This window comes from Thunnus thynnus, chromosome 9, assembly GCF_963924715.1.
Source record: "Thunnus thynnus chromosome 9, fThuThy2.1, whole genome shotgun sequence".
NCBI classification, from domain to species: Eukaryota; Metazoa; Chordata; class Actinopteri; order Scombriformes; family Scombridae; genus Thunnus; species Thunnus thynnus.
In genome coordinates, this window is record NC_089525.1 from 3366589 (window position 1) to 3510767 (window position 144179).

Consider the following 144179-nt stretch of genomic DNA (forward strand, 5'->3'; position numbering starts at 1 on the left):
TGAAACCATTGCTGATTTAGTAAGTGAACATCAGTCTCCTGTGTTACAGTGGTTTTGCCAACCCACCTACCACCCTTACTTCTGCACTACAAAGATGCACTATAAGAAGATTAGCAAGTGCTATGGCAGAAGCTAATACTGATCCAACAAAATGAACAGCTAATGCTGTCATTTTTCTTTTCCTCAATATTTCATAACAATCTGCCCATTGGATAATGATATTTCTTGTGTACAACCAGATTTTGCCCCATTTATGGTGCTTGAGGAAGGACCTCATCTAAATCTTTCAAAAACCTTCTCTCAGGACCATAAATATCTATATGAAATCTGAGTAATTGAGGAGATACACATATACATGTACATATATATTAGGGATGTGCAGTATTTGCATTTGTATCTATATTTGTTGAGGCAGCAAAATTATTTCTATTTGTATTTGTATTTGAATAAAAGTGTAAATAGGTGTAAAAATCCAGTTTTTGTTTTTACTACATTTCTAATTTTAGGATATTAAAATGTTGAAATAAGTGTTCATAAATTAACTTATGAAGGAGGTCCCCACACCGGGTCTAAAATTTGAGTCTCCCAGATAGACAACTGAGCTGAAACCAAGTGCATCGCAAATGCACAGACAGACCTCTACTCATTTATACACCCATAACACAGATAGCACACTGTGTATCATGTAGAGAACTTCATTTATTAATTTATTGCCTATTTTTTACAACCTAACTTTGTGGAAAGGAGAAAGGGAACAACAGAGAGTCCCTTAAAAGCACATTGCTTATGTCAGTAGCTCAGCTTTATCTCTGGGGAACACCCCAAACTCTGGGAGTGATGTCCAAATAAGGAAATGTGCGTCATGTAGCAGGTGGATGTGACTCCCCTCATTGATAGACGTAACAGCGGAGCAGAGGAGAGAGACTGAGATAGCGATGCAACCAACCTGCGTGTTGGTATTTGATATGGGTTTTCTTTTCTTCCCAAAAATAAATAATTTTTAAAATATTTGTAAGAAATAAATGTTTGTAAAAAAACCCACTATTTGTGCTTTTCCGAATAACGTATGGATTTGGGCACACCCCTAACATATATAAGTGTGAGTGGGTGTGTGAAAATGTGGTATGTGAATGTTGGTCTCCCTAAGAGAACTAAGGTGGCAGCTTTTGTAGTGACATTATTTTTACCTTGGCCTTCAAAAGCCTAGTGAAGCATTACAGAAGACAAAATAGAGGAAGATTTGATTTGATTGAAGTTATGATTTAATTTTAACAAGTTATGTTTTGAGCTGATGAATGGAGAGAGAGAGAGAGAGAGAGAGAGAGAGAGAGATGAGGTTAAGGAAGGGAAGGAAAAGAAAAGATGAAAGGAAGGAAGGATGGAAAACTCTTCTTCATCACTTTTTTCACGAAGGCAGGCCTGCCTGCTTAGAGTTTGCATGTCTCTCTCTCTTTTTTCCCTCTCTCTCTCTTACACACACACTCCATGACAATTAGCCACGTGTGTGTGTGTGTGTGTGTGTGTGTGTGTGTGTGTGTGTGTGTGTGTGTGTGTGTGTGTGTGTGTGTGACAAAGTGCTGCCATTATCCCCCTCCAACAAAAACCTCTCCGAGGGCAATTTCTAGAAATTATTTCAACAATGGAGCACGCCAAATGTCAGCTTTCACTAATTATGTTTATGCTAATTGTTAATTAGTGTCTTAATGGACTGATCTTAATTAACAAAAGGTTTGTGGCTGCCGCTGGCAACGGGCCTGCCATAAAGGAGATGTAATTGCTGCACAGTGGTTTGTGAACATGGATTTATTGGGCATTTTAACTACAGTGCTTGTCGTTTAATTCTATGATGGATAGAATGGACAAACAGAGCAGATAGAATATAGAGTGACGAGAGGAGTCCTGATGAGTGTGTGTGTTGTTGTGTGTTTGTGTGTGTGTGTGTGTGTGTGTGTGTGTGTGTTATAACAGCAAAGCAGCAAAGCTAGCTTTCTAGAATTACAGACCCAAAGCAAGAGAGCTTTTTGCTGGACTGTGAAGGCATTGCAGCTTTGGAGAGTCAATGTCCCTTCCTGTCTGTCTGTCTAACTGACTGACACAGAGTACAAAGTAATTAAACACCTTACTAATGGTTCAACAGCAGAAGTAATACTGGTTACATTATATTCTATTACTCAGCCCAGCTCTGTCAAACGTGCATTCCAACAACTCTAAAGCCTTCACACCAAAACATCACATTCTCTGTGTTTAACACATTAAAATAGAAAAAAAGACACATTGTGGGGGTAACACAAGACATGAACAATATCAAAATAACAAGATTTTACAAGACTTTAACACAATGATACATGACTCTACCCAAAGATTTATAAATGTTGTTTAACTAATAAGCAATAGATGGATACAGTACACCAGTGCAGTGTCTCTTAAGTTGGAGATACAAAGAAGATCCCACTTTAATAAAGTGTCTGGAAAGCCACTGAAGTGATTTTTTTTTCCTGGCATAGCCTAGTTACCTAACTAGCTTTACTATTAGCTAACTAGCTTTACTGTAGCTAACGTAACCCCAGGAAATCTGTTTATTGTTTCATGGTCTACAATGTAACTAACAGCAAAGCATTCACAACCATTCAAATGGCATGGTATATAATTTCACATGAATGTGACATTGCCTCGTAGTTCAGGGGTGCGTCATAGATTTTTTCCTGCATTTTTTTCAGTCAAGAGGACAGAATTACTGGAATTCTTCTGGAAAATTAAAATAATGTTTCAATAAACACCATAAAATGAGACCTAGATCAATGGAACATGTAATAAGATGATTGTATGGAGTGCCCAGGTAGCTTAATGGTTACAGTGCGTGCTTCATAACTGCAGCATCCCTGGTTCAATTACAGGCAGGGACCTTTGTGCCCCTTTGCTGCCCACTGTCCAATAAAGGCAAAAATGACAAAAACATCTTTAAAAAATAAAGAAATAAAATGATTGTACATGTCATTACTAAGTCAAAAAAGTGGATTTAGTGTTAAGTTACTCTTTAAGGTGAGGTTAGGTAAACATCCACCAGGCAGTCCCAAAAGTAGTAAATTAGGATTATTTTTCATAATGTAAATATTTATTAAAATAAATCTTTTTGTAAGTTCATTTATGCATGTGAAAGAGACTTTGATTACTTTCGACTTTGGCGACTCCTAGTGGTAGAATTAAAAGCTCAGGGTGTGTTTATACTCTGGTCAGTGTGTCTCTGCAGTGTCCATTGATAGACACATGGCTTGTGTTTTACTATGTGTGTGTGGTGTATGGTGTTGGTGGGGGGGTCATAAACAGCAGAGTGGATACATTGTGTTGTGGAGATAAAAGATTCCAGTGGACAGATCAATAGGCCATATCAGCCTGCTGTTAAATTACTGATAACACTATTTGCTTTATTTGCTTTTTTTCTGCTGCTGCACACATGCCACATTTCTCTGCCTCGAGCTCTGATGTTATACTTGACAGCTGTGTGTGTATGTGTGTGTGTGTGTGTGTGTGTGTGTGTGTGTGTGTGTGTGTGTATGTGTGCGTGTGTGCGTGTGCATGCACCTATGTCCTCATAACGTTCTCACAATGGTAACAATACAAGGAAAAGTCTCTACAGTGAGGACTTTTTTTTTTAAATTACAATTTTATTAAGTTTACTGTATATATAATTATTATGTACAGTAGTTTTTTCATTTCATTTTATCATTTTTTTCATTTCATTTTCATTTCATCTATGGTTTTGTACCAGTCACTGTCACCGTAATGTTAAAATAATTTCACTCTATACTCTAAAACATCCCACAGAGGTGCGATAAGAGAAGCCATAAAAGTGTTATCAAATCTATTTCATATATCTTCTTTTTATTGTCAAAAGACATGGAACACAGCCTTTTTTACTTTGATTTTCCTGTTTTAGCTAATAAATGTTATCCAATGTCATAATCCATGATTTTTTGCAAGGTAACAACTTAGCACTTTTAGGGAAAGGTAACAATTATAACATTAGTGTAGATACAGTATGCATGATTATAATTGATTCACTGTAATATGAAATTTATGTAGGATGCATGTAGGATTGGACTGAAGGAGAGACAAAACTCTGCGTGTGTGTGTGTGTGTGTCGTGTGTGTGTGTGCATTGGGGGAGTTATTTAGTTCCTTGTTCAGTCTGTAACACCAACCGATTGCTATCAGTTTAATTCAATGGCTTAAGAGAAAGTGATATGTCTAGTTTTTGTCCGTTCTTAAACAGAATTCTCTCTGTGTTTTATTTGGTTTCACAAACACAGTCAGGCAGCAACACAACTGATTCCTGCTTTAATAGGTAGAAACAGCTTGTCTCGTTTCCAATCCTCAGACTTAACTTTTTAACAAAAGAGAAAAACTGCTTCATTTTCTCATCAACCCTGCTCATTTCACACTCTTCAAAACAACAAAGATTTGGTTTTGGTTTTTCTCTTATGTGTTTTATTTACAGATGAATTCATTCATCTAATAGATCAAATGATTCACATGCTCTGAATTGAACACAGATACACATGAGACCATTTGTAGCAGTTTGTTATCAGTGAGCTCAATATTAGCCACAGTATAGCTAAGGATCAGCACCATGGACAGCACCCACATCAGCGTGGCGGTGCTGAAACAGTGATATACTCTATGTTTGTGTAATGTTTTTTATAGTCCTGTGATTCAACTTGTGACCAGTGTTGCATAGTTTTTGGGGTAATTCACCCCAGATTGTGTTATACTTAGAATAATACCCACATTTTTCCTTCATTTATATGAATTGTGTAGAGCCATTAAAGCCCCTACACAGCCATACTTCACAACACAGGTGTGTGTTATGGTGTCTGACTGGACCATTACTCAGGACTGCGTGGCTGTGTACAAACTGCACTTGATGTCTACCTCAATCTATGGTTAGTTATTTGTTTTTTGTGCCTGTTATGGCAGGAGACAACTTGCCTTTCCTTATTAGTACACAGAGTTTGGTGACATCATGAAATTCCAGCGTAGTTCCCCCCACCTCCCACCTGACTAAAGATCTAATCAGTGTTACTGAAACACCTGTGTAGGTGTGCAGCTGAGTTTAAGTATAACAGAGCTTGAAGATGAAAGTTAATTCTACGTGACAAAATAATCTCAAGTCAAGGTACACTCATCAGCTTTTTCAGCTCCTTCAACTGTATCACACTCTTTCAACTCCATATATAGTCAGTTGTTATCACTCGGCCAAATTTTCAATTTTTTCAGCACTACATAGACTTCTCATCCATGTTGGCTTAGAAATGGTTGAATTTTCTGGAACAAGCAATAAGTGGACCTTGAGGGGAGATTTTTATGTTAACTACAGGAATGAACTGTCAAGTTCATCTTCCAAACCAACATGGACAGGAAGCCCCAAAAATGCTCAGAATAATAGTAATTTGAACATTCACCGTTGCTGTTGAACAAGCAAGTAATTGAACCTTAAGTGGAGAGTGTTTTTTCAACTCCCAATTCCAAAATCTTGTAGAAGTGAGGGTTTAGCTAGGATATAGTTGTTTCTGGTGGTTGGCATTATGGCACTGGAAGATAAAAAAAAAAATCATTAAAATGTAGTAAGAGTTATAGTACCCTAAAAGTATGAGTTGAATCGCCATTACCATTCATAGTACCAATCATACACCATTTTATATCGTTTCTTTGTTCATCAGTACATTCCACAGTATTTTAATCAGCCATTGTTGCATGAAGTTGGGTCGTAGAGGAATTACTGACATTAGCATCATACAAATTTTAATTTTCTAGTTCAATCTGGTGAATTTTGTCTTTGTTATAAAGTAATTATTCTGTAAGCTGAGACAATCATAGCATTTTCCTAACTGTGTATGGACCTGGTACAGCTTTGTGTTGTAATTGTCAAAGAATCTGACTTAATTATCCAAACTGCAGCTCCTCAGATTGGAACATCTTGTCCTAATTATGAGGAGTGGAAGTCTTTCTTCTGCTGTGATTGGATGTGACAGGAACAGGATAGCTGATGGCAATGGGGCCATGAAACAGGCAGACAAGAGATGGACGTTAGTGATGAAGACTACATTTGGTCATATATTTCAAAATGCTAATTACCATATTACTTAAAGAACATGCAAGCAATCTGCTGCACTCTCTTGAAAGACATCTTGTTCAGATGGGACAATTTTTACAGGAGAAGGTGGGAAAATTACTTTTAAATGAATATTTTTCTCATTTCATCCCATGCAAATCAACCATGTCAGTGACTTTCATAGACTGAGGCAAAAATCCAAAGTTTTTTTTACCTGCTTATTAATGTCCAGTAAAATAACCTCAGTTCAATTCCATGTCAACTGAAATCTTTTGTAAATATTAGACTGTTTACTTGTTGCTCAGGTATGGATGCAATAAAAAAGGCATATTTGGTCTGAACCTGTTACAGTGTACGACCTAAATACTTCAGGTTATTACAGATGTAGTCCTAGTTCTATGAGTACAAGTGGAAGCTGGACCACTGCTGAAATTTGAATGTACCTGCTCTGCCAATAATGCTGTCCTCCTCACCGGCTATGACTATCATAGCTCCACTCACTGAAGGTTACACAATCCTATCACTAGAAATGTCAATATTGGATGATGCTGTAAACCCCCCAAACTATGCTCAATGGCAATGTTTTTAAATTCTTGCTTTCTACATCTTAATTACCTTTACTTTACTTTATTAATTTAATAATTACCCATTACCCATTTAATGGGTAATGTAGAAACAAGGAAGAAGAATTCATGGATTTTTTTTTTTTTTTTTTTTTTTTGCTGTCCATCATGAATCCAATAATGTTATAGGAGAGCAATGTTGGGTGGGTATCAAGTACTGTATTTCCAATTAATTCCAATTAAAGTTGCTGGTCATATACAACGAAAAACTTTTCAAGCTTCCTCAGGTTTCCACATTCTTGGGTCCGTAGAGTATGCACATTAGTCATATTGGTTCTTTGACTGTGCATTCTGATTTCCTGGCAGTTTTTAACAATTGTTTTGAGAATCTGATAATACAAAGAGTCATTTTTGGGCCAGTGAACATCACATTACGTTTTTCCTCCAGCAGGTGGATCCTGATGATCTGGTACAATCATCAAAACATTTATAGCAATGAACTGAAAGTTGCTAAAACTTTATCCAGTTGACCAGTAATTGTCGCATGCCATTAGGTGACGTGTACCCCTGCAGTGCCCGTAAAGCAGGAAGACAACTGACTTGTCTGTCGGAAAAATTATAATCAGTGCAAGTTGATAACAGTGACAAGCACCACTCTTCCACAACATTTTTTTTAAATTGATACTCAATGCAGCATCATTTATGAAAAAACCTGTGGTAGAAAAATTTTTCCTCTTCCTAAATGAGAAATATTTCTATGTAGTGTGTGTTAGTGTGGTAGAGCAAAAGACTGTGTGTATAGCCTAACTAACATGCTTTAGAACACACACGCTGATCGCTGGGCTGTGACTTCCACCAATAAAATCACATGACCTGATATCCTGGCTGTGGCCACTATGCCAAAGTCCTCTCACAGACCAGTGCTTTGTTGCCCCCTATGACCAATACACGTCATTTCATAAAGAACTCAGGAACCTGTATTATTACAATACCTGTTGTTACGACCAGTAACCAGAGTTCAACCAAGACTGAAGTCTTACGGAATATAACTTTAAAAGGCCACGTTATTACCGGAGCTGCATGAGACCATGAAGTTACACAATAACTTAAGAATCATGGAATGCATAAAACTATTTGCAACAATAAATGGTAAACATACAGAAATATGTCATCCTGAAAAGGTGGGAGACAATCAAAGGTTGTGTAAAGTGTGTCTGCTCACCTTCCCTGGTGTTTACGTCTATAATGGACAACAGCTCACACTTTCATTAGTTGAAGGAATGTGAGTGGACTCTGGTGGAGAGAAGGGTTCCCTCTCAATGTCCTTATAAATGTTGTCAAGTGGCCAGCTATGACCTGATACAAGCACGATGTGTGTGTGTGTGTGTGTGTGTGTGTGTGTGTGTGTGTGTGTGTGTATGTTTGTGTGTGTGTGTGTGTGTATGGTGTGTGTGTGTGTGTGTGTGTGTGTAGGTATGTGTGTGTGTGTGTGTGTGTGTGTGTGTGCATGCGTGTTTCTTCTCCCAGCAGTAAAGTGTATTTTATTGGAGTTAACACTAAGGTCAAATAAAACAGATTTATTTCTACGGATTACTAGCACTCTGCTAGCCAGTCCATAAAACAGAAACCAATCACTGACACACACACACACACATACACACACACACACACACAGGAGCACAGGAGGACTGTGCAGCAGAGATATCATTTCTTCAGTGTGAAAGAGCCTCTCTGAGAATAAGGTGTTATGTTTAACCATTTTAGCCCTGAAGACCCACAAAGACCTTAAAGTGGTTTCAGGTTTTTAAAGCTGGACACCCACCCTCATCACCTCACATCGTCTCATCTTGGGAGGATTTCCTGTACTGGAGTGCAGTATTCTTTTTTATGCTGATATCCAATTGTCAATCATTTTCATGGTCATTTTATTTTGTATTTTAACAGTACTACCATGTGTCTAGCTTCCATCAGATGAGTTCACCTGCTGCACTGTGATACTTGGTGCAGATTTAGACATCTGATAAACATTTGATTAGTACCTGTCCCGGTTTATTCAACACTGCAATGTTTTTAGATGTGTGCAATCACTTAAGGAGATGAGCACAAACTACTTTCAGCCAAAAGAAAAAATGCAACATTTATTTTAGCAAAACATTTTTCAGCAACTTTTTTGTTGTGTTTTTCCTCCAGCAGGTGGATCATGATGATCTGGTACAATCATCAAAACATTTATAGCAATGAACTGAAAGTTGCTAAAACTTTATTCAGTTGAGCAGTAATTGTCGCATGCCATTAGGTGACGTGTACCCCTGCAGTGCCCGTAAAGCAGGAAGACAACTGACTTGTCTGTCGGAAAAATTATAATCAGTGCAAGTTGATGACAGTGCCAAACGTCGGGTATCAGCACAGAGATAACCAAGATGAAAATATCAGAGTGCTGGCACAATAAACAAAAACAGCAGAATTAACTGCCCAGCTTCCCAGAAAACAAACTAGAAAATCCAGTCCAAATCCTGACAATCGTAATGATTTAATTTCACAATTGTTAGCAGGAATCCTCCATGAGTACCATGGACAGCTCCCTCATCTCAAAGTGCAACTATGTCTTTAGTGTCAGCCCTGTGACGGATAAAAGTTAGTGGAGGTGTTGTATAGAGAACAAAACATTAAAAACATGTTTCAGTAGAATGTAGTCCAATGCATACTACATGTAATAATATCTGCTGTTATCTACTGTATCACTATGACTCATATAAGCAAGCAATGGAAGCAGTTAGTAAAATTTGCTGCTTGAACACCTGAGAAATATAAAATATGAAGACCCTCCACCATCATGCTGCTGCAATACAGATTCAAACAAGTATACTTTAATACTATACAGACAGTATTATTATTTTCTATAAGCAGAGTATACTAGAGGCACCGGAGAAGCTGGTGAATGATTAACTGATTAATCAATTAGCAGACAATCAAATGGCATTTCTTAGTTTTAGACTGCACCGATTGGCTGCCATAATTTCCTGCTTTGTCAGGAGCATGATAGCTCATAAATTTTGATCGGCTGGTCTTGTGTGTGTATAAACGCAGTGCCTGGTCAGCACTTTGAGTGTCATTGCTTGTTAGATCAACCAGAACCACACTGAGGCCTTGTATTGAAATATTAATATTTAAAACATTAATGTCGCCAAACAAGAGATTTGACTGTAAGCATTAAGGCAATGCATTAATGGAAATCACCCTGCTTTGCTGTCTGCCACAGTGTCTTGATTGTTACTCCCACTGGAAGGCGCCAACGTCATCAATTTCCAATATTACATATGTGGTTTTAATGTGGAACCAGATACCTGTGGAAGCTGGCTGTGGATATATATAATCCTCAGAGGGATGAATGATTTCCTCTACCACCATCATCAGGCCAAGATAACAGTTCCACCTGGTTTTAAAATGTCAACGTTCTGTTTAAAGTCAGTATGCAAATTAGATGAACGGGACTGGTGGACGGTGAGTCTCAGGTGAAATGAAATTTCTTTGTGATACTCTCCGCCACAACATCTAAGGCGAGAGTCAAGTGACAAACAAAGACAGCTGAAAGTATCCAGGCAACTTTTTGGCACTTAGACTGTAAGACCATAATCAGTTGGTGAAGAAGCTTGTTACCACCAGTGTGAGCTCAGCTGTCTCTGTCAGTTTTGTATTCAGATCATCTACAGATGTGTCTGTCTGATCTGATCACATTCTGAATAAAGTACATTCTGTGTGCATTTACACTTTATCTTAATCTGGGTTTCTCCAGATGTTTATCCAGCTAAGATATCCTGAAATAAATCCTGTTTAGGACATTCATGCTCCCCAGAGGATGAACCCTTTCCATTCTAGACACTACATAAACTTTCCTTTAGTACCACCTTCAGGACAAAATGTCAACTTTTTGCACAAGATGTCTAATTATTGGATTGTCATGAAATTATTGAATATTCACGGTGCTCAGAGGGTTTTGTTGGTCCTTAAGCACCACTCTTCCACAACATTTTTTTAAATTGATACTCAATGCAGCATCATTTATGAAAAAACCTGCGGTAGAAACATTTTTCCTCTTCCTAAATGAGAAATATTTCTATGTAGTGTGTGTTAGTGTGGTAGAGCAAAAGACTGTGTGTACAGCCTAACTAACATGCTTTAGAACACACACGCTGATCGCTGGGCTGTGACTTCCACCAATAAAAACTAATTTTGCCCCACTGCCTCACCTTAACCTCGGGGTTACCACAGCGATCACCAATATGACCTCCAGTCAGGTGGGGAGGCTAGGGTGCCTGTCTGTCATCCTGAATCCATCCATCCATCCATCCATCCATCCATCCATTCATCCATCTGTCCGGCTCCTCCTCTCCTCTCCTCCCCCTCTTCTACCTTCCTCTCTCCTCATCAATTTTGGTTAAAAACACAACTATCCGCCTGTACAGAAAGAAAGACAATTCAGTAATAATGATCAAAATAAAAGGAAACTATAAATATTTTTGAGTTAGTCAGCCACAAAATTAAATTCATTTTATTAGTTATCCACATTGACTTGGACCTCATCCCCCTCTAATCACTTGGCCCATCAACGTTTCCTAAATAATGCAGAGTGTCACAGTTGGCTCAGCACCGACAACATAACATCCAGTGTGTAATTCTCCATCTACTGTGACCTATAAGGCCTTTGATTGAATACCCCAGTCACAGGAGTCGGGGCTTTCAGTGGGAATAAAGCAAACATCCTCAGACCTTCCCATAAGGCCTCTGACTGAATACATAGATCACTAGAGCACTAACAGAGGGGGAGGGGGCTTTTATTGTCAAGCAAAGGAAACAAAATAGCATCCCTGAGAGTTGATTCCTGCAGGTTTACAAACAGTTTTTTACTATCAGTGATGTGAAGCGAGAGATAGCGGGACTCAATTTAACTGAAATTATATTGAAGTGTTGTTGATGACACCAATATGTATTAATTTGTGTTTGAAAGTCATTCTATATTTCTCTTGATGTCAGAAAATCCCATGTGTAGACCAAAATCAACAATGAACCGGCAGCAGAACAGCGTGTGTGGGACTGAGTGTCATTGAGTGCAGTGGTGTGGCTCACTGATGTGTTTTTAATAGTTTTTGGACAACAACAGCACAGAGGGATCAGATATATCAGACTTAGATACACACACAATACTTGTTAGTAGATCAGTTCATTGTTGGTTCGAGGCTGCACATGAGATTTGTTGACAATATGAAAAATATAAAACACAAAACACCAGCTTTCATACCCATCAGTTCATGCTCGTAATAATACCTGGTTACACTGTTTTTAACATTCAAAAGTGCTGGAAGTGAAATTTATAAAAGACAAAAAGTGTTGAAAATGAAATGTACTAAAACTAGATGGATGAAAGTAAGAAAAGCAGGTAAGACAGGGAGAGAGAGCAAGAGAGAGACAGAGAGAGAGAGAGAGAGAGACAGGCAGAGAGACATACGAAGAGCCAGAACCAGGCAGACAGTAGAGTTTAATGATTCCAGATGAGCTGAGTGGTCTGCCTGACAACTGAAATGAACAGGAATCAATAGTGAGAGCGTCTGTCTGCAGCAGATAAGACACACACACACAATGTTGACTATTAAAGACGACAGCTTGAGATATTACACTATTAGTTATGCTATTTTTAATCAGCTATCATATTTAATTAATTATTCAGTTCAGATGCTATCTGAGTGTCTAACTGTGGGTATGTGTGTGTGTGTGTGTGTGTGTGTGTGTTGTGGGGGGATGTGTGTGTGGGTCAAGTGTCTGTGTGTGAGCGGAGGATGGGGGGCTATTACTCCTGTAATGGGGAAGAGGAGGAGGGCTAATCTAAAATATAGAACCTTGAAAAGACACAAAATAGAAAAACAGGAGGGATGGAAGCAGGGAGACAGGGATGAAAAAATAATTTCAATTATATTGATAGAGCTTTTTGAAGGCTGGTATTTTGCGATGGATGTCAGGTATTTGTTGATAGCAGACATTTTGTGTCAGTATTCAATATTTGCACATTTTAGAAATCTAGAAAAGTATTCAGTTTTTCATGTCACTGCTTCTTGTCAAGGCTGTCAAGTCTTGACAAGCTTCAGGACATTCAGATTCTGAGATGTTCAAACTCTAAGTGCCGACACAAATTCACGTAGTACTACAAACATTAAACTACATTTTCTGAGGAAAATGCAGGTGATTGCTGTGAGCGTTGATGCTGATTGCCAGTTTAAAAATGATTGACATTATAATCATATAAACATTGTATTTATGTATAAAAAGCAAACTTAAAATGCTTTTAGGCTTCACTGCAATATATGACTCATAATAAACTGTACATGTAATCATAATGAACTCATGTTTAGTTGATTGTTGTGCAACACAGAGCATTTTGGAATTAAAGTCAAGTTTACAGTGATGACAGTAATGAATAGACCCAACTACGAAGAATTCAGTGTGATTTTTCAAATAAGGTCTTCAATTATTAATTAATATATGCACATTGTATTTAAACTATGCATGTATGAAAATATAAACTATATGTGTAGCATAAATTATTTTGGGGTTTCCGGTGCAATTAAAAAGATTTGCAAGAGTAACAATAATGGGAAGAAGTGTGCAGGAGAACATGAGTGTGATTGCTGTAAGTCACAATCACTAATAATAACAACAATATGAGAAAAAGACATTCATTCAAACTAGTACGAACAAGTATTGAACAGATGTGAAATAATAATGTTATGAGATGTGGATGCATAACAAGGCTACACTTTAATGTATGTCCAATGTGGACATGGTCTATGTGTTCAGACCCAGGAGAGACAGACGGGGGACACAGAGGAGTGATGAAGAGATGAAGGTTGTAGGTCTGATGAAAGGCTCAGTATCATCACCTCCCTCTGACCAGCCAACAGTGTGAGATCAGGCAGCTCAAGCTGCTAATTATAGTAATTATGATTCATTACTGGTTGAGATTAATTTAATAAAGAGGAGGCTGAGCAGAGCTCGTTAACCTTCATTAGAATAATTATAGACACAAGACACACACGGGCTCACTCTCCTTCTCTCGCTCTCCTTCTCTCTCACACACACACACTCTCACACACACACACACACATGCGTGCTGACTGGTGAGAGGGAGAGGCTTGGGAGTGTTCCCACACTGTCTGCTGGCACACACTGTGGGAACCCAGGACTGCCGCTGTGTGTACTTCTGTGTGTGTGTATGTGTGTGTGTGTGTGTGTGTGTGTGTGTGTGTGTGTGTGTGATAGTAAAATGAGGACGAAAAGCGTGCTAAGTGAGGACATTTTGCTGCTCCTCACTTTAAGTTAATTAGTTAATTATTAATTATGAGTCAGTTACACTCCCTTCACACATTTGCACACACACACACACACACACACGCACACACAGACACACACACTTAAAATTGTGGCATTGTGACATTGTTTTTACGTCATTTATTATTATTACATCATTGCATTCCTCTTAATCTTATTATATTCTTATTTTAGCTTCTAAGTTTTTGAGCTAGCCGTACAATCACTAATTTCAGTAAATTCTTCTATAAATTTCAGGATTTGAAGTGGACTCAGTGCTCAGTCTAAATGGTAAAAGGCCAAAATACAAACTATGCATGTCATATATTATATCTTTTAAGTTTTAAGTAGTTATACATCTTTCATTTGACATGGTAATCCTGAGAATTATTTACTCATAGTGAAATCCAGATGAGTTTAGAGGCAGCCTGACGGTTTGTGCAGATAAAAGAAAAGAGTTTACACTCTTCCATACTGACTGATACTTCCTACCTCCTCTTCTCTGTTCGCTGTTCCTGTAGCAGTGTGTATTGGCAGTGTTTTATAGGGTTTTTTTCCCCACCATAGTTAAAATGCTAATATTTCCCAAGGTGAAAAAGCTGCTGTGATATTTAATATAGTTAATATATTGACTGTTTTAAAATAAAGCCATAAAGCCTCCAGGCGGAAGCAGGAAGTAGATCAAAAGGCTCCTCATAATGGGTTCAGCTCTCTGATTGGCTAATCATGTCTCATTGTTTCAGTCATTATTTTGCTCAACTTTTAATTTCTTCCTCCTAAGGATCATTGAGCAAGGCAATTACATGGAGCTGACCTTGTGTATTAGGGCCGGGGAGGAGGACAGGAAAGATGTCTCATCACCTCTCTTTCTTTTTTTTTTTTTAAATTTCTTCCACAACAATATAAAAACTGTGGCGTCAGAGCCTCCATCACTTTTCCCCTCTCCTCTGTGGCTGAAAATGAGAGTCAACGGAATATTAAGTCCCTAGCATTAGAATAAACACGTCGTGTGTTAAATCAAAATCCAATTCTGTGGTCTATTATTTTCTGGCATAGTAATGACTGCCAAGGATTAGGAATCAATATTTCACTGCAGCGGGGACATTACCGGCTTTATTCAGGCCGTAATTGAGTTTTGAGGAGAGGCCCTGCCCTGGAATCTGCATTAAAGATAAGGGCTCCTTTCATGTGGATGCACAAATAAAGCTAAAGCCAGGCGACACATTACACATCAACTACACATCAATTACAGCGCTCACCAGTTAACCTTCAACACACTGGCTAACTCTGCTACACACTAGTTATTCTGGCTGTCATAACACAGGCCTACAGTCTGACTGACTGACTGTAGTAACCGTCACCAGCCTACCTGTACTCCTACAAAGTCTAAATGTTTCACCTGCGAGCCAACAGAGCTGCTAACATTTCAATTCTGTTTACACGTAAACAAATTAACACCATTTTCAATTCAGCAGACTATATAGGTTGAGAGGAGCCAGCGCGCGCATCCCGCTCTGTCTCTCTGTTTCTCCTCGTGCTCGGATAGCGGACTGGCCCTGACCGCTGCTCGCGCGCGCAGCTCCGAGATACGTAATAGACTATTAGTGGAAGTGGGATTAATTTGTAGCCAATTACAACCCTTAGAGGTGAATAGGAATGCATAAATAAGGAGGGAGACGGGGACACACACACAGAGAGACGTACAGTATGTGAGTATATGATGGAGGGTGCTCGAGGGGGCCGGCTAGAAACCAAAAAAGGCTTTGAGAGCTGCACGAGCTGAGAGAGAGGAGAGAGGGAGGAGAGAGGGGGCTTCACTTAACTAATGGGGAGTGAGAGAGAGAGACAGAGAGAGACAGAGAGAGAGAGAGAGAGAGAGAGAGAGAGGGAGAGCTAGTTTAACTATTAGAGAGATAGATCAGAGTCCGTCCCGCCCTCAACTCCTGTCAGGCTGCTAGAGCGCGCGCCCACCGGTGACCAGACAGAGCGCGCGAGGCTGGAGGTCGGGACGCCGAGCGCTGTTTATGTGTGCGTGCAGACACGGGATAACGGCGCCGTACAAGACAGACAGACGTTAGATCACCGGAGACGCTGTGTGGCTGCAGCGGACGCGGAGGATGAAGGGAAAGAGCCGCAGAGAAGAAGACAGAGACAACAAGTTTAAACTTTGACGGGGCCGCGTCCGGTAATCCGGTATAGTTACAGACTCTTACATGGGAAACTTTAACGGGCTGAGAACATCACCTCAGACTGGATGCTGATGGGACTCGTTAACCGGTCCTGTGCTGTGAAGTTCTTACTTTGACATGAATATCACACAGTCCCGTTAAAACGGTTTGGTCTGAATCCGTTTCTGTTTCTTTTTTCCACTGCTCCTGCATTTTAATCCGGATTCTTAATATATGGGAAAGGGACAGTAAAGTGATGAACCGGGACAGAGCGGTACCGGGGCCCGGAACGGACGGGGTCCAGACCGTTATAAGCCGGGACAGAGTCGCACCGGGGCCCGTGGCGGATGCGGTCCAGTCCGTAATGAGCCGGGACAGAGCGGTGCCGGCGCCCGGAGTGGACGGGGTCCAGACCGTGGTGGGCCCGGACAGTGCAGACATGCTGGACGGAGCTGCTGCCGGGGAGAAGCGGCTCTTCTCCAGCGCGGTGGCCGGGAGCAGAGACGCTCAGGCCGTGGAGAACCACACGGAACCTCCGCCGACGAACCCGGTGTTAGCCCCGCCACAGCAGGTAGATAAGTGGGACAAGACTTCACCGACTTTCTGTGTGTGTGTGTAGTGTAGCAGCAGATACCTTAAAGAAACACTGAGTGTAAATAAAATTAGATCAAGTGGGATCATTGGACATGACACAACAGGAACAGAATAAGTGCAGAGGGTAGATATGCATGAAAAGAAAACATTTTAGGAGAGAAGGTTTGCATAAAAAGTAGCAGAATTGCAGGGTCACCAGAGTGCGCAAATTAAACGAATTAAAACGAAAATGTACCGACTAAAAAGCTACTAAAGCTTTGTTTGTTTTGGTTTTTTTTATTTGTTTCGTGTAGTTTTGTGTCATGTCATGTGAAACGTCATGTGGCCCTGTGTTGCCAGATGAGGCCTTAATTAAGATAAAGCAGTAAATTTAACAGCCAATTTGCTTCGGTAATATAATGAGAAACAATAAAAATAAACTGAACCGACACCAATAAACGAGTTTCCATAAAAGCTGAGAGGAAGATAGATGCAAACTTTTTTCTGGCGAATCAATAAAATCGGAAAGAAAACGCTACATGTAAATTTTACAGCTTCAGAGTTATGTTATTTAATCTGCTCACTGCATGGAACAATGTGTAATACTTCCCTTTAGCTGTATAATTATCGGTAAACGAAAATTCCATAAATGATTATCATTATTAATAAAAGACTAGGCTACTTTAAATAAAAGTAGGCCTTTTCGTTGTGGAAAATTCCTCATAATTAGGCTTCATCCTAGAAACAAATTTAATTTCAGTGTCGCAGATTAGCACCAGGTTTATTATGAACTCCTCGGTATCTGAAATAAAAGATTATTCCTCTTGCTCAAAGCTCTGATCGTTGCATTGTGTGATTATTCTTATCATCAGATGTTAATAGGCCCCTGGGTCCCACCCGCGTGCCCCCTCGGATTATTAAGAGAGAGAATTATAATATTATTAATGTGGGATTATTCATGTCGACATGCTCCAGACTGGCCTCATTAATAAATGAATGATCCTAATCAGGATGTAGTGCAGGGGAAAGCCTCACTGAGCCCCCGCACCGCCTTTTATCTGCTCACTGCACTTGGCCACCTTTTTGGCTTGACATAAATCTTTAGGATATAAATTCACTGGACATATCTACATCATGGTATACACACAGGCTGCGGGGTCAAACTGCTCTACGTTATATGAAGGTATAGAGACCTTTATGGGAATGATAAGTTTATGTTTTATTAAACTCTAAAAACAATGCGCATAAAGTTATTTCCGTCTAATCAGAAAAAGAATGATACAGAATATATATTGCTGCCTTTTATGGACCGTTTACACTCTTCACTTTCACCACTACACTATAAAATAAATATAAGAATGGAATTGATTCGTTTGTCTTCTGATACCCTACTGACCGACACATGGAGGAAATGTAGGCTAGATTTGTGTTCATGTTGTGTCTGTTTGCTTTATGAATACAGTTTACTTATTACTAGTTTTATTGGCTGTGATGTTTGCTGTTCACACTGCTGTTTGTTTGCCTGCCGGTGACACTTTGTTTCAGTATTTTAACACTGCTTACAACTGTGGAAACTACTGTAATTACTGTATCTCTCAGGATGCCGGCTATTTATTACACATATTATTCGACTATTATTATTAGTAATAGTAGTAGTGGTAGTATTAATAGCAGTGATAGTAGTAGTAGTATCATTATTAATATAATTATTATTAGCCTATAGTACCAATCAAAAGTCTGGACACCTTTTTTCATTCAAGTAAATGGTAAGTGTGTCCAAACTTTTGACTGGTACTGTATATTTTGTGCTAATATAAATAATTGTGTTATGTGGGCTGTTATAGCTTCATTATAATACATGATTGTAAATAAATAGACCTACATAACTCATTCAAAATGAATGAAAACCACAAAATTTCAAACAGGGAGCAGGAAGATTAAAGACATCCAGAGGCTCATACTGCACATTCTCACAGCCGAAGAAGAAACACATGAAGCTGACTGGTCATGAAGGTGAATGAATAATTCCGCTGTGCTGTTTGCCAGGGCCCTACCGGGCACCGGACCACCTCCTTCTCCGTCTTGGACATCCTGGACCCAAACAAGTTCACGAGCAGCCGGCGGCTCGGACAGCAGCAAGCCAGCCGGGCCGAGCGCGAGCTGAGCGCGTACGGAGCAGAGAACCGGAGAGCGGGAACCGGGGAGCGCGAGCCCAGCCTCGAGCCCAGCAAGGGCTGCTACGGTGCTGAGGAATACCAGAGCAGTAAGTCCTATTTTACATGGAATTAACCTTTAAACCCGGGCTCTTCACTTACTCTTCTTTGTTTGTTTTCTTTTTATTTCCGTTTATTTACCCGCCACTCACCCCTCACGTGCCCCCGTTTTCTTTCTCTGTCGGAACATCTTTAAAGTTAACTTATTAAATATTTATTAATTCTTCTTATCAATTTCGTTTCATTGAATTCCGGTATATTTTCATAGTTTTTATTTGTACTTGCTAATAGTGTAGCATTATAGCTAACTCCACTTCTTCTGTTTACACTCAGTCTCACTGAACATGACCTGCTGCTTTAGGCTATCGCTCGACTTTTTTTCCTTCTCTAATTCTTTTCTTTCTATGTCCCATTCAAACAATCTGCTGTGACTTTTGTTACTGCATTCTTTTTATTTTTATTATATCAATATGTCTTATTATAGCCTGCAGCTATAATCTGTGATGTCAGTGAGCGCTCATCTCTTAGATGAGTCTGTTTTCATAGAGGAACTGTCTGAATCCTGCTCACTAATGAGTCAGACACAAACCTGTAGTGCGTTTAGGCCCAAATGATAAGAAGAATCTTCTAATAGTGTCACACACTGACACACTGATAATCCATATTAAAAAAGGAAGCGTCTTAATGATTTAGAGTCGCGTTTTCGAAATCCAAATTCAAAGATTAAAAAGAGATAAAAAGATAAAAGAGCAAAGCTGTAGTCTAAGTGTGTTTCAGACAAGAAGAATAAAACATTCATTGTCAGTAGTTAGCTCCCTGACAAAGAAAAAACTCCTCACTGTTAATTGAAGCCGAGCTGAAAAGGAAAAGACACAAAGTAATTGGCTGCGGTCCGTGTGTGTGTGTGTGTGTGTGTGTGTGTGTGTGTGTGTGTGTGTGTGATCGGTATTATTGATTGGTGAATATCTGTTTCAACCAGCAGTCTGTACTGTGTGTGTGTGTGTGTGTGTGTGTGTGTGTGTGTGTGTGTGTGTGTGTGTGTGTGAGCCTCTATTTAAACTCATTAGCTCCAATCAGCTGTGTTTTCTCTCTGTGATATTACTCTGCTGGTAAATACACGTCTGCTGCTGTTTGTCTTATAAATCGCTTTATTAGTGTATTTTTCATCTTTTTTCTCCGCTCTTCTTCTTTTTTTGTGTTTTTACTCGGTTTTTCTGACGTTTGTTATTTACATCACACTTTTTTCTTAGTACAAAAATACACGTTTAAATTTTTAACACATTTTAATAAAACAGACACGCGCATATACTGTAAAAAATAACAAGAACTGAATCTGTTGAGGTTCAGTCTGCAGAAAAATGTTTTTATCAAATAAAAACTAAAGCAGAGAATATTGGTAGATATTTAGAAAAATCAAAACCCACTATTTATTTTAATCCACTGAATTTTTCCCGAACATTTTTATTCAGCTTGTAGCGAAGATCATGTTGATAATCACACTGATCCTAACCATTCAAAACTCTCTCATAAAACACACTGTGAGATTATCCTCATTTTTAAATGCAGTTTTCAGTCGGACTGAAGAATAATAAATACATTAGTGTTATATAATCTGAATATGTTAACATTAAATAAATAGAGCTGAATTTGGATGATTTCTGTATGTGTGTTTGACAGCTTCTGTAGGCTGCACTCATTAATATTCTAATGGACATGTGTGTGTCCAACACACTGAAAAACAAACAAGAGTAAAACTATACAAAGAAATGTCGTTCTAAATAAATAATAAATAATGAAATTAAGTAGAATATTAGAGATCAAATGTTCGGTGTGTGTGTGTGTGTGTGTGTGTTTCTGGGGCTCATGTAAATACAGACTATGATTCAAACAATTTTTTACATGTCAAACAGCAGGCCTGTAAGTTTCATGAGAAAAAAAAAATCTGAAGCCACTTGTTAAAATTTGCAGGCAACCTCAAAAGAAAAAATGGCCAATAAATAAATGTGGATTCAGTCTTTTTTAAAATTTTGATTTTCAGCTAAAAAAAAAAAAAGTGGTGTATTTCTGTTTTGTTTTGTTTTTTTCTTCCTGTAAACCTGCAATTTTCTTTTCTTTAACTGTTGAAGCTCTTTTCTTTCAATTGTGAGAGCTGAAAAGTTTTCTATGTTTTTACTAGTTGTACTGTTTCTGTTTTACTGTAGTCAGGTTAATCAGGCCTCCTGCTACATGATGTTGTGGGTGGAGAGCAGGTGTATGCTGGAGGTGGAAACCACTCATTAAAAGTCAACAAATTAATGACGAAACACTTTAAATATATTTTATAAAATGCAACTGCAACTCCTGTATTTTCAGGCTTTATTTCAACTTTAAGGTCATTTTTTTGTTGTTTGTTGTGATCAGTGAGCAGCTCTGAATTCAGTGTGTGGCAGTTAGTTAATCTGATGAAATGAAAATGTGTTTGGTAAGAAAGTCACAGTATAGAGTGAAATAATAAACGTGTTAAGATGCCTTTAGATTTTCCTGTCGTATATGGCTCTGTGTCAAAGTCTAGTTTTAATATTTTTGATATTATACTTACATGACGTATATTCCTCTGTAAATGTGTGTTTAGTCAAAATATCACAAAATAACTGATAACACAGTGCAGCAGTATGCCCACTGATCTCATACTGGTACTTAAACACAATAGGATATGTACATTGTGCACATAGAGTGGGGGGAACCTGGGCTCAATAGGGGCCCACCGCTCATTTCTACCCCAGGGGCCCCCTGCTGTGTTAATCTGGCCCTGCTACTGAGAGCAGAGTATGACTAAACTGAACAATCTTTAAATGTTTGGTTGATAACAGCAGAGACATTTATAGTTTTATGAAGGACTTTGATTATTTGGGTGATTAGTTCCTCTGGAGGAGATGTTTTAAAAGTTTGAATGATTTGATTTGCACTTAAATAATGTATTAAACACTAAAGAAGAAGAAGGCTTCAGTGATTTTTATTGTGATTTACTGTTGTTCATTTCCACACTGCCAACTTCATTCCAACTGTTAACTTAGTATTATTTGTATTTTTTTATATTTTATGTTGTCTTGTTAGGTTACTTCTCAGTGTACCAATTATATATTATATATTTATATGATCTTATATATAATATATATATATATGTAATCTTTAAGAACCGCTCATAATATTAACCGTACAGCAATCATTTACACTTTCCACAAACCTGGCAAAGTGGGCAACAAACACATTCACAGCAGGATCAGTGTGCTGTAATATGATGAGTAATACATGCAGCTGAAGCAGCACAGTATACCACAGTATACGGTTCATTAAAGGGCTTTAAATCTGCTGATATTTTACCAGATCTTCAGGCCTTGTCTGTAAATGGGCCTTGTGTCAAAATCTAGATTCAATATATTTAATATTGCAGTTTTATGCTTACATGGTACATACTTCTAAATATACTTGTGTTTAATCAAATTACCACAAACTGCTTGACATACTGCAAATTTGGAGCAGAGATTCTGGGACATAAAGGTAAAATTTAAAAAAAAAAACAACAAAAAAAAAACTGCTGGCTGGTATAGTCTGCCATGTGTTCTGTACCTGATACACAGAGCACAGTAGAAAGTGGGAGGAAGTGGATCAAAAGGTACGCAAAGCTCATTTTTGACCCCAAGTCCTCTAAAGGTTAATTGGGCTGTGGGTTTAGAGGAAGATTCTGTCTTTGCGAGCCATCAGACAATTTCTACTTTGTTCATTGTGATGTGGAAAAGCTCAAAGGTTCCGTGTGTTTTTGTTGGAGACAGACTTCATTTCAAGTAGTTTGTAGGAACTGCAGCTTAACACACACTGCTGATAAAATCTGATCATGTAATGGATCTCAAAGTTACATTTTCTTTGTCATGTGTTATTTCCAGAGGAAGGCTTTGTATACAGAAGCCCAGATGAGGATGACTACCACAGATCTGGGACCCCAGACTCAGAGGCTGCAGACGGGCCCTACAGCAGTGAGGAGAGCAGCTCAGCTCTGCCCAGTAATGGAGACAGAGGTCTGAGCCAGCACAGCCACCAGGACCCCACCACAGACGCCAAGAGCCCCGGAGGAGGCTCCACAGGCCAGATCAGCAACGCCCAGAGCAACGGGGGCCAGGGCTCGCAGGGCAAGCCCAAGAGGAAGCGCTCTGGCTCGGACTCCAAGTCAGGGAAGCCCCGTAGAGCCCGGACTGCCTTCACCTACGAGCAGCTGGTTGCGCTGGAGAACAAGTTCAAGTCCACGCGCTACCTGTCAGTGTGTGAGCGGCTCAACCTGGCGCTGTCGCTCTCCCTCACTGAGACACAGGTCAAGATCTGGTTCCAGAACCGCCGGACCAAGTGGAAGAAACAGAACCCAGGAGCAGACACCTCCGCCCCCACCGGCGGAGCAGGAGGACCAGGGGGCGGTGGGGGAGGTGTAGGAGGTGGCTTGGGGAGCCTCAGCCCTCTCAGCCCGTCCCCTCCTGTCAGCGGGCACCTAGCCATGCACGCTGGCTACGCCGGCCACCATCACCCCCCCGCCGGCAGCCTGGTCCAGCTGCCTTTCCTCACCGCCAGCCACGTCCTGTCCCCCTTCATGCTGGGGACACAGAGCTACGCTGCGCCCGCCTTTTACAACACACACCTGTAGACACACACACACAAAGTACACAGGGGTTCAAACCTACAGACACACACACTCACACACTCTGAGCCCAGAGAGGATGAAATGTTCAGTGTATGAATGAACTGCAGACCAGCAGACAGACTGTCAGTGCTCAGCTCTCCTTTTTACTACCAACATTTGAAGGCTTTAATTTCAACGGATTATTTTGATAGAATGTGAATATCTACCAGAAACTGTACATAAATCTATGTTCTAGCTCCATATTCTGAATGCTGTTTTAAACTAAGTAATAGACAAATAGTTGATTTCTTTGTTTTTCAAAAAAAGTCTGTATGAATATTGAATGTTTATTTATGACTTAAGGAATGGCTTGATCTATTGTAAGTACCTGTAACTCCAGCTGTGATCGTTTTCATTTGGACTGTTTCTGTTATTTATTGAATTTGTTGACAGTTTCCATGAAATCCTTGGATGTACTGAATCCTCAGCTCACATGGTATCGTCTTTGATATTAAAATAATGACAATGAAACATGAGAAAAGCAGCCCAGTGAGTTTATTGTCATGGTAATAATCTGTTAGCACCGTCTTCTAACAGGAAGAAGCTCCTGCGCACATTTATCTGACAGCTATGGTTGCTAGTTACTTTTCAGTTCAAGATTTTACCTCAAAACATATCATTTATTCATAAATTACAACATATACAACATAGATTACACCGGTGGTTCCAACCTTTTTAGCTTGTGACCTGGTACAAAAAAGCAGCATGTAGTTGGGGTCTGTTGTAACTTTTCAGATGTCTGAGTTGTTCTCTTATCTGTCTATTCATCTGTCTGAGGCTCAAAAAGGTCAAATTATCCAAAAGTTCACAAAAAAGATGAGAGAAAAGTCCAGGAAATGAATACTTTGTGTTGCAAAACTTTGCGAATCATCTCAGTTTATCTGGTGACCCTTTGGAGGGATCAGACCCCTAGGTTGGGAACCACTGGATGGTAGCACTACTTCAAGCAGCTACAGCAGTACTGGTAATCTAATAATGTCATATTTAATATATAATAGTCACTGTGGACATTTTTAAGCCAAACAAGTACTTATATTTCAATACTTGAAGTAGTTTTCACTGATAATATACTTTTACATACATTTGAATGCTGAACTTTTGCTTGTCATGGAGTATTTTTACATTAATGTATTAGTACTGTTACTGAACTGAGGACTTCTTCCACCAATGGGGGTGAGAAATTCCAGGTGGGCTGCTGCAGGGCTGTTGGGGGTCCATGATGGCCGTAGATGAATGTTACAGGTGTTTATGGCCGACACTTCACCAACCTGCACTCCCACTGTTTACACCACCCTCAGTCTGCCATCATGGTGCTGCAGTTACAGGTGGGACTCAGAGCAAATGATAATTGTCCACTCATTGACAGTCCACTGCTGTTTCCCAAATGCAGGACTGTGTAACCTGTTGTGCCATAGACTGCCCATTACTTTTCATTCCCAGAGCCAACCGTCTCCTCCCTCTCAGCACATATTTTGGGGTGTGTTTTATTCTGCTCCATACATTGAACGTCACTGAGATCACAAATAATAATAAATAACAGTGATCATGCAAATCTGTGAGATCACAATTTCAGTATATTTTTGAGTGTGCCCATTGTTGCCTCTTGTGGTCATTGGAGGAAAAACACACACTACAATCTTGGTTCTCATGTCAGGATCCAGTGGGTGTTTTCCACTTTCTGCCCTCAGGGGCCAGTAACAAGAAGAATAAGACACCGCACTCAAAAACTTGATTAAGACACAAAGGTGAGATTTATGCTTTATCAGAAGTGTTTTCAAGCAGTATTTCTGGTTTTACAAGAGATAAGACTTTAAAGATGGGGATTAACTGGTCGGGTCTGGTTAACTGACCTGTTCTGTTAAAGAGCAGCATCCAGCTGTTCCCTGAGCTTCTCTATGGACGAGACCAGCAGGGAGGAATTGGTTGCATTATGGGAAGTGTAGTATCCAATGGTTTTGGAGCTTAACACATATGAGGGACTAAAAGTCAGGATATCTCAACCTCTGCTGCTTCCAATTTAACGATTCTTTTAAAAATGTGTCTCTTGTGAACTTTATGGAACTTCAATATTAAATCACTGGAATGACCCTTTAAATATAGTTGCTTTTGCATGTATGTGTTAATGTAGCAGCAGGCAGTTCTTCTGAAGTGGCAGAGTGACTATTTTTCTTGACATTGAGTGCATGTTGATTTGTAGACATCTGAAACCAACATATAATCTTTGTGTCCTGGTTTTACTTCTCTCCACTCTGATAATCTGATCTGAGAGAAACAGCAATACAAAGCACAACTTTCACACATTCACATTCTCACATTCATTCTCAATTATTCCTTAAGCAGCTTCATGTCAGTCTTAGTCGATATGGTGCTGCAGGTCTGTGTGCTGAATTAACCTTGAATTACTCTCATTAAAGTGGAGGACGGGACAAAGACACAAACACACAGCAGGCCGAGCAAAGTGATTTACAGTTTACTTCTGGTACAAATCATTGAAACCTGTTGAAACATTTTGAAATTCCACATGTCTTTAATACCTCAAAATCCAAATATAAGAAATAAGAAACAAATTCAAAAACCAGTAGTAGAGTAGAAATTCAGTCAGATGTACAAAACCGAGAGTGTTAAGTGGATTTGGCAGGTAGGAAAGGCAATATTAAACACAACTGTTTGGACAACACATCTTAAATACAGAAATCTCATTTGAATTTTCTGATATTTCATTATTTATCAGAAATGTCTCTGAAGCTGCACATGTACACTCAGTTTCAACAAGGCAACACATTCCCTCATTGATATTAGTCCATTTCATCATGAACAGTTCTTAATGAAAGCTTATCAGACACCAAATGGAAGCTTATCAGACACCAGTATAATAACTCAGACTGCACCATAGTGTTTAAACATAGTTTTACAAAAATATTTCAGTCACATTCTGTCAACCAGATTCACATACAATAAATTAAACCCATTAAAACTCGCTCTGTTCCGCTTCAGCCGATCTGACTGCAGGTCAGTTGAGAGCGTAGTTGAACTGGTTGGAGAACTTGTCGTGTTTCCTCCTGTCAGATTTACTCATCGCGTCAGCTACTCTGCGCATGGAGCTCCTGCAAGGAGAAAGAACAACGTTAAAATCTTCACAACCAAAAGCAGTTGTGCTGATGAGACACGGCGTTGCATATAGATGGTTAAGGATCATCTATGAAGTTACAGATCATACTCAAGGTGCAAGTTCTAGCTCTACAAAAATCAAACTATTAGTCTGAGCTTCTAGAGAATGTCGTTCTCTGAGAGGCAGGAAGTGACGTACTTGTTGAAGACTTTTCTCTCCAGTCTGGAGCGGGACGTGTTGGCGCTCTGCTTCAGATCACTGAGGTTGGGGTATTTCTTCTTCTTCCCTTTCCCTTTTTTACCCACTCTGCTAGACCCCAGGTCTTCTCCTGTTGCCGCCTCGATGTCTTGCATCAGCTCTGCATCCCGCCAGTCTACGACAAAAACAGTGAGGGAGAAGAAGACAGTAGAATGTATCTGTATCTAAAGCTTGTTCTGTCTGAGAGTTTTTTACGCTGTCACAGTGTCAGCAGGTGCAACAATACTGGTGCTTGTGTCTGGCCAGCTTTATTTTAAAGCATCTTTAAGTGCTGAGTCATAGTTGGAGACAGAAAATGATTGAGGGACTAAATCCATCAACAGTTCCATCAATGATTAGACTAGAAACTGCTACAGAACAGCAGAGACAACCCATGAAAACAAGAGGTCTTTACTTTTATCTGCTAAATATGACAGTTTGAGTCAGTGTGACTGAAACAATATATGTTTTTGTAAAACAAAATCAAAATAAAGTGCTAAAATGAATTATACAGCATAGTGACAAACTGAGACTTACAGTAAAACTGAAGCAAACAATATACTGCAAAAAAGCATCTTCTCAGCAGCTGTGGCAGGAAAGTCATAACTGCTGTTGCTGAAGTTGATACTATTCCTTAAAATATTTCACACTAGGGCTGTGTGATATGGCCCAAAAATGGAATTTTTTTCAAGCTTGGGGTTGATTCATGATTTGAGTTGATTTTTGTTTCTATGTGAAATGCAGGATTGAATCCTATTTTTTTAGACAGTTGAGCAAGAATTATCAAAGAACTCCATCACCTGCCAGGTTGTCATCATTTTGCATCAAATACAGGTTATCTCACACTGCTACTGACTGTCAGTGTCAGATGCTTCAACTAAGTAGAACATGAGCATCCACTTTAATAATCAGTTTCAGCAGACACCACATATCACAACCTCTTCACTTTGTACTACATTATTAATAGAGCTACAACGATTAGATGATTACGATTGTCAATTATTTAATTAATCACCAACTATCTTGATAATTATTTGTAAAAAAATTTTTTAGAAAAACTGTCTGAATTCTCTGGTTCCAGCTTCTCAAATGTGAAGATGTTCTGGTTTCTTTAGTCCTCTGTGACAGTAAACTGAATATCTTTGCATTGTGGACAAAACAAAACACTTGAAGATGTCATCTTGGGCTTTGAGAAACAGTGATCAACATTTTTCAGACATTTTATGGACCAAAAACCTAATCAATTAATTGAGAAAATGATCAACAGATTAATCGATAATGAAAATAATCGTTAGTTGCAGCCCTAATAAATTTCTCAGAGAACTTCAGTCAAAGTCAAGAGGTTGTGATATGCAGCACAACAAGCTAGTGAAACAGAACCGTGTTTCCACACATGTGGAGTAGCAGGTTACAATATTAACACTTTTCATTCTTTGGACTCATTTCTAAAGCTACAGTCACCACTGTCTTCATGGATGAAGGAACATGTCACCCTGTGCAGCAGTGTGGCTAATTGATGTGTTTTTAATAGTTTTTGAAAAACAACAGCGGTCTACAGCACAGAGGAATCAGATATATCAGACTTTGAATACAAACACAATACTTGTTAGTAGATCAGTTCATTGTTGGTTTGGATCCAAACATGAGATTTATTAACAATAAGAAAAATATAGAAAATCTCCAGTCATCATCATCATCATCAGCCACCAACGCTAGTCAACTCCCATCACTTCAACTATTGTAACCAGAGATGATTCCTTGTCAACTAACACAAACCAAGAGCTCAGATCAGCGTGTAGAGTCATTTCCAGTCTCATAGATGAGACCGTTACATTAACTATGAGACGGCCAGAGACAGCTTCTCACCTGGATTCACCACAGTCCCGTAAACTGTGACAGGTGTGCATGTAGTGTAACTTATCACGTGATACTTTACAGGACAGTCGTGACTCAAAACGGCTAATGTAGCAGCTAGCATCTACATTACTTTTTTGTGCATAGTGTAATATCTAGATTTTCATTATTTAGACACTTTGCAAAACAGAAAAGTGTTCTAACTGCATTAATTCAACATATTTTCCAGCCCCATTTCAGACTATATTGAATCTACTCAAAAAGTCCCAACTTGTCTAAAAAGTCAGTCATTCTTTATTTTGGTGCAATCACAGAGCAGCTGGGTGTGTGTCAGCTGATGGAGTTTCTACGTAATGAACTCAAACAGCTACTCTCTCTCACTGCCACGAATCTGGAATTGAAACTTGAACAAAAAGTCATTTTAATGCAGAGTGTAATGAAGTAATTACAGCTGATAACATAAATGAGCTCATAATGCACAGTTTTACACACCATAAGTAGTAAACAGTGTGTAGTACAGGCTCATTTGGATCCAATTCCGGTGTTAATGAAAAGTGTAATGTCATAATTCTGGGCGATAAAGTAAAAGCGGCTGTAATGCAGAGTAATGACGGTCTAAACGAAGAGACACTTCTAGTTAATGACGTACTGCGGTGGAATTAGAGATAAACCTGCAGTAATGCAAAGTAATTACACTGTGATTGTGATGGGATTGAAGCCGGGCTCTCCACTCTGTCAAAACACTGACCCCGGCTCTGTGTGTGTGTGTGTGTGTCTCTATTAATCAGCCCGTCTGACCCTGGGTCTGACTAGACCTTCAACTATCCCTCATTACACACACACACACACACACACACACACACACACACACACAGAGAGAGAGAGAAGAGCAGTAATTGAAAAGCAGCTGGTGTATTTAGGAGAATCATTACTGCTAAAAGAGGAGCAGCTGCATTTACATTGTGTGTTTGTGTGTGTGTGTGTGTGTGTGTGTGTGTGTTGAAGGTGTGTGTCCTCCATTACTTTGTTGTTGTGATCTTAGAGGAGTTTAAGATAAAAGAAAGCAACAAAAGGAAGAACAAATACAAGAAAAATAGAAAAAAAAAAATGGACAAAAGAAAATAAGATGAGAGGGAAACCGGAACGAAAGAAAAAAGAAGAAAAAGAAAAAAGAAATCAGAGAAAGATGAGGAGAAAGCCAGTCTTCTGAATTTAATCAGTGTTGCAGCGGGGCTCTTTTCTCTGTCAACACCTCTTAGCCCATCCAGCTGGGGTCTGTGTGAGTGTGTGTGTGTGTGTGTGTGTCAGAGCAGGGCAGGGGGCAGGCCACACACACACACACATCCACTAAGGCATCTGGGCTCTTTGGTTTGCTCAGACGTCTCTCAGCTACGCGCCGCTAAGCACAGAGTGTGTGTGTGTGTGTGTGTGTGTGTGTGTGTGTGAGAAAGAATGAATCTATAGTAGCAGAGTGTCATAGCATCAGTTCCTCTCATCCCACTCTGTCAGTCAGCTGCATGGACTCTGATGGTTGGTAGGACTGCGTGTGTGTGTGTGACTCATCCAACATCACTCTGGAGACTTTTAAGCCCTAATTAAGATCAGATACAAGTGGAGAATAATAACAAGAAAGAAGCAAAAATCTGGGAAAAAAACACACCTTGTGGTTGAACGGCAAAGGAAAGTGTCAAACTGTAGCCACATGTCATGTGATGAAAAGTCAGGAGACCAAAGTTATTACAATTCATCCTCTGGGGAACTTGAATGTGTGAACCAAATTTCACAGCAATCCATCCAAAAGTTAGACATTTCAATAAACAACTCAACCTCGTGATGGCGCTAGAGGAAAAGTCAGAGGATCACCTAAATCATTAGGGTAGATCCTCTGGGAACCATGAATGTCTGAACCAAATTTTGTGTCAATCCATCAAGTAAATGTTGAGATATATCACAGGTTCATATCCCTAAAATGGTTAGAACGTCTAGGGACTATGAATATCTGATCTACATTTCATGGCAATCCATCAACTAAAAGCACACTAAGAAAGAATATGTTGCTTTGCAGGTATCGTAAAATGATGTTTCAAGAGTCTCCAACTATTGTGTAGAGTTTTGTGGGGGATTGATTACTTTGTTGCCAGTTTTTTTAAGAGATATTTTTCCCTTTTCTACCACATTGTGAGGGAGAATTCCTCCCTCCCCCCCTGAATCCCTGTTGCCGCTAGCTCTCACTGCTGTCCTGGAGAGAGAGTAGACAGCCATGTGCTTCCTCTGATGGCTGACACCACCTGCTTCTTTTCCTCAGTCAGTGAGGAGCTTCATGAGCCTCATCAGTAGGTTGATGATATCCCTGGCTGCACTAGTGTCTCCTGTAGCTGTGAGATGACCAATGACATTATCCCTCACTGGCTTCCCACCCACCTATCTACACTGCTGACTGTAGTCAGTGTGGTGGAAGCATCTCTGTCGGGAGTTTCACTTCATCAGCTCACTCTTGCAACGTAAACCAACAATCTAAAAGTCACGACGGTTCTTTAATTTGGTTTTCATGTTGTCAAAGTTATGTTATCGCTGTGTGTGTAATCCAGTTTTAAGAATGTAATTTTAGCACTAAAGGCAGACATGATGTTCACTGCCATTAATTACCTAACCAAAGCAAGTTAAAAGGTTCATTTAACTTTACTGTCGTTACAACAAATGTCAGGAATTTTCCTTGGTGAGCTCATAGTGCTCCAGAGAGGGCAACATTCAACACAACATACTAATAATACAACCATATACATACAGTAAGAACATTTCAAAATACACAGAAGAGCGTCTGGAAGGTATCAAAAACACATTAAGAAATCTAAAACATGGGTACTCTGGTGGGAGAGTGGTTCAAGACATGAACCAGTTCCCTGTTCAATCCCAGACGCTCCCTTAGTGTCATCAACTCCCTCCTCTACCTGTGTTTCCTGACTCTTGATACTGTCAAACTATCATATAAAGGGGGCTAATCACAAAATCTTTTAAAAATGAATCTGAAACACTACAGCATGCTCTGGAAAACAGATAATAGTGAGGTAAAGGATCAGTGACGAGTGCATGAACTAAAGTAGAAAAACTAGAAACACTTGTATGAGCCTTTAAAAGTCATCCTCTGAGACATCACGTGTTTTTGAAATAGCGACTCTTTCTCAAAAAATAAATATAGTAAAATAATAGTAATTAATGAATAAATAAGATAACATAAAAAGAATATGAAAATAAATAAAAAAAAGAATAGGAAATAAAGAAGATGTTATGGTCCATCTCTCCTCAGGGCATTTTTCATGTGATCTCTGCTTTTATTAGCTAGCTTTGTCTCTATCATCAAAACATTAGATTTTTATGTCAAATATAATCGACCATAAACCAGGAAACAAAAGGAACGGAAGTGGTGGGAGATGAATCTATTGATGTTGGCTGATTTCCTATTGGTCACCGATAGAGGTCAATAAAAGTCATTGAAAACTGATCGTTGTAGAAGTAGAGCTGACTGGAACACAATAAAAACATGATTCAAAAGAATTAAAAACATGTTTGATCCTCCTGTCTGTGCACTCTCACTGAGTCAGACATGTTGAACAAGTTATGAGTTATAATCTGAACAGGATACAGAGGTGTGTGTGCAGCCATGACCAAAGACATACACACACTCAGTAAACACTATCCAAACTAAAAAAAACCTTCAAGTCTCCAAATAACAACAGCCATGTTAGCCTCATGTCTGTCACTATGGAAACTGGTCTCAGCTGACCTTTACAATGTCCCTCACTGCTGGCTGTTTAACCTCACTGTATGCTTGTGTGTGTGTTGCTGTGTATGTGTGTGAATGTGTGACTGAATAGGTAGAGGGAGCTGAGGCCAATGGCCCATCAACTCATTCAGGCCACTGTCCCCCCTACTGTGAGATTGATTTATGTGTGTATGTGTGTGTGTGTGTGTGTGTGTAGGTGTGAGATTGACTCGTGGATCGATAGTGTAGTTGGTAACAAAAGATGCTATTTCACAACTCACTGGACTGCATGCCATGGCCACACACAAACACACACACACACACACACACACACACACACACACAAACACACACAAACACACACAAACACACACACACACACACACACACACACAAAGCTGGTGGTTAACAAGACACTGCAGGCAGCTGGTGGACATCCTGCAGACTGGTGACTCTCACTCTCTCCAACAACAAACACAGACACTGATAAAGTGTACAATCCACTATTACGACACAGCAGGCTGTTATATTGCTTTACTAACTGTTTGTTTATTGTTTGTTCCACATCCATTTACATCACAACCATTTCTGAGGACCAATGGCGGTAAATATACTTTTGACAAGAAAAATCTTCAATTCAAGGTCCACAATCTTCCTCAGCGGATCCTGTCTGATCACTTTTTTTTGGCAAATAACCCAATCTTTAGTTATTAGATTTTCCCAGAGCTTTCACCACTAAAGAAGACTGTGAGATGTGGTTGAAAGCTCCAGAAAAAGATAGAAGTGGACCTTGAGTAAAGTTTTTTTTTCTTGTCTAAAATACCTTAATTTATTTACTTCTTTTTTTTGTTCAAGAGAAGTGAACAAAGGAAGCTGGAAGCTCTGAAAAAGCTAGTAAGTGAACCTTGAGTTACAGGTTTTTATCATCAAACTGCTGTTTCATAAGTCAAAAATGACATTTGACACTCGGTACAGGCTAATTTATCAGTGTTATACGTTGTTATACGCAGCAACTCTTCACTGTTTAGAATGTGCTCTGCAACTTGTTTCACTTAACGCAGTTACATGTGTGTGTGTGTGTGTGTGTGTGTGTGTGTGTGTGACTCCTCACCTGGCTGCTCCTCTCTCTTCCTCCTCTCCTCCTTCTCCTCTCTGAGTCGGTCCTCCTGCCTGCAGGGTCGACCCTCCTGATCTCGAGGGATGATTGGCCCGTGGAAAGGACACTGGAGGAGACACAGTCACAGCTCAAACACACACTAACTACAGTATGAGGGCTGATCACTGGGCTTGGCAATGTCGACAAACAACAATGATATATTTCATATGTGTTAGATATTTATGTGTAAACAGACAGAATCCCTTTGAGTGTGTGCGGATACCTTGAGCCGGTCCTGTCTCTGACACAGCTTTCCGTTGCCCAGCGGTGCTCTACAGTAATGGCTGACAGGAGTGAAGCTACCAGGGAAGGAGATGTATCTGCTCTTGCTCTCCGCCAGCAGCTCCTTGTTCTCCACCTCCTCCTCCACGTCAATGGGAACCCAGAACTGATGCTGTGAGGCCGACCTGCAGAGGGATCACACTTTTTACACAAGTTTAAGAAAGCCAAATTTAAGACCCTTCATGACTTTTTTATTGCTATCTGTGTGTGTGTGTGTTTAAAGTGTCTTACTTGATGATCTTGCCAGCATTGGGCTGCTCCTGGCCCCAGTAGTACAGGTCCAAACCGAAAGGAACCACTGGAGCATCAACAGCCTTCTGGTCTGAAGTGGACTGGGATGAACTGGGACCAGAGGAGCTGCTGGAGGACGTGGAGGGAGAGTTAAACCAGCTTCATGCAGAAACAATTCAGTCCCTCCAGGATTTCGTGTTGTGAGTTTTGTTGTGATTATTGCAGCCAAAAATGTTTGATTTTGCAGCGGCTTGTCTCAAAAAATGCATCTCAAAATGCAATACAATGCAATGTTTTATGTGCTCTTTTTGAGGTAAAATTGCAGGAAATTAGGAAAAATTGCATTCGAAGGAATTTTTTTTTAAAAATTGCTACCAATTAAAAGTCATGTAATCTCTTCCTTTGATAAAAAGCATACTGCATATCACAGTAACAACTATATTTCAGTGATAATTTATTTTCTGAACATGACAACAATGGGCTCAAAGTTATATAAAAAAAGAAAATACTGTCCTTGAGTTCCATTTAAAAGTCTTTCTTTAATAAACTTTCACCTCAATATTAGCATCAAATAGAATCAGTCAATACTGCCATTAAAATACATCTATTAACATCAAAATATAGTTTAATTTCCAAAGTGCCATGTTTATGTTTGAGGTAGATTATGTCCATCTTTGCTGTCTGAACAACATCAACTTGTATTCTTCTCACTAACTGAATTAAACCTCATTGTTTTGCTCAGTCTGTGGCATCATTTCTGTTGGCAGGTGAGATTTGTCCATCTTCCACCTGAATGCGTCTGAATCTTTGCTGAATGTGCTGCGATCACATAAGTAACCACGACATGAAATGCAACAACTGATTCAAATCACAAGTGGTCTGTTGATTTGACCATGTCATGCTGAAAAGTTAGAGTAATTTAGCAAACTCTCGCAAATATTGTGGAGATTTCCTGAATTTACGTTAATTATTGTGATTCCAAAATTGCAATTTCCTGAAGGGACTGTTAAATACAACAATGTGAGTTTAACAGCCACAGTGACTATGCTGCAGCTAAATAGGCGCAGTATCTGATCACATGTGCTGTCTGGTTAGGAGGAGGTTAAAGGTGGTGGAACTGAGGTCAGTAGAGAACTTGTTACCTGGATTCTGCTGGCAGAGGGATGTTCTGTTTGAGGAGGCGCAGTGTGGCAGCAGCACAGGTTGGATCCTCCTCCTCTTCCATGAGTCGCTTTAGTCTCCTGATGGAGGAAGAGGAGGAAGAGTAGGACGGGGGCGGGGGCGGGGCTGGAGCAGCAGGTCTTTTAGCAGGAGTCTTTTTTGTGACGGGTGCTGCTGAGGTAGAAGGAGAGGGATCCAAACCTGCCGACAAAGACAAGAAGAAGTTAAGATATGAATGTGTAAGTGTAATGTAACACACCACATCTGTTCTTCTTCTAAAAGTCTGAATCTCCATTGGTGGCACATTTTTTATGGAGGAAAGATTAAGAGGAAATGACAGGAGGTGACTCAGATCAAAGGAAATTTATTGAAACATTTTGGTCTAAAGGAAATTTGGACTTGAAGGATGGATGATCAGAAGGTCACCAAAGACATTCAGTTTTATCTTCTGGGGAGTATGAATGTTCATGCCTAATTTCATAGCAATCTGGTCATTATAAACAAAAACTACAAGTCTACAGCCATACTATACTATACTAACTAACTTACTATGACAATGTTGATGTTTAGCAGGTAAAAAGTTTAGCAATCTTACATTTGCTAATAAGCACTAAACACAACATACAGCTGAGGATGATGGGAATGTCATTAGTTAAGTTAAAATATTGGACAAATTAAAACTTTGATCTGATGATGGTGCCAGTTACAAAAAGTTATTATTATTCATCTATAGGGACATGAATGTATAAACCCAGTTTCATGGCAACACATCCAATGGTTGTTGAGACATTTCACTAAAAATCACAAATGTCAAACTCATGGTGGTGCTGGAGGAAAAGTCAAAGAATCATTAGGGTAGATCATCTGGGAATCATGAATGTCTGTACCAAATTTCATAGCAACCCATAAAATAATTGTTGAGATATTTCAATCTGGTCCTGAAGACCAACAGACAGACATTATCATCCATAGAGCGAGACCACTAGCATAGTATACTCTAGCAATGACATATTTGTCTCTTATCAGACCATAAAACAGCCAACTTACAGGAATAAAGAGAGAGCAGCGGCAATATGCACCAAAACCTCCAGAACAAGTTGTGTGTGTGTGTGTGTGTGTGTGTGTGTGGTCAAACTCTGGGTCAACCAGGGTCTCTGGGGTTTGAGAAGGACTTAAATGCACACATCCATGCACACACACCGCAAGTGAGATCAGAGGAAGGCAGTAAGCCGAGAGCTGCCAACATGCTGATCCCACACATTATTAAGGCTGACCTGGATGCTTCAGAGATTCAATCACTGCTATGCTAGACTACGCAAATGATCCACACCGTACAGCTTTTTAACTCTTTTTTTCTATTTGGTTAGTGAGCCAACAATTAAAACACAAAAAAATTCAGACTAGCCACTTTACTGGCTGGTCTGACCAGGTGCCAAAATACTGGCCTGGTTTTCAATTAAACTAAGAAACTGGTCTTTACAAGAGATCTACTGGCAGCAGTTTCAAACTCATAGCATTTCATTGAATTCATGGTCAAGTGGTCATTCACAATAAGGTTTGGATCCACCGTCACACAGATGTGTGTCTCAGATGGATGTAAGAAAGCAAACAAACAGCAGAATTCTGACAACACCTTAAAGAGTCTGCCCATCCGCACAAGACAAAATAACAGTATAGGTCTAAAATTCAGGCCGGCAAAAACAACCTATAGTTACGTTTACACCGTCTAGTGGCTGTTGTAATTATGACCGGGGAAATAACGCAGTTCACATGACGTCAATATATATTTTGATTTCATCGTATTAGGAGGAGGTGGGTTGGCTAGATAGCAAAAGTGGACTTTGCTGCAGGAGACCATTGTTGCTTCCCATTTCCAACTGCAAGTTGGGACATTTTTTTAAAAACTGTGACATTGCAGTGAAATTGAATATTGAAAAATCCATGTAATTAAAAAAAAATAGGAGACCTTCTTTTAGGTTTCTGGTCAAAATGATCTCAGAGTGGTTAGGGCCAGGGTTAGGGCTAGGGTTGGAGTTAGGATTAGGGTTAGGGGGTTAGGGTTAGGGTTAGGATTAAGGGGTTAGGGTCAGTATTTCTAAAATCCTGGTTATGTCCTTGTTAATAGAGTCCTACAATATACTCTAGGTTAACATGTTTTTAATGCCTTTTATTACTTCTTGATAGTTTTGTGTAAAAGGCTTAAGATGGTGAGATGTTTGTTGCACATCATGCACTCACAATAATGTTTTCACTGTTCAGTTTTCAAAGAAGAGTTTTTTTTTTTAAAACACAACCAAATATGTCAATAGTCAAGTGATTGCCTGTTACCCCAACCTCACTCTACCTCACCTCACCTTCTCCCCCTCCATCATCCCTCCTTCTCTCTCTCCATCAGGTGGTGAAATACAGACTCAATCTGCTTTTTTCAAACCGCCAAATGGCAGGGGTTTGTCTGGATGTTGTGGATGTTAAGACGCACAGATCAATGGGAGGAAATGTGTATAGTTGTGTGTGTGTGTGAGTGAGTGGGTGGGGAGGAGGGTGGTTGTTAGAGAAAGAGAGAGAAAAAGGGGGTTAAGGGGGTTTGAGGGAAAGAGAGGGAGAGAGAAAGAGAGAGAGGAAAGGCGGAAAGAGGTATTGATTTTCCCGGGTTAAGCAGGGCCTGTAATTAAAATGTTAATTTGAGAAAGAGAGAGATAGTGTCCTGACAGCAGAGAGAGGGATAAGAGGACTGATAATCAGAATGACAGAACAGGACAGAGGCGAGGAAAGAGAGAAGAGAGAGGGGGAAGAGATATAGATAGAGGAAGGGAGGAAATAGAGGAGGGAAAAGAGCAGAGCCAGGCTTTCTCTGAATGAACCAACACTGGAAAAAATGGAAAGGAAAGGAAGCCGAGAGGAAATGTAGAGAAATGTTAAATGTGTTCCATTGCCTAAGATGAAAAGAGTCAGAGGAAGACAGACAGAAACCAAAAGAGAACAATGATATACTGAAGAACAGAAAAATATCAAACCTTATAACTCTGAATTGAGACCTTTTTAAGTCGTGCTGATTCCTTTGGTACAGATAATCACTGTCTCAATTATCAGTGTTCCTTTTTCCATGTTAGTGTTGTAAATACTTAGTGAGCTACTGTGTTATAATTTGGATCAGTTTATACTGTCTATATGATTTGCAATAAAATCCATGGATCAAGGCAGTTCCAGTAAAATGAAGTGATTTTGGTCTGAAAGGTTGCTGTTATGAATGCTGACCTACTATCTTACATCTTTCACTTTTCCTCCATGCATGCTGCTACACATTTCTCTAATTATTGTTAAAGATGTGTATTATCCTGGATGAGTTTCAATACTTTTTACAAGACAGATACAACCAATTTCATTAGCTTAGCTTTTCTTTTTTTTGTAAAAACCCTGTCTTTTCTCTTCCTGTAAAACATTTTCTTATATTTGATGACTAATCTTGAACTCAGGGGCAGTTATATAAACGGATCCAATCAAATGTGATTTGGGCTGACTAGCTAACTACACCCATCATATAAAACCACACCTGACTGCTTGTGGGTCGTAGTAACTAGCAGAGCAATATCATAGGAGGAGGTGTGTGTTTGGATATCAGTGGGAAAAATCTTTGTTTTCATTTCCAAAAGAATGTGGTTGAGGTCTGATTTATTCATCTCTCCCGCATTCTCTTCCAGATCTAACAACACAGGTGAGAGGTGTCTGTGTTGACGCAGTGTCACAGTGCAGAAGCTAAAGACACAAAATTCTGTTTCATTGTGACATTAAATACTCCACACCAAAGCACACCAAATGTGTATTGTTCCGCGGCTGCAAATAGTCCTGAACAAATGCAATATTTACTCCTGCTTTAGTCACAATTGTTAAAAGAACCACAGGACCCAGCTGCTTTAGGGCATGACTGAGACTTCTGGGGTTGGAACTGAGAGTGTCAGGCAGAGTAGAGAAGTCAGAAAAATGGACTGACCAAAAATACTGAGAGGTGCTATTCCATACGAGCACAAAAAGTGCTCATTTGCGAAAATAAATATCAATTTGTTGCCAAGTCTAAACAGGATTATGTATTTCTTTATATTTCAAGCAGGATATCAAGCTAGTGTGTGTGTGTGTGTGTGTGTTTGTGCAAGTGTGTGGGTGGTAAAATCTGGGTGCAGGGCTAATAGGGGCTCATTAAAGAGGTTGCATTGTTAATTTGGTATGGCCCCTGTAGATCATTACCTAGCCAGCCACTAATCACCCTGACACACACACACACACACACACAAAGCTGTTTTGGGCACATCAGATACAATCTAATTACTTTAGCGTCTAATTGATTAGTAATGGAGGGAGGTGGGAGGGGAGAGGAATGGGCTTGCAGGTAAAGGAGAGGCTCAGTGTAATGTAATGACTCAGGAGGCTGGCGAGGAGTACTCGCCAGGGGTCAAAGGGCACCTCGCAGCCACAACAGCATGGCTGACCTAGCAATAACAGCACTGTCGACAACATGCTCTGTTATGGTGTCATTAACGCAGACACATAAATAGAGACACACACATAAACACAGAAAAGTTCACATATGAATCTGTATGAGTGATGACGAGACGATTGAATATGGCTGACAGAGCAGCACCGTCAGAGTTTTAGTGTTTACTGTCGCCTGGAGCTTCTACATAGTTGCTGATAATGATATTAACAGCATTTAAATTCCATCTAATATTTAGGAAAAGAACATGTTGTTGTGGAGCTGACATAGCAATAAAGATGAGCAGGCAGTTGGTTAATGACCTGAACATTTGACCTCTAACCTACCATGCTGCCTGCAGGCTAGACATGATCCATACAAGTCCAATGCAGCCACGGTGCAGGAGGGAACAACACTGTAACAGCCACTCATATGGACACAGTGGTAAGTCTGTGGTGAAGGTAAATGGATGTCTTGACAGAATAAAGTCCATCAAAGATACATAGAGGAAAAGTAAATACCTGTCTCCATTACAAGATTGTGCTGCATTTCAGACATCAGACAAAAATAATAATAAAATTGGTGTGGCAGTGATTGGGGGATCCTCCTGAAGTCCACTTTCATCTCCACAGTTTTGAGCACATTCAGCTCCAGGTTGTTGCGTCTGCACCATAGGGCCAGCTGTTCAACCTCACATCTGTATGCAGACTCATCTCCGTCTCAGAGGAGGCCGACGAGTGTTGTGTCGTCTGTAAATTTCAGGAGTTGAACAGACGGGTCTCCTGAGGTGCAGTTGTTGGTGTAGAGGGAGAAGAGCAGCAGGGAGAGCATAGATCCCTGAGGGACACCATTGCTGACTGTTCGGGTGCTGGATGTGATTTCTCCCAGCCTCACCTGCTGCTTCCTGTCTGTCAGGAAGCTTGTGGTCCACTGACAGGAGGCAGGCACAGTGAGCTGGGTGAGTTTGGTGAGGAGGAATTCTGGGATGATGGTGTTGAAGGCTGAGCTGAAGTCTACAAACAGGATCCTTGCATACGTCCCTGGGGATTCGAGGTGTTGCAGGATGTAGTGCCTTCCCATGTTGACTGCATCATCCACTGTCCTGTTTGCCCAGTAGGCAAACTGCAAGGGGTCCAGCATGGAGGTCTGTGATGGTCCTTCAGGTAGGTCAACACCAGTCTCTTGAAGGACTTCATGACCACAGACGTCAAGGCGATGGGCCTGTAGTTGCTTAGTCCAGTGATGGAGGGTTTCTTTAGAACCGGGATGAAATTGGAGCATTTGAAGCGGGAGGGGATTTCATACAGCTGCAGTGATCTGTTGAAGATCCATGTGTATGTGGGAGCCAGCTGGTCAGCACAGACTTTCAGACAGGAGGGTGCAGCTAGGTTTATGCTTGATGCAGTGACCCCGGCACGAGGGTGCGTGCGCCAAAAATGACGTCATCACGTCTTTCACGTTGAGCGCAAAGGCTCTACAAATTGCAAATGCGGCGCTTGGTCGTTCCCCCCCCGGATTTTTGGAGGTGCACACCACATATGGACATGCGGAGGTGCATTTCCTCATCGATAGCACCCATCAGCCTCATTATACAGCTATATTCCCCATCCACACATCTCTCTGCATGTAAGGGACGGACAGAACATCTCCTCTTGTGTCGACTTTGTAGTTGTAATAGCAATAAGCAGATAGATTCTTCCTCAGCAATGATGAGTTCCAGGGCAGTGTGTGTATCCATGATGCATAATGACATTCTTCTGGTAACACTCATTGACTTCTTACTTATTCAAAGAATATTTTGTTTGTGGTGATTCAGAAAATACTGCAATGAACAACACACTGAGCATTAACGCCTCTGTGCATGCTTGTAGCTCACGCACCATCTGCAGAGGCCCACAAAACAGTGTCTCGCATGAGACAACTATTTTGATAATTGATTATTTGTTTTGAGTCATTTTTTAAGAAAAAAAAGTCAAAATTCTATCATCTTTCATCTTATCATATGTGAATTTTTTCTAGTTTCTTTAGTCTTTTGTGACAGTAAACTGAATATCTTTGGATAGTGGACTGTTGGTTGGGACAAAATAAGATGTTTGAGGACGTCATCTTGGACTTTGGGAAACCATGATTGACATTTTTCACTATTTTCTGACATTTTATTGACCAAACAACTAATCAATTAATCAGGAAAATCAATAATGAAAATAACTCTACTCTGAATGTAAGCGAAACTGAGCAAATGAGCATGAAAATGGAAACAGACATGTGTCACTAATCAAATTGTATCAGATCCATCATATCAGACATGACCAGACCCCATGAACAAATATCAGACCACATGTTAGCCTGGCTGTGGTTGGGACGAGTGGCTTTCCTTTTAGTTTCTAGGGCCTTTTTGGACACACACACACACACACACACACACACACACACACACACACACACACGTCTTTAACCATAGTTCTATAAATTAACCTATTTAAGAAGCCCTTTAGCTGCTCTTAATCAGCTGAATGCTGCTTCTTTGAAGTGTGTGTGTGCGTGTGTGTTTGTTTGTTGAATGTGTGTGTGAATCTTAAAAGATTACAGCAGCAGCAGGTCTTCTTTTGTAGCTTGACCTCACTATTTATCCACATGTGTGTAGGTCTGAGCAGTGCATGTGTGTGTGTGTGTGTGCGTGTGTGGTTGAACTAACCATACTCGGCTCTGAGATGCTCTGGAATGTGTGGCTCATATCCCTCTTTCTCTGGAACTTCATCAAAATCATCTTCATCATCACTGCCTTCTCCATCTGAAGAAGCTTTAACCTGAGGAAGAGGAGGTAAGGTAGAACATTGAAAGGTGTTCAGGGTCAGGATGGAAGATGTAGCATAAGCCTGAAATGCAGAAATCTTGGTAATCATGGATCCAGAGCTAAACTTCAATAGCCACATGAGATCAATAACAGTGTCTGAATAGTTTCATCTTGAAAACAAAGCAAGATCTGAAGGATGCAAGTCCAGGAATAACCTTTATTTCTAAAATCAAAACCTTTAAAAACAGGTCACAAATGGGGCTGCAACTAATTCTCATTATTGATTTATATGTCAACTATTTTTTCAATTAATTGATTAGTTGTTTGGTCTAAAAAAATGTCCAACAATGGTGAAAAATATTGATCACTGTTTCCCAAAGGCCAGGTTGACATCTTCCAATGTCTTGTTTTGTCCCGACAAACAGTCAACACAAGCCAAAGATATTTAGTTACTAAGATAGAAGAGTTAATAAAACATTCACCTCTGAGAAGCTGGAATATGAGAATTTGGACAATTTTCTTAAAAAAATGACCAAAAAAAAGATTAATCGATTGTCAAAATAGTTAGCGATTCATTTTCTGTTGATCAACTGATGGTTGCAGTTCTAGTCATAAATATGTTGTTTTATTTTCAAAACTGCTCAGTAAATTCCTCACAAAGCTGGTCACTGTAGTTTCTACTCCAATAGGAAGAAACAGTGCATCTGTTGGGGACTATTTTCAGCAGTGGATGAATCCACATTTAGAGTTTCTGTATTTCTGGCAGTGGGACGGTGTGTGAGTATGTGTTCATGTCACCCAGTGCAACAGTGTGGCTCTTTAATGTGTTTTTAATAGTTTTTGGACAACAATGGAGCTTTATGGTACAGAGGAAGAGGATCTATCAGGCTTTGATGCACACAATTTCTGGTTTTGAATTTCTTTACAATAGGTAAAGTGTATAATATCAACAGCCTTGTTCTATAATCCACAAACTACACACATTGATACACTGAACACAACCAAACAGAACGTTAGTTAAACTACACATATTGACATAGTGATTATTTAAGTCCAGTTTCTCTCTCATTCCTTTACTCTCCTTCTCAGGGTTGTGTGATCTCTTCGGCTTGGGGGAGAAAGGGATGACGATGATTGTGTGTGTGTGTGTGTGTGTGTGTGTGTGTGTGTGTGTGTGTGTGTGTATGTGTGTGTGTGATGAGCTGCTATCAGCGCTAAGCAGAATTTATGGTTTTTAATTTCCCGGTGAGGTTGTTAGCCATTGGCTGGGCTACAATGCAGAACACAACACTCCTATTCACACAGGGGTCATTTCCATAATACAAATGTGTGTGTGTGTGTGTGTGTGTGTGTGTGTGTGTGTGTGTGTGTGTATGAGTGGTGGCTGCTCTGCCTTTAACAGCTGAGGACACACACACACACACACACAGCATAATAATCACAGTGATTAGTGTTATGAGGGGCAGTAAAACCTAACGTTAGACTAACCTCTTATTCCCAAAGGCCTCTTTTTCATTAGTGTGTAATACCTGTATGTGTGTGTGTGTGTATGTGTGTGTGTGTGTGTGTGTGTGCGATAGAGGGGTGCTGTGCTACTGCTGATAAAGCCCATTAGAATGTTAGAATTAGTTTACAAATGATGAGTCCTTAGATGATTACTAAAACACACCCACGCACACGACTGAACCCTGGGACAGAGTCAGTTAACCGTGCCACAACCCTTCCTCAACACACCTCAACACACCAGCAGAGACCAATTAAAACACTTCATATTACAATACTTACCACGCAGTTAACCACCAACTAAACAATTAAAGGCTAATTAGTTCTCATTAATGCAGCCGCGACAGCAGAGACGTGGTGGGTGGTCTGAGAGGGAAGTTAGGCCTCGTTCATGAGATGTAAAAATGAAGAGATTTCATATGTAAGTATACACACAACAAGCATGATGGCAACTATAAAATTCAAAATTGACCCGGGGGTGTATTCTTTCTCTGTCTGGTGTAGACAAAATAATGTAAACACTTAATGTAAAATAATCTACTCTTAAATCTTCACCACAAGTCATTACAATTAGATATTCAAGTGAAACAGCAGCTGTTGTTTATTCATTCATGGTTCAATAAATTGGTCGGGCTTTTTATGACCAAAACTGATTATAAATAAAGAGAATGTAGTGATGGTGACCTGGCTGATCACATAGCACATTTGCAGTCGATCTATCTATGCATTTAAAGCTGAGGTACACTTGAAACAAATGATTTAGTAGTAAGTGTTGTCTGCTGAATGTTCTCACTTGAAGGCAGGGAGAAAAGCCTGCCGTCAAAGACGCAATAAATCATGCAAATGTAGATATTGGCACACAGTTTCAGACAATCTATCTGACTCCGTTTATGAAAATTGATGGAAGTGTTTTTGAGGAAAATTTTTAAAAAAAAGAAAGCTTGAGGAAGAAGTTTATTACTCTGCACCGCTGGCCAATCGCTGCTTTTGGAAAGTTACAAAACTTTCTGAATGTAGCCATCTCAGTTCCTACGCTGGACAGGTGTGGGGTGAGAGGGGGTTTCATACTTTCATACACTGTTTGACAAGCACTTTGTTCTATGTATACTGACACCACTCAAGTCTCCAGTTCCCCAAACCCCCAGCTAAAGTCACCTGACTTCAAATGATACTTTCTGCTTCTGCATAGCCTTGTGGCTCCAGTTGAATAATCTGCTCATGGCAGCGAGCTCCCACGTTAGTGCACGTCTATGCGTAGCCTAAAATGTATGACTGCATTAATTGTAAGCAATGACATGTGTGAGTACATACACCTACACACACCCCCAAAGTGGTATAAACACATCCATGTGCACCTCTGCTGTCTGGGTCTTTATCAGTTTTGGAATATTCAGGGTCTTTAGTTTCCAATTCACATGGAAAGTGCCATTACATAAAACCTGCATGTCTTACTTTTCATTATAAAATAGCAGTCACTGGCAGCAGTGTTAGTGAATGAAGGTCAAGTCTTTGAATTTTATCGTAAAAGATTTCATAACTGTCCAGGTTATCGTCAAAATGACCCAATATATTAATTGTTTATATGACATAAAATTTCTCTGCAATGTAAAGTATACAGTATGTATAAAGCACACTGAAGTGAATTCCACTACAACCATATTAAACATAAGTGACTTCTATGCGTGTAAAGATGTAATACTGCAGAGAGTAAAAGGTAGTCAGGTAAAAGTCTCCTGATAAAACAGAGCTGTTATTACTACAAATGATCCTTTTAATCTGAGAAGAGATGTTGCACAGAGTGAACTTGAAGAGTGAGATACTGAGGCTTGATCTTATTTATTTCTTACAGAAAAGCTGAGAGAATGCTGTTAAACTGAAGTGTAACATTTTAAACACCAAACCAAACTTTCTCCATTACTCCACTCCACTGCTGCACTTATTCATCCTCAGAGGACAATGGATTCACACTCACCACACGTACACACACATACATCCACACAAATATAGTCTCTATAGGTTTTGTGCTTGTCTACTTTAATCCCGGCTGGTTTATTCTGTTCTGATCAATGACCTAAGACTAAGAAGTGATCACCCAGCTCGAGGAAAATCCTGCCCTAACATCATCCCTTTTCCCCCTCTTTCTCCCTCTTTGTCTCTAATTCACCTTAATTTAATCCTGATAGCATCGAGTGCTGTCGGCCGGCCTGGCAGAGCTGTAAGTCTCACAGTAGAATTAGCTTTCCTCCAGAAACATTTTGCTGACGGGGAGCGCGGCTAAAATATGGCCTCTATTCCCCCACATGGCTGCATGGGGGGCTGCTTTGCATTTTAACAGAGCTTTGGTTTATTCTCCAGGACACACTTGAGGAGAAAATCACACAGTAGCGGCAGAGTTCCCTGGAGGAGATAAAAACGGCTTCTTTAACTGAAACTCAAGATTTACCAGACAAATTAGAAGTGATGGTTTAAGTAAAGCAGGGCCATGTGTCATTGTAATAGGAAAAAGACAAAACAAATATTGGTAACTTTAACATTAAAATCAGCCCCAGATAAAAATAAAGATAGAAATAATAAAAAAAAGTTGTTTAAGTAAAGCAGGGCTATGTGTTACTGTAATGGCAATGTTTACCCAAGATAAAATAAAGGAGGTTCCTATAAAGGGGAAATAGGGGGGGGAAGAAAAATAAGTAGTTTTTTGGCAACTAAATAAAGGAGAGATCAGTTGGAAGCGGTTGTTAAAGCCAGGACCATAAGTTATGTGGGCGAGTATACTGGTTCAATGGATGTGTAGAGACATCCATCTACAACTACACATCAGTAAGACAAAAAAAATAGTAGTTACTATCAATTAATCTGTTCATCACTTTTCTGAATAATCTATCAGCCTGTCAAAAGTCATACTGTCAGTTCCACAGCCCAAGGTGGTGTATTCAGATAGCTTGTTTCATCCAACCAACAGTCTAAAACCAAAATATATTTAATTTACAATCATATAAAACAGAGAAAAGCAGCAAATCTTGCCATTTGAGTAGCTGGAACTGGTAAATGTTTGTGCTTGATAAATGATTTGAATGGTTAATCCAGTATCAAAATTGATGGCGATTCATTTTCTGTCAGTTGACTAAATGATAAATCGACTACACACTATGGCCAATCATGTGACCATCAAGAGCCAACAGTCCAACTAAAAATTCCACCTGCTAATTAGCTCTCCTTTAAGTAGTCAATGAAATCACTGCTGAGGTTTTTTGGTTGGAATGAAAACCTGCAGACTGTTGGCTCTCTATGGGACATGACTGGCCAGAAATTCAGCTGCCGGTTTTAGACAGTGGAGATGGTGTGGTCCTCCACTTTTGATTGTTTTGTGCCCATGCTTCGCAAAGTAGTATTTTCTGCAGCCAGCTTACAGTAATGTAAGTAACTAATGGTCCCATGGTAGTTCAATGATATTTTGGACAATAGCCAACTTTAAACTTTAGTTTAACTGTTTTTATTTGTCCCTTTACATGACAATTCCCTGCCCTGACCTCAACCCCATCCAACACCTTTGGGAACCTCAACTGTGAGCAGTTTCCGATATTAACATTTTGACTCACCTGCCAAGGGGACTGGTGGATGAAAAAATCCACCGACCACAGCCAAAATAATTAATTGCCTTTTTGTGTCACATAAACATTTGTTTCAGTATATTTCATTGAGATAATAAGGTATTATGTTGATACAAACTTAAAGAAGAGGCCAGAGCAAAATCTGAAGCAAAATTATTTTAGTTTGACACCACAGTAGCTACTCTTACAAGCTTATGTTAATCAATTGAGCTGTCTACACTGCTGGCGTAACAGCTCATGTGTCACGTGCACTATGGACACGTAGCCGCGAACCGAAGCATAGTTTTTAGGCTTCGGGTCTATTTTTCTCCATTTGACACGCATAACTATAGTCATTGTGATTGGGCTCTGAACACTTCCAAAATGTGGGTGACCTACGCTCAACGCTTTACCTGAACGCCACCTGTGTAGACACACAGACAGAGCACTCGCTACTACTGCTCTGCTATGCTTTCTAAGTAGACACAGTGTCAGATCGTCTCTAGCAGTCCTACAGTTCCCCAGCACTGTTTAAAACACATATGGTGCACATGTCTACATTGTATAGGGATAAACACGACTAATTTTCTCCAAGCCGTCATGCCAGATATTTTATTACATGCCTATTTTGGTACAAACATTTACCCGCCATTGTGGTGGATAGCCTTCCAAGATTTACTCACCAAATGGAAAATCTACCTGCATTTGGCACTTGGCGGGTGTTTTCGGACCCCGACTGTGAGCCAGGCCTTATCAACCAAAATCAGTTTTGGACCTCACTGGAAGCAAATCCCTGCAGCCAGGTTCCAACATCTGGTGGAGAGCTTTCTCAGAAGAGTATAGGCTGTTATAGCTGCAGATTAATTCCCATAGCTTTAGAATGATGTTCAACTAACTATAGGTGTCCGCATACTTGTGGTCATATAGTGTACACTTAGCAGGGAGGGAGATTGTCAGCTGGGGTAAATATGGATGTCAGAATAGAATTAGAAACTTCAGTATGCTGCTGCTTCCACAGGTGTCTTGCTTATTCAGCTGCTATAGCATCTAGCCGTCTCTCCTCCCCCTCCTCTCCCTTAAAAAAGACTCTTATCCTTTATAAAAATGATGTGAGGGCGCCGCCTCGGACAACTGCTCCCCTGACTTCATTTGTCTCTTGGCAAGTTTGATGGTGCTGCGTTTAAAAACCCATTCAATCTTATAAACCAAAAATTAAATGTAGTCGACTGTGATGGGCACTCAGTGCATCTGCTATTTATATGCTAATGTACACTCAGCCTGCCAAGGTCTGGCAAATTATTAATGCACAGCCATAAGTCAGGTGTATGGCAGAGAGGGGAGGGGCGGGTTAACCATCACACACACACGGAGGAGAAAAGGAGTGAAAGGAGGAGGAAATGAAAGCAGAGGAAGAAGGGAGGAAGGAGGAGAGGAGACGAGAGGACGAGGAGGTGAAAAAACCCTTTGGAGATGTCTCCATTGTCTACCCTGACAAGTTAATATAGCTCTCCACCTGGCTACACACACACACACACACACACACACACACACACACACACACACACACACAGTGACTAAATTATTTCATTCTACATTTAAGGCTGAAATGGAAAATGTCTTTTGGGAATAGTGAGTGTCTCTAATGCCACCATTATCAAAAGACATTTCCCTTAAGAGAGAGCAAGTGAGAAACTGCTTCTTAATGAAGACATTCTACACAAATGCATATATAAAACACATAGTCATCTTCCTGAGAGTATTACACATACATTGCACAAACACTCACACACCCTCTCTCACACAGTTATCAGACATTTGAGTGTAACTGAGGACTGTAGACTATGGATAGCCATGTGGTAGCAGCTTGATCCTCTAAGTGTCCAAAATCAGCATCTTTCCTTGAAAACCAAGGTTCACAACCTTCACTTCTTCACAGGTATTGTGACAGTTTGTCAGAGGAAAGGTGTACTGTTGAAATTGTTGTTCAAATCTAGTCTGATTAGGAAATGTTGGTAGGGAAGGTGAAAAGTCTATCAGCCAATAGACCTTCAGCACTGAATCAAGACCATAGTGGCCACAAATAGATAGCCAAAATCGAAAAGTGCCTTATGGTGTGCCACTCTTGTTTTAGTTGTATGCTTCCAACTGGCACATGCCACTGCTGACTACAGTATACCGCTGCTGTATGCCACCTTTACACAGCATGCCACTTACACTGGCAGGTAAAGTGTTATATTGGTAGTTTATGCCATATTGATATACTGGAAAATAACCACTTCTTGTCATCAGCTGTCACTGATGAACAGTATACCGTGCTAGTTACTGTGGTAGCAAAGCTAGTGAGTCTAGCCATAGCTACATTAGTTACATTAGCCCTATATGACTAGCATAGTGAGCGTAGCCTGTCGGTCAAAGTTTGAGCATTAATGCTATATTTCCGATGGGAATTATGTCAAATATCCATGTTATTAGGCATAACATTACCACAGCAACGGCAAATGCAAGCAAGAATTTGTATGTGCTGCTAACTACAACGAGACTGTTATCATCGTCATGTTAAATGCCACTGGTTAGTGGTATTTCCCAGTAGGATATAATGATACACTGTTTTAAAGTGGTGCACAGCAGCGACATACCATAATCAGCACTGGACGGTAAGAATAGGTATGCCAGTTGGCAGTGTCATCTGCCAGTGGAAAATGAGTGACATGTCATGTTTATTAAACTATTAGCAGAGGAACAGCAGTGGCATAGCAACAGTCAACAATGCAATACCATTGAGGAATGCAATATGCCACTAAAACAAGAATTGCAAACCGTTGGTCTAACTAGGAGTGTTGTGAGTTTTGTGCCAAGAGAGGGTGACAACAGCTCCCAGCAGCTTTTTGGTACCTATGGAAATGTGTTCATAGCAGCAAGTATTGAAAACCACGTCAAGTGCAGAGAGTTGGTATCAAATGTCTGGTAGTCTTTTTTACTTATTCCTTGATCAGATATTTAATTTACCTGATTTAAATCAGATTTGTGCCCATTTTAGACTATTTTATAGAAACAAAGGTCAACTGTACATGTACGAATGCTGATTTAAACAACATTTAACATTTGCAAACTTTGGCTATTTCTATTCATTTTTAAAAAAACTGTTTTGTACAAAAACATTGTTCCTCAAAGTAAGAAAAAAAAAAAGTATATTTTTGGCTTTGATACTAAAAACCAAAAATGATACCCAGGGTTGGTCATACCTTATTTTTGTGACTAAATACAGGTTACATTTTGTCCAAAATGCTTCCACAAATTCCAGATGAGAAGTTGTTACTTTTGGCATCATCATTGGCTACAGGTGCAAATTAGGATGGATTTTAAAAATGTATGCTCATCCTCTTTAATGCTGGTTTTAGACCAACTTCTAGATAAAGGACTAAGCTGTATTATTAATGCATTCACTTATAAATTAGTTTGTGAGTCTTTTTACCAATCGATACAATATATTATTTTCTTTAATATTTGCACTGCTGCAGGAGCTGCAAATCTGCTGCCGCTGATTGATTTCAACATATTTACAAACTAATTAGGCCTAAAGCTTGCAGTGGAGTCTGACCTATTCAGGACTTGATTTGCCACAACATCCCACATCTCTATTACCACCTTGCACTCCTATTCATTACTACCTAGAAAAGATCCCATGGGGTCCCACACTAATGAGAAAAAAGCTTTCCACTCCTGCTCTCTCTCTCTCTATCCCCATAGCCTCCTCTTCACTGCTTCACGCCATTATACTCCTCTACCCCCCCAAACACACACACATAGACGCACCCTTTGTCTCTGGGGAGCAGTCAGCTTATATGATGTATAAGGTGACATCTTTATTTCTCTAACCTACCCTGGCAGGTCTATTAGCCAGCTCAGAGCTTCCCAAACCTTTGCCTGTCAAGGAGCTTATTCTCAACCGTCTAGTTCAGTTCCCCCTCCCATCCTGTCTCAATCTGTGATCAAACTAGTCATTATTATACATTCTCGTCCACTGCCATAGTTTAAATTACACACTGCTGTTCCTGATTTTACTGGGGACCCCTGAAACCTCCATGAGTACACCTAGAAAGCCCTGAAAGACTGATGGGACCCTACAAAGACCGTTGGGGGTTTGTGGAGCTCAGGAGCCCAGTTTGCCCCTGTTGACAGTGATATCAAACTGGCCCAGAGATCTCAAGGATAACCACCAAATCCAACCCCCACCATGACATTCCCAGTGGATCCATCAGTTCCAATTTAGAAACCATCTCCATTCACATTATCAGAGACCCTTGATGGAGCCAGACTGTGTCCACAGTGAATGACTAAATTTTACTCCACCTGCAGAAACAATCTGCATTTTGAATTAATCTTATGTTAGCCAAATTATGACACTAGTGTCTTACTTTTTAAATTGATAACTCCTAATACACTTTTTCAAGTATTAAACCTAAAGACTTCAATTAGTTACATTTACATATCTCACAAAAAAAACAACATATCGCTACTTACTAAAGTGAACTCATCCTAGGTTGTTAAACTTACACCAAAGTTGTCTCCTAAATGGTCTAATGAAAAAAAGTATATACAAAAACCTTTAGGCTAGCTCTATGTCATAAACAAATGGCTCATGATGATCAAACTTTGTCAGAAATCAGACACATTCTCTTTGCACCTACTGTACATATCAACTTTCACCAGACATAGTCATATTCAAACTGAACTCATGTCAGCACCTCATCACTCCACTCACATGATCCTGTCAATTATGTTTTTGTAACTGGTCAAAAGGGAAGTGAATGACAACATTAGTCTGAAACACACTGACATGCCATAAAAAAATGTACTGCTTTACTCAATCTTTGGGCTATCGTCTTTGCAATTTTCAAAAGTCAACATAAGATTAAATCTGTTAAACAATAAAGACATGCTAGCTCTAACAGAGCAGGTTACACAAACCCTTTCATTTTGTATCACATGTATTAATTGTATTGTATGACTTTTTCAATCCAATTCCAATAACTGAACTCTGGGTACATACCACCCTTGTTTTGAGTACTAATCCAATTTCAGTGCTCTCTTTTTCTCAAATTTAAAATCCGTTTTAAAAAAACATCCAGTGCCCCATCCACTTCAATAAAATCGGTGCATCCCTATATTCATCTATCAGTTCATATCCTGACCTGTCACTGGGGTAAGATTAGCTACTCATATTGAATGGGGGCCTACAGAGTAACGTTTTCATATTTTTGCATTATGGCTAAAAATGCCACAAGCAACTAACCAAAGGCATCATCAACCAAGTGCATTTTGGTCCATTGTAGGTAGGGAGGCATTCCTTTTGGCTAGGTTAGTATACTTGCATTAGGAATGAGACTAGACTTTTGAAAGCCCTTTTTATTCCACTCTTATTGTCATGAATTCTCTACTCCCAGCGAATTTTATTCACCATGTCTTCCCACACTTCCTTATTTTACTCCATTAATGAAAAGATAACTTATCAACCAATTTGCTGAGGTGCAATAAATACAACACCAAGACTGAACATAATGCATAATGAGAGCGAAATAGAGGCAAAGAGAGCAAGAGAAATACATATTTCTAGTGTAGGACAGAGAGACAAATTCAGAAAATGAATGTACAAATGAAAAGGAGGGAATGTTAGAAGAGAGAAATAGAGGGATAGTCTGTCTTTGTTTATTCACATTCATTGTGCTGTGATAAGATGGGTTATCAGCAGTAAACAAGGCCCAGGCCTGTATGAATGGAGCCCAGAGTGACTGAATACACTCTTAAAAACAGATATGTTCAAATAAGTCTGCATGTCTTATCCCTTCCTAAACACAAGCCCATGTTTTCAGTTTGAAGTACTCAACAGATGCATGTGGTATTCTCCTGACATAGCTCTTCGTGAAAACTCTTCTCAAACATACTCACTCTTCTTAGGAAGATACTAAGAAGGCTGCCTGTTTCCTCATATTGTGAAACGCTGAATTATTGGAAAGCTTGTTGTAAGATACAAAATTGTTTTACTAACTAAAGGTCTCAGTATGGTTCCAACAAACCAGTTCTTATGATCTGTCATCCAACCACGACTACAGGCCACAACCAAAGGTGGGTCAGAAAGCTGCCCATCAAAGAGAGGGTGAAACACAATGTACCTGACAAATGGGGATAAAGACGTCCAATTTCAACAATCTCGCCTCTTGGTGAAAAAGGAGAGATCTTTATAATATCAGTAGACGCATTTTTAAATCACATGAGCCAGTACTACAAGTCTCTGATACAGCTATCAAGCCAGTCAACAGCATGCAAAGTGAAGGGGTGAGCTTAGTGTATCTTAGTGTTTTTTTTTACATGGACAGAGACACTAGTGGGCTATGGGAGTTGGAAAAGAAAGGCTGAGGGTAGATCAGGGGCGTTTGGTCCAGAAAGCCACCATGTACCATGCTCAACAATACAATTCTACAGGTAAACGATGTCAACATTGAGCACTGACCTGAAAAGGACATGGGAGGTAAAACGAGACAAATCAGAAAATGACAAAGCAAAGGTCTCCATGAGATATTGGCCGGCCGCCCTTCGTCTTTGACACATCTCTGAGAGGCTCGCTAAGGTGGCAACAACCTCAGCGGATTTATGGCACATAGCCGGCGTTTGGTGTGGAACATCCAGAATGACCGACATCTGCTCCCTCTGGACTAAGTCCAACATCAGGGGTATCAGATGGGGTGGTGGAAAAACAAAGTGCAGCCTGTTTTGCCAGCCTGGTTTTAGAACAGAGGACCCCAGTTCTCCCAGAGTATTAAGCTACATGCCAACAATATTGTGTCAGAAATGTGTGTGCAATGCATTCACTTCCAAGGCTTTTGACTCACCAGAAAGAAACAGAAACCACACATTTCTCTTTAAAATCAGCTGATTGTGTAGCACTTTTAGGCACAGCCAATACTTGGAGTTATGGTTTAGATCAACCAGTAGATGGCACCATTTTAAACAATCTCTGGCTCAATCTTTGGGAAAACTACTAAGAAAGTAAAACGTCTGAAGCATATCATTTGAACTAAGACCATCAACAGTCTTATTCACATGCTATATGTTAGATTTGTAAAATTTCATAAGCATCCAACATTCAGATGTTCAGACTGCACAAATGGAACAGTCAGCCATGAAAAAGAAAACAGCCTTGTGCATTTCTGTTTTCAATAGTCTTCTAACTTCATGTAAATGCGTCTTCACTCAACCCTCCCTCTGTCTTATTCTCTCCTTCAATAAACAAGCCTCCCTATCTGCCTCCATAACACCCCTCCTCTGGCTCTTCCTCCTTCTCTCTCTCCCCGGCTCCCCCGTTATGGGAGACTATATTGAGAGGCCCGTTGAGAGAGAAACCAATCGTGTGGTGTGTCAGCGGCCCGATAGAGAAGGACCCAGTAATGGAAGGCCTTTTAAGGCTAAAAAGGAAAAGCTAATTATGATAAAGGGGCTGTAAGTTGTGTGGTTATCGCAGTGCTGGGCCTGCTGGTGCAGCAGACTGGTCCCTGACAGTGATAACCAGGCAGAGCGAGACGCCCGGCGCTCTGTCACTGTCACTCTGCCGCTCTGTTCAGCTAAAGATGGATTCACACGCTACAACTTTTATGCTTTTTTTTCAAACACATAAAGCAGGTTGCATTCATTGGTCATTTAAAACCTGAAACTGCAGGCTGAAGTCCATTCCTCTTGGATTTTTTTTCTTCTTTTTTTCTATCTCACCGCACTGCAAGCATGCAGCATGGACCCCTCTCCAAAACACCTCCAGACATTTCAGCACCAATTAAACCGTTGTAATCAAGCAATAAGTTAAACTAACAAGCTTTTTTTTGTGCCTCCATTTTGGGTCAGCTCAAACAACACCAGAGCGACGATGCTAAGCTAGATATAGAGACAGTCAGATAGACATATCAGCTGTCAAGCTATGGGGCACATTAGTGGTAACAAAGTGAATGAATGGGCACATCCTCCCCCTTGCTCCCCAATTTCTTCTCTCTGTCTCTGATACATTATGCATTATGGCAGTGCCTTGCTATCTCACCTCTACCAAATGTCTTAACTATTAATATTTCCATACTCTCTCTTCGTCTCTATTATGATACTTCCCTATGGGAGCCCATGGGTATACAGGAATGAACAGACATTTGAAGAGAAAAACTGAAAAAGGGCATTTTAAAAGAGCCAAGCAACCTGATATGAAACAATAATACTGGGGTATTTTAATGAATCTGATTGGGTAATAAAAAAGGGCTTAAGAAATTTGCAGTGGGCATTTGTAATATTTTGTATATTTTATATAGAGAATCTTATGTAGATTTTTCATTGATTTCAGTCTGAACACTTAATATTGCTTCAATCAGGTTCTATTCAAAGACATTCCTTATGGCATCTCAGTACTAGTCTTAAGTAGACATCAATGTGAGCTGGCTTTCATCAGACTAGCGTGAGTGGTGACAGCTGTGTAGAAGCACCTGAAGCTGCAGTTCTTACAATGGCCACTAGATGCTGCAGATGAGAACTAGGGCTGCTCTGAGGGTGATATAGCACCAATTTTAAAAACGCATTCTATTCTGAGCTGTCGAACATGAACTTTTTCACACTTCTCAGATTTGATTCATTTTTTTCAAGTTGATGATCTTTTCAGTGATTTTGTACACATGTGTGTATGTACATTTAGCATTTTTTCCATGATAAATGTTTTAAAAATTCAATGCATTTGATGTTTTTGGAATGGCTTTTATGTGTACAATGTCACTTGATGTGATATTGATATAATTTTGACTGACTAGCGGTGTGCAAATATCCAGTCCAGGTGTTCAGTGAAACACTCCTGAGTCTGTTTGATTCCTCTGTGCCAGGACAAGATCCAAATTGAACTTGAAATGTTGTACTTTTCCTGATATAATAAAGAAGACATTTCAAAGTGTGCAGATGCCAGTGTTGCAAGTCCTTTGGGAGGTAAAAATCATTAGATGCTGGCTCTAAGGAAACTCAGCTTTGATAGGTCGTAGGTCATTATCAAAAACTTCTCTCTTAAAATACAGATTTAATTTTTTTTTCCCCAAAGGACATTAAGATTTAGTCAGGATTTCACTGATTCTAATGTGAGTTTTGTCTGTGACCCCAGAGTATGGGAGTTTAGAAAACGTCAGAAGTCAGCTGAAGTGGTCAGAGGAACATAAAGACAGTATTGAACAAACTGCTTTCTATCACTGGACTTATTTTTTTGTAGGACAAAGTTTGTGTTTATCAAGACACAAAGCGGTTCAATCAAACTGCAATCCCTTCTCTGCAAGTGCAACATCTGTACCATTGTCCCCGAATGTGTAGTACAATGCTGCCATCTGCTGACCAAACTCCATATTAACAGGAAAAAATAACCAGCTTGTGCTGTAGTCTTGGGTATGAGAGCATTTAAGTGTGGCTGAGCTAGCTAAGCATCTTTGGCTTTTTTTAATCAGCCAAGAGCAACTCTCCCTATAACTGACTGCTGCATGTTTTTAATATGAGAATTATGAGTTTACCCTAACCCTTTTATTTGACATATAATTACTGAACTGTTTTAGACAGTCAGCAGGGAGACACAATGATTGTTTTACTTTTATAAACTTCAAGTTAAGCTATTGTTAACATATTCCTGGATGTTTTCAGCTTTTTTCATTTCCCAATAGAATATAAGTGAGAGCAATGTCCTGCATTTATCAGGTTTATGTGTTAGTGTGGCAAATGCTGTAGCAAGTTACTGGCCTCCCTAGAGGTCCTGTGCCTAACTATCCTGTCAGCTTAAACATCTACTCAAACTCCAGGAGAACCAGGATGGTTTCTGAAGTTTACTTGAAGAGTTCTTTTTTGTAAACTGTAACAAACACAAAATGGCATGTTGAAATTACAGATATGACAAGGTAAGTATTATACAGCAAGTATAAAATATCACAGTAAATAAAGCTAACTATGCCAACAGGTAAGTATAAAATTAGCATAGGATATTAACTAAGGTTAGGAAACTAGCTTAGCTGCAATCATATGTCATCAATTAATAAAATAAACAAATTGTCATAAATTTTTGAAATGTGCTGTTTTCTGCATCAATACATTCCTAATTATAAATCCACTTACAGACAATTGTCTTACAAGTCTTGTAACGATGGATGGAACAGGACTGTAGAGACACCGGTCCCTTTTACACAGCCTGTTCAAGGCAGGAATGCTGTGCCTTTATTCCGCCTTGCTGTTCTGTATAAAAGGTACAGATATAAAGTGGGGGAGGGCAGAGTTGTTTCGCAACTCACAGCACCGGATCAACATCAGGGACAGCCAGCACAGCAGGACAGGATGCTGATGCTGTTTTGTTACACATCACACCTTGAATCCGGAACACCAGCATGCTATGTAAAAGCACACATGGGGGCGGCTTTATGCTGGCTTTATTTGGTTCAGTGTAACAAAGCAAAGGCGGTTTAGTAACGGATCTTTTTTGCGGCTGTAATGACACTATATGAACACTACTTCCTGTCTTTACAGTAGGCTGCACTACTATTAGCTGCCACCAGGTGACTTCAACAAACCACACTTGCAAGACCCACACAGCGTCCAGAACAGTCAGGGTTTAATATTGTAATATTATAACTCACCACTTTGCGAAACCTGGACTTGTAGTCGATGTGAAGCTCTTTGTGCTTCTGCAGGGCAGCTTCTAAAGACTTCTTCAGATCCAGCGCTCTCCTCAGCAGCTGCTGCTCAGCTCCTGACTTGGTGAAGACCTACACACACATGCATACAGAGACAGGTTAGACCACAGAAAGAAGCATTTATTTGCAAAATATAAAGTATGAAATCAGGCTTCTAAAGCACTAACAGCAGCAGTAGTACCAATGGTAACAGTAGTAGAAGAGGGAGTGGTATAGTGGTTTATTAGCATCAGTAGGTTGCATTCTCAAATTCCCAGCTTCTTTAATGTGGTAATTTATTACATGTCTACACATACGAGCCCTGTCTGTGTGTACTAACCTGAACCCAGCCCTGCACTGCTGGTAGATGCTTGGTTGTTATCAGTCTATGGAGGTCTATCACCGTGGAAACTACCGCCTCATTATCCTCTGTCTCCTTAACATGAAGACCTGAAGGAAAAGGAAAGAAAAGCAAAGGAAAGGAAGAGTTCAGAATAGTGTCTCATATGCCACTTAATTAGCTACACTCACACATTGACAAGCAGGAATCCCTTTTGCCTTGAGGACAGAATGAACTGTTAGAGGTCTGGTTGCAAGGAGGTACTGGGAATGTTCTCAGCATGATGGATTTACACTAGACTTTTTTGCTGTTTGTTTTTTCTGCAACCCCTCCTTTTGTCCTCATTGCAATGGTATGCTATTGGGTAGAGATCTGGAGGCTGGGCAGCCCTTTGGAATAAACTGAGCTCACTCTCCTGTTCCGAGGAACCATGAATCGTTTGATGACCTATCACATGTGAGGGATAATCAACGAGTAGGTGGGCGTTTAACGGTTCTAAAGCATGACGTGGAGGTGAAGAACCATCCAATGTGAAACAGAGGTTGAATATCCTGCTTACATCATGGTCATTTGCCAACAATATAAAATAAAAGCATTCACAAATTTTTGGTGAAAGTTTTGCACTCATAATCGAAAGGTTATGAAGCAAGGGCTTACCGATGTCATGACAACTTGCCACACTGTAGCACCGAGGCATAAATTTCACGTGAGGTGTCATTAAGCATAACCACAAAGTACGTCATCAAATCGGAGTTCTTTTGTTTTTGGTAGAGAAAGTCTCTCAGTGTATTAACTGCCCGTTTTGTTGCCTTTTTTGTATTAATCTCATCCTTCTCTTCCTCTATCATTTTAAGCTCTTCAGGTGTCAGTTCCTTGTGCTGTTTTTCGCTTGGTTTCTTTCTTTTCTTCTCCATTTCTTTTTCCTCTGCTGTATCCCATTCTTCAAAACTTCATAACGAGTAAGCTTTGACAGCTGTGCTCTTTAATGTTACTATGGTTACAGGTTGGGTAGCGGATGAATTTAGAATGGTGATTAAACTTGAGCCAAACTGCAATACACGGTTTTAACACACACCTGCTGGCCAATCAGAAAATAGTATTCACCCAGATGATGGTATAATAGCAATTATACCACTGTCAAAGCCATTGCCTTGCTCACTCTGATCTTTATAGGCTTCACTCAAACAAGTGTAAAAAAAATCAAAAAAGGTACACAAGGAGTTTCATCAATCTTGGTAACCCTACCATGTTTCATCCCACTAGTCTTATTTGTGTTGACCCCATCTGCAGGCTTTGTATACTTCATCACAGCTTCATAAGCCATGACAAGCATGTGTGCCTAAAACTTGGCCCATGAGTGTACAAATAGGGCTGGGCGTCATGTGATTTAAAAGAAAAAAACAATAGCAAAAAAACTAGTGCCTATACAGTATTCATGTATGTATGTATATATACATTTTTTTCTAAAATGCAGACCATTTTCTATATTTCAGTCAGTGCCCAAAAGGCACTAAGTCAGCCCTACATGAATAGATGGTTACACAGAGTTTATACCCTGAGTTGATAGTTTATTGGGTACACCTAGCTGAACTTTGGATCAGGCTGAAATATCTTGACAACTATCAGATTGGATTTTCCTCTAGCGCCACCAGCAGGTCAAAGTTTCAACTTGTGCTGTGATATAACTCCACATGTACTTGATGGATTGGAACAAAATTTGGTTCAAACATTCATGGTCCCCCAATGATGTATTCTAATGACTTTGGTGATCCTCTGATTGTTACTCTAGTAAAACCATGAGGTTGACTTTGAAGTTCTTTAATGAACTATCTCAACAACTATTAGATGGATTTCTGTGAAACTTGGTTCACACATTCATGTTTCCCAGAGGATGAATTGTAATAACTATTATCTCCTAACTTTTCATTTAGCACCATCATCTGGTTAAAATTTCATTTTGACTAATATTTTGGTGTATGACAAAATCCCTGCAAAACTCATGACATTCTCATCAGCCTCAGCTGTGGTTGGTACTACGGTACTAATTAGCAAATGTTAACATGCTAACATGCTAAACCAACTCAAACATGGTGAACATTATACCTGCTAAACATCAACATGCATCATCATCATGATCATGATAGCATGTCGGTGTGAGCATTTAGCCCTCACAGAGCCACTAGCATGGCTGTAGAGTCTTAGTGTTGTTTTGAGACTGTGTATCAGAAAGGTGATGGTTGAAAGCTGTGGTTGTTTAGGGGGAAACAGCTTGTGATGCTGTTAGAAATGTACTGAATTATACAGAAAGGTGTTTCTCTGACACAGTGGCAACCAAATCTAAATACTGTAAGCATCACAAACACAGGGTTTACTGCATTACAGTTATATATATTACATAATAAACTGCCTTCACTACACTAAACTATGCACATGAGTTGTACCCACCAGGACTGAGGTTCAGGTCCAGACGATACGAATGAGAGATGAGCCCAGAGTTCCGAATAAACAAGTCTTCATCAATAAGCTCCTCCTCTTCTTCTTCACTACCTCCCTCCACCTCCTCAGCATCATCGTCCTCCTCTCCCTCCCTCTGCCTTTCCTCCATCTCTCCAGTCTTCTCCTCCTCATTCTCATCCCTCCTCTTCTTCTTATCCTCCCTCTCCTCATCGTCAGAGCTTTTCTCCTTATTTTCCTTTGCTTTTTTCTTCTCCCTGTTGTCTCTCTTCTCCTCTGTCACTTCTTTGTCTTTCTTTTCTTTTCTGCCCTCCTCCCTCCCTTGTGTCTTCTCTTCTCTCTTGTCATCCTTCAGGTCTTTGCTGCAGCAGGGCTGTTCATCATCAGGCACACACTCATTGGCTGGTTGGGAGTTTGGAGGGCTGCTGTTGGTTGTCTGGTCATCTGTGAGGTCAAACTTAGGGAAAAGCAGCTTCATACAGGACTCCATCTCTGTCAGTGTCGCCTCGATGTCCTGGTACGCCTCTGTCAAAGAAATAATACTTTGTTAATAAATGCTATGATAGAAGTTATAGCTGTTTGCCTTTATCAGTTGTCTGATAATGTCATTTGAAAAATGTAAAAACATAAGACACACAAAACACATTTAGAGTAATATTTCCGTACAAACCACAACATTTTAATTTATATAACTTTTGAAATATATATTTTTTTTAAACTAATGTGAAAAATTAAATACCACACAAAAAACTTTTATCCTAATCTAAGTGGGACATGGGAAAGCAAAAATGGAATATTTGGTCCAGTCCCATTCTTCTTGTTATTATCATTCTCACTACCAGTAGTGTTGTTGAATGATGTAGTATTTACCCTCCATGTCTTTGGTGGCTGCCTCCACTCTCTCCTTGTAGATCCTCTCCATTTTCCTCTGCCTCTCCTCCTCCCTCCTCCTCTCTGCTACAGTCCTGGCTTCAGCATCCTGGAAGTCCACCTGACAACACGGACACTTCACTTCATTAATATGAGAAACCACCACACTGTAGTCTTGTAAAGCCACAGAATTGCACTATCATAGTGATACTGTTAGTCATCTCATCTGAGGATATTGACATCATATCTGAGGATATCTATACTGACTCATGTGGGCTTGTACTGAAACGATGTTGAATTTCTAGACCTGTGTGAACAGTGCTGAAATGATTATCGCATTACCACCAACAGACAAGCCTTCATTCAACAACCCATGAATGTGCTTTATCTTCTTCTCTACTCATACAAACACACATATATGGTTTACAAGCTGGCTAACATGTCTTTACAGTTAACTTGCATCACATAAGCAGTGTTTCTTACAGTTACAAACATCTAATGCAGTCCACCATTTAGTCCAACTACAATAGAATGCAAATTACCAGGGTATGTTTTAAAGGCACTATGTGGAGTTGTCTTGTAAACACACAAAGTTTCTGTTTACATTCAGTGTTATTCACCAAAACACATTGTGTGTGTACATATACTATGCACCAGTTGAACACTTTCTCACTCACTTTCTCATTCAAGGGAACAGGGAGGTGTGTCCAGACTTTTGACTGGTACTGGTACTGTATATATATATACCTGACAGTTGCAAGTGTACGATGAGTGTTGAGATTATGTGTCTTAACCAGTAGGCTACCAGGGAAACACATTGTGTGCATGACTGAGGTTTAACAAACATGTTCAATGTGTTTCTTCCCTCATAAAACAGTTGCTCATTTTTTAAAACTTTTTGAAAGCTGCATGTTTAACATCTACATTTGCTAGAAAGTAGTCTTTTTCTTCTTTGCCTTTGCAGGTGCATTGTTGAGTTTCTTAGTACATTACCACGGCCAACTGTTGATTATTATGCAGGTATGTGTGTCCACGTACACATGCACAAGATATAATAAATAAAAATGGGGACACCCACAGGGCACCTTGTTCTGGTATAGATTCTTTTCACAGCAGACATTTTGACTTGTAATAGCAGGAAAAGCACAGGTGGAAGTGATGACATTAACAATAGCTCAGTTGCATTCAAGTGTCCAAGGAATCCACGATGAACCATCATGCACTGTGCCAGGGTCAAAAATTTAGAAAACCTAAATGGGATTCAGCCATCATTAAATGTGATCAGTTCCATCTGTGCTTTTCCTGCTTTGACAACATGTCTGTTGTGAAAAAGGCCTAAAGCTCATCAGCTAACATGACGCTAGTTGACTATCTAAGAAGGCTGGACTGTATCACTTTGTGTGGAGCATCTAACTTATAAAATAATCATTATAGAGCCAGTCTGACAGGGAATCAATGCTTTATTTCAATAGCTCATGGTCAGCAAGTTTACACTGGACTACATGAACAACATATGACATGAGATAAAGACTGTAATTTTATTATTTACAAATAAAAAAGTTACTGACTAGTTTGGCATATAACTACACACACAAAAAAATGCTTAAATGCCATAAAAACATGCATAAAATCAATCTTGTCTCTCTCACCTTCTTGACCTGTTTGAGAAAGTGGTAGCCCAGTGCCAACTTCTTATACGCCGTCCCGTAAGAGGCCTGCCACGACTGGACAGTCTGGATGGCCAGTGACCTCAGTTTCCTGGCTACTTCTTTAGGAGGAGGGAGGGGCTGCTCCGAGTCCGTCTCTACAGTCAACTCCAAGAACTCCTGCAGGAGGGGGAGGATGGAGAGAAATGACAGAAGACACAAAATGACCACTGTGATTTACAATTAAATCTGTTCAATTGGGTGCTGTGGTGGTTGGTGTTCCAGTACCTGGAGGTTGTCCACCAGCAGGGTTCTGAAGTGGTGTGATCTGGAGAAGAGCTCACTAGCGATCTGGAAGGCTGACAGTCGGATCTCAGCATGTTCTTGGTTGAGCTGGGACATCACTGAGTGGTACACGTGGTCTATGCAGTCATTGGACACTCTGAGAGGAATGGAGGAGCCAACAGTGATTAGCCCCATGATTGGTAATTATCCTAAATATTTATCTAGGACATGATCATAGTGTGTTCTTTGACTAAAAATGGATGCAGGTCTGACATGATAAAAAATAAAGCAGTGAATTGCTGCTGTTACAGGTGATGAGGAGCTCAAACAAACAAAAAGAGCCAGAGTTAACCCCAAATTAGCTGGCTAACCCACTGATCTAGCTTTGTAACACAGATCCCAGGTTGACAGGAGCAAAAACCTGTTCGACCTGCACAGCGACATGCCTGATTTAGCCCTCTGAGTGGGCATGTGCCCTTAAAGTTGTGGCATACTTGCAGATCTTCTTGATTTCCTTCATCTTGTCCTGGTTGAGCTGCTGCTGTCCTGATGTGGTCAGTTCCTCCACCAGCTCTGACAGCCTGTCCCGCTGAGACAGCTCCATCACCAGACATTAACACAACCTGCAGACAGACATACACTGAAAGAGTTTACCTACACTTACATTCAAGAGCCAAACCATTTAACAAAATAAGAGATGAATATATGAGTGCAAAAGTTGGGACTAGAGTGAGGGGAGAGCTACAAAGAGAGAAAGACGAAATGACAAAGTGTTGCAGACAAAGTGTTACTATCTCTGAAATAAAGTGGGTACAATTACATGCAAAAGAGAATATCAAGACTGTTGTCTACAGCTTGTGGAAAGCTTTCTTGTAATATTAAAATAAATATAAGATCATTATGATGCTATTTACGGCATTGTAAAGTCAGACAATTGCTAATGCTGTTGTAAATCTAGTTATACTATACTATGTTAACTATAAAGTATATTATAGTGTAAGGCTTGTCACCCATTAGATTGATTACATTTGGCTGTAATAACAGAGGTACACCCACCATGTATGAATATACAACCTGTTCAAATGTAGCTACATGAGATTTCAACTACAAATTCTAGTGTCTTGAAAATGTACATATTTACACAACTTTATAATTTCCATACAATTTAAAAAGACCACATAAAGAAAGACATCTAGAAATCCCCCTCCTCTGGATCTTTATTGAAGTCCTTGTTTGCGTTAGAAAGTGATTTACTTACCAATTATCTTGTTGTAAAACACTAAACCTCAGGAAATATCCCAGCTGTTTGCTCTGACTGACTCCTGTGAGTCGTTCATAATAAAACCTAATAAATTAACAGCAATTGTTTTGTCTCGTACCGCTTCCTCGAATGCCTTTGTTTTGTAATATTTCCCACCCGTATTCCGCGAAGACCCGCCCTACTCTACCTCTGATTGGCTAGCACTCATTGCCTTAGTTGGTTGGATTGGCTAGGTTTAGGCATGAGGAGTGAGATGGTTGGGTTAGTGCAGTTAGTGTAAGAATATCAGGGTCAGAGCCAATCAGAGGCAGAGTAGGGCGGGTCTTCACAGAATGTGGATGATTTCCGTTAGCTGCTTGTACTGCCGGTTCGGCTTTTCAGAATAAAAGCGTGGATAAAGCTCCACTGCTGTGCGTACACCTGAAGCCCATCAGTCTACAGTCTGTTACATCCATTGACTGTATACGGTCAATGGTTACATCAACTATATGAATACATAGTATAAAACAATAACATATGAAGTCTACATCTATAAAAATCTAATTCATTAACTATACAGTTTTTGTTGAAGATGCCTTTAAAGGTGTTGATTCAACTTTGTGGTCATTGCTGCTGAATGATGTTGCGTTATACTGAGAGTTGTTTCTAAAGCATTATCCCTGAACAATGCTGTTTGATAGATTCCCTAAAAACTAGCTATATCTTACCTTTTTTTAGTTGTAGATTGAGTTAATTAAACTACTGGTAACTTCCAAGGTGAAGATGAAGTCTATCAACATTATACTCTAGATCACTTAGAATGACACTGGATGTTTTCAATTTCATGCAGCAAGAACAATTATCAGTACCAGAAAAGGTGATGTTGGAGCTTTATTTGTCATTTGTTCCTGTCCCCGTCCTGTCAGTGGAGCTGGGCCTCAGCTGGGGCTTCACAGATGTTATAAGCTTGCCTTTTTCTCAACAGACATTTTGCTTTGTCATAGTAAACGCACAGGTGATAACATTAACGATGGCTCTGTTAGTGTCCCAGTAAACCAGGGGTACACCCCAATTCCCTTAAATTGCATCCACTTTTCCCTCACTTCCATCTTTTCCTTAGTCCGTCCCACAAAAGATGCAAGGACACCATGCCAGGAGAGAGAAAACCAGGAGAGAGGAAGCTGTAGCAACTTTTGATGCTTTGTTTCTGCACACATATGCACTGTGCTAATACTAATAAAGGTGCAGACTTATCACTGCCAGAGCAGCAGTTTTCTCCCTGTAGCCTTTTACCTGTTTAACAAACACCTGCACAAAAATAAAAACCTGAATTCAGTATTTATACTGTGTCCTGCTCAGAGGCACATCAACCATTTCTACTGGCAGAATGCATTTATATTATTTATTCATTATTTGCATCTGTATTTATTGATATTTTGATTGTGAATTCATTGTTTAATAACCCAGAATATGATCAGGGTGTCTTTTGAACACTGGAAATTATTTTTTAGGCTAAATGTTTCAGGAAAAATTGAAATTATGTAACTCATAACAAACCCGACACTCAGGAAATTTACTGCCTCATGTGACTGAATGAAAATCACAATAAATGATGTCAAATATAAATGTGTTTGAACTGTTTCTTGCTGACAGACAGACTCTCCCTGACTTTAATTTTATCCATAATAAAGGTTAATGAGGAAAAAATAACAAGATCATGAAAAGACAAATCTTTCTAATGAATGAAGAAAATTGTTTATGTTTTTTTGTTGTTGATCAGACCAACAATTAACAAAGATGATGATGATGGCGGACTGGAACAACTTCCATGTCAAGCAAGGATTGAGTAGCAATCAGATAAGGGAATTGACATGCACCTGAAGAGTGTGACAGTGAAGCAGCTTGTACACTACCAGGACCCTGACACTGAAGCAGCTACATGGAATTTACACCTGAGTTTTTCCTGCTGTGATGTACCAAAATGTCTTTCCTGACAAAAGAACCACAGCCATGAAGTTGGAACATCTGATTACAATGTAGCCATCATTAATGTTATCAATGACACTTTACTATGACATGCCAATATGTCTGCTGTGAAATAAAGTCCCTCTGTGAACATGCTTGCTTTGCTTTCTGTATGCACTTCCACTTTATCGTTACCTGTGACTGATCTCTGACACACACCTTAAATCCATGCAGTCTGCAGACTATAGGAAGTATCAGTATCACACACAGGCTGACTTGTTTCTTCTTCAGATGTCTACATAGATCAACCAGTGTATAAGAGTATAACTTTAAACACTGAATAACTTCTGATTTGATTTGAAGGTAAAGCTACAAGAGATCCCTAAACACAAAAGTCTTACAAGTGTTTAAACATATTAATATGACACCATCATTTTAAATAATTTAATTTTTAAATAATCAACACAAAGTAAAAATATCTCTTTAAAGATTCAATCTGCTCCAATTCTCGTCCCTCTCCAAAACCTTTCAGAGACCACCAGTGAAATGTTGCTTGGTGAAGTTCATACTGATCGACAGCATCAAGCCCAACACTCATGTCCTCAGAGTAACATCCCTCGTCCTTGAGTTGGATGTAACAGAAGCACTGAGTCTGACATTGAGGAGTTAGTTCTGTACTGGGAGGTGGTTTCCTCCCCACAGTGTATATATTAGTCTGTTGTCTCCTCTCTGCACCGTTTGCTGATAGAAAATGTCACTCCGCTCGTTGTTTAGATACATCAGATACTCATTTTGACTTGCAGTGCATCTATTAGATCTACAATCTCTGCAAAGTAGCCGTTCTCCTCTCCCAGAATCATTTCTGATTGGACCATTTCCTGGTACTGGTCTCTCAGAGAGACCAGCGAGCCCAGCAGAGAGCTGTCTGAGCGGTACTGCTCCAAACACACCGGAGCCATCGCCAGCAAAGCCCGCAGAGCCTGCAAAAAGGACCAGACAAACACTTAGAACAAGTTCACTTCATACACTACATTGACTTGTTTAGCCAGCCCGGCTCTTTTATAAGGCTGTTAATTAATGTTATAGACAGTAATCATTCTCACCACAGCTCCCTACCTTTTTTTCCTGTTTTTGACTTAATTTTCCCTTTTATCACCATTTTTATCTGTTTGGCCCCACATGGAGGTTTCTTTTGGATACACCTGATTGCTCATCTTATCTTATTAGGACCCACCTTCTCTCTGTAGTCATGCTCAGAGGACTCTAGCAGCTGAGGCACCAGACTGCACCAGCCCTTCTCCAGCAGCTCCCCCTGCAGAGACACCTTGGAGTACTGACGCACACGCTCCTCATGGGAGGCGTCCAGCACCGGGTCCAGACCTGCCTGAGAGATCAGCTCCTGGTGGACCAGAGGAGACCAGCATCAGCACCATCTACCTTACATTATCAACAAGAGGTTTCATCCACATGACAAAGTGCAGAAGAATAAACCAGAGTGCTGATTAAAAGAGCTTTGACCTACTACATAACATTTAACAGTTTGTCTTTGTTGTACCTTCTCACTGATCATGTCATATAACATGGTGACGATACGTGTGCGCAGAGCTCCCCTCCCGTCTGTCCTGAACAGCTCTGACAGCACCTGCAGCCCGCCGTGAGACAGGAAGTGATGCTGCGCGAAGGGGAAGTGACGCAAGAGGGACGCTACTGCAAACAGAACCTGACAGGAGGACAATCACACACAGAAAACATCAACAACTGACAGCCTGTATGTTTACACTCCTGAAAATAAACGGGTGTGTAGGATACATGTAGGCACCTTCTTTTTGACACTGTGTGCTTGTGCGGTGGCCAGGACGGTTAACAGCGTCTGAAGAGCGCCACTCTCCACAGCCTTCACCTGGACCACTGGGTTGCTGCAGGACAGAAAACAGAACAGTCAGTATTATCAACCTGCAGAGCAACAGTCCACCAGTCTCAGACCTGCAGTTCCACTGCAAGCTGCACCACCTGGTGGCAAGAAAACTAACACTGTCTGCAGGTGGTGCAAGTGTTATTACTCTCCTTGCCTGTGGATGGCACCACCGCCACCACCAAGGCTACATCTGCAGGTCTAAATTACTGCTGTTAACTTTCAGTCCTAATACACATAGTGTCAGTGGAGCTCATATATAGTCTCATCAAGAAAAATATAGATTTAATATTAAGTGATAACCATCCATGGAGGTTCTGTTTCTGCTGAAATGTCCTTCATTTTCTATGACAGAAGTTTGCCTTTTTGTAGCATTTTCTCTGTTCTGTGTTGATTATCAACATTTTCAGACATGTGCATAAACTGATGTGGTCTCTCTATACTACACAACTACATACTGTAAGATAACTGTATTTTGATATTAAACACAGAAAAGTGATGGATTCTGGTGTTGTTTGACATTGTGTAGCAGAGTGAATATTTTAGGTAAATGTGATGTGACAGGTTTGCAGTTTGTACCTGGCCAAAGCAGAGCCCAGGACGAAGGCAGAACTCTCCTGTAATCTGAAGTCAGAGCTGTTCAGACCTTCAAGAATGAATTGAAGACCCCCCATCGAGCACAGGGTCTGAGCATTATCCACCTAGCACACACACACAAACATAAACACAAACATAAACACAGAAGTTAAAAAACCTGACTCTCAGTATCCTTCTTTAATCTTTCATCCTCAGAGCGTGTGTGTAGGTTCTGATGTGTGTTGTTACCTGATGCACCAGATACTCCAGCTCCAGCAGGATGCTCAGCCGCTGCTGCATAGTCGAGTTGCTGCTGTTGAACTGATCCAGCAGACGCTTCATAACCTACAAGACATCAAGAGATATTAAGATACTTTACTTCAGTAAAAGTACCAATACAGCAACGTAAAAATACTCCATTACAAGTAAAAGTCCTGCATGAAAAATCCTACTGCAGTAAAAGTACAAGCAGCACAAGCAGCAGGATGGTTTAACCAAAGAAAAATGATGAATTAATCTAAGTTCATTTAAGGTTTTGCTAAAATTGACACTTGTCTACTGTGAGTGGATGAGCTCTGGAGCTACTGGAGCTACTGGAGCTACTGGAGCTAACAGTAGTGACAGTGTTTGACTGAAACTCTGCTCAACAGGATTAAAGAGCTTCCTGCAGCTCAATCCACTGTCCAAACAATCACACTTTTACTTTATAGGTGTATAACATCTCCTGACAGCCTGTGACCACCATACAAAAACATTTAGAACTCACATTTCGATTCGATTTTGAAGACTGTTTAAGATAGATAGACAGTCACTGTCAGTGACAGCTCTGCTCTGTTAACATGATTAAAAGAAAATATTCTGACATTGGGACATTGTTGTCTTTCTCAATGACGCAGTTCTCCCATATTTAGCTCACAGTGATGTACCTGAACATCCGTCTCAACCAGCAGGTCCAGCTGAGCCATGTCTCTCTTTAACTCCTCAAGAGGGCGAAACTTAGATGACACAGAGTCCTACAAACACACAGCAAGGAGAGAACATGTCGGTAATGAATACTTGTACAGATGCAGACACACTCTATATATATATATATATATATATATATTTATATCACTAAATTTCAGGGTTGTGAAAAACTGTAAAAATTGTTGCTCCTGAGTTCTGTGTATGAAACCATATTACACCTCAGCTCTCAGCACCTCAAACTCTCCAGAAAATGGATGTTTATATCTTAGCTTTACGTCTGTGTGTTGTATACTCTCTATGCTTTATTAATACCTGCTGGTCTGCATCTTTGCTCGCAGGGTTCTGGTCTTCCTTGATCTTCTTCATGGCCTGTTTCAGCTCATCAGGACTAAAGGAGGACTCGGTCTCCTTCTTCTCCCTGGGAAACACAGACTTTTGTTGATATATATATATATATATATAATCTTCTTCCTGTTACCTTATACAACATGTGTTGGCAATGCTGTGAATTTTCTACCATCACACCAGCAAAGAGGATTTAGAACAATAAATCCACTATTTAGCAGATGAGAAAGTGAAAGTATAACCTCTGAGAGAATCAGTCTTTATTAAAAGCCAGTTGACTTCAGTCTATTTGACCTTGACCTGAACCCTGAGCAGCCCACCATCACATGGATATAACAATCTGTACAGTACATGTTGAGGCTGCTTCTCATCCGCAGTGACCGTGAGACTGATCAGGATTCAGGGACAGGATATATGCAGGAATCCTGAAGTTAAGTTTGCAGGGAACAGTGCCAGGAGTCAACTGCAGTGAGATCCTTAAAAAAAAACTGCTGCAGAGAACAGGTGAGTTCAGACTGGGTGAAGATTCATCTTTGAGCAGAAGCACAGAACGAAGGTCAAGCTGGAGAGGTCAACTTTGCACGACAAACCCAGAAAGACTCAGGCGGCTGTGATCACTGTCTCTGCTGCTTGTACATACCTGTGTTCCTGTGTCCAGTATTTAAGCTGCTCCTCTCCCAGTTTGACCTCCCTCTGACCTGTCTGGAGATTCAGCCTCACATGGGAACCTGCTGGCACCGCCTGGCCTGCAGACACACACACAAAGTCAAAAACAAAATAAGATGATGTTTGAGTACAACAGAGTACCTTTACATCCTCTCACTATATCCATTACCTGGTTTGAGTGTTTGCCACTCCTCAGTAGGTTGGACCACCTCTAGATCTCCTTCATCTTCTTCAACTGTCGCCTCCTCGTCTTCATCGCTACCTGCTCCTTCTCCTCCTTCTGTATTCTCCACCACGGTTAGGGCAGATTCAGACTGCACAGACAAAAAGGATGCAAAAAAAAAAAAAAAAAAATCACTGGATCTTTGACCAACAACTTGCTGGAAGTCTTCATTTTAACACAGAAAGCCTCATTTGCTTTTAATAAGACTTTATTTATTATGTGTGCTTGCATATTAGTTTTAGAGGCACTGAACTGTTTGTTTACTCAGATATTGTCTTAGATCAGTACATAATATTCAACTTCCATCTTAGTGCTTGAAATCTCACTGACCTTACTGCCATATACACCATTCTGTATGTTCTCTGCTGAACCTTCCAGCTGCAGAAAGCTGCTTACATTATTGTCCAAAGAATCAAAAGAAACAGAAGAAATCAGCAGTTTTTTGTCAATTTTGCAACTACTTCTCCCTTGTGATGAGGGAAGATAAGCCTCAGGTAATCTGTTTTTTATGTCTAGTTCATGACTTTTCTCACATTAGTGAAGCTTTAATTTCATTGGAAAATATCACCTCCTGGTCAGCAGTCAGTATGATAAAATCAGAGACCATTTGAGGCATTAAGTACAAGCTGCAGTTGCACCATGTGGCTGTCTTCTCATCCATATTAAAGTTTAACTACACACAGGCTGATGTCACCTTGTTGCATGTCCCACCCCAAAAGTGTTGAAACATTACATAACATAAGACAGAGTAGCCTGTCACCAAACCCAGCATACAACACAACTATAATACAATATGACTCACCTTGTGGCCCAGATTGCTGGCTATGTGACAGCAAAGCAGCAGCATGAGAAAAGTCAGGGTTAAACAGCTGGATGAAGGTCCTCTTGCACTGCTGGATATCAGCCTCATGATGACTGAAACACAGGAGGACACACCGGTACGTCAGTATCATATATAAAGCTCATATTCTAAATCCCAGCTGGCCAGCTGCTAACACCTGGATCTGAGCTCAGTCTGCCTGCTGAGTGTCTCTCACCAGGCCAGACTCCCTTCACTAATCTCATGTTTTACTGTTGCTTCGTACGTTATAGTCAAAGGTACCAAAGAATAACAACAACCTCATCTGTGGTGTCTTTTTAGTACTTTTTCACTGCATATTTTAGAGTTGGCTCCGCAAATACACTGTAAGACAGATGTGTGACCGTCATGAGTTTGGCGTGACAACGTCAGTGACAAGAGCATGAATATCCACAAGCAAGGATGAAGGGACTGGCTGGTAGTGACCACAGAACAGCAAACACTATCAGCTAACAGTTCAGTGTTAGCTTGGATACGACTCAGATAATAATGTCAGCTGTCGGCAGCAACTCACCTGCTTCAGTGAAGGTAAAAGGTGAGAAGCAGATAGAAGTACAGTGTTTATCTCTCGTGACTTCACACAAACACAGCGACAGTTCCCGCATACATCTGAAGGCTTCTATCACTTTCCACTGCAGTCTCATTGGTCCACGTTATATGTGGCTTCTTCTTTAACGCGGTATCGCGGTTTGTCAATAACAAAAGTGCTGCCACCAACTGGTAGGAGTGAGAATAGCAATTACAATATAATGGTTGTATTTACTGTATAGTACACCGCCACAAATAACCAATATGCCACAAAGGTTAGTCTGCACAACATAAAATAATATAATATAGTATAATGAAACATAACAATTTTAGACTTAAATAGTGAAAACATTGTCTCTGAATAGCGCTTCAACTATTATTTTTCCCTACAAAGCATTTTCAGCACCACTGATAAGGCACCATCAGGCTGCCGTAAAAAGGTCTGTTTCAAGTGAATTTATGACAAAATGTACACATCTATTAAAGTTAAGTCTATTGTGGCAACATAAACAGAGAATGGAAGTAAACAGACAAATATTCAGATGTTTGGGAAAAGCAAACAGAATATTGTATGTTGCTATATGTTTTTATTAAGATTAAATATTGACAGTATACAATGTACTGTGGGGGGAAAAAGCAGAAAAAAAGTACAGGCAATTTGTAAAAGTAGAAGTATTCAGGTTAAAGAGATACAGACTATTTATGGCAGCATACACATACACATAGCACATAAACCAAGTGAGTCTTATTGCTGAGCACACTGGTTCTCCATGCTGTTGTTAGAGCTGACATGGATCATCTCCACTGTTTTCTGTTTCCTTCTTCTCTCCTCTCTTCTGTTCTGCTGCTGGTTCTCCTCCAACTCCTTCACATCATAGTCCGTCACAGGAGAGCTGAAGAGACCAACACACACATTCATACAGTCAGTGTAAAGAGGAGAAATGAGATGGATCTAAGTATCTCAAACTGAGGTAAGGAGGAATAAACTGCGGAAACAAAAGTCACTGAAAGTTTCGACTGGTTTCCTGACTGAACACAAGAATCAGCAGCTCCAGACTCAACTCTGACACTGAAACTAGGACACAGAGAGATAAATGTGTGTTTTGTTTGTGTTTGTTTGTGTGTTAATGTCCTTGAATCTTCACTGTTGCTGACGGTACATACACTGACCTGGGGTTGGGAATCACAACAGGCTCATCTCCACTGATCTTCACACACTTCGCAGGCCTTGGCTCAGGCTCTGAACACACAACACAAAATAGGAATGATTAATGGTGCCGTGCCATCACATCACATGAAGACATCACTTCATGTAATGCTTATATGACCGGATTTCATTTTGATTCCACATTTTGATTCTGTTTCACTTAACTGACTTCCAACACACACCTTGTGTTGAGCTCACTGGCTCAGCTGTAGGACAGGTGTCAGCCTCAGGGTCTGTAGTCTTAGTATTTGTGACATCCATCTCCACGGCAACGACCTGCTCACCCTTATCAAATGTGGCTGCTTCAGAGGAGGGTACGATGTCTACGGGAAGCTTCTCTTTCTTTCTCCTCTGGATGAGATTCTTTTTTGCCTCTAGAGACAAAAATGTTCAACATTCATACACAGTCCAATGAACAAGTTATCAGATTTTCATACACTTCCTGCAGAAATGAAACAGAAGAAAGATGCCTGATGTGTGAATGTGGGATTAGTATTATTCTAGTTACCTTTGGGTTCATATTTGTGTTGAAGCTCCTCTACTCGTAGCTGCAGTTTGATCTTATCACTCTGAGCCTTTAGCAGGATGCAGGAAAGAGAAATAGACCATGAAAGCTTTACTTCAAATATCACAATACAGGGATCATACTGTATACTGTAGAAGTATGTAGTTCAATATCAAGACGAAAGAAAATGAATGACGTGTTGAGAGCCACGACTGCACACAGAAAAATGTATTAGTTTAAAAATAGTTTCTTTGGCACATTTCCTTCCTTCATGCTTAAAATAGCATTTCCACTTCAACAGACATACAGTATTAAAGGACACAATGACAGTGAGAGCAGCTTTTCACCTGTTTGAGCAGCCGTTCAGATGTGAAGAGTTTCCTCTCCAGCTCCAGAGCTCTCTGGCTCTCTGACAAAGACTTCATCCTCTGTAGGGAAAGTTCATCTCCTAGACGCTCTGCATCCTTACTGAAAACACACACACAAGATTTCAGTGAACCACGGACCTTATGCATATAGATATATCTGTGTGAGCAGCAAATGTAAGATACTCCCCTTTGAACTGTAAATACCTCTGGAAGACATATGTGTGGCAGATGTGACAAACTACTTGATGACATGAGGTTTTACACAACTGATTTGCTGATGAGGCAGTTCAAACTCACACAGTGTTGTTGAGCTTCATTTTGAGCAGGTCAGTGTAGTAGGTTTCATCTTGGCCGTCGCCGCTCTCAGCTGGAGCAGGATTAGCTGGCTGAGACTTCAACATCATCTACACACACAAGATATAGAACAAGATATTCAATTACATAATGCATCTGAAAAAAATCCACCTGCCTCAGTTTCTGTAGTTCAGTCACAAGACTATTTAACAATTCAACTTTTCTCTAGTCTGTTGATTGGTTTGTGTCACTCCCGCTCACCTCCACCTTCTCCAGTCTCTGTAGTTTGGTCATTAGGTTTTGGATCTCTCCGTTCTTCTCAGACAGCATGGACTGCAGTCTCTCCAGCTGAGCAGGGTCAGCCCTCGATCCCTGGAGCTGCATCAGAGTGGCTATCTGGATCTGCACAACACATGAACAGCCATTCAAGTAACCGCTCCTGTGCACCTTTATATTTTCATTCCTCCAGTTGCCCTCTACAACACACAGTACCTTCATGCGCTGCAGCTGCTGTTTACTGAAAGCGTGTTGTTTCTGCAGCGACTGATACTGGACCTTCATACTGATAAGCTGTTTCTCCATCTCAGAGCGCTTATCCTCCAACTGTAATGCAAAAAGATACACACACACACACACAATTTATAGTGTTTTTGAGATTGTTAAACTCAGCTAGGTAGAACGGTTCAACTAACTAGCTCTAACTTCAGAGCTTCCCCTTGCTGTTGGGTTTCTGAATAACTCAGTTTGGTTTTTACCTCAGCAAACAGGGAGTTGCCTTTGCTGTTTGGATCCTGGGCCTGCTGTAGAACCTGGTCCAACTGGATCTGGAGGTCCCGGTTCGCCTCACGAGATTTCTGTGGCATGACGGAGAGGCAGAGATATAAAGACATAGAGACGCAGTTACTGACACAGAGGGACAAAGAGATGCACAGACGGTCAGTGTTTCCCATCTCATCATGCAAAACTGTGCTGTGATTAAAGTAGTGGATGATCTGAACACTGAGGCTTCTCTCTGTAGTCATTGAGTCAAAGTTTCAATATCAATGTAAGATATACACTGAAGATATTAATCCAACTTCAACTGGAATCATCCTTCAGTATCCTGTATTGATAAATCTTGATGATCAAAGGTGTATTAATGCACACACACACACACACACACACACACACACACACACTAACAAAGTTGAATAAGGCTCAATCTATTTAGTTCAGCTATCAACTCTGTACAAATGTAGTAACCATGGTTACCTCTAATGAATTGAACCAGGAAACAGCTTCTTTTTCTCTGTCCTCTTTCTCCTCTGTGATTCGCTCGAGGTGACGCTGCAGGCTGCTATTGGTCAGTTCCAGCTGCTGCTCTCTGTACTGTGATTCCTGTAGCGTCTGTTCCAACTCCACCTGGTAGACAAAACATATTTCACCTCTCTCTCTCACTCAAGAGCACCAAATATCAGGGACACCGTTTAGAATGAGATGAGATCCAGTTTGGCACTTTGCAAAGAAGCAGCAGCAGATTAGAGAAAGCTCTCTCTCACCTTAATGTTCTCAAGCTCCATGATCTTCATCTGCACCTCCATCATCTCAGACGTCATGGAGCTCTGGGTGTGTTCGTTCAGAGCTCGCAGCTCCTCCATCTTGTTATTCAGCGTCTCTGTCTGCACTTCCAGTTTGTGTTTCAGCTGTTTCTCATTAAGCTGGGATTCATCCAGAGCCGACTGCAACCTCAGCATCTGAATCATGACAAAGACATCAACTGCAATGTTATACTTCTACTGATTATTTATGGTGGTGAGAAAGACAACTACAGCCTGAGCCTGCTTGAACCCCACAGTCACTCTGAAACTGAGTGACTTCTCTCTACCAGCTCCTAACTAACTGCCTGTCTGTTGTTTAGTGGCACAGTTTGGAGAGTTAAGAGGCTACAAAGCTGCAGGCTGCTGATAGTTTTCTCTGGATTCATCACTACTAGTGACCTCTTTCATTTTACACATCATTTGATTTGATCGTCATTTGATCAAATGTTAATATAAAAAAAATATTGATTAGTGCAGCTTTAGGTTGTAAGTTTGTATGTTAAATGGACAGATAAAAAGAAATGAACTCTGTTTACTTCTCTACTCTCCAACACCAGACAATAGTAGACCATTGGTAAATGTACCTTGTTGTTGAGATCATTGATTGCCATGCTGTGGCTCCTCTCCAGATGTTCTTGTTCTTCTTGAAGCTGCTGTCTCTGCTGGTTCTTTACACAGTCGTAGTCTGACTGCAATGACTCCAGCATCCGAGTCTTCAGCTCAACTTCCTTCTGTAGGGAGTACTTGTCTTGCTCGAGAGCCTAAAACACGCATCACACAGACAGCAGGTGTAGAAGTTTGAAACAATGTCTAGATAATCAGCAGACTTCACTGTGAACACTAGTCATTGGAACTATTTTGTCATGAAGAAATTCTTGACATTTTACATGTGGATATATTAAAACCCTGAAACTGAACTGAAACTATCTGCATGGCTAGATACCATTGAGATTGTGATACCATTATGATTGGGGTCATACCTCCAGTGCGTTGGTCATCTCCACTCTCTGTTCCTCCAGCCTGTTCTGCAGTTCCATCTGCTGGTTGAGCAGATCCAATCCAGCTTGGGCAGCCTGCTGGACCTGCTCCTCCCTCTCCCTCAGCTGGCTCCTCAGCCGCTGTATCTCCTCTTCTGCTGCTTTCTCACACATCTGGAGGGACAAGGAGAGAAGATTGTCTGTAAGTTCAGGTTTATGCTTCCAGCCCTGTTGAGCACTGGTTTAAGTCACTGTAATGACCTCGCAAATATGTGTGTGAATATATCTACATTACATTTTTGTTAGAGGTACATAATTATATCACAGACTTTATTTACAAGTTATTTACTTGGTCCATAAAATCTTCCCTGCCTGGGTCATTTTGGCTTAGTGACATTTTAAATGAATGTCTGCATTGGAGCCTGTACCACAAAGGTAGCTCAATGTTTATTAATGCCAACAAATTCTTCAAGACCTGAGCGTTGCGTAGCAAATAATGTAACGCTAGCTAACAGCCAGCTTTGTTATTTTTTCATCTTCCTAAGTTAGCTAGTGTTAATGCTAACAAGTCAGTTACTGTTACACTACATGTTTATCTTTTTAAGCTAAATAAAAAGCTGGAAGACTGAAGACTATGAGCCATTTAACATTATCCTCAGACGCCTCATAATCCACACATCACAATACACTTCATTCAGCTGAGCCAACAACTAAATACATTTTACAGATCATGAACAATGAGAGAGTCTCTTCAGTGGTGAAAGAGGTATTAAGATACTTTACTATAGTAAAAGTACCAATACAGCAATGTAAAAATACTCCATTACAAGTAAAAGTCCTGCATGAAAAATCCTATTACAGTAAAAGTACATAAGTATTATGAGCTTGATGTAATTAAAGTATTGCAGTAAAAGTACATAAGTATTATGAGCTTGATGTAGTTAAAGTATTGCAGTAAAAGTACATAAGTATTATGAGCTTGATGTAGTTAAAGTATTGCAGTAAAAGTAGTGGTTTGGTCCCTCTGACTGATATATTATTATATATGACATCATTAGATTATTAATAGTGAAGCATCAGTGTTAGAGCAGCATGTTACTGTTGTAGCTGCTGGAGGTGGAGCTAGTTTACACTACTTTATATACAGTTAGTTAACTAGTTTAGTCTTGGTAGATTTTGGTGAAATATTGGATCATTTGAACATTTATTGAAATGAAAGCATGTGAGAAGTTTAGAGGGAAAAATCACTATTTGGTGGAGCTGTTAACAACTCATAGACATGTGAAATGTGACCCCGACTACACACTGCTTTTTGTAAGACGTCAAAAGCCAAAAAGGTTGGAAACCACTGGTTTCATCTTTAACAATGTGTTGTATTTTAAAAGCTTGTTATATTATCCATTGTGTCAAATTATCATCTGAAAAGTAACTAAAGCTGTCAAACAAATGTGGTGGAAGAGAAAGTACAATATTTCCATCTGAAATGTAGTGGAGTGGAAGTAGCTAACTGTTATAAGGTAGCATCACATACACTTGAAATACTCAAGTGAAGTGCAAGTACCTCAAAATTGTGCTTAACTTAAGTACAGTACTTGAGTAAATGTACATAACGTTAGTTACTTTGCACCACTGTTTATGGAAGCTTAACGTCTAATAAGATACGTTACTAAGGTAATTTTAGGCTTAACGTTTCTGTCCAGCCAGTCAAGTTCTGTCTGCTTAACTGTAGACAGTGGCGACAATCATGGCGGTGGAACTGAAGTTACCAACTTGTTATTATCAAACAAACGCCATTAAGTCTACTAAACTAAGTTACTATAAAATATACACAATATACGAGCACATAAATGTAGATATTTACCTTGTCGGCGTAGTGCACAGTTGTCAAACAATCAAACCGCCACAGTTTGAATCCAGGTCTGAACTATCGCGATACGAGTTCGTGCCCTAACGAGAGTTGAGCCTGATTGGCCAGTCAGGTGGACTCGGCATCTTTTTCTTCTTCTTTGGGGTTTAGCAGCACCTTGCGTTCTTCATGTTGCATTACTGCCATCTTCGGGGGTTAGTTAACCTCCACAGTGTTGGGTTTGTCAGATTTTTCCTATCAATCCTTTTCTTTCAAGAAAGCTGACCAGACACTTCCTGCTTGGTCCGCTTCCACCACACTCCAGTATGCCCCTTAAACCTTCCCCTGTTATCCCTGATGTCCTCATTCCCTCCATCATGTCCTTTTTTCTGAGGTATATTTCCTGCAGTTATGAAGTACATATTCTACTGTTTCTGGTACCTGAGAGTGTTCACAATGTCCAGTTGGATGCTTCCCTATAATGTGGAGAGTCCTGTTCAGGTTACTGTGTCCTATTCTTAGTCTGGTCATTACTGCCTCCTCTTTTCCTTCCTCCCCTGTTTCTCTCACTCTGTTTTGTATTGCATGTGGTTGTCTTCCTCTTACCTCCTGATCCCAGTGCTGCCGCCACTGTTTACTGATTTTTTTCCCCCATGCAATACCCGTTCCCTCTAATTTTGAAAGTTTAATTGCAGTGTCTATGTTTTCTTTTTTTAACAGTTTTTTTAGCTAGTTTGTCCAATCTCTCATTACCCAGAATGCTCATGTGCGCAGGAACCCAAATGAGTGTGACCACAGTGCTTGTTTTATTACTTGTGAGTGTATTTCTATTATTTCAAATACTAGGTCTTGGTGATTACTGGATGTATCAAGCTTTAGGCTGTATAGAACAGATGCTGAGTCACTACAGATCAGTTCCACTCTAAAATCATCCAAACGGTGGTCAACTCAATCGTAGATACACTTAAGAAGTTTGATGCCCATTTGCATATTGCAGCCCTGTGGCTAGGAACTGCAACTGCAGAACCAGTGTTGTCTGTTATTGGATCTTTTGATCGGCCCATAAACACCTGTACATACCCTGTGTGTTTACTTCCTGTATAACTATAGAACTCATGTACTAGATGTGCACTTCTCTTCCTTGCCTTATCTTGAAGTAACTCTAAATCTACGACCAGTGATTCTAGTACCCACACAGGGGTTGTAGGCCACATCACTGTCAGGCAGAACTCCATTCCACAATACTTTTAATGTGTTTCCAGGTCGCTTGCTGCTTGATGTTTCTGTTCCCTCCCTTTTCCAACAGGCCTGTAGCACTTTTTTGGTTGGATAATTATCAGAAGCTCGTCCTTCCATAGCATATCATATGCTTTTTCTACATCAAAGAAAACTGCTGCTACCATTTCCTTATTAATTTCCTTACGTCATCTCCTAAACATAATACTGGATCCAAAGCACCCCTTCCTTTCCTAAATCCACTTTGACTACCTGCAATTATATCCTGTTCCTCTTAAGAGTACATCAGTCTTTCGTTTACCATTCATTCCATCAGTTTACATATGCGTGATGTTAAGTCAATTGGTGTATAGTTTGTTGGTTTGCTTGCATCTTTCCCTGGCTTCCTTACGGAAGCAATGACTGCCTCCTTCCAACTCAAAGGTATTCTACCTTCCTCCCACACTTTATTATACAGTAATAATTTGTTCAGACCTTCTGCACTTAAGTGTTTTATCATCACATAGCATATTTCATCCCTCTCTGGTGCAGTCATACCAGCTTTAGCCAGTGCCCTTTTTAACCCATTTTCCACCCCTGTCCACTTCAGTCACAGATGCATTCATGTTTACCATGCATAGGACTAGATAATAGTCCTTACCTCTTGGTACACTTTCCAAACACATATAGGAGCAATATTATTTGTGATTCCTTTCCTGTTTGAACATTTATTCTTGTTTTAACTCTATCGTTTAAGCAGACTAAATTCCTCTCATCTGACAAGTCTTCTATTACCTGGCTATTAACATGAGTTTTCTCACTCCCCCACAATGTGTTATATGCCTTGAAGTCCCCACACCACACAATGCTTGCTCTACATTGCCATTCTGTTTCTTCAAGCTTGTTCAATTCTGTTTTCTTGCAAGGGTTATAATTCACAACCACTAATTCCTTCCTTCCCACCACCATATACTCCAGTTCTTTTCCAATACCCAGTACTCTATAAGAAGTCCCTTGTTTAATAAATGTGACACAGCCCCCTCCTCCCCCATCTTTCTTCTCTTGCCTAATTGCCACATATCCATACAAGACAAAATCTAAGTTGGGTTTGAGGCATGATCCCTGAACACACAAAATGTCAGGTTTCTCCCTCCGACTGTCTATAAATTGCTTAAAATCCTGCCCACTGGCCATCAAACTCCTTGCATTCCACTGGAGTATTGAAATTGTTATCAACCAATACATGGTGACTCTTGACTTGTCTGTACACTGAGATTGTCTCTCACTTCCTCCCATTTCAGAGCTATCATATCAAGATGATGCACTGCTGCTTTTACAATTATTTGAATCCTTTCAGTTTTAGACTCAACCTCAGCTGTTGCATTTATCACTCCTGCTATAAAGGTCACCAACCTCTTCTTCTCTGCCCACATCTTCCTTTTATTGTCCTGCTCTACATTCACTGTCATTTGCTCTTTATTGTGGCCGTGCTCCTGAGTCTGTTTTTCCTGTCCGGCCATCTTAACTGATTCTGCATTAGAGACTTTTCCCTTCACTGTAATCTGTTGTACTTTCACTTCTCTTCTCAACACTTCACAGCCCCAACAAGCAACACTGTGATTCCCTCCACAGTTACAACACTTCCAGTGACCACACTTCCCATATTCATGTTCCCCACCACATCTAGCACATCTTCTCTTCCCTTTGCACACCTTAGCTACATGTCCAAACTCCTGGAAATGGACCTATACAGGCCGTTGGTCAATATTCCCACAAGTTGCCCCCAATACCCAATCCTACTGCTAACAAGTCCTGATGTCAGTTACATTCTAAGTATTAAAATGTACTGGTGAGTTACCACCAGAAATGCTTCATTATCAACTACCCTTGATTCCACTTTTCCAGCATTAAGCAGATCCTCCATTTCTGTGGTGCAATGCATTGAGCGGTAATATTGGGTCACATTTTCAGTGTGAACGCACTTAAACACTGTTACCAGTCTGTGTATAACATACAAATGGGACACGGGAAGTTTACATAGCTTAGATTTAATTAAACTTTCATCACGTTCAGTTTTCATGTATTACACTCTACCCAAATTTCAACACAGTTTCACATCAGATTCATACATGATTTTCCTGTTAAATGAACATCAGTGTATCAGTTCATTCACCAGTCGTCTGTCATGCTCACATAGTCAGCACACTCACTCTGAACAGAAACACTGGAATCAAATGTCTCCTGATCCAGAAGATGTTTGTTGAACAGATTCCAGATTTGTTCCAGATTTTTCAGGTGTGTTTTTACAGAACAATGTGAAACAAATAGTGTTAATATTGTCATCTGTGAGGAATCATACATCTAGAACAACCTACACAATGTTGCTTTCTTCTCATATTTACAGTTAACAGTTTGTGTCTTCATCTCAAGCTGCAGCAATGGAGGCGTCGTCCAACTGTCGGCCCTGAGGCTGAGGAGAAAGACCAAAAATCATCATTTGTAACAATGTTGAATATCTTTACATTCAGATAATAATGACTGAGTTGAGGTGCTTGCTCAGTGGTGTGTATGTATTACTGTGTGTGTTTTACCTTGACAAAGATACGTTGGGGCAGGAAGCGTCTCAGAATGTGTGTGTTGGTGGTCGGGCAGCGGGGCAGGCTGATGTTGAGCTGTGGTAGTGTTTGGTAACCAGCCATCAGCGGGTAATAATTATACAGCATCTGCTGCTCTGAACCAGGGAGGATACGGAGACGCACCTGCACGAGCACACACACAGCAGAAATGTATCTTCTTGTCCATGCATTCGTTACTTAGATGTATGTTTTCAGTTTTTACATAGTGAATAAAGGTTTGTGCCAGTTAAACAGCAATAGTATCAAATTCATAAAATAAAGACATCCAGCACAACCACAGGACACAGATTTAATGTATGAAATCCTTTTTACTTGCTTTGACTTGGCTGATGGAAATGCAGCCACATCATCTTTTATTTGCCAAATCTTTATCTAAAGTGAGCAGAGTTGTACCTGTTTGAGTCCAGAGAACATGAAGGCATCAGAGGGTTCAACAGCCATCTCCACCTCCTGCACCAGAGCTGTCCTGTTCTCTATGTGGTAACGAACTGGAAGAGACTCTCTGACTCTCCCAAACGATGGTAAATCTACACCAGAAGATTAGAGATATTACCACAAGGCCTTATGTGCCAAGAGGTGTCAATTTTCACATATACACAGTATGTGTGATGTGTGTGTGTATACTGACCAGCATGGATGTAGAGAGGGACAGACTCCAGGATGACATGAGGTAGAGTGATCGTAGTCTGGATGAGAGGACTCTCAGGACTGGAGGACTGTCTGTAGAACAGAAGTAAAGAGTCAAGAGCTTCACACTCTTCTACTCAGTCATCAGTCCCAGTGTGTGTGTGTGTCTGTGTGTGTGTGTGTGTGTGTGAATGTACCTCCTCCATGATATCAAGTACTGTCCTGTAGCCGCAGTGTTATTGCCGTTGGTCAGTGGTGGACAGCGAAGACAGAAACACTCACTGGCACACTCGTCTGTCTTCAGAACCACTGACACACACACACATAATGATACAGCTATCATATACATTTCATTTTTATTCACAGCTATATTCTATATGTTTACAAAACTATTGTTTATCAAAGCCTGATATATCTTATTCCTCTGTACCACAGAGCTACACTGTTGTCCAAAAACTATTTTATCATTTTTTTTATTCCATGCATTCTTCTTTGTCAAAACTGGTGCCTACTTTACCCAGAACCTGTGTAAAACTTCTTCCACTCAAACTATTGAGGTACCTTGCTGTATCTGGGACTGAAGCTGTGTTGTATTGCTGGTCATAGTGAGCAGCTGCAGAGAAGAGGAGGTCAGCAGGAGAGGCCAGGGAGACGATGAGAGGATGTCTGTCATCAACAGGAAGGGGATGTCCACCGCTATCCGCTCCAGTGGCTCAAACTGCAAGCATACAAACACAGATGATGATAATAGAAGCGCTGTATAAAACTCTCTCCAGCCATCAAGCCAGAGGGGATGCCAGTTATACAGTCATCACCACCACAGTCTGGAGGCTGACTCTGTAAAACAATAGTCTAAATGTGCTCTTTTTCAGACTGTCACTTCCTCCTGAAGGACACTGATGAAGAATGTTGACAGTGTGAAAATAACATCATTTCAAACTTGTAGCTGGCGTGATTTCTCTACAGAAACAACAACCTGCTCTAAGATGCAAAAAAAAGATTTAAACTTTTTTTAACATAAATTGTCTCAAAAAACTGTTAATACACATGCTTTGTCATGCAGCTTACACACCTTGGTGGACACAAACTTGACAGACACTTCAAATGGGACCACTGTCTCTATGGTAACCGTTTCATCCTAGAAGACAACAGAACATGAGAGGAGTTAACCGGATGAAGTGTGCAGCATCTAAAAATGTAAAAATGCAGTGCACAACATGAAATAACACAGATTTAACCTGGATAAGTGTTACCTTATGACATTTGCAGACGATCTGCCGTCCTTCCACAGTTGTATCAATGCTGTAGGCCACATGGAAGAGGAAAACCCTTGGTCCAGTCGACACACATCTCACATATACACATTTCTCCAGCTAGAGACACACACACAGCATGGATAGTGGAATTAATCATTTTAACTGTGGGGAAGCTGGAATTGTAGACAGGTGTGTGTTACAATGCAGAAAATGCAACAGGTTTGTTAGACTGGTTACTGTTACCATGATGAGTTTATCTGAAAAGTTGATTTAAAAACTGTCTGTGTCAATGTGTGTGTACCTTTTGGCCTGGTTTCAGATCTCCTAGAGGTATGTCAGGGAGCAGAGCAGGAGCAGCGTCATCACACACCTTCGAGCCGTCAAGTGTCACGTGTGTGGTCTGGCTGAGATTGGCATCCTGGCCTGAACAGAGCAATCAGGACAAACATAACAATATATACTCTACACTTATGATATGCCATACACATGAAATAACAGCAACATCTACCTTCTACACTAATTTTTGGAAAAGTAAAATAATTTGCTTGGGTCAGTGTACCAGGTTTGAGTCCCGCTGTCAGTTTAACATCCTTGGCCACGCCCTCCTCCTGTGATTGGACGGTGAGGCTGATGCAGTACATTTCATTATTGAGTGCAGGAGGCTGGTGGCTCAGCTGGACAGAGATCTTTGGCACTCTGGAGATGATCCTAAACGACACAAAATTTTGATTTTGATTGTGTGGATAATAAGTGATACTGTAGAAACATACGACATATAATGTAATTGCTTTTCCAGTGCAACTAGGATTATAACTGAAATTGTCTGAGCCAAGTCTTACATGGTACTGTGCTGCATGGTCAGGCTGTCCCAGTCCAGCTCCTGACGTGCCTCGGCGCCCCGCCCCCAGCGACGTGATGACCTGCTAGCCTGCAAGGCCTCGTGGGTAGAGGCTGCGTCTCCACCCGCCCCTCTCCAGCTCAGAAACACACAGCGGCCACTGTCACTGCCCAGCATCACCTCTATACCTGTCATCTAAACAGACACACACATCAACACAGTCACAGTCAGTATCAATCTTTCTCTCTGTCTCTCTCTCCCTGTCACAAAGATTTTGCCTCACCTCTATCTTCTTTCCAACGTCTTCGGTTTTCGCTACAAAGCTGAAGTTGTAGCATTTGGTTTTCCCCGGCAACAGGCTCATACTCTCCTGACTTGATGACTCCACCACACACCATTGGTTGTACTCCTACACACACAAATATGATTGTTTTGTTATTATAAGAAAACCAATTCTTCTCACTTTTCAGTTTTTCCAAGTGGTTAAAGACACTTGACCTGTATTTTACTGTTTATTGTTTTCATTTTTATGTTAATTTGCACGTGTTTAAAAACTGTTGCTACATAACATTTGTCCTTTATTTCTCCCATTCTTCATCAACACCCTCATGAATCACACAGCTAGAATACAGCTGCTGGCTTCATAACATGAAAACACACCAGCTGAAAAAGATGTTCTGCTTTTTTTTTTCATTACATCCAATCATATTAGAACTGCGAAGGTTCTGCAGCATCCAAAGGTTCTGTGAAGGTTCTTTTCTCTGATAGTGCACGTCCTGCTAGTGAAAATCTTTGGCCGGTCACTGCGCCTGCTGGTGGAGAGAAGAACTATTTGGACCTTTTTGGATGTCTGTGTGTGTACCTGGTTGCTGAGGCTGACGGCCAGCTTGTTGAGTGATACAGGATGAGGACAGTCGGCTCGCAGGAACACCTGGAGTTGGATGGGCTGGTCTACATGGAAACTGGGAGACTGGAACTTGGCCTTACACTGGACTGGAGTGAGAGAGGGAAAGGAAGGTTAGAAACACCTTCATATACTCTTATAACAAGAATTAGGGAAGGGAATATGGGGGAATCTCTAAATGGTCAGTATGAAGAGGAGAAATGATTACAGCAACTGTGTCACTCTTTCAGAGTTCAGATGAGCATCCATTGTTGTATTTTAAATGTCAACGGTTCCTTTGGGTGAGAGTGTGAGTATGTGTTTACTCACTGAATGGAATGTAGTCCTGCACTTCAATAGTGAACTCATTTGAGCCGGATAAAGCCATGCGGTCGTTCCACAGTGACTTGGCTGCAGTGGCAGAGGTGGGATCACACTCTGGCTCAGCATCAGGGGCCTCGTTCTGATGGAGGAGGGAGAGAAATAAAAGGATGAGAGAAAGTAAGAGAATAATAAAATAAACTCGGTCAGCTTAATCATAGTCTCACTTCATGTTCTGCAGTTTTTTTTATTAACATCATAAACACTGTTGTAGAATCCAGTGAATGGCTGTTTGATTTACTGAACGTGTTGGGTTCAACCGGGTGGAGTCCATCTACTCACCATCAGGACTTTGATGAGATTCTTGTCGATCCTGGACTTCTGTTCCTCCTTTAGTGTTGAAGCTAGAAGACAAGATAAAAATATTATTACCTTTTCCAGAGTATACTGCATGTATTAAAGCCTAGTGTGTTTTGTATTTGTAAGCATGCATATAGTAAGTGTTGAGCTGGTTATGGGTTTGAGAAGTTGGTATTTCTGGACTGAAGCTGTGGATTCAGTTCTGCTATTCATCCATCGTAACAGAGGTAAAGGACAGTGATCAACCAATGATGTTTGAGTATTTGGTTGTAATGTCGCTGCTTACCTCTGCCCAGCAGCTCCATGCAGTATATGATGTAGTCTTTAACACTGGCCATCAGATAAGCACAGCGCAGAGCTGTGGTCAGTATGGCTGTCAGGAGACCCCACCATCTCTCTGTGCGGTAGTCACACATCACATAGTCCAACAGCCTGATAACAGAACACACACACACACACACATATGCTCACATAGCTTGAAGACAGACAGGTATTATATTACTGTTGTTTACAAGTCCAGTATGTGTTTTGACTTACTTAAGGGCTTTGGTGTAATCTTTAGCGTGATAGTACTCCTCTCCCATCTGCACCACTATGTGACAGAGAATGAAGACAAGGTGAATCAATGCAAGAGAAAATGGTCCTTGATGGTTGGAAAAATAAACAGTTTGAAAAAGTAATTATCAAAGGCTGCCAGCTACATGAACATGAGTGTGTGACATTCCTCTATGATGGAAAGAATGTTAGATTAGCTCATCTTTGCTAGTGATTGCATAACATCGTTTTGAACGCACCTGCCAATTGTTACACACTTAAAAGAGTATTCCATCAATTTAACATTGCACTTCTATAATATTGTCAGACCCCTGATGGACAGTCTTTCTTAAATGGATCAAAAATCGTTGCAGCAGAACCAGATATTTCTTTTATTTCATGCATTTTTCTTCTATGCCAAAACCTGATAGTTCTGTTGGAGATTAGGGTTTGTTGTGTTAGTAGCAGCTAATGTAGCCTGGAGCTGCTAGCCTCCAACTGAGATGAGGAGCAGCCACAGAGGTCTGGTAACCTCACTTCTTTCTAACTCCACCCCAACAGATTTGTTTCATCTGTAGTCTTCAACTCCAACCAACAGGGCCTATATGGTACTCTGAAGCCACACAAGTGTCTAGGTGTTTAATTAACTTCTGGCATGCAACAAAGGGAATGTAATGATAGAAAACAGATTGGCGTGATTATGAAATTGATTATCAAACACAACCAACTGTAGTGTATTCAATGATAAGGAAATTAACACTATTAAAAAAACAACACAGAAAGCATAGGGTTACTCACTGAGGTGACTCTTCATCCGAGGGCACTTGTACTTCTTAAACTGGGCGACAGCATTGCTGAGGAGGGCTATTATCAGCTCCTGTTGGGATGGAGAACATTGAATTGTATTATGATGTGTGACACCCACACACACACACACACACACATTTCCAATTTGTTTCAATGCTGGGTTTAAGAAATCTCTAATTAATTGATATTTAAAGCCAGAACGTGTAAACTTGGGTGCCCCCTGCTGGTAGTATCAAAAAACACACTGTAGCACTGCTGCCACTCATAAGCTGCACACATTTTCACAAGGTTTGTCTCATCTACTTGTAAATAAAAACCATCAGAATTATTTGAAAAAATGCTGTAATTACATAAAATATTCCACACATAGTGACTTTAACTTTATTACCTGCTGCATAAAAGCAACTGAGACAACACAAGAGTGAAGTATAATACACACAGCTGTGTTTTCAGTGAGTGTGTGTGTGCTTACAGAATGTGGTACATCTCTCTCTTTAATCTGCAAGGCCAGAATCCCTGTCTTCTCTTTCTCTGCATCTGGAGGATCAATACCTGGAGATACAACAATACAGAAGTCAATGTGCTACCCATACATTTCTAACACCATGTCAGAGACTCTCTGTCATTAATTGACAAGGATGCTATGCCAGAATGATGCATGCAACACTTCTCAATCAAGAACTAGACAAACTGTGTGTGTGTGTGCCTACTCTGGTGTCCTTGTCTCCAGGGTCTCTGGCCATAGAAGTCAAGTCCTCCGCTCTGGGTGTCCAATGGGTCGGGGGTGGGATAAGTCGCTCCAGCCTAGAGTGATAACTCATTAGCCAGTCTCACAACCAAGTATTAAAAAGCATTTAGTTGATAGAGGTAAGGAAGCAACGAGGCATCTGTTATTCAGGTTTAAAGTTGTAAATACAAAATAAGTAAATGTATTAAGATTTACTGACTGAATACAAAGTAAACACTAAGCGGCAGCACTTGTTCTAACACTGAGAGCTGTAGTGTGTCTACACTCTGCCTGTCTTGACTGACACAACCAGAGTGTGTTTATAATATTGGTAGTAGCAGTACTATCAGTAGAGGTCTTAGTATTATCTGTAGCAGTACAAGTGGTAGAAGCAGTGGTATTCACAGTGGCACCAGTGGTATTACTGGTAGAGAAGTATTATCACCTGACAAAGCTGCTGTGCCATCTGTTTCCTGTCCTGGCTGTAACAGGCAGCCTGCTGGTAGTAGAAACCAGGGTTCTGGGTCTGGATGGCTGTCAGACCCAACTTTATTGCTTCATCGAACAGCTCGCCAAATGACTGGAACCTGACAGAACACACAGATGAACAGACAGCAAGTGTTAGATGTGTTGAGTAGTGGAGCAGGATCACTGTGATAACACATAGTCTGTGGAAGACAACTGGTTTTTTTTAAAAGTGCTTTTGGCCAAAATGTCTTCAAAAAGTCTCCCAAAAAGTCTCTCCGGGTGGAAATCAATAGTGAAAATAGAAGAGGAATAGGTCAGTGGAAATAAAGACAGAGATGCATTGGGCCATATTGCATGATAGTCTTTAAAAGCTGGTGTCTGTGTGTTTTGATATGACTGAGAAGAGTGTGGTGTTTGTGGTAAATTGTGTCATTTTAGAGACAGGTCTGGGGGGCGGGCTGGGGGTTCTGACTAAACCCACAGTTCATATACAATGTGTGTATCTCACTGTTTAGACATCCATGCGGCGTGCTCAAAGGCCAGTTCAGCGCTGCCGATCTTCTTCTTACACAGGTCAATGTGCTTCCTGAACTGGGCGATAGCATCTAGAGGAGTGTTATGCTGGAAACACAGACGACAGATCTAAAGACAGAGAGAGAGAAACATTTAGGCAGAGAGGCAGAGAGAGAGTAAAGATAAGCTGCTTTAATGATCAGTAACTGAAGACTTCCATTTATCGCTCTTGAAGCTAAAATCTAAATCCAATAATGATGAAGTGCAGCCCCTGCTCTCACTTTCCTCCACTGATGCGTCTATTAATGTTTAAAATACCTTCTCACAGACAGAAACGGACCTTATAGTTGATGAATCCCGCCATAGTTTTAATCTCCAACATGTTGGTCTCGTGGGCTCTGAGCTCATGGACCAGACTGTATGCAGTCCTGTAGTACCTGCAGACAGAAAATACACTCACAGAGTAAGAGAAACAGCTCTGAAGACTTCAAGTGCCACCAGCTACTTTGAAAATGAGATGCTTGGGTAAGCAGCCACCATTTGAAGTTTTTTCATGCCATAATAATGAATAGTCCAATTTCATGGCAGAGAAGTTGTGCTTTTACTGAACAGTTGTTTGTGTTCCACAATAATGGTATTAGTTAATGACCAAAAACAATGTCCCCATTTTTTAAAATTACTTTCTAATTTTCTGGTGAATTTACTTCCTTATAAATCTTAGAGTATTTGTTTATTTTAACCTGCTGGAAGAAAAACACTGAACACTTATTTATCAAGAGTGAATCTCTGGGCTCAGACTTACTTGAGAGCATTCTGAGTGTCCTGTTTCAGTTCACTGAAGAAGGCAATTTTAAACTGGTGTCTTACAAACAGCAGCTGGGAACATCAGGAGGTGGAGAAGAGATGATGATGAGGAGGAGGAGAAGAAGAAGAATATCAGGTTACCCTTAAGTTTGCATTTCATCTCAAGCAGATGTATCTGTACACACAGAAACTGTAGTTGTACTGCATTCATTTGCAGAGATTTTTTCTTTGCTCTAGTGCACCTTCCTACCTGGTGTGTTGTCTTGTTGAGGAACTCTTTATGAGATTTGACTCGTCGGATCTCAGTGTAATAATACGTCTGAGCGTGTTCATAGAAAGCATTCTCCAACCTACAAAATCACAGGGAGAATAGAGTGGCAAATGTAGCGCTGCAAGGATTAGTCAATTAATTGATGGACTGAAAATTAATAGGCAACTATTTTGATAACTGATTAATTGCTTTAGTCATTTTTCAGGCAAAAATGCTCCAGCTTCTTAAATATAAGGATTTGTTGCTTTTCTTTGTGATATATGATAGCACACTGAAGATTTTTGTGTGTCTTGCACTGTTGGTCTGACAAAGCAAGACATCTGAAGACATCACATTGGACTGTGGGAAATTAAAACTGTTATTTTTCACTACTTTCTGACATTCTATACAACAAATAATTGATTCAATTCAGTGAACTGTATTCCACTGTCAAATTCTTCACATGTTAAACACAAACTTCAATTAGAGTAACTGAAGAGACAAATGGTAGACACCATTTGGACCATTAGCAATTCATAAAACATAATAAAAAATACATTTATGCAAAAATATATATGTATATGACGTTAATGAGTTGTTAACTACCTTATAATGTAGCCCACTAAGTGGTCGGTGTGCGGCAGTACGAAGAGACTCTTGCCAGACAGATCACAGGCGTTACAGAGAGCTGCAGCTCTCTCTGATGCTACCAGGTCCTCCCCTGTACAAAGAGTGTTTGACACAGACAGAGCACATTGCTAAGGATGTGTTTAACAGTAGATGTAATGTTGCTGCCTAATGTCTGAAGCTAGTTTGGCTTTAGACCACTGGTTCTAAAGCCACTACAGGTTTTTTTTTATTAATCTAGGATTTCTTTTACATTATTGGCAAAACTACTCAAATGTTTTTAGATTTTCTAGGACACATGAGTCCCTTGTTTACTAAATGTACAATACAATTTTGTACCACTGCCAATCAGAGAGAGACACTTGGATATACTGTAGATGAAAAATACATGGATGGGTTATGATACAAGCACATGACCTAACGTAAATAAGTAGAAGTCCTTACCTGGAGGTAAAGGTGTTTTCTTCTGGATTAAAACCACAGCCACCTTGGTGTTCCTGCCCTGAAGACTGGTCCTAAAAATAAAGAAACACAACACAGATGACTGCAGTTCTGTTTCTGCTAGAGATGTCCAGAGTTGATCTGCAGGATACTGTCAGCTATATAGAGCACAGTCTGTTCTCATGTCTTTGCTTGTTTATGATTCCAGTATGACAGCTGTCAGAAACACTTTCAGTACTGGAGTCACAGAGTATTTGAACAAGGTTAGTGAATATGGTAGAAACACTTTTTACTATGCTACAACCACTGTTTCCTATCAGAGCTGCATGACCTAGAATTTATAAACAAGATTATTTTGTGAACAGAATGAGTGGAAACTGATGATGGCAGTTACAACTTTTGTGAAACTGAAAAACAAATTCTTAAAATCCATGTGACAAGTTGCACCTTACATGTATAGAAACACTTCAGATTAAGTAAAATGTACTTAATCAAGCCTGATAAAACAAACCCTGAAACATCTATCTGCTGTCTCACTGTCAGACAATAAAACTGTTTCATTCCTGGAGACAAGTGAAACGTACACATACCTGACAATCTCCACTTTAGTGGCACATTCAGACTGTTTCTCTTTCCACTGTGGGTCATCCCAGTCCAGTTCATAGAAGAGAACAACCAGAGCTGGTACCAGGTTCAGGTGTTTGTTCATCCATCCTGTTTTCAGAATGCCTTTAGGAATGTACCATTCATAGGATGTTCGCTAGATGGACAGACAAAGGAGATTAACTGTTTAGAGCTACTAATGTGAAGACTTCACAACTGTTTTGGTGTTTTTCACATGCAGTAATCAGCATTAATTTCTATTCCATGTCATATGTTTTTATTTGTTGATGAACTTCTCTGCGGTCTAGGGTCTCTCCGTCTTCTGCTCACCTTAGTGCGACATTTGGGGTACTCGTGATCTCCTGGGAGCACTTTGAAAGAGATAGGAACTCTGTCAGCTCTCCGGTTGGCACAGAAGGCATCCCAAATGGCCCGGTGCACAGCGTTGTACACCACATCCAGACCAGTCAGAGCTACGAAGGCCATGGGCCGACAACATAGCTCTGGAGGAAGCTCCCACTGGGAACCTGCCATCATGATGGTTCAACAGTGGATACACCTGCACAAGACAGAGCAATATCACTGAAGCAAACACACCTTCAGAGGAAAAATATTTTCTCAGATTCTGTTTCTGTACATCAAGAATATTAGGTATCTATCTTTTAAGACTTAAGATCAATTCCGGACCTGCAACGATTGATCAATTAGTTGCCAACAGTTAAACTAATCAGCAACTATTTTGATAGCTGATTAATTGTCATTTTTCAAGAGGAAAATTTCCAAAATTTTCTGGTTCCAGCTTCTCAAATGTGAATATTTTCTGGTTTCTTCACTCCTCTCTGACAGTAAACTGAGTATCTTTGGGTTGTGGACTGATGGTCAGGACAAAACAAGACATTTGAGGATGTCATATTGGGTTGTGGAAAATAGTTATTGACATTTATCACCGTTTTCTGACATTTTCAGGACCAAACAACTAATCATTTAATCAAAAAAAATAATCGACAAATTAAATGATAATGAAAATAATCGTTAGTTGCAGACCTTTCTCTTCTATTTCTTTTTCTACATTCTTAAGACAAAATACGACTCTGTGTTTTATTTGACTAAAAACGATTCCCTGCCACAAAATGAATTTTCCCCATAAAATCATTATTTAGGAGAAACAACATGACAATGCCCGTCCACCCACCAAACATAAACAGACACAGGCTTAATTGACAGCGACTCGCAGGCATGGATGAATTATATCATATTATATTACATTATATTATATTAAATTATACACCCGTGCTGGCAGGTCACGAGACCTGCTGCTAACAGAGATGAGCTCAGTAGCTGCTCACACTGACAGACAGTTGTTTACACTGCACAGCCTTGGGCTCGACTGTTAAACCCCGCCGGGCTGAACACATTTACTGGCACAGAGGCATATGCAATTTATATAGAAATCTGCTGTACATCCAAAAACTGGGTGACATATCACAGTTTCTCTGCGAGCTAAGTTAACTACCTAACTGACTGACTTACAGAAGCCGTTAAGACGAAAGCGGAAGTGAGATAACCTAACTCTGCTAACACTAATGAAACTGCAATTGTCATTTTAGCATCCATAACAATATACCCATAATTTTTAAAGAAAAGCATTTGAATATGTGAACTCACGAATTCATTTAACAACCACACACCTCAGTTGCATCACTTCAAGTGAACTAGTAACGGTGCTAGGTGCAGCTAGCTGTTAGCAGACCACGGTTAAGGTTAACAGTTAGCTAGTGGGCGAGGTTGCAAATTTAACTAGCAAATAAACGTCCGTTTAAGGCTGCCTACTTCGTTTCAGCCAAGTCTCAGCACTGGTCACCATCCGAAAGCTAGTCCTCGATGTGTCAAACTCGACAGAGACAGAAAATAAAAGCTAATTTAGCAGCGGTTGCTAAAGCAACAACAAACTAGCTACTTAGCTGTCGGCGGCGGAACTTGAATAGCACTTCCGGTTCGTCTTCAAAATTAAAGTGCTACTCCAGAAACTATTGACTACATAAAAGATATTTCACAAGAAAGGCAAATGATAAAGATGAATTATAATAATAATGATGATAATAATCCTGTCTCTCCGCACGCCATCCTTTATAGAGATTTTTTAGGCTAACAGTATAAACATTTCTTATGTCAATATTGCATCTACCATGAAAAGATGGAGTAACATGTTATTCTAGCTGGACTGTAATTCTGTCATGATTATAAGGCTGATTTGACAGGTGGCATTACTGCTGATGACACCTTGGAAGTAAAGTGCACACCATGCTGGATGATTCATTTGTGTGCAGAACACATCACATTATTTCTAAGTATCAACAACATCGTAATGAGGATCAATGGACAGGACAATGAGATGACATCTGGAAGATGAGATCTGGGGCACACAGTTATAGATAAAGTGAAGCATCATGTAACAACTCAGTAGATGAATCATGCAACAGCTCAGGTGCTGAAAGGTTATTTTCTGTTTTGTACAGCGAGGGCAGGGAGAGAATCCTGAGCCACACAGTGGCGACAGATTGCAGCCATTCACCAGCTTTTCAGCAGATCGTGTGATAGTGTTATCTCATGTGATGATTTGTTGGCTCCTTGGTCTGAGAATAGTCAAAGACCTCCCCAACCCTTTTTATAACAAGCATCTCTGAAAAAAAATGTGCATTCAATCATTTAACCCTTCAAAAATATACCCATCATTATTGAAATCAACATACAAAACTCCATCACATGAATACGCTGAAGTAAGGATATCTTATCTCTGAACAGTCAACTAATAACTGATGGGACGAATGTCAGATTCCTCCAGAAATACTGCTGAATACTTTAAATACTGTGATTTTTTACATCTTCTTATTTCTTCATCATTTTATTTATTTTCCTGGTGGGACAGGAATTTCAAAAGAGATGGAGCAAAGACATAAAATATGTAACTTGCAGCAGAATATTCATGTTTTTTTATTATTGTTATTTGTTCTATTTAATTAAATATAAGTAATCAGTTTGTATCTTGGGGAAGGTTCAAGCAGTCTGAAGTCACAGCCTACATATTTCTGAATTTCTAAAGTGGTTTAGATGTTTAATCAATTTAACTAATCGATAGAGAATGTATTAATGCTTATTTTGATTAGGCGACAGTAACCTTACACCATATGGATAATCATTTATTTTAATAAATAATTACTACATTGTAAAGACATTATGTGCTGGATACATGAGTAGATGGAGAGTGAACCCTATTAATAAAATAGATCGGCACAGCAGATTTTTTTCAGGCAGCGGGGAGCTCAGCTGATTCTCTCTGGACAAACAAAGGTTAAATTCAAACTTGCATCAGAGGTAGTCTATGGAGCAGACAGACAGATGCCTCCCAGCTTCCTGTCAGTCTGTCCTCCTCAGTCAGCACACAGCAGCATCTTCACGCTCCGGCCAAAGGATACGGACTATATGGGCAGCAGTCATGGGACAGCATCCCAGCCTGCATGTGTCCCTGCCTGACTGAAGGTGAGTACCCAGGCTGCATGTATCTGTTTTCTGGTGCCTTAAAAACACTGACTCATCAAGAATTTAACCTTCAGCATAGCGATAAGGTCTCACTGTGTGCTTCTGAATTGACTGGACAACCTGCTTTCCTTGAGGTGATCGCAAGTTGTAGTGAAAAAGACGACGGTGTTATCGCTTGGGTGTGGAGGATGAGGATTATGCAGTAAATGAGCGCTACAGCAGGTGATGATAGACTACAGACGCCGTCCTGCCTCCTGCATGAAGAATCTCAAACTCCATTCCAAAAAAATCGCACTTGGATGTTTTTTTTGACTGAATGAAGGTCTACGCACTAAATATAATAATACACAAGACATGGTAAGGATTATTGGAAAGCACTGGTATATTCGACCTAATATAATGCAACAAAGAGTTGTTATTTTAATCAAATTTCAACTTCAAATGATGTTTGTCACTGCAAGTCTCCCACCAAAAACACCGCACCTATCTCGGGCGGTTACAGCTGATCACTGTTAGGTACATTAAATGTTAAAGTAATGTGTGTGAAGTAATGTGTTTGCCGAATTAAAGAACAGCGCCAAGTCAATTGATAAAGAGCATTCAGATGCTTTATTTAAGAGATGTATAGCAGCCGAAACGCAAAAACGCGATATGTTATAACATTTTCCAATGATATCTGGTGGGAGTGATTTTGCGGACCATATATAACGGGAGGACGATAATAACCCCCCCGACTCACACAACTGTAAATCCTCCTTAAAGGCCAACAGCAAGTTAGAAATAGAGCTGGTGTGGTTGATGCTGGGAGCCATTAGGCCTGTTAATGACCTCTGGATAAGGTTGTGGATGTCAATGGGACACTTTCATGGACCAGAAATACTGACAAATAGCAGGATTTAGCTGAGGGGAAAAAATGCAGTATGAGAGTTCCCAGCCGTCCCACAGGAAGTTAGTCAAATATTTATCAGCTGGCATCTGTTATTTCTGATATAGTGCTTGCTGTAAGACAAAAGCCATGCACATAGTTTTGCTACTATGACTTTATCATCTACAATCAAAAACTGTGTGTCACCAGTTGTTAAATTGATGGGGGACTTGTACACTAAGTATGCAGTTAAAGTGATCATCAGTCTTTAATGTTTATATATGTGCCAAAACATCCACATATCACATTAGACATGAACACATATTGTATGTAGCCTGGGCTACTGTATGCTACATTATGCATAATTTAGGGGGAGGAAAAGAAAACATGTATGCACCTTTTTCCTCAACTACCAATACACAACAAGAAGAGCATAAAGTCCATTTGTACATATGTTATTAAAGAAATTGTCACATTTGGTTGTGAATCAGGAAGTAATGTTCTCAAATGTCCAGTCAGAAACATACATAGACTTTATGTTTTCCAGTGTGTACAAGTTATGGAGCTATGGAATATTTTGTGTTTTCTGTTAGACTGAGTCGCTTGAAGTATGAACTATTTTGTGGACTGAGTTGCGTGCTTTTTGGACTGTAGAAATCCACACAGACACAGGGACATGCAAAAAGGCTGACATTAAGGTGTTTACACAGCAAAGAAAACAAATTACATATTGGCAGTCTGCAGTGATCTCTCTCTTCTCACTCTTTTGGAGTGTGAATACACGGAAAAGTGAAAAGGTGATGTTGGATTTCCTTCTAACAGAGAGCTAAACAAACTCATGGATACCTGTCACATGTCTTTGTATGTGGTACATAGCTAAAATTTAGCAGCATGCTGATAATGACAGTAAGGATGAGGAAGGTGAAACTGAAAGTGCTGGTGATGTTAATGCATTTTTTTATGTAATGATTATCATGATGATTAGGATGATGATAATGAAGTAATGTTTTAAATACCAATAAATTCACAGATTAAGAAAAAGCGCACTAGTTAGATGTTATCTTGCAGGTCATTTTTCTCCACTGTGAGTTTTTGTGTTTTAAAAAAAACAATAAGCTTGTGAAGGTCAGCGTCAGCTGAGGCTCAACTTGTCAAATATTTATGGAGATTGATTGTGTTTACTTATATATTTTGGACGCTAAAATGCTGGTACAGAATTAAATCTTAGTTGAATATTTTGGTGACAGTAGAGAAGAAAAAGTAGAGAACAGAGAAGGAAGAATGTGATTTACATCCATATCTCTTGAAGTTGTAAAATTGGGGAGTTTGGGGATATTTTAGTATGTAAGTGATTCAGTTCCAACCACCTGGAACCAATTTTAGCACCAGGGCAATATTAGGTTACTGGCTGGTGTTGTATTTACTGCCTGGCAGCTTTATTGTCCTTTCTGTTAAGTAACTAACTTCAGGAGAAGTCGTCCTTTCAATGCTCCATGGAAAGGGTGGACATTCCCATAAATAGCAACACGCTGTTTCTGTATTAAACATAGAGGAAATCATCACCTCCATGATTTGTATGTCTGATATGGACTCATTCTCTACCTGTCCCTATACCAGAACCTTGTGATTAGCCACTGAATACATACATTTACATGTATTCATCTGGCAGACGCTTTTGTCCCAAGTGATGTAAAAGTGAGGTGCAATCCACAGTAGATCAAGGAGAAGCCTCCATGTTCCAGCTGACACACGTGCCACAAGGCTTGAGGTGTGTGAAGTAGGTGTGTCTAGCAGATTATTTTTTTCTTTTTGACAGAGAGTGAGAACTAGGGAAGGATGGATAGATAGAGAGCATAATAAACAAAAAGGGATTTTTGAAGACAGAAAGGGATTCTGCTGGCTGAATCCAGTTTGGCAACTTGAATGTAGCCAAATAACAAGAGCAAAGCTGTACATGTTGCACTGTAACTGCCTGCATATTGATTTAATTATAAAGCCCTCAAGAAATGCTGCAGATTAGAGACACCAACTGAATCCAATCAAGGTAATGGGCAGTTGGTGACTAATTTATTTGGGATATGATGCATTGTTTAATATCCATAGAAACAGACATCACTGGATCACTCTCCTAAAGCAAGTAGATGGCTGTGAATGCAAAACGGGTGGAACTGGAAACAATCAGCATTGTCATTGTGTTACCAACTGTTTTTTATGACTTGATGTTTGCAGTTTTGTATTGGGGAAGGATTTGTTTTTGCAATTTTGCAACAATGAGACATCATTAGCAAGTTACAGTAAGCAAGTTAACAGACAAAAGGTAATGTTATACTGTACTGTACTGTATACAAAGACAATTTAATAGTTAAAACATGACTTTATGCTCAACAAGGTGTCCTTTAAAATAGACAAGACAGAGTCAAATTTTTCCTTCACAGGAAAGAGAGCCCTTTGTGAACTCAGTGGACACGCAAAAGATTCTCCCTCCAAACCTAGGTGAGCTAGCCTGTGTTAGCTGATATAACTGTAGACAAATGTGTTGGTTAAAAACAGAACTTAATGCTTAGCAAGGTGTCCTTTAACATAGATGGCAGAGTCAAAGACTTTGCAAAAGGGTCCATTGTGAAGTCAGAGGAGAGCCAAAATAGTTTACACTTGTTGTTTTCTGTATCAGGACACCTGAAAGAGCTAGCTTAGCTCTGAGGGTATTATAACAGTTTTAATATAAACACTTTAAATTGGCTGCATTGATTTAGCTCACAGTAAATTGAGGCAATCAAAAAGATGGAAGTGTATCTGCCTGACCTAGCTACTTAGTATGTTATCCTTTTAATAGACAGAGCGTAACATGTCAGCTAGCTAACGTTTACGTGAGAGCTTGCTAAGTTAGCTAACGTAGCATACTTGCTCCCCTGAGTTGGCTTTTTTGTTGTTCTTTGGTGTAAATAACCACCATCTACTGCAAATAATATCTCTATTTGTCTTGCTACAGTAGATGCTCAACTTTCTGCCTTTTGTTTATTTTGTCTCAGATTACCTGCTCAGGTGAATGGGCAGATAATTTGTGTCAACATTTGGACCAAGAGTGACTTTCACTGGTTTTATATAATATGAGATTTCTTCAGTTTCTACAGGACAGAGAAATAAATATACTTAATCCAGCAAGCATGAGCTGATTTACAATTCACCTGTGTAAACCAAATCAATGCAACAGGTGACATTACATGACCTTACTATTAATAGTCATGGCACTATTAACCACACACAAATGTGGTGGACAAATTAAAAACATCTTATAATTTAATGAAATCCAGAAGCCCTGCAGTAAATATTACATTTGTTAAATTTATAAATGTTACATTTTGAACACAAAATAAAGGGAACTGTATAATAATATATGACATTATATTTTAATCAAGTTTTCATTGTGAACATTCACACACTTTAAGGTTTTACTGCATCACTGCAGCCAGGTTTTACATATAAAAAATCCAGTCACCGCCCTCTCTCCTATCTGTCGATGCATGCAAACTATCATAGATCCCTATGATGTCACAGCTCTGTGACGTAATGACTGGTACACCCAACTAAACATACGCAACCCTCTACACACTCACACCACACATCCCTGTCCCTCCTTCACTGTATCTCTCTGTCTTAATTTTGTAGCAACACACTGCAGTCATAAAGCACCAAACACACACATACACACGTCACAAGGAGGCAATTCAGTCGAGGTCATGATAACGCTGAGTCATCTCCCTGCTTCTCTCAGCTCTTCCTCTCTTTAAGCTGCCGGTGTATGTAAGGGAGAGAGACTGTGTGCAGGCATTAACTTCCTCTCAGCATCAGACCATGATCTGTCTCTTCCTGCATCTGCATCTGTTGTATATCCTTTCACATCCATGGAAATACATTGGTTATGAGGAAATGTGATATTATCCATTTCTCATTGTTTTATGATTATCATGCAAAGTAGAACCTGATGTAAACCTCTTAGGAAACACATCTAATAAGAAATATATATGAATGAGGGTAAATATTACTTGAAATTTGCTAAATTTACTGTAATACTTTCCTTCTGGTTTCATCTTTTGGCCACAATGTCAACTCTGCACCAAAGGTTAAGGCTCTCCTTTCTTTTGGTTGATCAAGGTGTAATATAATCTATTTTATTCACATTCTTGTTTCAGCGCTGTAAGCACTGTAAACATCCTTCTGAGATTACAGCAGTACTGTGGCTGTCACCTTGATGTATTTGACTGGCCAACGCTTTGCATTCCAGCAAAAGTTGAGCCAGATTCAGTTTTTTTTGACTGACAACCCTGTGTCTTTGACGTCAGAACCTCTGCATTCATTGAAATGAATGAGGGAGCTCTGTTTCTTTACACAGTACTGTTGTCTGTCTGAACTTGGTCTTACTCTTGTTCATCCTTTAAAGGTAGAGTCACAGTTTACTTTCTGACTGACTTTGAATCGCTGACTTTAGCTGATATTCCTCATAAGGCTGGACGATATGGACAAAATCAAATATCACAACATTTCTGACCACATACCTCAATATCAATATTGCAAGAATACTGTAGGGATGACTAAAATATTTACACAATGAGATTTTTTGATAAATAATCATCAGTAATGTGGATATACAGTAATGACTAAGTGGGTAAAGTCAAATAATGGAACAGCTACAACAGTCTGGTAAGTTCGGACAATGACATCACTTTAAAGCCTTTAAAACCAGGAAATGACATCACTTATGCCATATTATGATATTACGATATCCAAAATCTAAGACGATATCTAGTCTCATATCATGATATTGATATAATATTGATATATTGCAGAGCCCTAATTCCTCATAATGTTTGTGATTGTTTTCAGTAGTGTGTCTGTGAGTGTGTATGATGATTGTTTTGTCTTATTGGGATCCTGTGTATATGGAATCTGCTCTCAGGTCTCTCCTGCAAAAGAGATCTTGATCTCAATGACATTTCCTGAATAAATAAAGTAAATGAACATTACACGTGTGATTCCTTGGAGAGTGATTTTTCTCTCTGCATAAGTGCAACTGAATACCAGTTGTCAAATTCCTGTATTTTTGCAGTCTTAGGAGAGGAACTAAGCTGCACAACCTAAAACAATACTATGCTGTGTGTGTATTTGTGTGCTGCTCAGCTCAGTCATATGGCTGTTTGTGAGTGTGTGTGTGTTTGTGTGAGTGACCCTTTACTCTCTTAAATAAAACAGGAAATGGTTTTACTGTGGTTGAGAGTGACATCAGGGTTACTTAAATACTTCACACAACTCTACCGAACATTTAACACAGTCTCAAAAACCATAATATTACATGTTGTGGATGAGTGACAACTGCATGTTGATTTCATATAATATCATGTGAAAAATAAGCTTTGACAAGCGAGGTTAAAACAGTAGATTTTAAAGTAGGTGAAGGTTGCAGTCATGGTTAGATAAGAAGATGCAAACTCACTGTAGACAGCTTGTTGTCAGGAGTTAGGACATGGATTGGACATGAGGGTAAATATATCTTCTTTCCCGGGAACTTTCCACTGCACTAATTCAATGTCAAACTACTATTTATAGTCTTTCCACCGTATGCTCTTCATGGTGGGATAGACTTATACCACTGTTCACATATCTTACATGTAAACATAATGCTCATTTCACATATTTTCATGAGAGCATGAAAACAAGAAAGATGTCTTAAAAAAATCTAAAAACTGACACAAAGGTATGATCATTTAGATACACAAACAGATAAACCAAGAGTTTCTTTTTCCCTTTTTCTTTTTACTCCCCAGAGTATTCAGTCTGAAAATAATAAACACTCTTAACATGGGAAGGGGAGGAAGGGAGTGGAACAGAGATAGAGCAAACCCTAAAAGGACTTTGGTAGAGGAGAAAAGACTCTTAATTATGAAGTAGTTGCTCTGTATCTCTTATTTAGAAAAGTAAATAGATCTGTTGGCTCAAGCATAAGGGACTTGGTTGTTTTTCTTGCTACCCAGCCTTACTTTAATCAACTGGAAGTTATACAGTGTGCTAATTGAGGCCATGTCCATTGCAAGTCATTTCGATCATGTTTTGAGTTTTGATTATTGCCTGTGGCTTAAAGGAATAGTTATAGTTAGTTACTGTATTAGTTATTAGTAAATATTGCCTAATGTGATTACATTTCTCAGTAACAACTGGTGTAAGTGATTACAATTTAAAATTCAGTAATTACAGTACAGTTATGAATCTCAGTAATGCTCCATTACTTTTACTTGACAGACTGCTCCAGGTGCAGGTGAGTAGCAGGTTAAGTAAAGAAATAACCACATATATAAACAAATGAGATGCAAATGAAAGAGATGCGCTCATATAAAGCAGATAGAATGCCAATAAGTAATTGTGTGATTGCTGGATGGAATTCAGCTTGCAGCAATGTTTTAATGAGCCATATGTAATTTGTAAATGATTACATTTTTCAATTAACTTACCCAACGCTGTTGTTTTTGTACCAAGAGTTAGAATAAAGGTGCTGGTAAGCAAGTTTTTGATTTTGAACAAGGCCAGGCTAGCTGTCTACCCCTGTTTCCAGTGTTTATGCTAAACTAAGCTAAGCTAACCAGGTGCAGGAAGTAACTTCATATTCAACATTCAGACACGAAAATGGTATCAATCTTTTAATCGGTCTCTTCTCAAGAAAACATAAAAGTGTATTTCCCAAAATGTCGAACTACTTTTATAAACTTGCGTTCAGGCTTCTATTACATTTAGTCTCAGTGGTGTCCTCTATAGGATACATTTTCAAATTATTCAAATTGTTCCCCATATAACTCTGGTTGTTGGTCTTTGGTGATCCAATGTACAAGTCACTTCAAATTTTTTTTTATACATAAGATATAACCAGTATGAAAAGAGTAAAAGCTTTCCATGGGACAGTAGTATTGTGTAAATCTGTGGAGACTATCAGCTGAAGCTGTGTACCATCTGGCTTGTTGTGTTGATTGCCAACTTTTGTGATACAGACATACAGTACGTTCAGTGCATGATTGAAGCTGATTTCTTTTATTTCCATTGCATTCACAGTAGTATGCTATTGTTATATTGTACCATTTACCACATGATTTACAATGTGAATTAAGCTCTTACCAGACACCCCCATTTTTGAGCACAAAATAATGTACCCAAAATACTGTTCTTCAACCCTTCATTTGAAAGGTAGTAGTTTGGTTCAGGAGTATAAGTGATCCTGAACCAAAGTTACTGAAGTTTAGGACTGTAGGACAGGTAGGACTGTGTCGTTTAACAGGTTTAACATCCCAAGCAATGCAGAAAAGATGGTAAAAGTCTTTTGGAAGTGAAAATAAAACAGTTTTGAAGATGTTTATTGGAGAGTGAGCTAACGTTATCTATCAATGCTGTTTCAGAGGGCTTCACCCCCCTAAAAAACATTTCAGTGCCAACGAGTGCTGATAAGTTTAAGTGTAAGTGTGAGGGGCGTTAATGGATGCTGATAAGCCAGCGGAAGGCCAACACTGATAAGCCACTATATGTTAACTCTAGTCTACACTGTGTGTGTGTGTGTGTGTGTGTGTGTGTGTGTGTGTGTGTGTGTGTGCGTGTATGTGTGTGTGTGTGTGTGCGTTTATGTGTATGTATACTGTTTGCACATTCATGATTACATATTACACCACATATACTTTCCATACATGTATGAATCTACTGTATATCACGTATTATGTAAACCAGGAATGTATCATATTGGTGTGAACTAGTGTTATATTTACAGGCTTCTACATGTTTACAGGCTCACATATGTTTTTTTTATGTTAAAGCAATGTACATGGGGTTCCCTTGTTTTATCTTTGTCTCTTCTCCTTCTCATACACCACCTCTGTGCCTCCTCCTTTCTCTGTAGATACACAGAAAAGGTGGAGCTAAGGGGAACCCACACTGTAGGGGCACTCGCTGTTCTCTGCTTTTAACCTCTTATCCGGCGCACACATTTTGACATTGTTTATCAACCAAATGTCCACAGCTTTTTTTCTGTGTTTTTGTTGGCATGCCTTAACTTTGACCATGCCGACTTTCACATGTTAGGATGTGTCCACTGTTGACAGACAGACAGGAAAATGGTAAGAACTATTTATTTGTTGGCTAACAGGCATAAAGGAAGCTGTTGCAAACTGACTGTATTTTGCAAGGCTCATGTGTATTTGTTGCAGAAATGATAGCCTGGGAAAATTACACTTGTGCTTTACAAAAAATAAGTATAAGGCAAATGCATATTTACATGCTCATGCATGAATATTATTACCGCAAACAAAATAAACATAACAAACATGATGTAAAGTGTGTTCAGAAATAGTTTGATGCTGGACACACACGTTTCAATATTTTTGATTGCCACTGTTTTATTTTTGTGAGGTATATCTCTTTTTGGTTTTCATTGCACACTGTAGACTACACGTTATCTTTATTATACAGCATTATTGGCCAGCAATACTACTACTACCATGCTGGAGCAATACCTAGCCCCAGGTTTGCTGTGTGTCAACTGGTTAGTTCTAAAATGGTTTTTGTAATTTAACACAACATGTTTTTTTCAGGAATATGTACTATTTGCTTATGGTCTTAAAATTAGATTTTGACACAGGGCCTCAAGGTTAGGTAATAATGAAGGCCCTGCCCTAAAGGTCCAGTGTGTAAGATTTAGTAGCATCTAGCAGGATGGACTTGGCAGAAATGGAATACAGTATTCATAAGTATGTTTTAATAAGTGTATAATCACCTGAAAATAGGAATAGTTGTGTTTTCCTTACCTCAGAATGAGCCCTACATAGAGAGTGGATCCCCTTCCACGGAGAGGACCTGCCATGTTGCACCACCATGTTTCTACACACTTATATTATATTTTACACTACCTTACTAATATTTGTTGTGCTAATACTTGTTATGTAAAATGTTACCCCATAAATTTTAGCATATTAATATAGGCAATTCCAAAATCTTTACTTAAAGCACTGAAATGCAATACATACATAAAATACATAAGTCTAAGGAACAACTTCCCCCAGGAAGCCAATTTGACATAGCGGCCAAACCGTATAATTACAATGTCATGTGATGCTATTGGGCCCAAATAGACTTTTTCCCATAGACTTACATTGTGAGAGACATCTGTAAATCGGCGGATTGTAGGGGTTCTCTTGTTTTATCTTTGTCTCTTCTCCTTCTCGTACACCACCTCTGTGCCTCCTCCTTTCTCTGTAGATACACAGAAAAGGTGGGGCTAAGGGGAACCCACACTGCAGGGGCACATGCTGTTCACTGCTTTTAACCTCTTATCCAATGCACACATTTTGACATTGTTTATCAACCAAATCTCCACAACTTTGACTATGCTGACTATTGGGCCCAAAAAGACTTTTTTCCATAGACTTACATTGTGAAAGAGACAACTGTAAATCAGCAGATACATTTTTCCTCCACTAAACAACTTGTCTCACTATCAGAATTTGATCTGTTCGGTCCAGTCACATTTAAAAAGTCTAGAAGAGCCTCACAATTGAATCGTTTTATCCCCATTCAAGTTAGCCGGGGGGGCTAAACCAGAAGTAGCCAGCTCGGTCGGTGAAAGTCACTAGTGGGCTTGCTCTATGGGCCCCACAGATGTGGAAGCAATGCGGAAGATGTTGAACTTTTTTGGCTGCTTCAGCAACAACAACCATCAACTTTTCAAATAGGCATTATCTGTATAAACCGACCACATATTGGGAGTCTACATGGTTACTTTGTCACCCGAAAAAGTATTAAAACTAAATAAAGTACTGCTAGGACAAGAGGGCCCCTTGCTGTTTAGCTGCTAAATACTCCACTGTGTTGGTGCTGGACAGGTAGCACACAGTGGGTTCATCAGAGCTTTTTCACTGAAAACAGCTGCCTACTGTTGCTGGAAAAAGGTTGATGCAAGCAGTGAAACTGAACCAAAACATTAAAGCTTCAGGCTGTAAAACCAAAACAATAAGCTGAAAGATGCTAAAATGCTCTTCAGAGCTGAGGGATGATAATTATCTTTGGGCTTGCCAGTACGAGCAACACCATTTGCATAACACATGTCATTTTTTCCACTGTTGATATAAAAATTTTGATTAGTGCAGCTGGCCTGGAACACTTTGATGGCCATCAATAATTTAACTGAGTACACCTGTACTTTTCCAACTGCTTTTCCAAAATGTCAGATGTGAAAAAGTCGTAGGCCTCGTAGGCACATGAAAGATGTAATACATTAAACACTAAAATGCACACCTCCCCCTCCCTCTGAAGTGTCTCAAAAGATACAGAACTTATATCTTAAAGCCTACTCATATGTTTTTATAGGAATGACTTTTGATAATCTGACTGTGATCTCTTCCTCTCTTTCTCTTTCTGCCCTCTTTGTTTATCACATACCGACTCTTGATGTTGACCAGGGAAGGCCTGAAGATGATTTGAACCAACTCCAAAGCCTGTAAGTGTTTTTTTCTCACACTATATTTCTGTCTCTCTTGCTTGGGGCTGGGGGTGTTACTGTAAATACTGTACTGGCAGTTACTAATAATCTTTCTCATCATTCTTGTACAAAACCTCATTACAGTCTGTTTCTTTTTTTTCTTTTTTTACTCATAATCACTTCTTAACCACAGAAACTAGCCATGTTAAAGCTCTCACTGCCAGTGGACATTTACTCATCTTCACTAGTCACTAATCCCCCCTTAATATATGTCATATTCTATTGCCTTCATGTGCTTTATGCAATTAAAAATCTCACACAACATTTCCCATCTATCCTTGTAGTGATAATGTGTCTGTAATAAGTATCTGTTGCATAATGTGAGTGGCTGTCATTCTCACCATTTTTAATTAGAGCCAAACAACATAACATCAAATGGTGATTTAACAGAAACAGATGAGGCAGTTTATTATTTCCTATACCTCGACCTAATTCTGCTTTTACCCCTGAAACCCACTTCAGTGGTAAAACTGCAACATGCTGAAGCTACAGGAACACACAAGTTATTAAATCTAATCTCTCCCTTGAACTCTTAGTTGAAGTTACATCATGACTGAATCACAAGCCCCGGTGGAGGCTCCCCCGTCCTACATGATTTTTCTGGTGGTCTTCCTCTTCTTCATCACCGGACTGCTTGGCTTCCTCATCTGCCACCTGCTGAAGAAGAAGGGCTACAGCTGCCGCACTGGAGACATGGATGATGAGGAGGAGGAAGAGAAGCTTGGAGGAAATGCTGACGGTAGGTTGAGAAAAAAGCAGAATAGAGAAGCAGAGAAGCTAACCTTTTTCATTTAATATGAACAGAAAAAAGTCCATTCCTTTCTCTCACATCTCTCTCTCTCTCCATCCCTCTCCATACCAACACTCCCTCAGAAATACACAAACACTTACAAACCTGTGTGGTCTTCTTTGAAGTCCATATCACACGTACTCACACACACCAAGTTACTAAAACATACACTCACTTTGATACATAAAGATGTCTGCACACATGTATGGACATACCTCACTCACACTGTAGACAAATCTGACCTGGAAGTGGCAGAAAAAGCTTTTGCTTGAATAGTGCACTACACAAAGATGTCCATCTCAACAAGTTATTTGTTATTATTCTCAGAGTGTCTCAGTGGGACACTCTGCTGCTTTAGAAATATGCGTCAGTGGGTGAAATCACCCCTCTAAAACCAAGATAGTTCAAGACAAGTTTACATATTATAACTATCTAACTAACTGTCAATCTGAATTTGGTCATTTGGAGCAGTATTTGTATTTTCAATAATATTGAAGGTTTTGAAATTGAACTTTGACAATTTGAGATTGTATTTCATATTCTGAGTTATCGTTTGTAACAAAATCAAGCACAACTTCAACTGGTTCAACTGGCTGAAACTGAGATGGTTGAAATGGTCGAATTTGTATCTGTTTGGCTCTTCCAACATCCCTGAATGTTGTGTCTCAGAGGACTGAATCAGTGCAGCTTTGAGCTGGGTGATGTGTAAGTAATGACGCTACATTATGCAGTGTTTGGCCGTGAAAAATTTTATGTTGTGTGTCCTTAGTTGTGTATTTGCCCTTAGTTATGATAGCGAATACTGAGAATACTGAGCCAACTAAGCTCAGTATTTGCCCGCCTGAATTACACTGAATTACACAAAGACAGCAAAAGCTATACATCTATATCCCAAAACATCCTAACAACACTGCAAAGCCAATAAATGGATGATTGAGACTTAAAATAATAATTGTATATTATATATAATATTTAATTATAATTCCATCATTTAAATTATTTCATGCAAAAGAGGTTTCCCATACAATTCTGTTTAAATAGACTCACATTGTACAATTGTCAATGATTTTTCACAAGGGTAGATCTAGAGACTGAAGAAGATTTCACCTGACTCGATTTCCTAGTCTTCCTTCCTGCAGCACCAAGATATTTACACTGGTTGCCAGTTTGCTTTGGAATTTTGTCTTGTGTAAACAAATTCTGAGAATTAGTCAGATTTTGCTCTATATACTGTAGACAAGGGCTGCATCTAGCTTACATCAGACTTCCAAAATGTATTCATGTTTTTTGTTAAATAGCAGTAACAGTCTAAATATAGCACACATTTCTGGGAAAACAATGTATCACCTATATTTCACTGTATTTGAAATAAAATAATTGGTGCATTTTCCTCTTCATATTTTTTTTTTATATTTGTGTATTCTATGTGTTCTGTGAAGTGATTTGGCTTCAGAGCAGAGACTTCAGTCATGACCATGCTTTTCAGCATTCTGTGGTGGTTAAATAGTTTTGTGTTTAGCTGTTTCTACTCATTGCCAACTCTGTTTATCTTAAAAACTATTTCTTTGAAATTGTTGTTTGAAACAACACTGTTGGTATTCTGGCCACTTTAGATTAGTATCATTGAGAATTCAGGACAGTAAAGAAAAAACAGTCAGACAGACTTCACCCCCCAACCAGTTCCAGAGTTTGTTGGAACCATATTTTAAATAAGATAAATAAATACATCATAACAAATGTACAGGGCTATTATTTATTGAGAGATTGTGTATAAATGCAGTCAAGCTTTCACTAGTGCTAGCTGACATTGTAAAATCTAACAAATGTGGGTTTCATTTTGTTCTTGCTCTGCTGTGTTTCAGATGAGGATGAAGAGAACCAGGATACAGTGGAGCAGATTCTCAAATGCATTATTGAAAATGAAGGTGATTGTTCAAGTTCAGGTTCTAGTTTGTTAGTCTAGTTTGTTTTGTCTATTGTAATTTTGATTATTCTCCTCCTTCATTATGTTCTGTTTTACTGTTATCTGTATCCTGTGTGCTGTTTTGCAGGTTGATACTCGTCATGGATATATTTTTGAAAGCTGTTGATATGCTAAAAAATACTAAGATGACACATACATTACTATATCCAGGGCCCTGCAATTTTCTTATTCTTATCAGAGTACATTAGTATGTATCCGCAAATCCATCAAATAGTAGGCTACCAAATTAGTTCTCTAATATGAGTTCTTTTTGTCATCTCCAGCCAACATGGAAGCCTTCAATGAGATGTTGGGAAATCACAATGTCTGTGTGCGCCACGACCCAAGGTACACTCATCCATCCATGTCTGTATTAGTGTGAAACCGTGTGTTGACTGCATGTTATTTTCGCAGGAAATGAGCATTTTTCATTTTAATCTTCAACTTTAAAAACTCTGGATTTTCAAAATAAATGTGTTTATGGTGCAGAGTACTTTTACTTAACAGTTAGACTTAATATCACTGAGCAGTCATACTATATAACCAACAGGTGGGTTTTCATCCACTTGGTTTTATGCACATGCTCAATTTGAGCATTAAAAAACCTGAATAGAAATGCTGAAAAATTAAAAACAATCTCAAAATATCACGAAAAAGTTTTTACTCTTGCCTGAGGTGAAAAAGTTGTTGTGACAATTAAAGCAAAGTGCAATGGAATCAGACGTAGAAAATAAATCATGACGTACAGTACCCAGCATTTCTGTACTGCAATTTCTTGTTACTTATACACCAATATGATATATCTGCAATAAGCTAATATTGGATGATATATCAATCCAATGTTCATGATAGTAATAATGATGTTAATGTTAATGTCCAGGTTGCGTAAGGAGTCCATTGGTGGTATTCCTCCCCATCATCACACAGTGCACTCAGGCACTGACCACAACTCCTGCCACCTCTGTGCCCTGGTTCGATCCAAAAAGGGCCGCCGACAAAGCAGAACCCCCCGCTACAAACAACGACCTGGAGAGCAGACTGTCTTCTCTGTTGGCAGGTAACAACACAGAATCACATTACTTCTGCACATCAAGCATGCTGGGATAGTGTAGATATGTCAACAAATAAGAGGTCAAGACATGCATAACTGACTGTGTCACAATCCCTTCAGATTCCGGGTGATACACACTGATAAGAAGCCCCACGGGGGTCCTAATGCTTTGGCTGGTTCTGGTGACCAGCTGGACCAATCCCAGGACAGCGAGGAGCAAAAGGATGCCGAGTACAACTTGAGAAGCATGTTTAAGGATGTCCTCCCACCCTCAGAGAACTCCAATGGGACTGCTCCGAATGTGGGGAAACGCAGGAAGAGTATGACCATATTTGGGCTGAGGCGGGGCAGTGACCCTTCTGGCATTAAAGCAGCAGAGGATACAGGTAGGGAGACTGGAGGGATTAGATTTGCTATTCAGCAGCAACCCGTAGTGCTGGAGGAACCATTGCTGACAAAGAAAATTAAAGACACCCCTGAAAGTGGTACTAAACCTGGTTCCACACCTGAAACCAAGACCACAAAGCACCAAACACCTGCCTCACCTCAACACGGGACAAACATTTCAAGTTCTGTTAATTCTCAAACTTCCCAAACAGACAAACAGGCCCATGACTCTAACTCTGTTCCCAAGGATGGCTCTACACATGGACCCAGTCCGGAGCCTCGTACCAGCCTCACAGTCAATCCCTCAGATGGGAATACAGCAGCTTCTGCCCCCAGCTCCCTTCCCATTCCATCTTCTGCCTCATCTGGGCAGACATTTAAGAGAACAGAGAAACAAGATGTTGAGTATAACATTTTAAGAAATGAGGAAGCGTATGATCCTGGGCCCCTGCAGACATCTACGCCCATTGCCCCTGGACCTGGAACTATTCCAGGTTTGACTCCGGTAACCCAAACTCCCCCTGACCCAAGGTCCAGCCCAGATCAGGAACCAGGTTTTGATGCTAGCCCAGCTTTAATAAGCTTAGGTTCTTCCCCTCCATCTTCATTCCCAATCAAGACCCCATCATCAGTCTCTTCATTAAAAACTCCTACCTCACCCTTTGCGGTCACACCGAGTCCCAAACTAAGCTCAAGGAATGCATCATCAGAAGCTGCAAAAACTGCCTTTTCCCCTACCCTCACTCCAAGCCCTAAGCTCCCATCAGGTCGGGCAATGTCCAGCCAATCTCCTATTCCTTCTTCATCCTTTGGAAAAAGCACTAGTCCCTTACAAGCCCGAATTCCCTCACCTGCCCTTACTGCTAGTCCAAAACTTGATAGCTTGCTAGTATCACCACAAACCCCCTCCTCTTCTTCTCCAGCTGACCAAGCCCATTCTTTTGGAAGTTCACCTCGTCTGAATGTAAAGTCAGGAAGTGTGACATCTGTAACATCGACGACCTTTACCAAAGGCGATATGGTTTCAAGCCCATCATCTCTAAAGGAACAAGAGCTAGAAGAAGCCAGAATCCCAAAATCAGAAGAAATGACAGAAATAAAAACTGGGATTCTCAAAACAGAGAAACCTTCACCACCTGTGGGAGATTTTATTGGCTCTGCCCTTTCCTCTCCCTCTGATCAGCTTTCTAAAGACAAACAGAACAGTCTGTCTCCTTCCAGTCCGCTGTTGCCCTCCTCACCTCTAGGGAGCAGAATAAGTAGTATGACCATCGTCAAGCCCAGCTCAGACAGCAAGAGGGAGTTTTCTGTGGTTACTATGGTGGAGAAGGAAGAGCAGTCTACCTCACAAAAAAAACAGACAGGAGAGACTTCTGAATTTGGGGTTGAATCTGGAAAAGCGGGTGTTAGTCCACTCAGTCAGGGAGGACATGTCCCCATTTCAGATATTGGACAACGTGCAACACAAATCGAAGAGACTTCTGGGGCAGAAGTTAGGTCAGTGGTGAGCCAGGAAAAGGACGATATGGTAGAGATGGAAGATATTAGGGACTGCAAGGTGACGCAGGTTGAAGAAGCAGAAAGGGTGGAAGAGGAAGAGGGAAAAGTTCAAACTGTCCTGTGACAACTCAAAGAAAGATTTGAGGAGTAGCACCACTAGAGTACTAGAGGAAATGAATTATAGTAATGATAAAACAAAATAAATGTGATAATGCTTTTAATCATTTAACCACAGGAGGTACTATGGTACATTTGCAGCTGGACTGGACTGGCTGGTCTACTGACTCTCTGACTGACTGATGGAAAACCATGTGAATAATTTTAGCCACATAGGCTTTGGATCATAGCTTACCATTTTGCCAACCCTTCTGTTATGTTTTAGATTTTTGGATGATTTTTTCTATTTCTCCAGGCAGCCATAGGCCTTTTATTTCTTTACAGTATAACAAGAAGACCAGAAGCTGCTGTAGGCGCTAGCAGCTCTGTGAGGCTGTACTACAGCAGTGCTTTTAGCTGAATGCTAATGTCAACATGCTCACGATGATGTTTAGAAAACAATGTTCTAACAATGTTCTAACTATGGTGACCTCCATGGTTACCATAGTTTAGCTTGTTAGCCTGAACACCAAAGTACAGCTTAGGCTGATTGTAATGTCATTAGTTTTGCAGCTATGGAGTCATAAGCCAAAGTATTGGACGGACTGGTATTTTAACCTGATGGTGGTGCTAGATGAAAAGTCAGGGGATCACCAAAGTTATTAAAATTCATCCAGATGGGAACATGGATATCTGTACCAAATTTCATGGCGATCCACCCATGGTGTAGGTATTTCATTTGAAACCACAAATGTCAAACTTATGGTAGCACTATAAGAAAGGCAGATAATCATGAGAGTCACTGGTATAATCATCTGGATCTATGAATGTCTGTACAATTTTTTTTGCCAATCCATCCAGTAGTTTTCAGTCTGGACCAAAGTCGTGGACCAACTAACTGAACAACAGACTGACATTGCTGAAAATCTATTACTGAATTCTTGAAATTCAATTGTGTTATGTGAACATTTTGTCTGCATTTAATTTGGCAGTAGTGCAGACCTGATGTGCATAGTGATGGATTTACACAAGTCGCGCAAGTTTCAAGATTTTCATACCATACACAAATGAATCGAAACCAATGGCTAGGGAAAATATATCCAAAATTTTAAAACAGTACAGCATGTCTGACTTTTTGTTACTTGATTTGTCATTTTATGATGAGAGTGTCTCCTTATTTGGAATACCCATTTTCTTATAGTTTCTTAAAGTTGAAAACATTAACAGGGGCATCATCACCATCAAAGCTGTATGGTTAATTTATTGATTTGATAACCGTGGTGATCATTTATTGATGTTTAATGATGGTAAATGCTCTCAACCTCTAATCTCATTTATTGATCCTCCTGATTGTAAAACAAGATTAACAGCACAAGCAGCTTTGGCAGCTCTATGGGCAGCTAGACAGATGGAGATGTATCAGTTAATTGAATTTGCAACAAGTTCTTGAAAGTATATTTGAAATACATTACATTTGTCTTACTCTATCTTCATGCAGTTGCTTTTGACAAGTACGTTTCCTCCTGGACCATTGCAAACAGTCTTTTCATTCCAAATTTCTCTTTTTTGTCTCCTAATTTGGAAAGTCACCCTGTTAGTGGTTGTGCAGCAATAAAGACATGTTCCCTGACTGGCTTCCCACCATAAAAACACTGCCAGTGGTTCTCAGTGACCAAACCCTGGGCAATGCTTTTTTCTTCAGCACCAGCCAAACTCCCCAGTCATTCATGTGGCCATGTACAGTAGTTACACCAGTAATATCAGTAGCATTTTCTTCTTTTATCAGTGTAACCAGGCACTTAGACTGGTAAATATACTACATCTCCTGTATACCAGCCACTCCAGTCCCAGACCATGATACTAATGCATATCCACAAGTGCACTGGGTATTTTACGTGTCTTGGTATTCACGCCTCTTCCTTCTGCTCCTGCCAATTACTCATGTGTCCCTGTTCAGCATAAATTAAATGCTTACAAGGAAAGTGCAAAACAACGGCAAATGAGAGCAATGATGGCAAGTACAGCCATAGACTTTGTACTGATGATTCTATAATCACACAGTACCTGCTATAGCAGTCATATATGAGAAAAAAACTCTCAGACAACAGTACACAGACATAAACACATCCACAGAATAAACTCTGCAGTCCTTAAAACTGTGAAACTTAAGAGTAATTGATTTCAAAAATATTATGTGTATTTTAAAGTGTAGGGAATATTTTAAAGTAATCTTGTACACCTTATACATCAGATAGTAGACAGTGATGTTGTACATGGGGACTATGGTAGAACTCTCCATTGATTTGCTTTTTGTTGTAATACAACATTATTCTGTCTGTCATAACAGCAAGACCATTCATTCTGAAGTATTTTTTAAAAATCTACTAATCCCAGCAATGGAGCAGAAATGTCCTGTAGCTGTGCTTTCTACCATAGTCACGGATGTATGATATGATATTATACATAAAGCATATATACACAACTTTTCATTTAACCTTTACTGTACAGCATGTCTATATACTCCCTAAGTACATAATTAATAACAAGGTCATTCTACAATATACCCTGCAACAGCAATCTGGTGCAATCCAGAGAATATAAGGTATTAATATAGTCTGCTTTGACACAATTTTAAGGAAAATTGCCTTTTTTAAACATTTCTCAAATTTTTGTTAATTACTCAAATTAACAATTGTTACGGACTTTGTGGGCCTGTCCACTGTTTTTTATCATTTCGGATGACATTGTTTAGATAATGGGGTGAAATTGTGGTTTTGTTTAAAACTTGTGCGATCATCTGATTTTTATGTATAAAAACAATTACACAAAAAAGCTCTTTATTGGGTAAAAAAAGAAACATCCCAATATTTAACTTGTCAATGTTAAGGAAAAAAATATTAGTTGTAGCTTTTTTGTGTTTGTTTTCTGGATAACTTGAAGAACCAGAGGCCTGTACTACCAAGCAAGTTCAGCATACCAGACATCTTTTTGTTATCTGGCTTCACTAAGCCCAACAACCACAATCTCACTAAGTGGTCATATGACGGTGGTTATCAACTTGTTAAGTCAACCCAGGTTTTCCCAATTTAGTCATGAGTGTATTCACATAAACGGGGCGGTGTTTGCAACATATGACCAATTTCAAACATGGACAAGTCTACCGGCAGAAGATATATATTTTACAAAGAGCAAACTATAATATTAGACAAATACAAAGAAGTTAAGGACATAATCCAGGCTAAAAGCAACACAGTTGCAGCTGCCAAATGCAGGAAGGACAGCTAGCAAAAAATCGCCAACTGTGTGAATAGGCATATCAATATCACTGCCCCATCTTTAGGGCACAGTTAGATCTGACTATAATTACATTTGTGTATTCCAAATTAATATGTTGCTTAGATGTATTATTATGGCATGTATGACAATTTTAGCTTTATTCTTTCAGCTGCAACCCTGGCACTGTCAAACGGACTTGGGAGCTAATAAGAAATAAATATAAATAACATAATTCAAAGCGCTAAGTAGGCTTACTTTCATATCTTATAAGTACAACAAGTACAACGCTTTAGTGCTTCAATCAGTCTCTGTTTTAGGATGAGATCAGTATACAAGAGCATAATGAAATGGCTTTGACATTGCTTGTAGCAAACAAGAGAAAAAAATGAAATGATGAAGACAGGAGGAGTGCCCTCCTACACAGGAGTACACTCCTGCTGAGGAGCTGGCCCTCTGCAATAATGAGGGTTGCCCCTTAATGGAAGGGTTGGAAAGGGGTGTCTGGCCCAGACCCTGGCAGAAGTGGGAACTCCCCACAGGCCACATTTGCACAGGGTATGTCTCAATGAGTCAGTGTTAAACTGCTGGGTTGCTAAGTAAGTAAGGTAGCAAAGTAATGCAAGGCAATGCGTACAGTCTGCAGGACTGTAGGTGCACAACTCTGATGTGTCACACTGACAACATAGGGCTCAGGGCTCAAGAGGCTGACACAGATAAGTCATTCCCTCCGATGAGAATTTATACCTCTCATATAAAAAATTGTCAGGGAAAGCCACGGGGTTTTGCTGGTCTCTAAAAACTCTTGCCTTCCTAAGAGACCCTCTCACTATTTGCACACCGAGCTCCAGAGGATCTTCTACAAATGGTGATGCCATTTTCCAAGAGAATTGATTGGTCAGTCGGCCATGCTTTTATACGCATTGATCTGATATCTTGAACATAACTTGTAGGTTAGATGTGCAGCATAAGTTACCATGTCGATGTACCCCGGTGAACCACCATCGTAACTCTGAAAACCCAGGGTTAAACCTGAAGTTACCTTGCTAACCCTAAATCCTGCTTCGTAGTACCGGCCTCAGGTGGTTAGAGTGGCTGTTTGATCGCAAAAACATGAAAACAATGAGCACTTAGAAACAAATGTAGAAATGAAATAATAAAATGATTTTGAGGATTACTATTTACACTTGCTTTAATTGTTTTTTTTTTGACCACTCGGGCTGAGCAACAAGATGTGAACACCAAATTTTACATATTATCACCTTCTAAAGTTGTTATGGTGAGCTTGTTAGTGAACAGTTGCCTATTTACACTTCTAGCAGACACAGAGCAACATTAGCATTCATTAGGAGTCATGTTTGTGACCACCTGATGAATGTAAGTCTAATATTCACACTCCTTTTACCTCTGGTTTTGTCCTCCATCAATGCCTGAGAGAAATATCTGGCTCTTAAGCTGCTAAATGCTCCACTAAGTCATAGCTAGCAGCTAGCTTTGCTGTGTCGCAGTGTTTTAGAAGAACCCTTGCATGAAAAGTAACTTCTTAAAACACCAAAAACTTCCACATAAACAAACTCACCACTCATTTCTAAAGGGTCAATCTATGCAAATTATATTTATATATATTAAAAAACCCAACATATTTTCTCACATAGCCCCAGTAGTTTGTGGCCATGCAGACAGCTTTGGTATGTTTACTTCTGAAAGTTCTGCTGTCACCCCAGTGCAATGAAGAGAATAGCATTCCCTTAGCAGATACATTCAAAACTGATTAGATAACAAAAAAGTATGTATTTATGTAATTTGGGTGAACAGGCCCTTTAAGGATTTAATAAAAACACAAGAATCCATATGTGTTTAGATTTCTATTTGCTGGAATTCAGCCCAGTATAAATTAAGCCTCTGGCCCTTGAGAGCCTCTTCACTACAAAGACTGGTTAGCAACAGAAGGATTTACCAGACAAAGTTCAAAGGTTTCAGGTCAGAGGTCAACATCATTTCCTGGCCTTATGGGAAACCAACCAGGAGGTCTGTAGTCTCCAGTCCAATTTTTGTTCTTGCTCTGCCCCCAAAATTTGAAATCCATCCATCTTCCTGTGACAGATGGAAACAAAGTCATTAACAAAGGCCTCTTGTGTATTTTAGATCTAAAACACTGTTCAGATAGAACTCTAGTGTGTAGTCTTTATCCAGAACTCTCCAGTACATTTAGATCTTTTCCAGATCTGTTAAAGTTTGTAAGTTCTTATTATAAATGTTTCAACATGTGGTTATGATAAATTGGGTCACCACACACATCACACCTTCACATAATGACTGCATGTGTTTCCACTATCTACTTTCACCATCGATATATTAATGAGTATATTAGTAACAAGCTGGTGTTTCACCTTTTTACCACAGTACATACTTGTGTGTTACATGCTGACAAATCACACATGATAAATCTTGTAAATTATACAAAATTGACCATGTATAAAGAGTACCGTGTATTTTTGTTTGTTTGTTGTTGTTTTTTTAATAAACTTATGCACAAATCAAAAGCCATTTTACAGCTAAGATAATGGACTGAATGAACCATATATGTACATTTCATTGCAGATCTAGAATAATGTGTGTAAAAATATATATGTCATGTCTTAATGGTGCAGCTATCAGTAGCCATATTATTCAACATGCAGCAATGTGGAGCCCTGTGTATCTACATTTCGTTCCTTCCAGTAAACAGCAGTTTGGTGTGAATGTTTATGTTGCATTGACTGTCTCCTCTGAATGAGACTAACATTTGTGGTGAGAAGCATGCACTGTAAGTTGCAGTCACCAAAACATGGAGCAACTACAGAATATAAATGAAAACGAGGTCACCCAGAGTCCCATTTTTAGTTTTGGTTTCGTTTCAGCGCTCCTTTTCAGTTTTGTAGAAATAGAGGACCAAAACAAACAAGACACTTAAGTCAAGTCACTTAATTTGAAGACATTTTTTGATATGTTTGATTAGCCTTAGATGGGTTTAAATTATTATTGTGCCCTTTGAAGGGAATTGGAGCCTGTGGCATGTCTGAGACTCTGTTTGCATCGATGTACGATGCGAACACATAGTTGGATAATGGCACATTAAAGGTCCCTTCATAATCAGATCTAGTTATTATACACCAGCCACTATATGAATGTATGAGTATGAACAAGGACAAATCCAGTAAAGATGTGTGTTAAATGTCCTTGAGTTAAGTTTGAGTTGCTTGTGTCATCATTACTACCTTTGTCTGACATATAGTGAGTAGCACCACTTTGACATGTGTAGCTCATGAAAACACATGATATAGATCAGCAGCTATTGAATCACTTGCACCACTAAAAACTGCAACTAAAAAGTCTCTAAACTCATAAGTTCTCCATGTTCATTATACTGTAAATAGTCTCATTTTAGCAAACAGCTTGATTGATCAAATCAGGGGGTTTGTAATAATGTTGAGATGTATATTCCATTTATCCTAGCTAACAGGGGCTGGAAAATATGTACAATATAATACACAGGCTGATGATTTGTGAGACTTGTAAATATGCAGATGTATCATAATTTATTCTAATGAAATAAAATATCAGAGTTCTGCTTTTCAAACCTGGGCAAGTGTGTGTTTTGTCCTTGTTGAGCTTGATGTCATCAGTCAGTGGCTGATCAGAAGTACAGTATGTCACACCAAGATCTTATTACAAAAGCCAAACTATTACTTTAATGTTATATGAAACACAATCGATGATAGCTCATTCTGCTATTGTCCTAAAAGTAGAAACAAATCACATAATTTTTCCATAATGTTGCATGTGGATAAACTTTCCCACAGATAAATGTCACTAAATCCATAAACACAGCACAAGAGCATTAATGTGTTTTTTGCATAACATGGTGCTGATGATTAACTTATATAATCTTAGCAGATATGAAATTTTAAAAAAAGGTTCAAATAAATCCATATATTTATTTTAACTGTACTCACATACAATATATTCTCACAATATGTTTTCTTAGACTAACACTTATACTAATAAAGTCATGACCTGGAAGTCCACACATGGCCTGTAATGGAGATACATGTTAATGTCATCCTGTCAGTTTATTAAAGGCTACAAAATATATAGAAGTATATACAAAGAAGTATTTATAAAGAAATTCAAATACTGTTTTACATTTTCTTTTCAGTCAGAATTGCCCTTTTTTTTTGCTGTTTTATACACTTAGCATCTGAACTGTGCTGCTTGTTAGCTGTAAAGGCTGTTACATAATTGTGGTAATAGCTCAGTAACCAAAAGCTAAGGGTACAGTTATGAGGTGCTGCATAAATAAATTATAACTCAACTTGTATGTTAGCATTGTCTCACCCTTACACTGCATGTTGGTGCTCCTACTGTATCTGTATTAGCAACTGCAGTTTGTCTCTGCTCATGTGGTGCTTATACCACTGCTCTGAAGTGACACATGGATGACTTTGGTATCTATATTGACTGCTAAAAACAACTGATAAATATTTGACGCACAATAAAAGGAACAAAACCAGGGACTCTTTACTCATAACAAGACACGTCTTCTTGTGAACCTTCACACCAGTCTTCGTATTAAGGCTGAGGCGAAGGCTTCTGTGTTGGAGGAGGAGGTGGTGCTCGGCACTGAAACAGTAAAAAGTTGGGAGAAAGATGTGTTTGTTGATTATCACTGACCCTTTTTGGTGTGAAGATAAATTCTACAATTGCACATCTTTTTTGCATAATTTTTCATTGTTGTTACTGAAGCAATGCTGTTGTTAACACTACATACTGGTCTCAGTCGGCTGCTGGACAGATCTGGAGAGTTGTGTCTGCTGCCTCCAGTGTCTGACAGGAGAGACGAAGAGACACATAAACACACAGGCAGATGTTTCCACCTTAATTAACATGTTTCGTGTGTGAAATACTGATACACCAACCGATTCTGTTGTCTGGCAGTCTTGGCAGCCCTGTGGGAACGACCTGCTGTTTGTCCTGGTTTGAGGGTATTGGGATCGGGGGAGAGAAGGGAGGCATGGCGGGAGTTGGGAGAGGCTAGAGAAAAAATGAATATTATAGAACTTACTGACTTATAGGATCGTTCTGTTTACGTGGGTAACATATGCAAAGTCTCACCCCCTCCTCCTCTTCCTCCTTTTCTTCCTCCTCCCCTTCATCATGGACGAGCTCTACCACCAACGATGGGAAGACACCGATCCGTCCATTCAACTCTCCCTCCCAAAAGCCATCATCCACCTGAAGAACAAACAAAAAACATTCAAAGAAATAATGTGAACTGTGTGTTGTGATATTGGGTTGTTGGAACAAAAATGGTATATGATACAGCAAATGAAATAAAAAAGCAAATGAAAGGTATGAAATGCTAACAATATCAGCACCATCTCTTGAATCTTTGTTTAAAGGAGTGCCAATCAAAACTCTCATTTAGACCACATAGTAATTCATATCAAATCCACTGACTCCACTAAACAATTAACCAGTGCCTGATGGAGTTGATTCCTCTAAAATTAAGCAAAAGAAGGTGTAATTTCTCAGCTGCATTAGAAATCTTATGAAATTTATCAGCTCCTGCCCGCTATGATGTATGTGGAATCAGCCCTTGAGTTGGTACACACAACACACACCTCTCCATGTCGACAGCGCATCAGGTGTATTAGTGCCCCCTCCTGGAAGGAAAGCTCCTCTGCGCTCTGAGCCTGGTAGGAGTACAGAGCTCGGACCACACCTGACACAGAGTTCAAGACTGGATTATTACCACACACATATTCACACCACTCCACCGCCTGATTTTGAATCATTTTGCATACACATTAAATGCTTGTATTGCCACATCACCATGTATGTGTATGTCACTGTATTTCAAATACAGCATTTAAAAGTGCACTATGTGAGATTTGGCCAGAATTTATATTTAAAACATTCAAAAATTAACTAAAATGATCAAGTGACTGTGAAGAAATAACAGTTTTGACATTTTGTCAAAGACATCTATGTATTGTGTTGCAGAGATATTTATTGAATTTAGCATGTTAACCAGCTAGCCCTAGCCCGTCCTGTCTCATAATACCACTTTGTACCTCAAGGGCAATAGTGTTCACTGTAGCGTCCAGTCTGCCCTCTGTCCAACATGAGAGGAAGAAGAAGAAGCGCTGGTCCGAGCAGCGTTGCCAGATGTATGATAATTATCATATTTGTATGACTATTTTGCCAATAATGCCAAAAGTCCCATAATGTATGATAATTTGATCATTTTGTGACAGTATTAGTACAGGCTAACCTGTATCTGCTATGTCCCAAAATTTGCATCAATTGCTACCTTCCAGTGCTGTGGGAAATTTAAAAACTCATATCTACAGCGCAGAGGAAAGATGCAACAAACTGGACACTAGCCTAGATTACTAGAGCAACATCTAAACATCACACTGTCTACATAGCTTCTAACATGCATGTTTTTATCTCCGATATGCCTCTTTTGAAGTATTTTACATTAGTAATTTAAAAATGTTTTTTGAGTTTTATTTGTGACAGCGCATCTTCAAAGTATGAGTTTATGGCGCATCCGTGAACACAGCACGTGTTGCAGCCAGCACAGGCAGTGGCAGCAGACGGTGTTTTCTAAAATTATACATTTACGCCTATTTGTTCTCTTGGTTATGACCAGCGTATGGTAATTTTCCTCAAAATACGATAATTTTAAGCCTCTGGTGGTACAATACTTTAACATTTCCCATCTGGCAACACTGGCCCCAAGCCACCACAGCAGCAATGGCAGAGATTTTGAGCCAGGTGGACAGCTGCTGTAAGTTTTGCTGCAGGACTGTTAATATGTCGATTTATTAAGTTTTAATATTTTTTCAGGCGAGAAAGTAACCATTTAGAGTCCCAGTATGTGGTCAAGAGAACAACATCCAAGTGAGGTAACAAGAAGAAAAACGCCAATGTATTCAGTTGTAGTGTACTGTAAATAACTAACCTCGGCTCCCTGCCCTCTCTTTATTTCCGGTGGATGAGGTGGAGCTGAAAGAACTGTCAAGCTGAACGGTGTCTTCTGCTGGTAGACACAAGAACTGCACGTACCGCTCAGGAACATACCCAACCTGACCACACGAGTTACACACCTGGACAGCAAGATGTGAAGAGGTATACAGAGATACAGATGAAACATGGGAAAACATCTTTCTGACAAATAAAAAAAAGGTTTCACTTAAAGTCTGATATTGTCTGGATACCTTCAGCCAGTCTTCCATGTCTCCATCCTCAATCACTTGAAGCTCTTCCCCCTCCAAGATTGACAGCTCATCTGATTGGCTAGCCTACAGGAAGTAACAATTGTCAGCTGCTGTACTGCACACACAGAATGGAACTGTGCATAGCAGTTGTACTCTTCACACAGGCAAAACTGTATACGGTGTTTTTTACCTTCCTTCCTATAGTTGTCTTTATGTCTGAGTGAACATCAGGCCAAACGCCATGCAGGATGCTTCTAGTAATGTGGCCAAATAGATGCTAATGGGTTGGTTTTTGGGGGTTTTTTTTGCAATATTTTCTTTTTCTGTATCTTTTCTGAATTACCAATAGGTTCCACTGATTTCAGATGAAGCCCACACACTGTAGGAGAATAAGCATGACCTTCAAAAGTCTTTTTACCAACAGCAAATATAGTTGATATGTAATATCTTTCTAGACAGATCAAATTGTTCATGGACTTGTTGATTTGTAAATGTGTAACACCGGCTTTCTCAACATTTTCGTGCCTGTGACATAATTTTACTTCCCCAAATGTTCGTAACCACAGCTGTTAGAGAGGTGTCAAGTCGACACGTTGACATATTTGACAGTTGCATGGTTTTTAACAATGATTTATCTCTTATTTAAAATATATCAGAAATCTCAATACACCACTGTCAGTCAACACTGTTTGTGTATCTGGCAATCCTGAGGTTGGTAAGACGAGGTCTGCTAGAATGCTTCTGAACTTCTAAATACTGTGCACTACCTGGTAGCTATAGACAACTCTGCAGGCTGCAGGGTAAACACACACTCCAGATGTTGAGGCTGGATCTGCAAAGATATCTCCGTTCATATCTTCGTAGTCGTCAAAGTCAGTCAGCTCAAACTCCTCTTCCTGGAAAACACACAGATCACACAAGAGGGCTTTCATTGCAGGATGCTGGTATCTCACTGGCCTGAGAATCAAGACAAAGTCGACAGACAGTATTTTCCCTCTGAGCTTAGCTCCTTCTTGCAATTAGTAAAGCTAATGTACAGCGTGTATGTATGGCTTTGCGTATTATTTAGAATGGAGACAAGGCAGCCTTGTCACAACTGTGCAATTATCTGTAAATGATGCACACCCCTCAGCCAACAGGATCAAAATGTGTCCAAGGATCTTAAGTCCTGATGGGCTCAACATAAGACTAACTGAGTTCTGTGTGTGTTTATATGTGTGTTTGCGTACTGAAAAGTCCTCAGTGGATTTCCTCTGTTCACTGAGCCGTCTCTCTCTTTCCAGCTCCTCCTCTGCCTGGTTCATGGCGTTATGAAGCCACAGTTCAATCCCTGCAACGCTCTCTGACAACAGAGTCAGACGGGCCTCTGCTTTCACCCTGCTGAGCTGAGACGGGGAGACACAACGAAACATGTTACTGTAGAGATACAGACAGACAGCAGCTGGCTTTTGTTCTATGAGTAGTAAGATGTGAAATGTCAATAGAGCTGCAGGAGTCCCTTTACTACAGAATTTGAATTCTTAACTTTAATCCATGTTTTTCCAACTTTGTGCTATGCATTAAGGAAACCATCACCCCAGCTGATTCAGATCAGTCTATTTGCTTTTTTTTTTTAATGACCTTCAAATTCACTTAAAGTGGAACTTCTCTGATTTTATACTTTTATACTATATTTTTATCACAGTGTTTCCAGGTGTTGGGGAGTACTACTGAATATGTGAAAAAAAGTAGTATAAAGCCCTTTGTGGCTCCAGAAGTAAATCTGATCAGCAGCCTCAAGTGATGTCACTCGAGTCAGTGTTGGTTGATGCTGAAGACTACAAGTTTAAAAAAGAAAAAATCTGGAGGTGTGGAATCAGAAAGAAGTGAGGTTACCAGATCTCTGTGGCTGCTCCTCATCTCTGCTGGAGGCTAGCAGCTCCAGGCTACATGAGCTACTACTAGCATAACACACCTGAATCTGTATAATTAAATAAATTGACTCAGGTTGCACTGTGGGTAATGTAGTTAGGCACCAGATTTTGACAAGGAAGAAGAATGTGTGGACAGGAATAAAAAGATGAAATTTCTGGTTTTGCAGATTATAAAGGTATTTAAAAAAGCAATCCATTTAGATGTGCCAGTACCAGAGCCTTGGTGTTGTGAATGATCACTTACTCTCATGGCTACTGAGATAATTCCATGGAGAAGAGCCATTTTTAATGTTATTAGTAAAACCTGTGCTTTGCTGTAAAAAGGGCCTTTAGGCTCTCCTCATTACCGCAACTGAGCAAACACAGAGGCCTCCTGGTACTCTAACAGAGGTTATATTGTAGGTCTGGTCTACAATGTGTTAACCACATCCACACGCTGTTCTGCTTTGAACTGGAATGTTGATATGACTATGTATGATGATGCACTTTGTTAGTATGCGAGTATACTGCATATGAAACTGCTTGCAAGCAGTTGCAAGGAAGAGATATATGACTGTGCTTAGGAGGAAGGGTGAGGCTCTGAAGATGTAAAAGTAAATAAAGTGTGGGGCCCCTTCTTAGAGAAATAGTAGTTAGTACTGTATGTAGAGTATAGAGTGCAGTGTCCTTTAATCAGGTTTCAGCAGTTCATAAAAGCTAAACTCTCTGTAAATTCAGGGGCCTCTTCTGACACTTGCTGGGGCAGCCTCTGTCTGGCTGGCCCTGTTTGAGACATTGGAGATATTTATGAATCCTATTTAAGAAGCACATTACTGTTGAAGAAGCAAACTTTTGTGTCACCACAATGTTTTTATTTAACAGGGTATTTAATGTGAACTACAGGTACACATGTGAACAGGTCCAGCCACAGTTCATCTGATTTGCAGATGAGATGCTGTTCAAGCCATGATATACATGTTTAAAACATCATAAGGAATGATTCTATGTTGCTGAACTAAGGTATATATGGATGGATGTTGAATTTTGAACTTTGGCTTTTTGTGTGGAGAAAAAGCGCATTTAAAACAAATGTAAAAACAAGTACCCTGGCTTTCCTGACGCTGTCCTGCACCTCCGCTATCTTCTGCTCCACACTGAGCCCCGTCTCCCCCGACAAGAGCTTCAACCGACTCTCTAGTGTCCTTAAGGCCTGAGGAAGACCGCAGACACACAGAGACAAAGAGCAAAGCAGACAAATATACAAGGAATTACAAATATATAAGACTTTACTTCAAATGATTTTAACATTTAACATCTAATTTAATTTTATAAAAAAGATGAAAACAGCAAAATCACAGAACAGTTTTCCATTACACTCTTTATCTTCTCCATCAAAAAAAAAATGCATTTAAAAGTTGATGTGAAGCTTATATGAGGCTTCAGCAGTCTGAGTGAGTCATATCAAGTGGATATCTACCATGCTTACAGTCTTTTTAACATCAAATGTTGAGCTGCGGTGGAAGTACAGTAACAAAAAGAGGGATTTTGACACTAGAAAGACTGTAACGTTGAAAGATATCTACTTGATTTGACTCATTTGGACGCTGAAGCTTCATATTAGCTTCACATAAACTTTTAAATACATTTTTCCACAGAAGGAGGACTGTGGATTTTGTCTCCCATCACTTATATTGTAAGTGCATTATGATAGAATCTTGTATGGTCAGTATGAACAGGAGGAATGATTACAGCAAGAAAAACATGTTTCAATGTTCATCTGGGCACCTGACTGTTGTTTTAAGACAGACCTGAAAATGTGTGTGAATCTGTCCTTTAAATATTACAACCAAAACTGAATAAAAATAATACAAAAAAAGAGCAAGTGAAAATAACCACAGCAGCATCTTGACTTTCTAACTTTGACCTCAAAGTCTCACCCTCTCTCCATGGGTGACGATCTTATAGTCTTTAGCAGCTTTGGAAGCCCATTTCTTGGCCTCCTTAACCAGACAGCCCTCCCCTTCTAAAGCACAGACCTCCTGCAGAACAGACACCTGAACACAAGACAGACAAACAAAGTATCTTTCATTTTTTAAACAACTGCATAGTACATTAGTGCATTATTTGTCCTGCAGCCCCTGATGTTCACACACACACACAAACACACCTTGTCACGTGGAGCTGACTGGAAGCTGAATTCAGGTGTTTTGCTGAAGGAAACTGATTCTTGTAGAAACTGCTGCACGTTTCTCTCTCTGGTCACCTGACAACACAACAACCAATCATGTCACGACACCAAATCAAAAAGACGGACTGAGTTTGCGCTTACAAAACATATGTAAGTGAACAAAAAAATCCAGTGTTTTCATGTCTGCTCGTCTGGGCCAGCCAATAAACCAAGGTGCTAAAATGCTTTCTACCCACTCACATTTTGAAAGGAACAACTGTTGAAGTGTTCCCTTCAAATTGCACTCACTTGTGAGTTCAGACATTTTGGCTATGTGTTGAATTTCCCTCTGTAAACTTCTGTTCCCTCTGAAACTTCAACCTAGTTGTACCAGTGACTCTCGCCCCCTCCTCTTCCCTGACCATCCAACCAAAAACATCTGTTACTCCCTGTTCTCTCACTTCTATCTGTCCTTACTTTAAACATGGTCTTCTTCTTTTATGTTTTTCTCCTTCCCTTCTTTCTCCCTGTCTGTCACCTTCCCTGTAACCCCTCTGCCCCTGCTGCATGTCCTCTAGAGAGGAGGTGAGAAATGTCTTGTGTCTGGCGTCTCAGGAGTCGCTGTGGGATCATTCTTATGTATCAAATTCGATTTGAATAGACATTGATTATTGAAGGCATGTCACATATTCTAATATCTTTAAAGTTAGAGCAGTGGGTTGGCTATTATTACGCAATGCTGCATTCATGTCATATGGGATGGAAAGATTCACCACAAAACATTAAGATGGTTGTATGATTGCAGAGAAAATACTGTGCACTGACAATATGGCTATACATCCATGAAATATGGAACTATGGACCTTGAATGATGAGTTTGCTGGATGTGAGACATCCATGTTGGTTTGGTTTTCAGGCACTTTTTTATTATTAAGTCATATATATATCAGATCCAAGTTTCCTTGTCTTCATTACAACTGAATGCTATTTACAAGTCAAATATTGGCCATTACGGTAATTCCAATGTGATATGAATGTAGCATAAGAGCACAAAAAACACAAACACATACAGTAGTTAAGCACACTTGTACTCATACCCTCATATTAATCAACACTCTTTAGATGAATCCAGCGGCTGATGTATGTGTTTCTTTCTGAAGCCATTACTGTGATGTCAGAGTGGAACACAGTCGACAGATGAATGTAGTCTGTGTGAATGTGGAAGTTATTTAGTCTTTAAACATCAGTGTGAAATTGCTTCTGATGCAGGTTTTGGGAAAAAATGACATTAATGTAGTGCTTCTGTCTGACCTCCACAGTCTGGATGTGAAAGTGCTGTGTGCAGTAGCTCATAAAAGCCCAGCAGGAATTACTGTCTAGCTTATGAATGAAATCATTTAAATGCCTGTTTTCTTGAATTGTAATCGGATGAAATGCATCATTTAATTAAAATCAGAAACACATGATACTGAGAGTGAATTTCAGCCAGGAAATGTAACTTTGTCCTCTGGTTAGTTGGCATGATGCCCAGAATACAACCAAAACATGAGGATTTAATGGAGACTTATAAAAGTAAAGTTGATTCCATGGAGCAGAAGCTTGTGGCTGTTCATTTTTGTTTGTTATTGTTAGCAGCTGATAACAGCACAGAACAGAAATGTTTTTTATATTATTATCTTTATTTTAATGGCATTTGATATATTTTCAATATATAACTAGTTCAACAGGATCTCCTGGAAAGTTTTCTTGACAAAAACGTTTAAAAAGGAAATCCTTTACACTCATTACAGTGTTATATGCAGGTTTTTTAGTGAGGTGCCACCAGCTCAGATTTGTCTATAACAAACACTTCCAATTATAATATGCATACACACACACACACACACACACACATACAAATGCACCTATACCTTAGCCACACTGTCCCATATCCTGCTGTACTGTTTGTGTGCTGCCAGACAGGTGTTCATCTCTGTCCCACACAGCAGGGTAAAATGGCTCCTCAAATTGTCATAAATATCACCATCCATTTGCTTTAGGAAAAAAAGAGGAAAAGAGATATTCAGCAGTTAGGATATGTTCACCACTGTTTTATCTCATATGCATGGCCAGACTAACATACTAGAGGACCCACCTCATCGTGCATTAAGATACCTATCACCTCCAAGTTCTCAAGTACAGTACAAACAACAGACTATACAGTATATGCCCAGATACACAAAAAACAACCAGTACTATTTTGTATTGACCACTGTTGTTATGGTGTTGTGCCTTTGCCTTTGTCTGTTGACTGTGCTGCCATTAATAAAGGTTAGAAAAATGTTAACAACTGGCAACTGCTCCCTTACTTTCCCTTTGAAGGTAAAGAGTCGACTGGGGTACCCACAGACTCCAGAGGTATACTTTGTGTCATATCTCACAGGTGTTTTATTCTATCATCTCAATTTTTCATGACTTTGTCAATCAATTTGTTCCTAATGACTTCATATAATTGTTTTCTGTTTCTGTTTTAATCAGTGCTTTTTAAAAACACCAATGTATTGGGGTTCTGTCAGTCATTTTGAAGCTTTTGTGGAAAGATTATACTGGGATAAAAGCTGCACTTTGTATTAAATAAAGTTTTGTTTTGTTTTGTTTTATACAATAAGCAAATTAACTGTAATTTTCCTAGAATAATAATGCTCTGTTTTTTTCAGATGACATTAATTACATAACTAATAATGTTTTGAGAAGAAATAAGTTTTGCCATGATGGTGGTTTCTTGTGGTTCCCTGGAACCCCAGTCTGTAGTCCTTGGTAGGATGAGGGTTAAACAAAGTACACGTGTATGAGCAGTTCAGTGTCAGAGACAGTGGGAGGTAGGAGTTTGTTTGGAAAGTCCAACATAAGAGGGAGGAATGTTGAATTACGTATTATTACCTGGTGATGATGTCAGTGTGGAAAAGTTACAAAAAAGTAGTCTTGTGCAATGTGCACAGTTTGAAATATACCAGGAAATGATGTGGTCAGTGTTTTATCAGATACACAACTGATAAAATGGTTCAAGCGTCTCTTTCTCCGGTTCATTATCTGTCTGTGTTTGTGTGCGTGTTTGTTACCTCCATAATACGTGGTAAGTCATCGGTATAGTAGTGTAGTTGATGGGTGTTGACTGCTGCTAACGCCAGCAGATACTCGTTGCGAACTTCAGTCAAACGGTCATCACACTCTTTCAGCCTGGCGCTGAGCTGAATGCACACATGTAAAATAATACTCTTTAAAGCTGGTTCAAGTGAAATGCAAAATAGCCTCAACTTGGAAAAAGGAGCAAATATGGAGTGTACAGACCATTTGTTTTGATGTTTTCACAACCCCAAGTGTCCCAAATGTATTAATGCAGCTATACGTTAGCTTGATGACAAGGTTAATGATCATTACTTTAACACTGCCAGCAGGTATAGCAGCTGGAGACAGAAAAGTAGAAGAAGAAAGTTTTACAATAGTTCATTTCAGCTCCATACCTTAGCAGTCATCTTATGTATTCCGGTTTTAAAGTGGAAAATCCCATGCTCACTCTTCCTTGCTCTGGAAGACAAAGTGAAAACATATTGCTAACATATAAGACATAACAAAAGACATACAGAGTGTAGCCACACATTATCTGAAAGTTCATTTCAATACATGCAGTAAACTCTGACTTAACTTAATGTTTTCATTAAATAGCATTTAAAACAGGAAATACTGTACTGAAATACTTAAGCTTGGAGAACTTCAATGTCTTTTATATTAATTTTATTATAAAAGTTTCTCCAGCCATCATTTTCATTTTAGACTAAACAATTGTTAAATAACTTAATACTAGTTGAACTGTATTAAGTGTATTTTCAGTGGTACTGTGCGATGCACTACATTTCAACATTTCAATACATACTTTACCTACACATCAATGCCTTTATTGTTCATATTTCCTCTTTATAATTAATGACATTTAATTTTGTTTGGATAGTTTAACATTTTTCCCCATATTTCTGCTTTGTTGTTTTGTCATCTGAATGCTGACTAGACCTGTATCAACTTCACATATCATGTTCTGATGATATCATCATATGTCATATGGAAGTGGAAGTGGAACAGGAAGTGACCTTGTGACTCTGATGCAGAATTTAACCATTAACAACACGGTAGTGGTTTGCGATCTCACAATTCTTTCCACAAATTTGACACCCACAAAAGCTACAGCACATCTCAGATCTTTTAACTGCCTATGAACTAATTCACGGCTTGAATTACGCAGATGTCATTAGCTGTCTACCAGGCTCTTTTCAGCAGACAACACTGGCTTTTCCATGGTTTAGCATCAAATATTTTTTGCTCTCTCACACATACAAACAGACATGCACTAGTGCACACTGACCTGGTCTGTGCATCAGCAGCTTTTTCTCTAGCAACATTGGCAATGTGACTGAGTTGGTGGTAGCTCTTCTTGATCCTGTGCAGCTCACGCAGAGAATCCACCACTTCACCCTGTACCCTTTGGAGCCTCTCCAGACCCTAACACACACACACACACACACACACACACACACACACACACACACACACACACACCCCAAAATAATTAATTCAGCCATCGATGCCCTTTGGTTCATGTTTCATGGTCACACTGTAGGGTTTTAGAGAATTAAATAGTGCTCCTTTGCTTTATTAATCTATTTGTAGTTATTAAAATGACACATAATGAGTGTCTACATATTTTCAGTATTTGATCACTGCTTATGTGTGTGCATGTGTGTGTGTTTGTGTGTGCATGTGTGCGCATGTCTCACTCTCTTTGCTCGGACGTCCTTTGCATTGCGAAGACTTCTGGAGGCTTGTCCAATCAGTCTGCGATACTCCTCTGTGGCAGCAAGTCGTGATGCGGCTGTCTGAGCTGTGGCATCTACCACGGATCGCCACACCCCAAACACACTGCTGAAAACACATGCACGCACACACATGCACGCACATCAGTACTGACATCAACAACTCCTGATGCCTCAATTGTATTGTGCACTTTTCGCCATACATTTGTAAATTAAAGCTGATAATTACTGGTAACATGAAAAGCTAACAGTGCATATTGTTTAATTTGTACACCTAATATTGACAACACTGTTAGGCAAGTTATGTTACTTAAAAAATTAATCAATTATTCATTACATTTTACTAATTATTATGCTTGTTTACTCCTAGTTCTACACCTAGTTCTGTCAAAGTGCCTCTAAACAACCCCAGTCTTCACACCTATGTTACATCTTCTGTATTTAACATGTGTGAAAATATAAAACAAGACATTATGGTTTATTCAGCCAACGTTTTGGAGGTATTTACTGACCATCAACAGCTTGCTTAACGTAACATGTAGATAAAACATCTTTGGAGTTACTGGGAGCTGCATGCTTATTTGGTAGCCGTTAACCATCTCCCTAAAAACTACACCCTGCACCAAACTAGCACATCCACTGTCCACTGAACACTGAGACCCATCAAACTAAGACAGCAAACAAGCTGACCCACACAATGTCAAAATAATTATAAACCCTTACACTATGCTTTAAGCACATCACCATTTTTATTTTCTTATTTAGTTAACAATTTCATTTCTAATAGACATGTCCGATAATATATTTAGTGTTTCATAACTTTAATTACTTCCTCTTCTGTATGTAAGTACAGTGCAGTCATTGCCTGGTAACTCCAAAGTGTTGTGTTGATTTAGAGTTCTGGCATTGGCACACCTGTCTATGCTGCCTGGCTAATGTTAGCTAAAAAATAAACTAAAACTAATCTGTAATCGCATCGTTTTTCCCATGTTGTCATGTAGTCACAACATAACTATTGTCACATTCCTGTTCCGGTCATAACCTTTGTTTTTTATTTAGTTTTGGGGACTGAGGCATAGCTAACAAGTTAGCTCATCACATTAGCTACAAAATTGGCGATTTGGATTGTCATGGACACCCCCTGTTGTGAGAGGGTTGACGTGGCTGTTTACCCTCCTATGACCATGACCTTGTCTGGGGTGTCCTGATAGGCCAGATATTTTTGTTGGGGTTCTTTTATAGACAAATTCAGGTTGAAGGTGGAAGTAGACAAGCTGCCATTACTGCAGTGGCACCTCACTTGAGAACCTGCATATATCATTGTAGTATCTGTAAAGGATTTCACATTTTAAATGCTTTTGCCGAGAAATCTTCACAAGAGATCCTGTAGAACTGGTTATATGTTGAAAACGGCATAGAAAGACCATAAAATAAGGTTATAATCTAAAATACCACCACCCTGCTAATCACTTGTTAACATGTTTCCAATTTTTTTTTTTAAATGATGCATTTCTTCTGATTACAATGCAGGAAATCATGCAGTTTGATTTAAATCATAAACTAGCATATAATCCCTCCTGTGTTTAACTGGCTACTCCACACAGCACTAACACAAGCTCTACGTTCATGTTATTTTTTTGCCAAAGTCTGTGTCAAAACCACTTTCAGACTAGTGCTTAGAGACTGAAGGACTTCCACATTCACACAAACTACCTTCATCTTCACTGCCGATGGTGATGAAACCAAACATCTCTGTTTAGTTCCACTTTGCCACCACAGTAATCGCAGCAGCGCTTCAGAGCTCAACACATTGGCTGCATTCGTCTATTGTGAGGGTCAAGTGTGTCAAATCATCCCTCTAAACATTAAAACTAAATTTTGTGAAGGTCACAAGTTACAAGTTATACAAGTATGTCTTGGGTTAGCTGTATATTTTCTTTTGTATCCTTCCCCTTTATTCCCCTTTAACGGTACAAACATAAACTGTATACCTCCTACAGAAAACTGTAGGTGTCATGGAGTTTTCCTCTGTCTATAAGCTATGATGCTTTACCACTTAAAAGCAACATATGGTCTTTTCATAAACAACAATCTACTCTCAACCGCAACTGTTCTTTGCAAAATGACACAACATGGAACTGATACATAGATAACACAACTTCCCACACTTGAAAATGACATCATAGCAGCCAGATATGTTCAGAATCTAGACTAGAGGTTGGTTTTGTGATGAAATTACCCTTGAAAAAACAAAACGAAAACAGCTGATGAGAAGATTGTGTGTGTGTGTGTATTACCCAGAAGCAATAGCATCTGTATTTCCTCTTTGCCAGTCTCTCTTCTGGTACTGGACAGCTAACCTCTGAAGAGCCTGAAATTGCACCGTTTAGCATAACATCACAACCCCAAGAAAAGACAGTAAAATGTAGTTTATTGAAAACACGAGGTGCTTTACTTGAGATAGTATGAATAGGATGAATAGTATTATTATTTGTTAGTCCTTTGACTCTATTTTGTCACTGTTGTCACTCTATTGTTACTGCATTACCCTTGTTTTAGTATGATGTTACAGATCTTTGTAGCCATTCACAATTGTCAGGTCAAAATTTTAATTTGTCCAATATTTTTGTTTATGACCAAATACCAACACCAGACATTTCCATGAGCCTCAACTACACTTAGTACATTCAAGTGCTAATTAGCCTCACAAAATCACTAATGTGGATGTAGACTCGTTTGAAAATACTTGTTGGGTACCCTACATGTTGAGTATACATTTGTCAGCATTAGTATGGACACACATAGACACACACACACACACACACACGCACACACACACACACACACACACAAACTTATCCGATGATCACACCATAGTTACGTGACACATTCCCCAAAATTGTGTGAAAACACATACAGCTCCTCAGAGAGCTTTGCCAAAATGGTGGAAACTGAGAACATCCAGTGTGAGAGGTTAAATAAAGACATGGCAAGAGAGGAGAAACACTGATAAATGCCTAGTTAGGATAGCATAACAGAGTGTTGAAACATACAGACACACACATACAATCACATGAGTAAACAAACAACACCACAGCACTCAGGTGGTGTGCTGACATGGAGCCTCTAATCGATAAATGATGAGCATTTCCAGGAAAAAAAATGAAAGGTGCCAGTAATAGATCTAATAGTGGACTAGAATAGTTGGCCTGTTTGTGTGTGCACTCACCTGACCATATTCTTTCTCGATGGCTGCTCGTTGCTTACTGAAGGACCTTGGGGAACACACAGACAAAACCCAACACACGCAACATAGACAGAAATGTAATGTAACACTGCCCTTCAATCATCATCTCTGTATTGATCTCCCCGCGTATCACCCTCTGTCTTATATAATCCAATGTCATGCAAATATTCACAGTCTGAAGAAGTATTGTACCTTATCTCCTCCAGAAGTTCAGTGTCCTGATGTTGCTTGTTCTGCAATTTGCTGAGCTGTTCTGAGAATACCAGTTTCACCTGCTGGCTCTCTTTCACCTTCGCACGCACACACGCACACACACGCACACACACACACACACACACACACACACACAAACACAGAGGGACAGCTCTGAGGATAAATCATAATCAGTCAGGTTTATCAAACCCCATTAGTGAACTGCCTGTTGACTCAAAAACTGTAGGAGTACTTAGTGTTGGTCTGCTTCTGTTTACTTTCTCATCTAGTGAGATGTGTCAGTGACTGATATTTGAGCTTTACCTTATCAGAAACTTCTTCTTTAAGAATGTAAATTTTATCATTTTAATTCTATCAATTTCATCTTTACATCATCTTTACATTAAATCAGGCAAAAGTTTGTCTCTGTGACTATTACAGAGGTAGCTTCAGGGCCTACGTGAGCTCAAAATCTCATAGCAGGTAGCCTACATCAAAAGTGACAAAATAGGCTACACATCAGGTATCATGAGCTAGGAAACTATTAAATACATCCAAGTCATGTGGGAGGGCCATTATCCTGTAGCCCCACTATGCTGACAGAACATATGTGGTGCTGTGCGGTGCCTCTACGGAGGATAAGCTAACTGCTTTAAAAAATGTCTTTTCAAGAATGTTTTCAGATGCTAAATGTGACTGACTGTCCACAGTGGCTTTTCCCACTGCATTTTATATTTCAGCAGAGAGGTTTTTGAAATGGCATTAACTAAAACAATAGATTCCTCCATGTGCTCCTTAGAAGTCAATAGAAACTTTTTCATGGCAGACATTTGACTTGAATAGCACAGGTGCAATTAATAACATTAATTATGAACCTGTTCCATTGGGTTTCCCATCACATCAGTGAGCCAGCATGTAAAATATCAGATCCCTGGAACTAGAGCACCTCACTGGTTTGTAGGTAAGGTAGGTAAAGTAATTAATTACAGCAACAGACTGCATGATTACTTTTGTGATTTTCCTGCAACTGTCAAAAGTCTCTCTCAATATATAGGTATATTAGTCAATGGTGGAAATCTAAACCCAAGACGAACCCTCCACACCACAAAGTCACCTTTGTTTTGAGCAAATTAACATTAAGCTAACATATTATCAAATTCACAGTCACATTTTCAGTAGTTGACAGTTTTGTAGTGCCATTTTTTGTTACATTCAATTCATTATTTATTAAGTTATTTTTCATTTAAAAGAAGGTTTCTCCATCAACAAGTCTTGTGTGACAAAGATGGTGATAAAAAACCTGACCTGACTGACATTAGTCACAAATATGTACTTTCCTTGTTATGACTGCAGAGAAACTGAGAAAACGCTGAATTGAATGATATTGAGTCCAACTCTGACTAGAGTACAAAATGTAACGTCTGTATCAGGTACACACAAAATGATCTCAAATACCTAAATGACCTTGTACATTTCATAAATGTAGAAACCTACATTTATGAACCTTTAGGAGTCAGTGTACATGCTCTGGCATTCACTCAATGGGCCAAAATATATTTCTGGTACTTGTAGACAGATGCAACAATATATACAATATATAAACTTATATCTAGACACATTTGTAAGCATGTTATGTAAAATGTAATTATTGAAGTATCAATTTTTTCATTGCTCTTTAAAATTTTATTTAAAAAGTATTAACTTTAAAGGAAGGTGGGCTGGACGAACAGAAATGAAAGTAGCAGAGACACAAAGTACCATCATGTGTAAGCCCTCTTTCAACTCTCCTTCCACAGAACTCCACATTATACTCTGAGCACCAGCTTACCTTTCTGGGTGGTGGCTGCATGGTTGCTGGATGCTGATATTGTCTGCTATTCTCTCCGTTATTGTCTGTTTGTTTCAGCTGTTGTGCTCTGCTACTTCCTCAGTATTTTCACATATGCACATGTGCTATTGTCTCTCTCTCTCTCTCTCTCTCTCTCTCTCTCTCTCTCTGCCTCCTTCCCTCTGGTGCCGTCCTGAAGAAGACCTATAGAGGGCAGAAGAGTCCAGTCACTTCATGTTAACATTTGAAACTCCTCTTCATTGTCAGCACTCAACCACATGCATGTTTTCAGAATTCTACCTTTAAAGTGAAACTTATGCCATTAAAATATTTATCGTAAATGTTTTATCTTAAATAATTGCATTAAAAAAAACCCTGCTGTCTACCTCTTCTCTTCAAATCCTGGCTCTTTCCTGTGGGTTTGGACAGTTTTCTCACAATTCAGATTTTATTTGCAAAATTCAATTCAAAGTTTTATTGCAGAATACTTTTTTCTAAAAGTAGTGATATTAATCTGTGAAATCTAATATCACTCACAGCTTTTTTTTCCACATGACCTTATTTATATTCTTTCAGATATAAATGCTAGTTAGGTTAAGAAGTGATTATAAAAACAAGCCCACACACTGGATTAATGATATGATCATATTTTTATTTGTGCAGAAAGAAGGAAGAGTTTACATATTGATTCACAAGAAAAAAATAAATAAGGTTACAGATGAGCCCAGAGACATGAACAAAGACAATTTCATTTGGAAAGGATGGGTTTAGTTTGAACCCTGAGTTATCAAATCATGGCAGTACAGCACTTCAGGTGGATCAGTTTACATTACTGTTCAGTCTTTATACAGTATAATGATCAGTATTCCGTGTAGGTAAAACACGTTGTATATTTTACAGTGTCAATTGTATTCAAGTGTTTTTCCCACAAGCATCCAAATAAGTTATGGAAATAAATAGCAATAAATAGGCACATGAGGTGATATGTATCCTTAACATAAAGATAATTAATAATAAATAATAATAAATAAAATAAATAACAGGTAAAAAAAAACAACACATTTGCTAACATACATCATATTTCATGTTCAGCATCAATATTATCAACAACAAACAGGTTGATATCCACAAAAAAAGTACTGCTGTCATACATCTGAGTATCAATCATGCAGCATATTAAGAGATAGTGTTTGATTTATCTTTGGGTGATACCTCAATAACTCCTAATTGATTTGATAGATGTATTTGCTTATTGATAATACAGTGCAGTAACTCATTACTAACTAAATATATGATGCATCTTCACCTAGAGATGAGAAAAATTAATTTTTGATCATTCATTTCCTGAATACCTGTTTCTGCAGATTTGCTTATACTGATATTTTACTCAATACCCTATTCCTTTCAGGTGTAGCCATGTCTTTGACTATATTGTTTGTCTCGCTTGTGAAGCACTTTGCAGTATAAAAAGTATTATATCAACGAAATCATTAGGCAACCAGAAGACCTGAAGGACCTGCAGATTTTGTTCTTGGCTAGGCTTTTTTTTTGTCTTTTTCTTTTTCTTTTGTCTTTCAACAGGACTCTGTTTCAGTCCCATTCTACATATGATACTTACAGTAAATAGTTGATAGTGAAATATGTAAATCTTGGTGTGAAAGTTCATTGTTGACCTTGGAAACAGCAATTTGACACATTTCCTCCTCTGTTTAAGCTAGAGGGGAAAAGTTCACAAAAAAAAGATAGTAAATGGACCTTGAGTTAATATTTCCTGTCAAACTAGATTCTAAACCATTTGAACAATTGACCAATGCTGTCATTTTTCTGGTGAGGAGGACTGTCCCAGGAAATCATTTATATGGCAATTTCAAAACTACATTTATTTTTTATTTTTTGACTTTTCTTCAAAGTCTGGTCCTTCTATTTTTCTTACTTTACTTCCTATGCCAAAAGTATCTTTTTCCATGAATGCTAAATATTTTTCCAGAATTTTCCAGTCTTATCCCAAAATGTGCATACTAAATATCCAAAGTGCTGCTGCTTGAAATACTCAACTGTTACTAAAATTCAGTCAAATATGTTTGGAAGTAATTATGGCTGCCAAGATTCACTCATTGACACACTGAGCCTTGGATGAGTATCAGTTATTGAGAATGGCGATGAGGAGGTCCACTGAAGAAACAGAGTCCACTGTTGATAGCTGAGGTTACTGGACGTTGAGCCTCTCTTTCAGACTTTTCAGTTGCTCATGAAAGGTTATTGGTGAAATGACCTTGTCTTTGTCACATTCCAAAAAGAACGAAGTGAAGTGTGCCTAAAAGGAAAAACATGTGGACATTAATGTTGTAACTCTACAGAGCTTCTTAGCCTCTTTTAGTCAATTGTTCTGTTCACATAAGGCAGCTTTAAGTTCATTACTCTATTGCATTTGTTTATTATATCATATTGCAACATATGTTTCTAATGTAGCTACTCAACAGTGAGAATAGTACTTTTCTCATATGGTATCAGTGTAGCAATTGTTTCAAGTTTACAGTATAGCACACTGTCCCTCTGGCTTTTAATTTCAGCTCATTACACCAATTCAGTTGCTAAATGGGTAAATGGATGTACCATTCACCACCTGAGTGAAAACACAGCGCCATGGCATTATCAGCCAATTGCTACAGTTTTGCCAATAATCTTAATATATAATGATATTTTGATACGTCTAAAACTGCCTTTCAACAATTAATAACTAAAGGTTTGTTTAATCTTTGATATACTTGAGCTGACAAAAAACAGATGGGAGCCGCAGTTCAATGCTACCAACCAGTGTTGGGCAAATTACTTGAAAATTCTTATCAATTACTGATTACACATTACTCATTGTAAAAGTAATAACGTTACTTTACTCATCACTCATTACTTTGCTTTTGTTACTCAGCCGTCAGCTCCGACAAAGTTGCCTTTAAATAACTGGTTTAAAAAGCATGCAGGAAACAGTTTGGAAGGATTTACTGACAACAGCCTAGCCTAGCCTCAGTGACCGCACACAGCACTCCAGAAGTCCTGCCCTCAGCTGCACGATTCACACACCCTCCAACTCAAAACTAAACCAGCGTCAGGTGATTCCTGAGTGTGTAGCTGTAGCTAATGTTAGCAAGCCGACTAAGAACACACAACATGTGAATAAGACAGAAACTGATCACAGAGATCACAATGATATCAACCCTCCAGTAAAACAACAAGCACGCAAGTGTTACTGGGATACTGATTACTGAATTTAAAATTGTAATCCCTTAAACTACTTGTTACTGAAAAAAATAAATCTATTACTGTAACACGTCACTAAGTGATGCGTTACTGCCCGACACTGATGACAATATAGTTGTAATATCTGTGTTATCAGCAACCATGATTACTTACCCTACAGGTTCTATTCATTGCCTCCAGTTTCTTGACCAGAACTCTGGTGAATGTCAGATTCAGATGGGAGTCCAGGGAATTCAGGCCTTGGATGAAATACTCAGGATGGGAACACTCCTTTCCAGAAGACACAACATAGCATTGTTGGCACACACTCATACTCATGATAGATTGGTTGTTGTGTAGCTTTGTTTCATATGTGTAAATAAGCTTGTTTACAGTGTTATAATAATCATTGCCAGTGTCATCTCTGTGCAGTATTCAGTACTTGATTGTCCAATCCTGACATCCAGGATGTTAAAGGGCTGTGGCTATCATTAGGGAAACCAGGTCATGATTTAGTACATTAAAATGTCACTATTTTGGGGTCAAAAACTGTATGTTGTAAAAAGGGAAATCTTATTTTAGTTTTACAAAATATTTACACCCAGTAACTGCAAGGTGTAACAGTTGTGTAGCTGACTGAAATAATCTACGTGATAAAGACAATGTTAGCTTGCTAATACATTACATGTTTAGAGTATAAGAGGTAATATAAAATATGGTTGACACATCTGACCTGACACTTGATAAAATGCTGTTTAATAATGATGTAAACTGGGAAAAAATTGAATTACATTAAAAAACAACACAATGCACCTTGAATTACAAAGCAAAATGTTAAATGACCAATAGTGTTGGTTACGTTAGCATAATCGCATAATTCCCTGTCATTGTAAACTACAAGAATAATACCAACCCCGAAACACATATTTTGTCTTGTGTGCATATGTAAATAAAACAAAGTCATACCTACATTTACAAAAGGATTAGTAATACACACACACACACACACACACACACAAACACACTCACACAAAAAAACACTTACCTTTGACGCAGTCATGTTCATACACCGGCATCCTCTATGCTAAAGAGATTTTTAAAAAAGAGATGATGTCAAAATGTTATCAAGTTCAGCTCATTCAACCAGCTCTCATGTCTGAAGTATCTCTATTGTTGTAATCAGACCCTTCCACAATTAACAGTGCAACTTTTTGTAACTCTTATTTAGGAAGTAACTTACTAAACTAGCTGGTCTTTTTTTACACACTACAAATGAATAAATAAATACATTCACATTAAATTAGATGTATTTTGCCCATGTAGTTGGAGGTTGATGAAGACAAATGTGAGAGAAGCATTATTTAACACAAATTTGCACACAAATGTAAGAAAAAAATGAAGAA

General features: G+C 39.6%; 7 protein-coding genes across 15 annotated transcripts; 2 read left to right on the forward strand and 5 right to left on the reverse strand.

Moving 5' to 3' along the window:
• The first annotated feature begins 15973 nt into the window (after positions 1-15973).
• On the forward strand, positions 15974-24112 carry nkx1.2lb (NK1 transcription factor related 2-like,b). Its single transcript, XM_067598340.1, has 3 exons — positions 15974-16766; positions 18815-19031; positions 22902-24112. The coding sequence occupies exons 1-3, from the start codon at positions 16452-16454 to the stop codon at positions 23645-23647; spliced, it is 1278 nt and encodes a 425-aa protein (XP_067454441.1). The 5' UTR covers positions 15974-16451; the 3' UTR covers positions 23648-24112.
• Positions 24113-26132: 2020 nt separating this feature from the next.
• uvssa (UV-stimulated scaffold protein A) lies at positions 26133-67617 on the reverse strand. Of its 5 annotated transcripts, none has more exons than XM_067598540.1 (15): positions 66233-67617; positions 64618-64746; positions 64127-64280; positions 63842-64018; positions 62193-62313; positions 61314-61847; positions 58869-58978; positions 58493-58621; positions 42634-42745; positions 35455-35674; positions 34313-34441; positions 34023-34206; positions 33755-33866; positions 26991-27165; positions 26133-26787 (listed from the first exon to the last, which is right to left on the reverse strand). In XM_067598540.1, exons 2-15 carry the CDS (start codon positions 64725-64727, stop codon positions 26694-26696), a joined length of 2361 nt encoding a protein of 786 aa, XP_067454641.1. In that variant the 5' UTR covers positions 64728-64746; positions 66233-67617; the 3' UTR covers positions 26133-26693. The 5 variants fall into 5 exon arrangements, with proteins under 5 accessions (XP_067454641.1, XP_067454642.1, XP_067454643.1 ...); XM_067598541.1 differs by lacking the exon at positions 66233-67617 and adding an exon at positions 66092-66203; XM_067598542.1 differs by lacking the exon at positions 66233-67617 and adding an exon at positions 65382-65533 and having other exon boundaries at positions 34313-34438.
• A 141-nt stretch (positions 67618-67758) lies between these two features.
• On the reverse strand, positions 67759-73539 carry sil1 (SIL1 nucleotide exchange factor). The gene is made up of 12 exons (XM_067598544.1): positions 73390-73539; positions 72819-72931; positions 71963-72107; positions 71768-71873; positions 71095-71200; positions 70743-70829; positions 70066-70161; positions 69820-69941; positions 69148-69244; positions 68884-69048; positions 68563-68727; positions 67759-68308 (listed from the first exon to the last, which is right to left on the reverse strand). The coding sequence occupies exons 1-12, from the start codon at positions 73517-73519 to the stop codon at positions 68108-68110; spliced, it is 1533 nt and encodes a 510-aa protein (XP_067454645.1). The 5' UTR covers positions 73520-73539; the 3' UTR covers positions 67759-68107.
• A 422-nt stretch (positions 73540-73961) lies between these two features.
• On the reverse strand, positions 73962-80302 carry spdl1 (spindle apparatus coiled-coil protein 1). The gene is made up of 14 exons (XM_067598543.1): positions 80193-80302; positions 78335-78505; positions 77939-78115; positions 77316-77510; positions 77029-77178; positions 76533-76631; positions 76270-76380; positions 76039-76179; positions 75781-75887; positions 75463-75583; positions 75119-75185; positions 74793-74984; positions 74574-74643; positions 73962-74296 (listed from the first exon to the last, which is right to left on the reverse strand). Exons 2-14 carry the CDS (start codon positions 78503-78505, stop codon positions 74149-74151), a joined length of 1749 nt encoding a protein of 582 aa, XP_067454644.1. The 5' UTR covers positions 80193-80302; the 3' UTR covers positions 73962-74148.
• Positions 80303-83424: 3122 nt separating this feature from the next.
• trappc11 (trafficking protein particle complex subunit 11) lies at positions 83425-96079 on the reverse strand. 2 transcript variants are annotated; one of them, XM_067598545.1, is made up of 30 exons: positions 95918-96079; positions 94418-94646; positions 94075-94244; positions 93488-93558; positions 93023-93137; positions 92417-92516; positions 92165-92238; positions 91703-91799; positions 91358-91491; positions 90827-90968; positions 90365-90458; positions 90127-90206; positions 89646-89724; positions 88851-88905; positions 88600-88745; positions 88296-88357; positions 87963-88095; positions 87612-87742; positions 87033-87158; positions 86751-86944; positions 86471-86619; positions 86213-86334; positions 85909-86028; positions 85728-85793; positions 85217-85373; positions 84853-84964; positions 84657-84748; positions 84422-84555; positions 83984-84151; positions 83425-83862 (listed from the first exon to the last, which is right to left on the reverse strand). In XM_067598545.1, the coding sequence occupies exons 2-30, from the start codon at positions 94622-94624 to the stop codon at positions 83818-83820; spliced, it is 3375 nt and encodes a 1124-aa protein (XP_067454646.1). In that variant the 5' UTR covers positions 94625-94646; positions 95918-96079; the 3' UTR covers positions 83425-83817. The 2 variants fall into 2 exon arrangements, with proteins under 2 accessions (XP_067454646.1, XP_067454647.1); XM_067598546.1 differs by having other exon boundaries at positions 95776-96079.
• A 1364-nt stretch (positions 96080-97443) lies between these two features.
• Positions 97444-119204, forward strand: rell2 (RELT like 2). 3 transcript variants are annotated; one of them, XR_010929559.1, is made up of 8 exons: positions 106445-106630; positions 108968-109005; positions 109584-109786; positions 111700-111762; positions 112085-112148; positions 112681-112857; positions 112972-116345; positions 116421-119204. XR_010929559.1 is itself a non-coding variant. In XM_067598548.1 (7 exons), the coding sequence occupies exons 3-7, from the start codon at positions 109597-109599 to the stop codon at positions 114860-114862; spliced, it is 2385 nt and encodes a 794-aa protein (XP_067454649.1). In that variant the 5' UTR covers positions 97444-97624; positions 108968-109005; positions 109584-109596; the 3' UTR covers positions 114863-119204. The 3 variants fall into 3 exon arrangements, 2 of the variants coding, with proteins under 2 accessions (XP_067454649.1, XP_067454648.1); XM_067598548.1 differs by lacking the exon at positions 106445-106630 and adding an exon at positions 97444-97624 and having other exon boundaries at positions 112972-119204; XM_067598547.1 differs by having other exon boundaries at positions 112972-119204.
• Positions 119205-121810: 2606 nt separating this feature from the next.
• LOC137188951 (F-BAR and double SH3 domains protein 1-like) lies at positions 121811-139699 on the reverse strand. 2 transcript variants are annotated; one of them, XM_067598550.1, is made up of 21 exons: positions 139543-139699; positions 137715-137812; positions 137505-137550; positions 136573-136646; positions 134240-134381; positions 133828-133964; positions 132935-132998; positions 132533-132661; positions 131345-131467; positions 129435-129530; positions 129205-129321; positions 128373-128477; positions 126605-126760; positions 126143-126271; positions 125376-125459; positions 125120-125264; positions 123771-123871; positions 123262-123381; positions 123066-123180; positions 122918-122973; positions 121811-122769 (listed from the first exon to the last, which is right to left on the reverse strand). In XM_067598550.1, exons 1-21 carry the CDS (start codon positions 139561-139563, stop codon positions 122719-122721), a joined length of 2109 nt encoding a protein of 702 aa, XP_067454651.1. In that variant the 5' UTR covers positions 139564-139699; the 3' UTR covers positions 121811-122718. The 2 variants fall into 2 exon arrangements, with proteins under 2 accessions (XP_067454651.1, XP_067454650.1); XM_067598549.1 differs by having other exon boundaries at positions 134240-134384.
• Positions 139700-144179: the final 4480 nt, after the last annotated feature.

Coding starts and splice junctions, on each gene's coding strand:
- LOC137188951 (XM_067598549.1), bottom strand. CDS start 139,563: ATGCAGCCACCACCCAGAAAG. Junction 129,322..129,434: donor AGTCAGCTCCACGTGACAAG/GTGTGTTTGTGT, acceptor TCTTGTGTTCAG/GTGTCTGTTCTGCAGGAGGT. Junction 126,272..126,604: donor AATCCACTGAGGACTTTTCA/GTACGCAAACAC, acceptor TGTGTTTTCCAG/GAAGAGGAGTTTGAGCTGAC.
- sil1 (XM_067598544.1), bottom strand. CDS start 73,519: ATGAGACTGCAGTGGAAAGTGATAGAAGCCTTCAGATGTATGCGGGAA. Junction 70,162..70,742: donor TGGTTGAGACGGATGTTCAG/GTACATCACTGT, acceptor GATGTCTTGTAG/GTTATGAAGCGTCTGCTGGA. Junction 68,728..68,883: donor ATGACATGATCAGTGAGAAG/GTACAACAAAGA, acceptor CTGGTCCACCAG/GAGCTGATCTCTCAGGCAGG.
- uvssa (XM_067598540.1), bottom strand. CDS start 64,727: ATGGAGCTGTCTCAGCGGGACAGGCTGTCAGAGCTGGTGGAGGAACTG. Junction 62,314..63,841: donor TTCTCAAACAGGTCAAGAAG/GTGAGAGAGACA, acceptor CCGTGTTGTCAG/GTGGACTTCCAGGATGCTGA. Junction 34,442..35,454: donor CCTCTGCCAGCAGAATCCAG/GTAACAAGTTCT, acceptor CACGTCCTCCAG/CAGCTCCTCTGGTCCCAGTT.
- trappc11 (XM_067598545.1), bottom strand. CDS start 94,624: ATGATGGCAGGTTCCCAGTGGGAGCTTCCTCCAGAGCTATGTTGTCGG. Junction 89,725..90,126: donor AGAGAGATGTACCACATTCT/GTAAGCACACAC, acceptor CCATCCCAACAG/GAGCTGATAATAGCCCTCCT. Junction 84,556..84,656: donor CCCTCTCTACATCCATGCTG/GTCAGTATACAC, acceptor CTTCTGGTGTAG/ATTTACCATCGTTTGGGAGA.
- spdl1 (XM_067598543.1), bottom strand. CDS start 78,505: ATGTGTGAGAAAGCAGCAGAAGAGGAGATACAGCGGCTGAGGAGCCAG. Junction 78,116..78,334: donor AGATGACCAACGCACTGGAG/GTATGACCCCAA, acceptor TGCGTGTTTTAG/GCTCTCGAGCAAGACAAGTA. Junction 74,297..74,573: donor GTTGTGATTCCCAACCCCAG/GTCAGTGTATGT, acceptor TGGTCTCTTCAG/CTCTCCTGTGACGGACTATG.
- rell2 (XM_067598548.1), top strand. CDS start 109,597: ATGACTGAATCACAAGCCCCGGTGGAGGCTCCCCCGTCCTACATGATT. Junction 112,149..112,680: donor TGTGTGCGCCACGACCCAAG/GTACACTCATCC, acceptor GTTAATGTCCAG/GTTGCGTAAGGAGTCCATTG. Junction 112,858..112,971: donor ACTGTCTTCTCTGTTGGCAG/GTAACAACACAG, acceptor CAATCCCTTCAG/ATTCCGGGTGATACACACTG.
- nkx1.2lb (XM_067598340.1), top strand. CDS start 16,452: ATGAACCGGGACAGAGCGGTACCGGGGCCCGGAACGGACGGGGTCCAG. Junction 16,767..18,814: donor TGTTAGCCCCGCCACAGCAG/GTAGATAAGTGG, acceptor GCTGTTTGCCAG/GGCCCTACCGGGCACCGGAC. Junction 19,032..22,901: donor TGCTGAGGAATACCAGAGCA/GTAAGTCCTATT, acceptor TGTTATTTCCAG/AGGAAGGCTTTGTATACAGA.